This window comes from Sylvia atricapilla, chromosome 1 (genome assembly GCF_009819655.1).
Source record: "Sylvia atricapilla isolate bSylAtr1 chromosome 1, bSylAtr1.pri, whole genome shotgun sequence".
Classification (NCBI taxonomy): Eukaryota; Metazoa; Chordata; class Aves; order Passeriformes; family Sylviidae; genus Sylvia; species Sylvia atricapilla.
Window position 1 is genome coordinate 44,284,084 of NC_089140.1, and position 140,667 is coordinate 44,424,750.

The 140,667-nt window shown below is 44.0% G+C and overlaps 6 protein-coding genes, 1 long non-coding RNA gene and 2 other non-coding genes across 13 annotated transcripts; 4 read left to right on the forward strand and 5 right to left on the reverse strand.

Moving 5' to 3' along the window:
• Positions 1-6,205: 6,205 nt before the first annotated feature.
• On the reverse strand, positions 6,206-9,544 carry LOC136362491 (C-C chemokine receptor type 4-like). Its single transcript, XM_066321061.1, has 2 exons — positions 9,324-9,544; positions 6,206-8,049 (listed from the first exon to the last, which is right to left on the reverse strand). The coding sequence occupies exon 2, from the start codon at positions 8,031-8,033 to the stop codon at positions 6,957-6,959; it is 1,077 nt and encodes a 358-aa protein (XP_066177158.1). The 5' UTR covers positions 8,034-8,049; positions 9,324-9,544; the 3' UTR covers positions 6,206-6,956.
• A 10,686-nt stretch (positions 9,545-20,230) lies between these two features.
• Positions 20,231-31,932, reverse strand: LOC136362499 (CX3C chemokine receptor 1-like). 2 transcript variants are annotated; one of them, XM_066321073.1, is made up of 4 exons: positions 31,814-31,932; positions 30,546-30,608; positions 26,741-26,829; positions 20,231-21,850 (listed from the first exon to the last, which is right to left on the reverse strand). In XM_066321073.1, exon 4 carries the CDS (start codon positions 21,834-21,836, stop codon positions 20,775-20,777), a length of 1,062 nt encoding a protein of 353 aa, XP_066177170.1. In that variant the 5' UTR covers positions 21,837-21,850; positions 26,741-26,829; positions 30,546-30,608; positions 31,814-31,932; the 3' UTR covers positions 20,231-20,774. The 2 variants fall into 2 exon arrangements, with proteins under 2 accessions (XP_066177170.1, XP_066177180.1); XM_066321083.1 differs by lacking the exon at positions 31,814-31,932 and having other exon boundaries at positions 30,546-31,132.
• A 9,523-nt stretch (positions 31,933-41,455) lies between these two features.
• On the reverse strand, positions 41,456-46,336 carry LOC136362505 (C-C chemokine receptor type 8-like). The gene is made up of 3 exons (XM_066321097.1): positions 46,220-46,336; positions 43,611-43,679; positions 41,456-42,714 (listed from the first exon to the last, which is right to left on the reverse strand). The coding sequence occupies exons 2-3, from the start codon at positions 43,662-43,664 to the stop codon at positions 41,635-41,637; spliced, it is 1,134 nt and encodes a 377-aa protein (XP_066177194.1). The 5' UTR covers positions 43,665-43,679; positions 46,220-46,336; the 3' UTR covers positions 41,456-41,634.
• Positions 46,337-46,585: 249 nt separating this feature from the next.
• Positions 46,586-56,838, forward strand: SLC25A38 (solute carrier family 25 member 38). Of its 3 annotated transcripts, none has more exons than XM_066321112.1 (7): positions 46,586-46,725; positions 48,771-48,892; positions 49,503-49,587; positions 50,102-50,281; positions 51,265-51,433; positions 52,035-52,201; positions 53,073-56,838. In XM_066321112.1, the coding sequence occupies exons 1-7, from the start codon at positions 46,651-46,653 to the stop codon at positions 53,193-53,195; spliced, it is 921 nt and encodes a 306-aa protein (XP_066177209.1). In that variant the 5' UTR covers positions 46,586-46,650; the 3' UTR covers positions 53,196-56,838. The 3 variants fall into 3 exon arrangements, with proteins under 3 accessions (XP_066177209.1, XP_066177219.1, XP_066177228.1); XM_066321122.1 differs by lacking the exon at positions 46,586-46,725 and adding an exon at positions 47,716-47,808; XM_066321131.1 differs by lacking the exon at positions 46,586-46,725 and adding an exon at positions 48,437-48,615.
• Positions 56,839-58,563: 1,725 nt separating this feature from the next.
• Positions 58,564-60,729, reverse strand: LOC136362523 (uncharacterized). Its single transcript, XR_010743808.1, has 2 exons — positions 60,616-60,729; positions 58,564-59,584 (listed from the first exon to the last, which is right to left on the reverse strand). It is a non-coding gene; the product is annotated as an uncharacterized lncRNA (long non-coding RNA).
• A 1,234-nt stretch (positions 60,730-61,963) lies between these two features.
• On the forward strand, positions 61,964-66,633 carry RPSA (ribosomal protein SA). Of its 2 annotated transcripts, none has more exons than XM_066321154.1 (7): positions 61,964-62,066; positions 62,311-62,478; positions 63,447-63,565; positions 64,784-65,029; positions 65,860-65,988; positions 66,225-66,393; positions 66,489-66,633. In XM_066321154.1, exons 1-7 carry the CDS (start codon positions 61,997-61,999, stop codon positions 66,581-66,583), a joined length of 996 nt encoding a protein of 331 aa, XP_066177251.1. In that variant the 5' UTR covers positions 61,964-61,996; the 3' UTR covers positions 66,584-66,633. The 2 variants fall into 2 exon arrangements, with proteins under 2 accessions (XP_066177251.1, XP_066177261.1); XM_066321164.1 differs by lacking the exon at positions 61,964-62,066 and adding an exon at positions 62,092-62,109.
• LOC136373021 (small nucleolar RNA SNORA62/SNORA6 family) lies at positions 64,142-64,299 on the forward strand. Its single transcript, XR_010745572.1, has one exon. It is a non-coding gene; the product is annotated as a small nucleolar RNA SNORA62/SNORA6 family (small nucleolar RNA).
• Positions 65,190-65,348, forward strand: LOC136373027 (small nucleolar RNA SNORA62/SNORA6 family). The gene has a single exon (XR_010745573.1). It is a non-coding gene; the product is annotated as a small nucleolar RNA SNORA62/SNORA6 family (small nucleolar RNA).
• A 13,608-nt stretch (positions 66,634-80,241) lies between the features above and the next one.
• On the reverse strand, positions 80,242-117,043 carry TMC2 (transmembrane channel like 2). The gene is made up of 20 exons (XM_066321179.1): positions 116,998-117,043; positions 116,639-116,686; positions 114,315-114,666; positions 113,419-113,571; positions 111,128-111,218; positions 110,131-110,212; positions 109,741-109,847; positions 107,797-107,895; positions 104,389-104,531; positions 96,828-96,975; positions 96,208-96,396; positions 94,580-94,759; positions 93,622-93,774; positions 92,157-92,285; positions 89,916-89,983; positions 89,205-89,444; positions 87,336-87,461; positions 82,843-82,921; positions 81,613-81,733; positions 80,242-80,527 (listed from the first exon to the last, which is right to left on the reverse strand). The coding sequence occupies exons 1-20, from the start codon at positions 117,041-117,043 to the stop codon at positions 80,274-80,276; spliced, it is 2,808 nt and encodes a 935-aa protein (XP_066177276.1). The 3' UTR covers positions 80,242-80,273.
• Positions 117,044-140,667: the final 23,624 nt, after the last annotated feature.

Sequence of the window (140,667 nt, forward strand, 5' to 3'; positions counted from 1 at the left end):
GAGAGGTACTGATGGGCATGACTAGGTTACTTCTGCCTGGTTAAAGTCTGCATCACCGTGATAAGGATCTGCATCGCCAGTGCAGACAGCGAAGGCTATTTGGTAAGGCAGTGTTAATAAAACATGGGAGTTTTTTTTCTAAACATGACCATTATTTGCACAAGTACAAGTGGTGCCAATTCCATTCTGCCCCCATGCACCACAGTCTGTCCATGTGGGACTCTCTGCATTTGCAGTCACAAAGGAGAAATGCACTTTCATTCAAATGTCACGCCTGGCTGCTGAGTTTGTACAAGGTCTCGCCTACAAGCTCCTCAGCTGCTGCTCTTGTTGGAGTGCATTCACACCCCGTGCCATTCCCTGACCAGGCAGCTGTGGCTTTTGCTATGAAAGATCTCACTGATTTTTTTTTTTTTAATTCCTTTTTTTTACTGTGTTACTGTTTTTTTACTGTGAATTTTGCAACTTTCATTTTGCTTTTGTAAAAGCAGTAACTTTGTGGAATCTTGTGGCCTCAGGTCTAGAAAACACGGAAGACTTTTTTAGGTGTCCCTAAAATTAACATTGATACTAGCTACCTATTTGCACCATTGTTGGGCAGTATCAGCTCATCCACAGCTATCCCTGTATAATTAGTTGACAATTCTAGAGCTTTTTTTACATTTCTCCAGGAATCTGGAAGCCTCTGTATACCCACTGAATTATGCTGGTGTGACAATTTAAGAATTTGGCATGTGCCCTCCTGAAAATTCAGGTCACATTCAGTTGTATCAGCTGTATGACTGAGGTCATCATTGTGAATTACCTTAGAGAAAAGGTGGGGATTTTTTTCTTCCCCCCTGTTTCTAACACTATTAATAGTTGCTCTGCCTCTGTGAAAACCCATTCCTGGAATTTAAAACAAAAACAACATGCAAATTAAAATTTGGCAGGACCTTGTGTATCTGGTACTAACCTTACTTTCTCAGTCTCTGACGCAAACTGTAGTTATCACTTAAGAATTGACCTTTCATAAATGCTACTTATGATGTTTGTTTAAATTTTATTTGCATAGTTTCATGTTAATAGAGTCTATAAAATTCTGTAGTCTTTTACAGTATAGGCAGCAGCAATAAATTTAAAAAACAAAAAAAACACAGAAAAAAATTTCCTCTTTTTCTCCAGTAGTCTTCAGCACTTACCACTTCACTGAAATTTTGCTTCTAATGCTATCTTTTTTCCTAAATTTTCCTAAATATTCCTATGGATATGTGTAATAAACTACTTTTTGAGCAATGTGGTAGATTTAGTCTATTTAATCTGTTTAAGTGTGTTAAATAAGACAAATCCTTGAATTTTTTCTACAATTTTTGGTTACATGAGGACTGCTGGAATTATTTCCCCCATCAGAATAAAATTATAATAAGAATTCAGAGCGAAATAAATTAAATACTTTATTGCAGTAATGTTGACAAATAAGCTTTGCTTAGTCTGAAATAGTTTTAATATGAAGATGAAATGAAAATGCAGAGGAAATTTTAGGCTAAAACGTTTTTATTGTTAGCCAACACACCTGCTGTCAAAAATTTGTCCTGTCCATATTTTCATAGAATCATAGAAGTGTTTGGGTTGGAAGGGACCTTTAAAGGTCATCCAGTCTAACTCCCTTGGAATGAGCAGGGACATCTTCATGAAACTGCCTTGTCAAAAGCAAAACTCTGCGGTCGTGACAATACAGGCATCCCACTGCGTGACCTCTGCGTGCAGAGAATGTGAGCTAAAGCGAGTGAGGAAGTGAATGGATTGTGACTGTGGAGATGAGGTGGTGATATGTGAGGCTCATGCAAAAAGCCAGAGCGGCAACAGACAGGAGCCAACCTCCTCGTGGGAGATTTTGGAGGTTCCCTAATATTTCTGAGGAGAGGAAGCGAGTAGCAGCCTGCATTATGCAAGGGCAGGCTGGTAAAGCAGAACTGAGGAGAAAACAGCCAGAATCTTTCCTTTTGTAAACCCTTCAGCCCCTTCTCTGTAGGACTGCAGAGTTTTGTGTGACACCTCATACTATGGGTTTTGCTGTTCTAGAAAGCGTAAACAAGATTCTTGATAACAAGAGCAGACCTGTTCCTGCAGCTTCTCAGTGCTGTTTGTCTGCAGGGCCGGCAGAACACATGGTTGCTCCCTGCAATCAACCAGACATATTTTCTTTCCATTCCCAGTGCTAGTGAATGAGCAAAAAGAGCATAAGCAACAGCAAAATCAATCCTTATATTCCTTGTATGCACTTTTTGCAGCTTTCCCACATACTTTGATAGCGGAAAAGACAAGTCACTTAGTCTGCGGTCATGGTCTTGCTTGTGGTCAAATTTCAGTTTACCATTTATAAGCAAGGAGGGAGATATGTTGTGGTCTTTCTTCACTTTGATGAAGATGCTTTTGTGTTACTACGAGTCAGTACTGCTCCCTCTGTGAGTAATGGTGACAGGTTAAATGCTAGTGAGGGCCCCTCTCTTCCACTGTCCTGCCCAAAACACAGTACTTCTGTGAAGGTTCTTTAAGGAGTGCAAAGCTCCTGTGCAAAAGAGACAAATAAGCTTTTCATGCAGGGATGTCCAGCCATTGTTCCAATCACTGTCCCAGATACAAAAGTCTCTTCCTGAACTTAGCTGCTTGGGCCGTCTTGGAAAATGTTGATTGAATGCCATTAGCCACTCTTGAGAAGAGTGCATTTAGTAATGTCAATCTTCAATCAGCCTCTGTTGTCTTACATGTTGCTAGCATCCCCAAGAGTACTTTTTATGAGCGTTTTGTATCTGTGGAAAAAGATCAGATTCTTGCAGATCAGATTCTTGATTACTTGCCATTGTTGTTAAATGCAAGCAAGCAAACATCTTGTAATTTAAAAAAATTATCTTAGTGCCTTAGTAGTTTTATTTTGCAACAATTGAATTCACAAAGAGCTTGCATTATGCAGTTACAGAGCTACTTAGACTGGATATGTTCTGTTACTTGTTTTGAAACAAGAAATTAAAACTCAGAGAAACTTCAACCCTTCAAAGATGACTTGAAAAAAAAAAAAAAAACAACAAAAAAGCACAAAAACTAAAGGACTGTAATCCATTGATCAATCATGTATTTGGGCTGCATTAACATGGAGGACTTGATTTTGTTGGCCTGGAACAGATAAAGAGCTTCTTCGGTTTTGAGCTTCATTTCTGTGAGATGTGTCTTTGATTCAATGACTGTCCCATAGGATGGGATTATGTTAGTTTTTGTGATGGATGTTGCTGCTGTGATGACTGTGAAAAAGAAAATCATCCTGGGAGCTTCTATCTTGGTGTCTCCTCAGTGTCAGGGCTCACTGCTTTAGGACTGATTACTCCATGATTGCCATTGGCACTTAGGTGTATCATTGCTGTGTCACAGGAAGATGATAGCAGATACAACCACCACTCCTCCTTTGAATGGTCTTATCAGTTATACAAATGCTACAAATCTCACCACTATTGTATCATTTCCAGTCTCCTCCTTTCATGACTGGAGAGGCAAAGTTGAACTTTCAGTAGGCATTGCCTTAAGCACTATTTTAATGATTATTTTGATTGACATTACTAAATGGCCCTTAATTTCTAACTGTAAATCAAGTCAGATGGAGATGTTGGCATAAGAGGCAGAATGTGATGAACTTGGTTTCTGGTTGTGTTAAGAGAGAGATTTAGATAAAACTGTAAAGAATTAAGAGCTCTTGAAGGAAAATGTGTGATGTAGATCCTTGCTGGCAGTTTAGGAGCATTCTGGTAAGAGAGGACCACTATAGTGCCTGTAGAATTGCACTCCCCTTCAGAGCAGGTGTGCAGAGCTGGGACAGTGACAAGCAGTTGCACTGTAGGAAAGAGAATTGCAATTCCTCACTGGCTCTCAGACTGAGAGGAGCAGATTGACTGGGAGCAGGCTGCTGACGACTGTGCTGCTTCTGCACGATTAAAGCTGTCCTCCAGAGTAAATGTCTAATTCAGCTTTTTGTTTAGGGAGTGACTGTGGTGGCCTAAGCATGCAATGAAAACCAGTCAACTTGTTGTTATCTTTTCATCATTATTTGTATTTAATCTAATAAGCTGATTTTCCCCTTCATCTACCTTTTTGTGGCTGCTTAGCATAAGTTGAGAGAGGATGCAGGGTGACCTTCTGAGGAACCTTGATGTAAGAACATGCCTTTACGAATGAATCATCTTTCCTTCACTCAAATGTTTATCCATTCTGTTTCACAGTTCAGTGGGTTTGAACTTACATTCTTCATTGCTGGAAACTCTTGTTCAGCTAAAATGACACTTTTGTCAAATGACATTTTGAAAATCCCTACTTTATTTTTGTCTGTCTTGGTACTATTATCTCGTCCTTTCTCATCAGCGGATTTCAAAGCCCTCTCAAAAGAGAAGTGGCATTGTCCACTGCAGCTTGGTGCATGGAGGAGGGGGGCTTGTTCAGGTGACAGAGGAGGAAGCCACCCATGTTCAATGAGCTCCAGTCGCAGGACCTGAATTCCTGAACCCATCAATTTAACATGAGCTCCTCTTTGCACCCAATGCCGCAAAGCTGCTCAGAGCACAACTTTCAGCTCAGTTGCTTCTCCAGCACATGCATTGAACAGCTGTGAATATTACTGGGAGAACTGGAAGAAGCTATTTGACACAGAGGAACAATACCAACATTCACCTGGGAGGAGTTTTCACTGCACCAGGCACCTTCTTGACCAAGGGAAATGTGCACAGACAGTGGGGCACAAAGCTGAGCAGTGACATGAGGCACGTTTGAGTTTTGCGTGGGAGAGGAGCTCTGCACTGGCTCTGTTTGTGGCATTGCTGCATGGCTGCTGGGTGCACCTCCTTCACCACACAGTTTGCCCAGACCTGGACCAGCCTGCACGCCATCCCTTGATACCACTCTTCACCTTGGATGTCTCTTACATCACAGCTGCCAATAGCCTACAGGTTGCTTGTTCCTTGCTGACCATCATTTTTGCCAGGCCAGCACAGGCAGCCTTTCCCTTTGTCTGGAAAGCAAGGACCATTCTTGCTGACTAGAGGGATCATAGAGCAGGACGAAGAAGAAAGAAGCTGCAGTGGAAGCTGTCTGGCTTCCAGGTCAGTCTGTGCACCAGACAAGTGCACAGCTCAACAGTTCACAATGCCTCTGCTACTAGCATCAACATCTGTGAGGATGATGTGCTCTGCTCCCTTGGGATATTGTGATGGCTTCACTAACAAGTGTGAGAATTTGAAGCAGCTCACACTTGAAATTTGTCTTCCATTTCCTTTTCAAAAAAGGTGATGCATGGCATAACCCACTTTTTCTATCAGTTTTTTTCCAAGTGATTTATGCAGTGGCTTCTAAGATTGAGTAGTAAGAATTTATAGTCTTTTTCTTGGAAATAAAGGCTCTTTCTTACTTCAAGTAATGTCTTCCACAGCTATGATTATCTGCATTAATGCAGATCCTTGCTTGTCATTCTCAGCAAACTGCAAAAAGATTCCCAAAATTATGATGGATACATGTCTGTGAGAGGTTTAAGTGTAGTGCATTTTATTTTTAGTCTTGTATCATGAGAGAGGTCACATGGCGATGAGCTTCCACTCATATCTCTCATTTAGAGTGATGAGTTCAATGGCACTACATTATTTTTACATTTCTTCTTTAGCCCTTTGCTGATGCATTTTAATGCCTTGTTTGCTCTTTGCAGCCTTGGCTGAATGCTGAGCAGGCACTTTATTATTAAGAGTGTAAGAAAACAATTCATCTGGTTTATAATAAGTAATCTGAATTGTTGTTGTCCAGCAAAAAGACACACCAGAAATATCTTCTAATACATATCTTTCAACTCTGCCAACCACACTGATTTTTTGCCTCTTTTGAAATCATTTTTGTGCCAAAATCTAAACACTGCTGTGTGAACTTCCTGTTACAGATCTCTGATTAATTAATATTCTGTGAACGGCTACCAGGGTATCACATTTTGTTGTTATCAGATGCAAGGATTCTATGTGTGGTTTCTAAGCTATGACAGACCCTTTCTACACAATCTCTGTTTTTCCTTTCTTTTGTTTTGCCAGATACATCTTCAATGAATGAAAATTGAGTCTTGGAGTTAAGTACTTTTGGAAGAAAGGGAATTAATTTTAATATATTTGCTTTTAGCCAATATGCTCCAAATTTATTCACACATGCTAGAAAGTAAGTTTTTAAAAACACTTTTATTCAAAAATATTCAAAATATTCTCTGTGTTAATTAAAATACAGAATTTGTATCCTGAATTACAGTGATAAAGTAATTTAAAATGCCTATATACACACCTACATATAGACATATATGTCAGCCTGAGAGAAAATGCACCTACAATGAAAAGTAATGGCTTTGCTTTGTGGTTTTGTGCACATAGAGAATATATTTTGTCCTTTTTCTTTAAGACAGGGGGTACATCATCCCCCCTGAAATGAAACATTTAAAAGTAGCAGGTACTGCTGATAGCTGCCTAGGAGTCACTAATCAACAAGTCCTACACAGATCAAGTGCAGAATAAAAAATATGGTTATAATCATCCTTGAATACATGAATATGTTTTCCAAGTGCATGTGCTGATGCCAAGGTGCTGTCTCACCTCTGCCCCTCCATGCAGGCCAGTGTCTTGATGCTGGTGAAAAAGAAGGCACGCAGTGCAGTGCTTTGTACAGAGCTGAGCAGTGATTTGTAATCACAGCAGAGAAACCTTGCATGTCCATTTCCCATGCTTCACATTTGGGACGCCTTCTGTCATAATACTCAGAAAATCTAGAGGCACAAATAAAGCTGAAGGAAGTAATTATCTGACACTAGCTTATTGTTAAATGTGTCTGCATTTGCTTAGCTTTTCAAAGTTCCTGCTTTTCAAAGTTCCTGCTGCTGTCAGTTTGCTTGCTGCAGAGTTTGGTGGCTGGTCTGAAATGCATTACAGAGCGTCTTGGTCCCCTGTAGACTGCGTGTGGAATGAGCTGGTAGATTCAGTGTGGTAAGTGATGTGAACTCCACACCACTTGCAGAAATACCCAGGTAACTGCCAGTTCTTAAAGAGCATCTTCAAGTACTTCTTAAACTTCTCCCCCATGAAAAAGTAGATGACTGGATTGAGGCAACAGTGAAAAAGGCCAAGGATTTCCGTTACCTGGAAAGCATAGTCCAGACTCCTGCTCATTTGACAGTCTTTAATGACTCCCATAAATTCCAGCAGTTGTAAGAAAATAACGATGTTGTAGGGGGTCCAAAAAAAGAAAAACACAATCATGACAACAAAAATCATCTTCACAGCCTTATTCTTTTTGTCATTTCTACAGTGAACTAATGTTTTAATGATCATGGAGTAGCAAAATGTCATGATTATAAAAGGGATTAGGAGCCCTAAAATGTTGACTTCCAAAGTGGAAAAAAGCTTCCATGTTGTGATATTGCTCGAAAATCTCGGCTTGCAGGTAGTATAATTTTGTTCATTAAAAGACTCTCTAAACACAAGCTCAGGGACAGAAGCTGAAAAAGCTACTAGCCATACAACGAGGCTAGTAATCAAGCCATGGAAGGCGGTCCTTGCTTTCAAGGAAAACACTGCACGAACAATTGCCAGGTATCTGTCTATGCTCATAAGCATAATAAAAAATATCCCACTGTAAAACCCAACCAGGTAGATCCATGAAATGATTTTACACCAGGGAGTTCCAAAAACCCATTGGTCTACTGTGAAATAAGACCAGAATGGCAAGGATAAAACGAAGAGCAAATCTGAGATGGCGAGGTTTAGCAGGTACACATCGGTCATGCTCTTCAGCCTCTTGTATTTGAAGAGGACCACGATGACCAGAATGTTTCCAGCGAGCCCGACCAGGAATACCAGGGAATACAGAACAGGTAGGAAGGAGGCTGCAAACCTTCTGACGCCTTCTTTACTGCATGGTTTTGGAGCATCGTAATAAGAATCGTAATACTCATAAAAGGTTGAGCGTTCAACTTCAAGGGACTCTGTACTTGAAGAACTCATGTTTTTTCCCCCAGTTCTGAGAAGGGAAGAATATAAAAATGTCAGTGATTTTCAATGTCTTTTCAAAGACCGTGTGGTTACTCCACAAACCTGAATCACGAGTGGCTGACCCGCAGCTTGGCACACGACTCGCTGCAGGTTCTCAGACATTATGTAAGCATTATAGGATGGCTGCATGTGCACACATGAACAAGGTACTGTCCTTAGCATGCATGTGCTTAGTGCTTGCAGCAATGTGCAACTTGTATGTCAGGCACAAAAGGATGTTCAAATGGATGACAGAAAAGCAAATGGGAAAGAAAGATGTGGGCCGCAGGTGTCAAATCAGAGAGGGTTAAGTTCCACATAGAGCAAAGTAAAAAGCAAACTCATTGTTCATAGCAGTTCAGAATTACTCTCACCCACCTTTCCCATCAGGCATATGTCACCCATCATAAGACAGTGATATACATGCATGAGACTTTTCTTACAAAATTACATTTACTGAAAGCTGTCATGAGCTTTCAATAAGTGCTTACTTCCAGTGGCTAAATGAGTAACAGGTATTTGTCATCTTGATATGTATGCTCTTTTCTAATAGGTACATACAGAGTTTTAAGTGATGTAAGTTGGACACGGGGCAAATATATTGCTGACTTATGAGTCTGTGTGTTATTCATATCACAGCATCAGTCTTTTAGCCTAACATACCAGAAATTCAAGTCTGAGTTCTGTTCTTACTCGTGTGTTATTCACATCATAAGAAGCATTTTTTAACCTAACATATTAGAACTCTAAGCCTGAACTATGTTCTTCTCCTTTGTCTTCATTTTATGAATAGAAAGCAGAAGAGAAGTGAGTTTCTTTGCTTTACTTGTCTTTGCCCTGTGTTGCTGCTACATACCAGCAAACATTGACTAAACATTAATTGACAAACAATCTGAGACTTACTGTATGCAATCCCAAGCATGACACCTTTCCATCCTAGAGTTCTGTTCCATTCTACGCAGAGAGGAATTTAGTCTGATTTACAAGTCACAAGGATAGAACCGTTTGACACCAATGGTGTAGAAATCACAGCTTTGCAGCAACTGCACCCAGACATACCTGAATCTAATCTAATCTATTTGAATACTTAAAAACATATGCTCACAGAATACACCCACTTCTGATGATGCAAGAACTCTTAAAGCTGCCTTAAAAAATTACCTGAGCAGCTATAAAAGGTAAACAAAAAAGCATTAGATTCACACATCTCGTGAGAGTACATGATACACAAATGTTTGAGCAATTGCATTTTATGATTTTTACCTCTTCTCGTCCTTTCTTCTCAGATGATGTGAAGAAGCTTTTTTGCTCTAAGGGTGCAGAATCACTTGCTTCACTTCAGGTAGCTCTGCCAGAGAGGTGCTACACACACAGCAGTATCCACCAGCTGTAAAAAGCAGATGCCACTAGGTAGCTGTTTCTCTTAGCGGAAGCTTCAACTTCCTTAGATTGTATCACAAGTTGTTCTCTCCTCAGTGCTCTTCAGAGATAGTCCCTTTAAGTCAGAAATAGAATTAAACACACCTTATAATGTTTTAAAAAAAGACAGTTTCCACTGGGAGACTGATTACGTAGTTAAAGCAGTTTCATCTAATCCAATGATCATTAAAACTGATGTCACTAAGCATAGATGTCACTCAGATCTCATTCACCTGAAACCTTGTTCTTTTCTAAATCTCAGAAAAAAAAAATCATCTGTAGTGAGCAGAGTGGAGGCAGGCACTTGGTGTGTGTGTGGGAAGTGTGTTTCTAGTCCTTCTCTGACAGATAACTAATCTTGCAAGTTGCATTATGTAATTTCAGAAGAAAAATGCTGTATAGATTTAGTGTAAGGAAGGCTCCTTTTAATCACTGTTTTTTGATCTTCCTAGTTCCTACTTACCTTACGAAAAAAAATTAATGAAGGCATGTTAATTCACACTATCTTTTTGCTTGATGCTTTCTGTCACAGGTTTTGTATACCTCCTACCATTGACCAGCACAAAATGAAACAGTGGTCAAAATACTGAGTAAGAAGTAGTATGTGTGCACACAAGTGTGGTCTAAGGGCAGAGTGTGCAAAGTGCTGAGGTTTGCCATGGCTCTCTGTCAAAGCAGGAAGCTCAGCAGCTTCTGTGAATTTCTCTTGAGAGTGAGATGGGCTTTATTTGTCTTTTGTGGTATCCTGAGAAGGGACAAGATGCACAGAGGACATTTGGTAGTCAAGCAGGATGGTTGTGAGTCCTGCTAATAGAACAGCTGTGCCAGCAACTGGCAGGTGCTGGTCTCTGTTTTCCAGCCAAGCAGAAGTACAAGCCATTTCTCAACAGGGGAGCCTGCTTCTTTGTGATCAGCATAAACCGAAAGGACACAACGAGAAGCAGAAACAAGAAATCTACAGAAGGTGGTAGTGAGAGTAGGAAGAATCAGACATCTCTGTCCACAAAAGACTATATGTTTTCTTGTTCGCTTTCTGTTATTATTCCAGACACAGGTATAGCTTTTATTCAGTTATACTATTTGCTGCTATCTCATATGCCTCTGACACTGTTACACTGCCCAGAAACTTACATTTGGCTGAAAAGCTTGATGTGAAGACAGCATGAGATGTAGGATCTACTGGTTTCAGGTTTTGCAAGAATGAAACAATTGTATGGGAAGGACCTTGTCAGTCGTCTTTCACAATCTGCATCGGTAGAGATTTTTAAATCAGTCTCTGGGAGATGTTCCTCCAGTACAAGTTACTGCTCCTCAGATCACACACATTTTCTCTTCAGTTTACTACTAGTCCTTAAAAGATGTGGACATCAGATAAGAGACAACACTCTTGTACCCTTTTCATCGGCTCTGCTCACAGAAACCAGAAGCTGTTCCTCTTGTTGTTTTTTTTGTCTCTGTAAGGACCTCAATAATCTCTTCTTTGACATCTTGTTGCACTAGGACCACAAGTTCAGCTCTTCAGCCACAATAAATATAACAGAAAATCTTTCTTTGAGTACATGCTTTTCAGGAAAAAAACACCTCTTGCTCTTTACAATGCTCTCTTAAAGCATTGGTGTTTCTTAGTTCTGGCTGTAATTTTTTTCTCCTCAATAAACCACCATCTCCATGCTTATCTTGTCTCATTCATTATTTTCAGCTCTATCAGACTAGGTATCTTTTTTTAATTTCATCAGTGATGATTATTCTTCATTTCCAGATGAAGAGGTGAATAGAACTGAAGCCACATATTAAATCTCTTTGACCTGTAAGAACCCTGTTCAGTTAAGAAATTATTTCCCATCTGTAACAACATTTTGCAAGATGTGTTGACCATCAGCAGCAGTCTTTCAAGACCTGTCTTTAGCACACAGGCCACACTTCAGGTGTGTTTCTGATCTTTCAGCCATACTGTCAGCAGGGAAAAAGTCTGCAGCCATGTGAATTCCAGTTTAGAATGATCCATGTGGCACTAGCCTGGAGAAAGCACCTACCTGGCACGGTGCCTTTTGCCCAGTCCTTTGGGAGGCTTTCGAGTAGCAAATGGACCTGCCATAATACCAACTCACTTCCTGCTAAATTGCCAAATGGGAAAGGCTGTCTTTGTAAGGAGACTGAGCAAGAGTATTTCTGCAGAAAAGAGGAATGCTCAGCCACAAAAAGGAAAAAAATGGTTGCAGCTACAGATGCTGAAAGCTTATGGTGTGTGAACTCCAGAAAATAAAGAGTAAAAAATATATCTGCCAGTTTAAAGAATATATCTGCCAGTTTGTGAAAATCAAGAGGATGAGAATGAATCCTGAAATACCTTCTGATGGCTTACCAAAGAACAGAGTCCCTGAGAGAACCTGCAAGGAAAATTGGAGAGAAAACAGGAAAAAAAATCTCTGAGCAAATGAGACAATGCAGAAAGTAGAGGAAAAATGCTGTGAGTGCAGGTCCTGCAATTGCTTGGGGAGAAAGAAGAATGGAATTTGCTGAGTATAACTGTAGGCTCCAGTCGGGGAGCTCTGAGGTCCCCTTGTAACACATGGTGGCCTGTCTTTTGCAGATGCTTCGTGGAGAATGTGGCAGAGACCAAGAAAAGGAGAATGGCAGGTGTTGGCAAGATTATGGGAAAAGGGGGAAGCATTCTCAGTGATGTTGCTGTAAAACTAAAGGTTTTGCAGGGGAAGAAAAGAAGAGGTCATTTAACCTCTTTACTAAATGGTATCAGGATATGTGGCACCCATCAAATAAATCATGAGTTCTCAGGGGTGGACCAAGCCTGATTGGCCTGACTGGAAGGAGATTAACTTTTATATTGGATGGTGTGTGTGTGGGGGGCACATTAAATGCAACAGGAAGGAACTTAATAAAAGCAAAATGTGGAACAGCCCCATGCTATAAAAAACTTTGCTTCTCACCAAAAGATTATCTCAGCCACTCCCATTTTTTATGGAAAGTCTTACCATTAATTTGACATTTTACAGGAGGCCTAGGAGTCTTGCCCAAGGCAGGACTGGAAATAGACATTTACCTAATCCACTAACAAGGCTGTGAGATATTTACCAGTGATATGCCAGTGCACCATCCATTCTGTCTGATCTCAATGCTGGCCAGGGACAAACGATTCAGACAAATCCTCATTGGAAGAGGCTGGTCCACGAGAGAACCAGATGACAGTAAATAAAAAGGGACAACTATTGCAAGAATTAGTATTTTGATTGATTGTGTGGATCTGGGCAGGATCCAGGCTGCAAAAGTCACAGATGGACAAACATTTACCTTCCTCATCAAACCATCCTCTCCATCAGGTGGCCAGCTCCTTCATGCAGGGTCTGGCCTTGTGGGGTTCCTCTTGTGCAATTCAGGTGAATTTGGATCACAATTTGCCCATCTGTAGCTCCCATCCTTCCTTGTCAGCAGTGTTTGTGCTACCAGTTCATTGTACAATTCCTTTCTTTGTAATTTTTAATGTATTCCAAGTTTCCTGCAGCAAAACTGAGAGCAATCTGAGACAGAACTTAAAAAAGGAAGTGAATAATTTCCTAGTTTTAGAGACAATCACTGTTGTTGTTCCTCAGGTGATTCACTCACAATTTGCTTCAATCTTTTTGAATGCATGAATTCCCTTTGGCTAAGATACCTGTTTGTGCTGACAAGGAAATGATTAAAGCCAAAACCATCTTTTCCTTGTTCAATGCTAAACTGCAATTCTCCTCATCTTTTTTTCATTCAGTGGACCAGCCCTGTGCATTCTACTGTTTGTATCCACTGGTGTATGGTGTCAGACATCCCTTTCCTTAGCCTAATTTGCTTTCTTTCTACATGCTGTGCTTGCAAAGCTGCTATGGACAGAACTTCTCATAAAAAAAAGAACTGAAACTTCTCACCCCAAACATGACAGAAATAGACATTTTGTATGCTGAATTTTACTTAAAATAAAAATTACTGATACAAAAAACCATTCTTAAATGTGAAATGGCACAGCAGGGAGCTTTCTTGATCATGTTCAGTGATCTGTTAAATGTTACCAAGATGTTTCTACAGGTAGGTAAGAAATTAGGGCTGTTTCCAGTCTGAGGGGCAGTTGATACCTGAGATAGAAATATTTTTTTTCTAAATATCCCAGCCATCACCTAATCATCACTATGAGGTCCTGTTAAAGGCTGGTCTTTTTGAAGAGAAAAAAAAAAAAAAAAAAAAAAAAAAAGACAAGGCTGTGGTGAATAGCAGAATTGTTCTCAGGCCACTTTGTTTGTGGTGATGAGCTTGAATACAAAGGAAGGATGACAATGTGGTGTAAAGGTTTTGTGTTCTGTGTGCTTTGTACTGGTGCCCGCAAGCCTCCAACACTTTAGTTGCAGGTAGCCTTTAAAAGCTGCTGAAATAACTGGCCATATCCTAAACACCTACATCTTCAAAGATTCTCCTGACATCTTCCTCCCATGGCAGATGTACTAAAAAGTAGGCTAGTTAAAAAACTAAAGTATTTGCAGAGGATCAAGAGTGAGAAAGAACTAACACTTGGTCTTACTAATTACTAATCTTTCCATGTTTGCTAAGGCCCAGGCATGGAAAAGCTGTTTAACTGCCAGGGCTGTTCAGCCAACTTATACAATATTCAGTTCACTTTTAGTAGCACTCAAGACACCAAAATAAAGTTGTGACAGGCACAACAAAAGGTTTTCATTGCAGCACCTCTGACATCTTTGTGATCCACAGGATATTCTGATGTGCTTTGTGAATTGTTGGTGAAACTGCCTGTTTTTAAAATTAACTACTAAATGCAGTTAATTTTACATCCACGGACTTTCATTTGCTCACAAGCAAATAAATAAAACCTCAGAGAAATTGATGTTTCTTCCATCAGCACAATGTAGTGACGAATTTTTTCTTACTTTCCATAAACGTATTTTTTACACTCTGTACTGGCTCATCAGTGACTCCACTTGCTTGACTGGGGTGCCCTGCTTTAACCGTGAATAACTTTCAGCTCCAGTGGAGTTTAATAATGCCACCTTCTGGTGGAAATGCAAAGAAAGCACTGACACTAAAGATGGGCAGGAGGAATGATGGAGTGAGCTTATGGCAGAGGGTCCTGTGTGAGCAAGGGTGATTACAGGGATAGTGAGAAGGGGTGGTGATTCTGGAAATATTTGGCTCCAGGTGCTGTTAGCCTTGTGCAAAAAGATATATGCCACTATCTACAGTTGCACCTTCTGAATCTGACTTGAACTGTAAATGCCCTGGGCATTCGTTTCTATTGTAACTTGAATTTTATCTATCCTTTCAATGTAACCTCCTGAAACCTGAACTACCAAGAGGATCTGGAGAGCAAGGCTCAGCAATGGGACCAAGGAAAAGGAACTGAACAAGAGACCAAGGCGGAGGGGGGGGGGGGGGGGGGGTAAGCCTTAATGATTCAAATGAGGGCTCCCTTGGGAAAAAAAAAAAAAAAAAAAGGAGCTGATCACAGAATGAGGACACCTATTTTCTAAGACAGGCGTCCAAGCAGGAGGAGGACTACCATAAAGCAGAGACTCACTGCAGAGGGGCTCTGAAGCCACTTACGGGTTATGACCTGGTACATTTTAGTCAGCTCTGATACTGCCATTCCCAAAACAGGCAAACTCAGCTTTGAGCTTCCTCAGACACAACCCCTCCAGAGCAAAGATGTGAGGTGACGGTCCTCCATCTGTCCCAGGCCGCCGCATGATGTCCCTGGGAAGTGCTGAAGAAGCAATTCCTTGGCTGACCCAGTTCCCATCCCTGGCCGGTCACAACCATTAGCGTGACTGGTTGAAGCCCTTCCAGTGGGAAATGCTCCCCACTGCCTCGTGCTCTAACTATGGCCAAACCGGGATCCACTTGTTGCTCAGCAATTGTCTGGGTCACAGTGGGTGGCAAAGGGCTGTGGACAAAGGTGGTGAACAACCTGCTCCAGGCGCGTTCCAGATTTACCATTTCCTTTCGGTCCGCTCCTGCCTGGCGGTGGAAAAGTGATTGAGGCAGCAGCTCAGGGTTTCCGGGCCGCGGGAGATTCCTGATGGGAACAGTAGCTGGTGTGTGACACCAGGGGGAGCTGTCCTGTCCCTGTCCCTGTCCCTCAGCTCTGTGTGTGTCCTCCGGCGCGCCCTGCGAGCGCGGCCGCCGCGACCTCCGCGGACATTCCTGTGCCTCTGGCGGCGCCGGCGGTGATTCTAATGTAGCCCATGTATGGGCTAAACGCGAGCTCCTCACGGCAGAAATGCACCTTCTCAGTGGCCCTGTGTTGTGGGACTGTTGTGCTGCAGCTGGATACGGAGCAGTGACAAATGCGTGCAATTTGTCAGACCCTTAAAATCTGAGTGGGGTGGGAAACAGATTGTTCAGCGGCAGCTGCAGCTGGAAATTGCATTACATCCCCTGTACAGCGAAACAGCAGTGCCAGAGCCCTGGCTGGAATTCTCTATCCCGTTTAAAAACTGCCTGTTTTTAAAATTAACTACTAAATGTACTGCTACATTAACTACTACGTAAACTCTGCCTTCAGTCATATAAGGTCCATGTGCTCCTTCCTGCGGGTTGAAATATCATGGTTAGAAATGTGGTACACGCAAACTGTTCTTCAAAACGGAACCATTTTCCTCATGTCCAACGGGAGTGATCTCACAGTTTGTTTTTTTTTTTTTAGAGAGAGGAATGAAAAATGCAATATATTAACATTTTTGTGTTGCATATTAGTGTAACAAGCAAAATTAGACAGGAACAGTTGGTGGAATTTTTGTCTTTTCCAATCTTGAAAATGTGTTAACACTCGCCCTATAAAACACAGATCTTGAGGTTTGGGTGTGTATGGTGAAAACCAAGCTCTTACAGTGGCTACCAAGTAAATTAGGAAGTTCTGCTTACAAGTGGCAGCAGAATTATTGCCAACTTCAACAGAAACTATATGTATCTGGTTAAGTGACAGAAACCAATTTTTAATAGTTAAAAATTGTTCTCAGTTTTTAACTTTCATTCTTGAACTTGAACTTCAAAATAACTGGATGAAACAGATTTTCATTAGAGTTTTGGGTGTCCTACAGAGTTAAGAAACTGAAGTGCAAAAAGCATAATTTTGAGCAGGACTAGGTATGTCCTTAATACAGAAAATATTTAATTCAGTGGCTATTTTAGAAGTGCCTTTGGCTTTTGGCAAATATGCATCATGCTTGGGCTATAACTACAGAGGAAAGACATTACCAAATGGGACCTGAAAAAGCAACAGTGGATAGAGATAGTGCAGCTTTAGATTTTCTTTGAAAAATTCTCATTTGTTGTTTAGTGATAGCAGGACTTGGGATTCACACGGATCAGACATTTTCCCTTGTTGTCCTGCTAAGATAAGGGCCTTGTATCACTCACAAGATCTCAGTGAGGGACCTCACAAAGGTTAAAGAGACAAAATGGAAATGACAGAACTTAACCCACGATCCATTAATTCATTAGTAGTTCCTCTGTGAAGAACATCATTAAAACTTCAGACTACTCTGGGCCAGGCCTTCAAATTCACTCCCATCAAATGCTGAATCCAGAGGAAATATGTGGGTAATGACTGGCTCCTTCTGATGCCAGTGTTGAAAATGACAGCTTTCACTGCTGAGCAATTTCCTAGGCTAATGTGATGCTTTGACCCACTGCATTTCTAAGCTTTTTGTACAAGGCTTTTGTTGAAAAACCCACGAATCTAGAGTGGTTAAAAAAAAGAAAAAAAAAGAAGAAGAAATGTAGATCCTATTGTTTTGGAACTGTGTTGTAATATTCGAATGAGATGCATTCGGATCGGCACCTAAAAAAATACTGATATCCATGTATCTCACTGCAAGCAGTTCAGCTAAATATGTCTCTTGTTCATCCTATTTTTAAGTAGAACATGAAATATAGTCATGAACCTGTCAAGGAGGTCTGGATTCAGGTTTACTAGTTCCTCAAACTTAACCCAGTTAGGAAAAGATTTATGGTAAGTGTCAGTGTGATTCTCAAACAGGAAAAGGTTGATAATACTGAAAAATTAGGATGCAAAGATAACTCATCACCCCTCAAAACCACAAAGCTCAACACCCAGCCCCCAAACCCAGAGGAGGTCCTCACCTCCTTTTTGCACTAAATACTATTCAATGGATAGATACAAGTGTGTGTGCATTTACATGTGTAAATTGTGACTTGCTAAGGAAGCAAGAGACTCTCCTTAATTTATGGCTGATGAAAAGGTTTTATCCCATACTGAGAGGGTGGTTTACTTTCTCATGGGTAATGGGTAGGAACTGGATGTTGCTGGTCCTCAGGGATGTGTTGATCCAGTCTAAGGATAAATATATCATTAGTGCTGTACATCGAAAAACTTTGCAGGTCGTAAACTAACCAGGCAGTTAGAAAACACCAGTTTCCTGCTGCAGAGGTTTTGAAAGAGAAGTTGTATCTTTAAATAAAGGCTGCAATTAACTGAAAGTCCAGTTCTTAAAGACACATCTATGGGCTTTCCATCAGGCTTGAATGGTGCAGTGCAGCAAAGGGCAGCAATGCCTGTCTCAGCTTGCAGCTGAACCCAGACCTGGTAAAGTTTGCTACTTGCTGCTCTCAGAGCACAGGTATGTCCCATGGAGGCCAAAGTTTTTCAAGGAACAATTGCAAGAATAGTTTTCCTGTTAATATAAAAAGTATGAAAATGATGATTTTGGTTTTCACTTGGGTTTTCAAACACTTACCACTGCTCTCATGAGGAGGAACCTGCATAAACTAGTGGTTTGTTGTGGAGCCAAATGTCTAGAAACCCCCTGAAAATTTTAATCTCATACAAATGAGCAATAATAATCTCGTACAAATATTGAGCAATAAAACCATGAAAATAAATGGCAAACATAGTAACTTCCAAATATATGGCATAAATCTTGACAGTGTTATGCTAGCAATCCTTGGAAGTACTCCATTGCACAGTGTGGCAGAGAAGACAGGAGGGCAGGTTCTCAGGAGCAGCCCTTGACTTAGAACTTAAGGTTTTTTGCATCTTGAAGAGGACCCAGGGCTGTTGAGGCAGTCTGACTCACAGTAGCAAATCTGCTTTGCCAGAGGGAGATGCATCTGGAAGGAGAGGGATGCATTGTGCTGGTGATGGGTAAGATTGCTGGGGAACCTCTGGGTCAAAGCAGCAAAAAATTCTCCTTTCCTGGAGAGCTGGCATCAAGCTCTGGGTTTCCACCTTTCATTCTGAAGACAGCACATGGATCATATTTAAAGGTGCCTTTCACTCTTCCCACTCAGTAACTCATCATTGTCTGAAAAATCAAAGGGAAGTCAAAAAAACCAAGCATGATTGCATTGCTCAGTTTGGCAATCCACTGTCTCCAGGCCGACTTCACGCAGATAACTTCTTGTTTAGTCTCATAGCCTTCCTCTTTCTTTTTGCACATCTTGGCATTTCTTCAAAAAATGTTGTAAAAATACCATTTCTTAAAATACCACTTTCTTGAGGGTAGAGACAAACAAAGTTGCCTTATATCACTTGATTAGGCATACTGAATTTTGAAAAATAATTTAATTTCAAGTGACACTCATGCTACACTTAATCTTAGATAGCAAATCTGGAAGCCCACTAATAGCTGGAAGTTACAAAACTGAACATGGAGAATATATTTCCACCAAAAAACAAAGGGTTTTATGAAAATGTGATTTGGTTGGGGTTTTTTACTGTAGATTGTGATGACTGTTCGGCAGCAAAAAATGTAATATTTGTGTCATTATTGCCATTGGAAAATTGCCCAATGGACACACTCTCCTCCACATTTCCTAGGAAACAAGGTGGTAGTAAGATCCACAAAGAAAGACCCTACTCCTCCCCTTGACAGTCTGAAACAACTTTTTTTTTTTTTTTCTAGTTCAAAGGTGAGAGTTTTTCTTAAGATTTGACACATTACCAGTTCCATCAGTGTACAGAAATAGGGTTCTACTGTCACGGACTTGTTCTGTAAGATTAGTCCTTGATTTTTCCTTGTCAGGTGATCTCAGCTTCATTATTGGCAACAGTCCTTTTTCCACTCACCTAACTCTAGTCCACAATGCCAACAGATCCTCCTCTGCTTTTGCAGCAGATGATGACAGGGATGCCCAGGTAAAGGACTCAGTTGTCTGATGGATATTTTGTGTCCTCAGCGCATTGCTACTGCACAGGTAAGTAGGGTATTTCGAGTCTGTGGAGTGCACATGGGAATAGTGTCCTCTGAGATGCATTAATTCTGGGTACAGCTGCAGTTTTCCCTGAGGAAATCAGCTGTAATAGGAAAGGCCCCAAAGCTTGAGGAAGGCTGTGGCAAGCAGCATGGGCAAGTGGTTATGTTGTCCCCAAAGCCATTGTCTGTGACAGTGTAGACACAGTTGGTGGTTACAACGTGTGGCAAGCAGGGCATGGGTGAGAGGCAGGGACTTACCGTGCTCAGCTTGATCGTGCTATATTTGGACCAAGCACAGGGATATCCAAACCCACGCTTCCAGAGGGTGCTGATGTCCCCTGGTCGGAATGCTTGGGGATGTGCTGAGTAAAGGGCTCCACTGAGCTCTGGCATTTGGCTGAGGCCAAGCCTGTGGAAACTGGGAGACAGACAAACTGGCATATCTCTAATCCTAAAGGATGGATTAGAGATCCTTGCTCTGATTGTTGCATGCTATAAACAGAGTGAACAGGTGACACTAAACACGTGCTCAGAAATAACTCCTTTTCTTTTTAAACAGTGGGATTTTATTACATATGAAAGCACATTTAAAACATTTGTTGCAATCAATAACCACAAAATCACTTCCTTATGGATACATAGGATCAAAAATACACCCCTTTACTATGAAAAATATTCCCCTCTCCTAAAAGTCAGTCATCATTCATTAAAAACATTTCTCTTCCCTTAAAAATGAGTTTATGTCTATGTACATCAGTATCACATGCACATACACTGACACATGCACCAGTTCCAGTGATGGAACATTTAAAATGTTCCCAACCCTTAAATTCTCCGTCACCTCCTTTTCTAGGCACAGAGTTCTCCTTTTGTTTCTACTTTCCCTCTTCCTTGCTCTTGATTCCATTCCTTGTCCAACACTGACATATTGTACTGCTTCTGTTTTTAAAATCTTTACTGTTTTAGAATATTTAATGCTTAACTAGAGGCGTGACAGTAATTCCGTGCAGCCATTAAGGCTCTTCATAGGGGTAAATGCAACCCCTCGGTGGTTGCTGTCCCTGCAGGAGACACATATTTTCTCCTTTCAGACGAAGACAGAGCCGTCCTGGTCGCTGGTGTTCATGGTTATGTTGCTGTTCACCACACTTTCTGCATAACTAACTGAATGAGAGACCTGATAGCGATTGCAAGGCCCACAGAAACACAGGAATGGACAGTACTTCAAGCAAACATGATAAAGGTATTTCCTGAATTTTTCCCCAGCAAAGGCATAGATAAGAGGATTGAGGCAACAGTGACTGAATGCAATGGTTTCGGTCAGGTGCATTGCATAGTCCAGTGACTTAATTTGGTTGCAATTTGTGAAAAACTCATAGTGATTTAAAGTATCTAGAAAAATCAGTACATTGTAGGGGGACCAAAACAGAAAGAATACCACCACCACAACCAAGATCAATTTTATGGCTCGTGCTTTTTTCTGATTTTTGCAGGACAGGAGAGTTTTGATGATCCCACAGTAGCAATAGAATATAATACAGACGGGGATGAAAAAGCCAATCGTGTTCAGCTCCATATTGCAGAACACTGGCCAGAGGTTCTCCAGCTTCTCTGGGAAGACAGCAATGCAGTAATTTTCTACGAGCTGGGAGAACACAAAATGCGGCACTGACACCAAAACCGCTATTGCCCACACTCCGCAGGTCACAAGAAGGCCGTGCCTTACTGTTCTGGATTTCAGAGAATATGTTGCCCGGACAATGGCCAAGTACCTGTCAATGCTGATAACAGTGATAAAGAACATGCCACCAAAGAAACCAATGTAATACAGTGAGGAAACAGCTGTACATGCCATAGTCCCAAGGGTCCATCCACGGACCGTGTTGGATGCCCAGAATGGGAGGGAGATCACAAAGAGAAGGTCAGAGACAGCCAAGTTCAGGAGATAGATGTCAGTGATGCTTTTTTTATTGCCTTTCACAATGGCAAAAACCACCATTAGATTCCCTGTGAGGCCGAGGGCAAACACCACAACATAAAATATCGGCAGAAATATTTTCCCAAACTCCTGGATGTCGGTTTTATTGCAGGAGAAAGCAAGTTCATCGTAAGCGTATTCAGCTGTGGTTTCTGTGTATGCTTCTGTCATGCTGAATTTGCTGGCTAGAGGCAAAATGGAAAAAGAAAATAACATTAGAGTGATCTTCTATGTGCTGTGGTAAAATACCGAGGGACTGCACTGACCATGTTTTGGGATTTTGTCACTATTTATTTTAGAGAGGGTTGTATTACTGTGGAGCTGATGGTAGTTATGTTATGACAAAAGCCCAGACTCTGCTGTTACATGTACTTCACTAAAAATTAACTCCCTAGAATAAGAAAAAAACTACTGAGAATTTCAAGGGCTGTCGCATAAGCCCCTACTTATTGAAGTGCAACAGCAGCAGCAGCAGCAAGCTGAGATCTGGCTGAGCTGTGCATGTGGTACAGCTGCACCATGAGACATGGAGGTACTCCGCTAGTCTGTGGGCAATGCTTGGCAGGAAACAATAGTTCACAAATAGATCAGATTCCGTGCCTGTCAACACCCCAACAGCCCCATCTCCCCTCTCGCTAACCCTGGGCTGAAAGAGTGGCAAGACACCGAGCTTGGCCAGGCCTGAGCTGATGCTTGCTGATAAGGGAGGAGCAAGTCTCCACTGGGACGTTGCTGGCAGCATGTGTCTTTGATGAGGCTTTTTTAAAAATTACCCTATGATCAAAAGAAGAGGAAATGTACTGACCCTTTTCCTCAAGCAACAACACATCTCGTGACTGCTCCTGCTCTGGCTGTGAGACTGGAGCCAGGAATTCACTTTTGCTGAATCCAGTGTATGGGGTGCAGGTGTGTGACCTCTGGGCTCACTGATCTGCACACCCAAAAACCCAGAGCCCCTGTCAATTCATCTGCTCTCCTTTTGGATGTGGTGTTCAAATCTCCACAAAGATTCCTGTTTGCAAGGAATCAAAAATCCTATAGGATTGCAGGGGTTGCTGTGTTTTGGTCTGCTCTCTCCTTGGCTGGGTAAAGAGCTTGTAAGTATCCATTACTTGCACTCACTATAGGAAATCAGAAAAAGTGAGGGTAATACACTGTGCCCAGGGAGATGATAACATGGCCAAAACAGGCTGTTAAAGCTGAGACTGAAAGAAAAGTGATAACAAACCTGCAACTAATAACTACCCCTTGGCCTCAGTGTCCCCATCTTCTTACAGGGATGCCCTGGTGCCTGACCAGAACGGACTCAGTTCAGTGACTAGGCTGTCTCTAATAGAGCTGTTTACATCTCCTGTTAGTGGGAGATATATTCAGTGCAGCCAACAAAGAGCAGTGCATCTCATCCAATGCAGGTCAGGCCAAATCTGCTTTAAGACAAGACAGACTGCTTTCCAGACTGCTGACTACACTGATGAAACTTCTTTTTCCAAATATGAGGCAAGCGTGGACATACTGCTCAGCAGTAGGTGCTGATGGTGTACAGCTACTCTGATTCCTGACACTTATAGCTAAGTGATTGGAATCCACATTTCACCAACAGCAATAGTTTTTATATCTTTTGTTTCAAATAAGCCATGCAAGACTAAACACAAAATAAAGATTTCCTCGGGTGTGAGACAGTTTTCTATTACATGGTGGTAGCTACAACAATCTTCCCCATGAGTAGCTACTGTGACCGTACCATACCAACATTTTCTCTTAGTGCCTCATTGCCAGAGCATCGTTTGTGGTGTAGGCTGTGAAGTTCTGCCCTATTATTTTGTAGAAATATCTTAAAGAGGGTATATTTTTGTGCCAGTTGGAAATGCAAGCTCTCAATTTTAAAATATATATATTTTAATCTGAATGTTCAAACCCTAATGATTAGCACTGGCAGACTTTAGAAAACATCTTTGTGGTTTGCACAGGAAAAGAGGGCTAGAAAATGCCGTCTCAGCACGTGGTTCTGGGGCATGGGCACAGTATGGGGAAAGCTGTTAGCAGCAGGCAGGCACACCCATGGGCAGAGCAGCTCTTGCAGTATCTGTCCACTTGAACTGGGAGACGAGTCCACCTTCAGAGTCTGTCCAGCTCCCTGCCTGTCAGCCCAGTTCAATTCTCTTCACTCTGTAGATGAGGTATTTGACACCAGCAGAGTTAAAGGGATAGAAAAGCTTAGGTGCTGGGGCAGAAGCTGACAGCAATTACAAACAAGGTACTTATTTTCTATTGGTGAGATGAATAAAGAGTTGCCATCTCTTTATCAGAGAGTTGCCAATTTTTTATCTGCCCTGTTGAGTGATACAGATATGAGCAGGAGATATCATATATAATCCCAATAACCCATCGTTTTATGCCATCCCACCCTGATTTCTTTCTTCCTATGCAGCAAAAGCACCAGGATACACCAAGTCTCCTGTGCCGAGTATGTACCACTCTGTCAGTCCCCCTGCTCCTTTGTCACTGAGCTGTTACTGCACTCATCCATGCAACACCAGAGCCTCTGCCTTTCTCTGTGGGCTCCTGTGCTCCACAGCTGGCTCTTCAGTGATGCAGCTGAGGGCTGCAGGAGTGACTGACTGGGGCAGGAGCACCTGCCCTTGGAGAAGACATAGGGTATGGTCAACCTCAACAAGAGATGTCTCAGGAGGGATTAGCGAGAAGGTGTAAAGGTGAAGCAGACAACTTCCCTCAGGAGAATGATATAGCAGTAGGCACGGGAAATCACTGCTTAATGTTTTGGAAACAGATTTTTTTTGCCATGATGGTGGTCAAACACCAGGACAGGGCCCCAGGGAGGTTGTGGGATCTAATCCCTGGAGGTACTTGAAACTCAGCTGGCCCTGCTCTGTACATGGGTTTGGACAAGAAACCTCCACAAGTCCTGTTCTATCCTTATGACTCTGTGGCAATGCCAGAGAGAGATCATGCTGTTTCTGCAAAGTGTCCCAGCTTCTTCTCTGCCATGTCAGCTTCTGTTTCAGACATGTCATTCCTGGTGTAACAATCAGAAGTCTCATCAGACAAAGAGGAAAAAACTGATCAAAGCTTGCTCATGTCCCCTTAACACCTTTGGTAATTGTGCCATCATCCAGAGAGAGCTGTTCGGTGGGGCTTGCCTTGACTGTCTGTGCTGTGTGAAATCCCTGCTCTGGAGAGAGGGAATGCACATTGCTTTACTCACCTCTCTAAGAACCTCTAGCTATGCCAGTTTTTAACATGCTTGTTCCCTTAATTCATATCTAGAAAGGCAGCTTGTCTGTCTGGAGAGTTTCCATATGTGTCTGTAGAAGTCACTGTGCTCTGTTGCACACAGGATAACTAAGGACGTGCACATATAAGGAGATACAGCTCCCACCAGGGCTTAGCCCTCAGGTCTGGCAGACTTCTGCACAGGCATTTGAACTGGCATTGCCTGGAGAGAAACCTGGGTGTGGGAATGGCCACCTTCTTCACTGGAGAACATTTACCCAGATGTGCAGGAGAAACTCCTGGCCTGAATGAAGTAAAGAGAAACATTGCTCATGCTGGGATACTTCCTGAAATATCCTTTTCAGTCAAGCAATCTCCTCTAGCTCACTGATGAGGATCATTTATTTCTACTGTAGCAAATTATTTCCTTTACCCTTGGATGAGTGCTTGTGGGGTCTGTGGTACCAACAACAACGGAAAGGATAAGATTCTGTATTGCATATCTAGGGGGAAGCAAGGACTGCACTTAACAAAATGGCATTGGGGTTTGAATCTGCTGGCAGTCTGTGGCTTGTTTACCATCTAGCTCCTGGATTTCATATATCAGCAGTCACTCATATTCTTCCACCACCACTCACCCTGAACAGGCGATGCCACCAGTACTGTTTGAATATTTAGCTCCTCTGATACCACTTGGCTCAGTTTAAACTGATGATACTCAGTAGGCGGGCCGAAAATTTCAAAGGGCTCCCAAAACCCAGCCCATGCCAGATAGGGAAAATATGTTGAAACTATATTGCACCTTAAAGGGAGAAACTTAGATCTGACCATCCTCCATCCTTTCCTGTCAGGTATTCTGTGATAGCCTTTCAAAGTCCACTGCAGCATATGCTACAGATTTCTCACCACCAATTTCAACCCAACTTTCTCTTTCATGCTTACAATAAATGTTCACTTAAGGCACAGTGAACTGAAGAGTGTAGAGGACACAGAAGAACTGCAAGGCTTTGAGGTTTCTTCACCAGATATTTTCCCTTGCTGACTATAAGAAATAGTAGATTCACTTCTGCTTCTCATGGAATTGCTCGACCACTCTTCTCTCTCTCTGGATTTCCCCATCAATTTTACACCCTACTCTTTACAAACACTTCTGCTCTTAATCACATTTAAAGCTGTCTCAAAGACCATAGTCTGCAAGACCAAGACCCTTGTTTCTCAACCCAGATATTCCCAACCACCATGTGCACCCCATGTAATACACAGGGAAGTGAAATTGTGAGAGGTCTGAAAACTCCTCTATGGAACAGAAGTTGCATTTCAATCTTCAGACAACACTGGCATCAGGCTGGGTGACACCAGAGCAAATCCTGTTTATATATCTGATCTTTCCAGGTGTCATCCCTGGCACTTCACCAAGTGCCATGTTACAGGCTTTATGGCCAAAAAGAGGGAGATCTACAAGCAATATGCCTCCCTGTCATGCTGCTCCTACTATCAAATTAAAAAAAGTGAAATAAATTACCAAATCCAGACCTCTGAGAGAGGGCCATGCTCCAGATTGGCACAATATGCTAATAAAGGTATTTCAGCCTCAGAAAGAATTTCACACATTAGTCAGAAGTTCTGAGTGATGATTACACACTTTTTTCATGCTAGCAGGAGTTTTCAGGGGACACTGAATAGCCTGATGGATCAGCTGGCCCTGGGAAGCTGTAGGCTTTGTGAGAACCCCTGGGAAACCCTACAGGTGTATGTATATCCCTTTTTCACCTTTAGATCTGAGCTGCCATCACCCTACCCAAATATAAATGGTCTTGCTTTTTTGCATTTGCAGCTACACTCACCTGCTTCTTAACTGCTGGTGATTCTCAGCAAGAAGATAGGGATGACCTCAGGCACCTCCAAATGAAATGTTGTAGCTATGGTGACACTTCTAACACACAAAAGAAAGAGATTAAAGAAAATAACCAGAACTGGGTGAGAGCTAGGAGGAGATAGCACTCAGGGTAAAACTTAACCAGCCTGGGCAAGCAGCTACAGAATCATTAGACTGTCACAGACACCTCTGCCCACGGTTTAGATTACACACCACCCAAAACTTAGGTTTACGGTTAATACATTAACCAGATATGGGGCCCAGTTGTTAGTCCTACACCCTGCTAGTTCCCGTAATTCACTTAGTTTATTTTTCAGAGCAGGGTGGTTCCACTCATAGGCAATGGCCCCTGGAGCTGTTTTGGGTCATGTTAGATAGCCAGGGTCAAAAGCAAGCTCATCCCACCAAGTGCAGTTACTTTAAATCTTAAATTTCAGCCTTTTGTTCAGTCCTGAAGTGGGGAGATGTTCTCCCTATTTCATCTCTATATGCAGACCTTTGAAAGTGGGAAGCAAGGTGAAAGGGCTGATCTAACCTAACCTTGAACTCAGGCAAAACAATTTTAAACTGTTAAGGGGCAGAGTGCAACTAAGACCAATTGGTGTGGCTTTACAGAAGAGGATTTTTAGTTTGGGCTTTCAAGGTTCAGAAAGGGGGCTGTGCGAGTGAGTTGGAGCTCTGACTTGCACTGCATGCTTATTTAGCACACATCTCCAAAGCAAGACTGACAAAACAGTGCAATGGGACTTGGACTGGTTAGACATCTGATCTCAAAAGACAGACATCCGTGGAGGAAGCCTTGCTGAACTAGGAATATTTCTTGTAAAATGTCTGTGGAAATGGCAAGCTGAAAGCGGAAAACTCTTTGGTACTGTCATCATTGCTCTGAAAGCACATTGGCAATGAGAGCTGGCAGGGGCATGTGATAAAAGGGTTACAGGACTGGAGAGTGATTCAGACAGTCTGGGTAACCTGGGGCTTCCTGGATGATTCACACTGGCCCTAATGTAGCCAAATGTAACCAAAGCGACATGCTTGGGAGTTAAACAATAGGGGCCATGTCTCAACAGTGTGGCGTATCTGAAAGGAAGCTTGACTGCAAGAAAAACTGATGCAACCCTGAGGTGCTAAATGAGCTTCCACATGGGAAAGAACAAAAGAGGGATGACTTTACCATTGCAGAGCTTGATAGAGGGGCTGCAGGCACAATTTGGTAACACCTGATTTCACTTTTGCTTGTGTTAATCTTGCTAATTATTTGAGTGGGATTAGCTATCTGTTACAGTGATGCAGGGAAATTCAAACCAGAAACACGCAAGACAGGAATAAGATGAACATTTTTAACAGTGAAAGGCGAATGACTGGAACAGACTTCAGGTAGGAAAAGGATATTTTTGGATGCCTGAGGGCCTTCACTTTGAGAGAAGTTGTTGGGCTGGGAAATGGGTTTAGGCCAGACATAGTGAAGGAGCTCAGCAGGAAGGTGCTGGGTTAAACCCTACGGCCCTTGATAGGCAGACCCAGCTAGGGCGCAATTCTCTGAACAACCATGACTCTCTTCTGGTAATAAGCGACTGAAAAAGCTGAACTGTCCTCTCTCCAGCACTAGCTAGCTCAAATCTGGGATATGACCCCTGGAAGGAGGTAGGAGCTGCCGCTGGTTTTGGGTTAGCAGTGAGGCTATCATGATGGCTGTGGAGAGAAGCAGCACAGTTTGGAGATATTGTTATCAAATAGCCAGCCTGTTGAAACCTGTGTGTTTTCCCACCCAACCAGTTCTTTTTTCATTCCTCCCTAGCTTCTGAGTGAGTGTGGAGTAATGCCACATGCTGAATGCCCCTCCAGCTCTTCCTCGGTGACTTTAGGTGAGGAAATTCCTTTCTTTGGTGTTTCTTCTTTCTTTTGTCATTTATTCTCAGATCAACTGGACTATTTCTGTGGCCCATCAGAATTGTGCAAACCTAATAATTGCTTTTCAGTTTGAGTGACTTAATTTATGGAGGCTTCCCCCAGTTATTACAGGATAAGCTTTTTAAAAGGAAGTAGTTCTCTGGGATGCTTTGTTATTGAATTTTCCAATTCAAGGTGAAGTTGAAGGTGCAGAAATGTGATGCTGAGGCTTTCAAAGAATTAGGCCACTTAAAGTGTAATAAGTAAATGACTCAGAAATAGAAGCTGATAAAACCACTGCTGATAAGAACATGACTGAATATCGCAGAGGCCTTGGATCCCTTTTCAGTGGTATTTAGGTCAAAGATGTTTAAAAACATGCCCCTTCCCTGATCCAGTTCTACAATTTCACACCAATATCACAAATTAAATTGGAAGCAGACGCCACTAGCTGAAAATGAGAAGCATGTAAATCTACAAACTTAAAACAATGTTTTTTAGTGAAAAAATACATTTGAAAATATCAGACTTTGATCATGGAAGGCAGGAGGAGATAATGTAGAACCCCAAATCCCTGGGGTCTCTCTCACCTTGCCTAGGGCATTATAGTTTTGGAAAGTGCTTTCTCAGTGATGCTCTATGCACACCTGGAGGTAACAGCAAGTAACCAGACCACAAGATTTATATTAGCCCATCACATCAAAATTAGGTGTATTCATCATTTATAAAGAAAACACAAAAACATGGACTTTCTGCTGGATGTCTCTGCCAATGTCAAGGGCTTCATCACCTGTCTTTCAGAGCAACAACACAGGTATTATTTTGAACAAGATCTTGCCCTTGCTCCCTCAGTGTGCTGGCCAGGTTGGTGGCCTCACTCAGGCTGTTTGTGCTACCACCACAGCAGAGCAGGCACAGGGGACTGAAAGCAGATGTCCTGGGCACATCCTGCCCCCAGCAACATCCCCCCACTTGCTGGTTTTGTTGCCCCACCAGAAAGACTTGCTGTGAGCCAGCGGGAAGGGACAGCTGCACCATAGCAGTGTGTGGTTTGCGGAGGCCAAGGAAAGCCCTTGCCAAACCCGTGGCAGCTCATTCCCGTGGTTGCTGGTGTATTTATAGCAAACGCTGAAGCTTTCAGTGGTTTCAGCTCCTTGCCTCGGCACTGGGGAGGACAAAGCCCCTCTGAGGCTGACGAGGGTGGACGTGCAGGAGCCTTGGTGCCTGCACAATTAATGGACCAGGGAATAGGCTCATGTTTCATGGCCAAGTCTCTTGAGCACGTGAAGCAGTTTCAGAAACAGCTTCATGCACTTAGAAGAGATGTCCTGGCAGTTTGATTCAGACTCCTGTGTTTTCTCTGCATGTTAAAACTGAGGTTCAAAAATCACTTAAATGGTTTTGAAATTTGCATCCATGTCTCTCAGGGTGGCCTTGATCATATGACCAGAAGTAAGGGATCTCTGCAGAGCTTCTGCAGCCTGAGATCGTTTCCCAGCAGTGCCCTGCTCCCAGGGGTCAGCCAGGGGATAGGAAATGAGGTAAATGGTGAGTATTGTTGTAGAGCAGTACTTACTTTGGCCCTCACAGTGGCTGATGAGCACTTTAACTCAGCTCCTGGGGAAGCACTGGCAAAGCCAAGGGAGCAGGTGCCCTCCCAAGAGCTGCCCCCAGGGAACTGGGTCTTTGGGATTGTCATCTGACAATGGTGATTGGATAGTGACTGCCAGGATCAGGTTTTTCTTGGAAAATTTATTTCACAGCTATTTCAACTAGCCTGTTAATTCCCCTAATTTCCCTTTCTGCTTGCACGGTTGCTCAGACAATTAGTATCTATATTTTTTTAATATATAGCTGACCATTTTGCCAGTGTTTTCTCTTACCTGCTCTTCCTCAGTAGTTTTTTCTTCTCTTCTGAAGCAGCATTCAAATTTCTTTTGTATTTTCTGTTGAAGGAAGAGTAAAAACAGATGATTATTTGTAGCTATGAGCACTGTTTATACTTGTTTATAGTTACTGCTGGCTGTGTCCTTTCACTGCCTTTATTATGGCATCAATTTGCTTCCTGCCCCCACACCCTTTTTGTGATTAATAATTTCACATTGCCTCAGCATCTCTAAAAAATCAGAGAAAGCCCTCTAGCACTGGGTGATCATTTAAATCATCTTCTCAATTGTTTCAGAGAGCAGAGCACATTAAACCTTTTTGACTGTGTATGGATGAGATTTAAGTTCTGGAGTTGCCATCTCCTTCCTGGGAATATCAAGTTTTCTATGGGATTTACTCTTAATTTATTATGCATTGCCCTATGTCAGATTTTAGCCTTTTCTTCTCCATTTTGGACTCTTTCTGCACTGCCCAGACCATTTTGATTCATTGCAGTTGCCTTCTTTTATCCTGTCATCCAGTGCCCTGCCTCTGGCTGCACTGCCTGCACACAGGGCTTGACACAACAGACCAGATTCTGGGAACCACTTAGTGGGTTGCCACCACTGTGTTACCCAAATGTCTCACCCAAACCAGCAGACATCTTCACATTACATCTTTCCTGTGGCAAGGTGAGTCACAGAAAAATCAAATACGTTATTCAGAAAGTTAAATGTTTTCAAATATCTTTAATTTCCATTACTCTTGGTGGTCTGTCTGTATCAGATGCTTTCTATTGACTCTACCAGATCTTCTGTTTTGGGTATTCTTTCAGTGTCAGTGATGTTTTGGATGTTGGTTCACTGACTAAAACTACAAGTAAGCAATGCTGGTGAGCTGTGAAATCTCTGCAGACATCAAACAAAAAATTTCTGATGAAATAGAAGGGCTGCATCTTCTTGCTCTGTCCTTCCAGGATAATGTTGCACACTAGTCATTTACTAACCTTGAGGATTTCTATCCAGGGTGAATATTCTTCTTACCACGAGATACCACAAATAATTAGTGACCGAGTAAAATTTATCTGCCCTGGTTCACTTTGTTAACAGAATACTTCCCTTTTTACTTTCACAATTTGTAAACAGTACTCACATAATCTTTACCCAAATTAAATATCATTTAGGTTCCAAGCACTAAGCAGTGAAGAATTTCCTTAAGTTTATGAAACACCATTTCATCTCATCTTGCTCTGTCAAATTATAGGAAAAATAGAATTGTCTCTTACCTTAATTCATAGCTGCATTGAAAAACAATGTTTTCTTCAAGCTGAGCCTGTTTGGATTTAAATGTATGTTTCCTCTTCTCTAATGCTCTTGCCTACATGAACATGTTGGCTTCCTGGGCTGAGCTTTGAGGCTGAGCTGAGAAAGTACTGATGTATGTGCTTGGGTCCTGCTGGCTTCTTGTGAAATTGTGAAGTAGGATGCAGCCACTCAGAGGGACACAAGTACTTACAGGCGACAGGACTTGCACAGAGACAGAAATGCCTAAGGTGAAATGATAGCATGTCAAAGCTGTCACCCCCTTAGTTTTCCCCACTCTATGCAGAATGAGACATTTTTTGCTCAGACAGAGTAGAGTGTGTAGAAATACAAGTTTGGTAAAACAGCAGGAGCCTTGAGCTGTGGGGATACAGGAAGCAGCACAGAGGAGTACAGATTTGGGATGCTAGAAGATGGGGCACAAGCTAGCACTGGGGAGCCTCACAGCTCTACACAGCTCACTGATGGTCAGTTTAAAAACGCAGATCTGGAGCTGGAAAAACTGGGATAATGGTAACAGAGAACAAAATTAGTATTTAACATACATAAGGGACACTGCCTATATAGGTTGTGTGTTGACTAGTGAAGAGAGAAGAAGATATAGAAGCATGTTGGAAAACATAGAAAAACAATCCAAAGCAAATCCTAGAAAAAGACAGAAAGAGAATCAGGGTAAACATTGCACTCATCCCAGGGAAGGATTGGAGGTGCTGACAACTCAGTCTGACACCTCACTTCACCACAACCATCAGCTGTAGGACCCAAAGGAGCAGGGAAAGAAAGAGCATAACACCAGGAAAATGGATAGAAATTATGTGTGTTGAAAAAAATTGAACTGCAATAGTGTTCTTGTTTTTCTGCAGCCAGCAGATTTAAACTGATAACAATTGGAGCCTTGAGAATGCCATTGCACCCACAATAAATTCTTGGCCCTACCTATGTGCATTGTGCCCCCTCTTTACCTGTAAACAAGATTTTAAGAACAACATCTCTCTACAGCACAGAACCAGGGGAGTCTGAGGGTTAAAAATATTGGGATGTTCATTAATCAAGGACCCTTCTTGGCCCCTGACCTGAGCATCCTGCTCAGAGTCGCACTATGAGTGCAGCACAACTGGGATGCTGTGAAGCACATTGCCAGGCACCGCCAGGGCACAAAAAGCAGTTCCTCTGGGGTGGAACCAGGCAGGAGGCTGTGCAGTGGGGAGTGCTGTGAGAAACAGATACCACATCCAGTTGGCTGTTGTACCAATACCAAAGCCCTCCAGGACACAAGGAATGAGGTTCTGGAAACACCCCCAGGTACTGCCCCTGCCTCAAATGTCAAGAGAGATTAAAATTCATTCTCCCCAAAGGCAGAGTTGCGCAGTCTTCAGGCAGGTTGACCTTGGTGGGATTTTGGGGGTGCAGAGTATATTCCAGGCTGCCTGAGTTGTTGCTTGTGTATTGGTTAGCAAGTGGCCAGGCAAGCATCTTTGTGTAAGTTCAGTTCTGGTAGTTTTGCCAATTACATTTTGGTTTTTTTATTGTGTTATGCTTTATCTAGCAAATGTTACATCCCCAACAGCTACAAGCAATGTAATTAAGGTCAAACCATGGGCCTCCAACATCAGCCAAGTTATGCAAGTGATGTCAGCCAGGTGGGCCAGGACAAGCACTCATGGAAATAATCAGGGAACTGACTTCTGGATAGGTGTTAGCCAGGGACAGCAAAGATACTGTCTGGAATAAAGTTTAAAGGGTAGGGAATTATAAAGGGCCAGAGCAGTGGATTTTCAAAGTTCACCTTTTTCTAACAAGTGCCAGCAGACCCATCCTACCCAGTCTTTAAAAACAGATGTAAAGCACTCTGCACTGTTCTTAGGACAACATCAAAAGGCTGGTTTCTCCTCACAGCCTGAAAGCAAGATCTATGACTGCCAGAATTATGAACTTTTAACTTGCAGAAAGGTAATTTCTGTTAGACGGTATACTAAGGAAATGTTCTCATTGTGTGTGACCATGAGATTCAGAAAGTTGAATGAAGGCTTCCTCCATGCCAGTGATAGTCTGATTCTATCAGAGCAGCACTGCCCTGTCTGTAGATGTGCTCTTGTCTCCCATGTCCTCATGGGGATGATGAAGGGCTGTGTCCCCCCATTCCCACCTCCCTCAGCCTTATAAAGAAGGCACAGATAGACGAGTAGGAGCTTCTCCACTAGGGACCTGCACATGCCAAGCTGCTTTGCTGCTGACTTGTAAAATGTGGGCAGAACCCAGACAGACAGGGCCACTCTCACCCTGGTGAGCTCCTGCTCCTGGGTCACCAATAATCAGCATCTCTGGTGTAGCTCTGTGCAGGCAAAATCCTTGAGAAGGGGGTGTGAACCCAATATTTTCTGAGCCTGAGAATTACTAGCTCTCCCCAAAAGAAACTTTTCAACAGTTTTTCTTTTTCCCAGAACAACCTTGTGTAAACAATATTCCTTTCCCATAACAACAGGTGTTGTTTTCTATTTCTGTTACTTAACCAATAAAAAAGTGTCAGTCCTATGGACCAATAACGTGCCTTCTTAGTGCAGCATGTTATAAAAAAGCTAAATAATTTTAATAAAGCCTTCTAATTTCTACTGCCTTCTGACTAGAGTCAGACATCTTTATTTTGTGTCCTATTGCAACAAGGGGGGTCAGGAACTTCCCACACGTAACAGCAGGAGAGGCTTTTCCCAGGTGTTGTTTATCCCCAGGTAGAAAGAACCTCCTAAGAACAGGGTTTTCCTGGATGTGGTCATCAACCTCTTCCTCCTGCGTTGCCCAGAATTTAACTGGAACTGAGCACAGAGCAGGCTACTACCCTTAGAAAGAAAGGAGGTTTGCCAAATTTTACCCACACTGGTTTTATCTGGAGACTTCAATCAAAGAGAAACCAAGTCAAGCTGACTCAGACAGATGTCCCTGGAAGACAGAAAAGACTTTCTGCTGTATTCTGCTGTGAATGATAAACCTTGATGAGTGCTACTCACTATCACGGTGTGCACTTTCAGAGCAGCATAGACAGATGTGAAACCAACACCACCTAAAAGACAACTGCCACATCAACCATATCTATGCTCTCCATCTTCAGCCTCTGGTTTTGAGGACAACTCATGAATAAAAAAAAATTGAAGAAACTGTTAAAAGACTTCCATTCTGGCTCATGGATGATGGAGGAAAACATCTTTTGTTTCTCCAAGCTAAAACAAAAAATACATTGCATCCCTTGTAACCAGAAAGACTTTTCCCGGGAAGGGCTAGGTACAGTGTGCTGCCTTCCCAACCTGGAGGCACACAATGATTTTATAGGAAGAAATCAAGACTAAAGGATGTATGTGCAGGGACACTGTGGATAAAGAGGGGCAAACACCCTGCTCTTTTTATTCCATCTCCCTCTGATTGGCCTTCCAAATTTGAAAACTCATTTCTCTCAATATCTGGGGAGACCAGAGGTACTTCAACATCACTTGCATCTCCTCCTGCTCTGTGGCCAGGCTGCCAGGTCAGCTCGGGGAGGCAGGGTTTTGCACAGCATCACTGGCAAGTTCAAGCTTTGTGGACTAAAGCACTTGGCAAAGAAAGTCTAGCCTGAAGGATCAAAATGCTGCTCTCCCCAGCACACTCTGCTGTTGCTGCCATGGAGGAAAGCCTGATGGTGGTGATTTTCTACGAAAAGAGGCTCTCCTGGTTCTCAAGAGTTCCACTGGAGTCCCCTCTGCAGGGCCAATGGGGAACAGTAGTGGCCTGGGGGTACCTGTTCCATCGTCCCAGGAGCTCTTCCCTGCATGGCTCAGCAGCATGACACACATCATGGCCACGACTGCACTGACCCCTGCTGGACATTTTTTCTCTTAATTTTTCTAAAACTCGTCTTTCCTGTCAGCTGGGTAGAGACGCCTCTGGAGGTGCATCCCTGCCACATCGGTGTCCTGTTTCTCCCATGCTGTCCTGCAGCAGAGCCCACCCGGCAGCTTTTGGTGCAGATGTAAGCAGATGTGAGCACCAGATGCTCACACACAGACACACAAAAATCACAGAAATCATTTCTGTGCCTCACTTCTGAGAGAAAGCCTAGCAGAGAGAGCCTCATCCCTTCATGTCACGTTCTGCAGAGATGCAAGAAGACAACTGAGTTCTGGTGTCTTTCCATCCACCAGTGGGAGATGTGGTTATTCTACATTAAAAAGGTGGGGATGCAGAAATTACCCAGAACGAGGAAGAAAGAAGTTATGTCTAGGGATAAAAATGTTTCATCCTGGCTGGTGAAGGGAAGAGCCACAGAAAGCTGAAGGTTTGCACAGTTTCTACAAGCAGAAGGAGAGTGGCTCAAACTGATTCAAAAATGAAGAGAAACATTTATTCACACATTAGAAATGTCACAGAAGGGATAAGGACATTGAAACAGTTTAGTGCTTAGGTTCACTCATGCCTTGGTGACCCCACTGTGTTCCTGAGCTCTGTCACACAGATGTGGTGCTGTCCTGCCCTGGAGAAGTGGCAGACGCTCAGCCAGGTCTCCTGCAGAGGTGTCCTCCTCCCCTGGGATAGGTGATGTGCCTGCCAGTTGCTCGGACCCGCCTGTTTCAGGGTGTACCTGAGTTACACTGATCACTCAGAGTGCATTGTAAGGCTGCCCTGCTTGTGAGGTCAGCCCCAACAATAACTGCAAAAAACCCAAGAAAGATGGGAAGAAGCCTTTGGCTGGGCAATCACATCCTTTCCCTCCCAGGCTAATCCAGGCAGGAGGGATGGGTGTAGAACCACCCTCCAGCAAGCTGCTGTTCAAAATACTGAATAAAGAAATGCCTTTCCTCCTTCCTTCCCTTCTCCTCCTCACCTCTCTCCCTTGTGCTGCTTGCAAGAGCTGAAGCTATTTGGTACATTTGCACCAGCCCCACCTCTCTCTCTTCAGGGCTGCAGCTGAATGCACGTTGTGGCAGTGTGGAACTGGGGGCACTGAGATGTGCAGGGATGATGGTGCAAGATGTGCACGGGTACGGAGACAGGTACAGACATTGGGAGAGAGAAGAGTGGAAACGCTGCCTGCCTTGCAATGAGCATGGACAAAAGACCTAAGGAAACCACCCAACATTGCTCTTTGCTCTCAGCCCAGTCCAATACCTGAGCATTAGGGAACAAGACTCATTTCCTCTACTCCTTGTTGTATAGGAAAGGCACTGCCTTTTGGTAGCTGCTTTGCAAACATTTCTTGGTACACAGATCTCTATCTTGCTGAGTGCTGCAGTCAAGGCTGCTGCTGACTCAAACACCAAGGGCAGTCAATACTTTTACAATGTCCTGGCAGACTGTTAGGCCAGGGCTTGTGCTTCCGTCCTTCTGTCCATCCTCACATTCTGCACACACATTCACACCTTCTCTGAACTCAGGCCTGTGGAGGATCACAGAGACTGCACATCCTCTATGGGTGCCAGGTGAAGAAAGGGATGAATGCCTTGGCAATGCAGATCTGCATGCACATGTTGCACATTCATTAATTTTGTAGTGGGAAGTCCCCCTGGATAGCGCAGTATAGTGAGGAAAAACTGTTTGCTGGGGTGACACAGCAGACACTGCTGTTTGCTTGGTGGCACTTTTCTCTTGTGCAGAGCTCATCCAACGGGGTGAGTGTGACCCAGCTGCTGACACCAGCATTACACTGGCTGCACTGACTGCTGGAAAGCACAGCAGATACGCAGGGACAGCCGGTGGCCGCTGGACAAGAGCAGTGCAGGGTCAGAATGAGTCCCCAGCAGACACATGCGTCAGCAGAGACTGTAGGAACCCAAATCAGTGCTATTCTGAGGCGGGGATTTCTGTGAGCTGTCCCCGTACATTTTGGCCTTTCAACCAAGTCAGCAGAAATGCATATTTACCTAGAGCAGAAGCACACTGCTCAAAGTCATGCGTCAAAACTGACGCACTACAGTAGCAGCTTTGCTTTGCCCAGTATTACTTACTGCCTTTAAGGGACATTAACATTTAAGATATTTCAACCAAATAATCCGCCCACACATTACAGTTAAACCTGACATATTCAGACTAAGGTTATAATTATCTTTCAATTTCCCAAACTATTTTTACATCTGGACAGAATACCTAAAGTCATGGGTTTTTTTTTCTGTCATGATCCTTTCTGTATTCTCTTTTGGCACAGTTAATAATTTCCATGGTGCTTCATAACTGGTATACATACGTATGTATATATAATAAGTGTTTTAAAGAGGCTGAAAATAAAACTGGATTATCCTGGACATGATACAATTAACTCTGGGAGTTGGGCTTGCGGAGTTTCACGTATGCTAATGTAGGCCCATACCTGTGCAGGAGCATCCTTCAGCTACAAGAAGAGTGGGACACAAATACCCTTCATTAACTTTTCTTTTTCCTCTCCTCAAAGTTTTGCCTGGTACTGCCCTCCATGTGTAGCTAGATGTTACCACAGCAGAAAGAGGCAGAGATGTGCTGCTGGCTGGCAGCTTCCTCCAGAAGGCACCAAGTCGGTCCCATCCTCATCTCCAGACTGCATGCACTGGCCTGAACAAGTGATCTGAAGGCCAGAGATTCTGCCAAGGAATTAATAAGTTTGTCTCCATGTTGGCTTGGGAAGGAGGCTTCAGCATAACGCCAGAAAAAGCCAGATATGGACTAATTTCTTACTGCAGGATACTCTTTTGGGATAAGAGACTATATGACTACCTGTGCTAAAGTGGCACTCCTGCAGCTCAGAGCTGAGCTGAGAAATCTGCTAGGTCCCACTTCACAATATTTTCTGAGGGATCTTGCAATATCGTAAGCTGGCATGTCCTCATACATCCCAATTTTGCTTCTGTAGTTCAACAGCATGGTCCTTAAACATATCCGTACAACTGCTGCACATGTTTGCACAGTGTGCCAAGTGACGAGCACCCCTGATGACACTGCAATGCTCCAGCCTGTCAAGGCCTTTCCATCCAGACCTTCAGAGAGCATCATGAGTGGCATCAGACAAAGTCTCCATCATTGTAAGAGGTCCTTGTAGAAGGAACTCTCTGGTGCAAGTAACACCAGTAGATCGAAAGAAAACAAGTATGTATTTTAGGTTTAAGCATGAATGTGGGTAACAGCTACAGTCTCTGTTTTAAGATGGTGTGCTAAAGCCAGAAGAAGAGCATATGGGACTGTTTCATGTGCCAACATCATTGTGAATCCTCTTTAATCTGCATTATCTCAGCAAAAAGAGAAAGCAAGATCAGGATATGAAGGTAAGCAGCAGACATGAGCAGAAACAATACCTGTGGCAGAACGCCCGTGGTTGGTACCTTTTATGCAAGTAGGTGAACAGCCACTGGGGCTGTGCAGGATGTTTTAGCCTCAGCTTCTTGTGCTCCCTGTTCTTGGGAAAACCCTAAAATTTGACATTTTCCTCAAGCTGTCTGTCAGCTTGCACAGATACAGGAAGATGTCTTCTGCTCTCAATGCCCTCACAGAACTGGAAAGACAGCAGACTGCTCTAGGCCTGTCCCTTCAGAAAACAGAGGAGCTCTGTGACATACCGGGATGCTTCTGACCACCACCCAGAGCAACACAGCACAGCTCTTGGTAGGCAAGCACACTCGGGATGTGGTCTCACCTTCTTCCTTTGCACAGGAAGGCAGCAATACCAGCTTAAAGCAGTTGGGCAGTGAGAAGAAGTTGAGGTCAGGTCCAACTCAGCTCCTGATGTTGGTGATAAAACAGAAGCCAGCTGCCTCTGGCAGAAAACACTTTAAGATGCAGAGAGCATCTCCTGCTTCCTTGCTAGAAGGCTTGTGAGTGGTGTTGAGGCAACAGCAGGGCAGGATGTCCTCCAGTGAGAGCTCAAAAAGTCAAAGACTTTGCAAAAAGGCAATGTTTAAGCATGGCATGTTTAAGCTATCCTCATGCCACTGGGCTGCAGCCCTGGTGGGGAAGCCTTACGCCAACATCTACACAACAGCAACCAGTGAAACCTCTGAGCAACCAATGAAACCTCTGAGCAGAGGGAGATGTCCCCTAGCAGACATGCTCAGCAACCAGAGAAAGGCCATCATCATCTTGCCAGCTTGGGCAAATGGGCTCCAGCACGTGTCCCAAAGTGCTCACACTTCGGTCAGGTGCAGGGTGAGGCTGTTGAAGCTGCAAAAATCATTCCCATAGCTTGTGCTTTCAGCTGAATGAACTGTTCTCTAGAGGGTTCATGCTGTGAATCTGCAGGGGAGAGAGTTGCTGCCATCCTCTTGTCCACCACCCTTTGGCTTTTCCCTGAATTTTTGTGAAACTCCTTCTAGAGAACCTGAGGGTTTGCATATCCAGAAAAAGCCTGGCTGGCAATAAGGCACCTGAAAGGTAGAGACTGTACTGCTGTGACCCAGGCAGCAGCTGAACTGAAGAGGAGGCAGAGAAGAAGCAGCTGGAGGGATTATCAGTTGTGTAGATCTGTCCAGGACAGAATAAAATGCAAATGCTGACAAAAATAATGATGAAACAGGTTCCTCAGATGTAAAGACTGTGCAATTACACCGCACACAGTACCTTTATTATAAAACTTAAAACATGGACATATCTTGTAGAGACAAATAGAAGAGGAAAAAAGCTTTGGAAAACAATTGCATTTATCTAACAATATTTGTACATTTAAAAAGTGTGTATATGTATATATATGGGTATATGTGTGTGTATTTGTATATATGTACACACATGGGCAAGTATAGATATGTATGTATATGTACATACCTCTATATAATATAGGTACATACAGATATATCTATATGAATGGGTCACCATCCACACATATAAAATTAGTCATTTCAAGTTGAAACAATGACAGAAATGTCAACTCCAGCCACCTGCTCAAGAGCAATGACTACGCTGGCACACCAATTTTCAGTTCAAAAGTGTTCAGAAAGTCCCCTGATGGGAATGTGCGACAACTCACATGCACTATATTTTCCACTCTTCAGCCTTTTTCCTGGTAACAATTTCTCCATCCATTCCCACAGCACTTGTTCCTTCCCACAGGGGTTTGTTCCTTGACATCCACAGCATCATTTCTAAGCTAGAGCTTTAAACCTTTCCAGCCAAGAAGATGCAGGCCCTGCTAGCAGATGGGGAGTCAGGATCATACCTAGATAATAATTCACATTGATTTTACCAAAACACATGGACAGCATTTATTTCTTGGTTGCTTATCCAATTACTTATTAACTAAGCACTTCTTGGGCTGGAAGTATTGCTCAGATCAACTGGGAGCCAGGCCCTGGCATGACACCTTAAACTTGGTTTCCCTCCAAAGAGCAGGTTCCCACTCTTGCAGTGAGTCCCATCCCTGCTCACAATGCAAACACACTCTGCTGAGACCAGGGAAGGAGTGGCCAAGTGTCCAGGGTTTGGAAACATAACTAGTTCTTTTCAGTACTGAGTCTGAAGAGGGGAGGGTATGTTTCTAAGGTACCTCTCCATGCTGCTCTGGCGGTGTGGGAGTCTGCTGGTAATTTCACAACACAAAGCAAGCAGGGCAGGATGTGCTGAGGGAAAGGGAGGATGATGCTAAAAAAAAAAAAAAAAAAAAAAAAAAAAAAAAAAAAAAAAAAAAAAAGAAGAATTTTCTAAAATGTGAGAACACCAAAAGCAACCATGATAAAAGCAAAATCAAGCAGCTGCTTCCACTTTTCGTGTCCTAAAAAGTTGCTCAAACAGTCCATAGCTTTGGATGCCCAGCTGAGGATTTCGCCATTTTAGGTCACCTGTCCAGGATGATAATTTTGGGCTTGTAGTTCTACAAGACAGTGCCAACAGAAGACAACTGTGAGGACTTTGTGTGCAGAGAGGAGTGCTTGTCCAGGCTGTGCCCACTGAAAGCCCCATAGCCTTTGCAGTTCGACAGAAAACATGCTGATTTTTTGAAAGCGTTAAGGAGATGCCTCTTGAACTTCTCACCCACAAAAGCATAGATGATCGGGTTGAGGCAGCAGTGGACTAAGGAGAGTGCCTCAGTCAGCTCTATGGCTAGGTCTAGCCTTTGGCTTATCTGGCAGTCATTGATGATGGACATGTTCCTCAGAGAGTCCAAAAACAGCACAATGTTGACGGGGGTCCAGGCGAGAAAGAAGACAATGACAACAACAAAAACCAGTTTTATGGCTTTGTACTTATTCTTGGTATGGCATTTCTGCAAGTTTTTCAAGATGCTGTGATAGCAGAAAATGAGGACAACAACAGGGATTAGCCACCCCAGGATGTTGGCTTCAAAATTACTGAAAGTCTTCCAGCCATTGTTGCCATCGGGATAGTGAGGGAGGCACTTAATCTGGTCATTGTCATTCACTTCCTGGAAAAAAAGTAAGTCTGTCATTGATGCTAAAATGGCAACTGTCCAAACGACCAGACTGGTGAGAAAGCCAATGGCAGTTGTCCGAATCCCTTGAACACGGAAGGAGTGGACTATGGCCAAGTACCTGTCGACGCTCATGATGGTTATGAAGAAAACATTGCTGTAGAAACCAATAAAGTAAACTGAGCTGATGACTTTACACAGTGCGTTTCCAAAAGTCCACTGGCTCTCAACAGAGTATTGAACCAAGAAGGGCAGGGAGAATACCAAGAGGAGGTCAGAGACAGTCAGATTCAGCAAATACACATCAGTCATGGTCTTGATTTTCATGAAGACTGTCAGAATCCAAAGAACCAAAGCATTTCCCATGAGGCCAGCCACAAACAGTAGGGAGTACAGCACTGGAAACAAGGTAGGTGCAAATGCTGGAATACTTTCAGGATGACAGATGATGTACAGCTCTGAGTAGTCGAAGGCATATTCATAGGCTGCAGAGGAGTTAGGTGTTGATGATGTGTAACTCACCTGTTCAAGGACAATGAAATTCATATGAGCCAAATCCCACATAAGTAGATACACCAGGCAAGAGTCAGCTCACACCAAGCTGCATGAGGACAAAATTAATGTGCCACAGCAGTGGTATAAGATGAAAATGAGGAATAAACAGGGGTGGCTGGCATCCCCTGCAAGACCCAGGATGAGGTCCTTGCATCAGAGAGGCGGAAGAGATGAAGGAACATGCAGCTGTGCTGGTAGAGGTTACCACCACCCTCCTGCTGGCTCCATGTGGGGCCACGGCCCATGCCTGAGTCCAGGTGGGGTAGTGAGGCCAGAGACAGGAAGCATCCTCAAACCAGCAATGACATGGACATGCCAGGAGGCTGAGAGCCCCTGCTCCAGGTTTTGGGATCCTATTTTATGTTTATTTCTGAAAGAAGAAAGGGAGTAGGCCCCAGGGAGAAACTGACATGATAACGCTCATCTTCTAAAAGCTTTGTTTCCAGTTAGCTGAGTGCCAGAAATGGGATGCACCAGCAACACTGACATGCCCCCTTCCTGCTCACCAGCCCCTTGCAGGTTACCCACTCCCCAGCAGCAGCCACCACATCCCTGGCAGTACCTATGACAACAAACAATTAAAGAAGATGGATAGCAGCATCCCTGTCAGGATGTCCTCATTAGGACACTCCTAGCACTACCTCTGCCCTGAAGGACAGTCTTCTTCCACAAGCACAGTCTCATCAGCTAAAGATATTTTCACCTTGTGTTTTGGTTTCTTTCCAGAGAACAGCAGTGGCACTGATCTATCCTAAACACCCATCCTCTCCACCAATACTGTGTCCCCATAGGAAAAATTGGACCTCTAAGATGTGCTACTGGTCCCAGCTTGCAGGAGAGCAACCCGGCAGGAAGTAACTCACCAATATCTCCTCAGAGCCACCGCTGCCCAGCAGGTATGTGAAATTCTGCTCCATAATCCAACACTGCGTCTGAAAGAGTGTAAAATCTGTCTTTATATCATGTATTTTTGAGAAGCAGGCCTTATATATACCTTTGTATATACAGGCCAGCAATATTTACCTCAGCTTATGCTGCAATGCCAAGTCGCAGGTAAGGTCCTTACTGTAGCGGGACACAGTCCTAAAATAGCTTTTCCTGTGTGTGACCTGCGTTACACTAAGATGTATGAAACCCCAAACCAGTGAGTTCAGCCTCTATACTTAACACCTACAGAACGGAAATGCCAGCCTTATCTTCTGTATGATCATGAAGTTTTCATTTTGAGCATTTACACTCTTCAGTGAAAGAGAGCTGCAATTTCTTCCATGTCTTTGAAGTGTTCCTGTCTCTCACCTCTCCCACCTGCATGCCCTGTTCCACCTGCTGCCCCTGCTCTGCAGTTCCAGTGTCTAGGATAGAGGAAGTAGTGGTGTCTCTCCTCTGCTCCAAAGACTTTGGGTGAAGATGGCTGAGGGTGATGGTCCAATGCTGTCAACAGCCTGTGATGGCAAAGGGCCATCACATGTTTGCTATAACATTTCATTTTTCCTTGGAAGGCAGCTGCCCCCTGCATCCATCCAAGCACAGACAGGAATACCTAAGGGAAATGATCATAGAATCATAGCCATTTAGGCTGGAAAAGGCATTTAAGATCATTGAGTCCAACTGTAATCCTAACACTGCCACGTACATATAAACCTTTCTTTAACATGCACACTGCAGGATGCTCTCATAGACTAATACTGAAATAAAGCCCTGAACAGCACTGAATTCCCACCAACTCTGCCACATACCTACTGTGACCTCATCCAGACCCAACACCATGAGAGACATGGCCGTCTCTCATCTTCCCCACAAGACAAGATACATGGGAAAGAGCAGCACTACTGAGCAACAGGGCAACCTTTGAAGTGTATGTTACCTACTTAAATACTGCTGCTCCTCACTAGAGCTTGGTGCCATTACTGAAATTCAGGTAAGTCACATCACTTTTTTGTTTGTCTTTGAACAAACAGCACCTCATTGGCCATCAGTCCATTGAGGTGCTGCTAGAGATCCCCGTGTGGAATGGTCTGTTGTCTTTCTCAAACCCTTTGGATGTCTGCCTTCACCCACCATCGCTCCAAAGGCAGAGGGATAAATTTCTGGGAACCAAGAAAATCTGCAACTATCGCATGTGTGGCAGTGGATGGCTTTCCTTGGCCATGGTGGGCAGTGTGACATTAGGGCAAAGTTTTACGGGTGAGTCAAGCCATGACAGACAAGCTCCGCTGGATATTAACTCTTAAAATACCTGAAACTAGTAATTAAAACCAGAAACAAACTCTTCTATTACAGGTAGTGTTACTGGCAGTTGCTGGAAGTGTTGAAGTTTGATCTCCACTGCTCTTACGCTGGTTTAAAATGGCACTCACAACTCTGTTGGTTCTAAAGTGGCAAAGAATACAACCAGGAATTATTCAATGTGGAAAAAGATGTGTCCACCAAATGGGAATTTGGCTGTTCCGTGCCTCTCATCTTTAATCTTCTAAACAGAGACGAAAGGCTATCAGAGCACAAGGACAGCGACATGAAGGGCGAAGGGACGCGGCTCCCTCTGCTGGGCATTCCGGCAAAATCGAGGCACATCCCTGCAGAGATGTGTGTGATCAGCAGTGCTGTTTCACCTCCTCATTCATCGTGACGCTTATGCTAAGGAAGAAAAAGCTTTCACAGCAAGATAAGAACCTGGAGACTGCTGTTACTGCCAGGGTTTCATGCTGGACGAGCTCTTTCTTGGGATGCATGCCATTTGGCCAATATTGTTGCAGCCCATTTTGCTTTGGAAAAGTACGAAAATGTCAATTGTTGCTCCATCCAAAGATATGGAGGGACACGATCTAGCCACACCATCCAGAGTCCCACACAGAAACATTTCAAATGCATCATTGAGTTTGTTGGCCTTACTAGAGTTATGCTTACTCCTCTAAACAATCTACTCACCCAGTCCCATCAGAACAGCCAGAAGCACACAAAAAGAAATAGACAAAATGACATGTATATCCCAGACAGCTTCTTTATATAATCAATTGGATAACAGATGATCATGCATTGGGTTTACATGGGAAGATTTTGGTAGCAAGGGGGCTGCAGGTCTGCCTTATGTGAGAATCTGCCCCTGTAGTGGCAGTAGCCAGTTCCAGCTGACTCCAAGATGGCCCTGGTGCTGGCCAAAGCTGAGGCCATTGGTGATATTGGTAGTGCCTCTGATTCAGAAACACTGTGCAACAGCAGCTGCAAGAGAGTGAGAATAGGAGAGAAATGCCCTGCAGAGTCCACAATTAGTGAAGATGGAGGGGAAGGAAGAGCTCCAGGCAGTGGATCAGTGACTCCCACGCAGGCTGGCGTGATGCATGTCATCCCTTTGTCATTGCAGAGTGCAGCAAGATGTGAGCTAGGGAAAGAAGCACCAGAAAGGAAGGGGACAAGCTAATCTTTTCCACGAGTCAGCAGGAAAAGTCAGTTAATGAAATAAAAGGCAGTCACTCACCTGAGGAGGGAACTGCTTAACAAGAGAGGAGCTTGCCAAAGGACAGTCTGTAATGAAGTGCTTTTGCTAGCCTTTGTGTTACATTTTCTCAGACAAGTATGTTCTCTTTCTTCAGGGGCTGCCAAGAGACAAAGAGAGCACAGGAGAAGTGGTTTGTGCATAATGACTACTGCAGCACACAGGGTGTTCCTTCTTGGAACACCCAGAACATGACGTTCAGGATGTGTTATTCCTTAAATGGCCAAGGCACAGCAAGCAGGCAATTCTTAGAAAAGCAGTTTGCCCGCTTCCTCCTGTGGTAGCTCCTCCCAGCTCCTCCAGGTTTGTTGTTGATAAGCAGTGTCTCAGCCTGCAGGCAGGGTGAAGCCATAGTCTCAGGGCTTTCACAGGTCTAATATTGAAACACTTTGTTTTGGTGCCTCACTTCTTCAATGCTCTGGAAAGCCAGCCTTCCTCTGCTCTGGGCCCAGGATGTGGATGAGCAAGTGGAAACACTAGCGATAGCGGTAAGGACGTGTCAGTGTGCATCTCAGGTTTCTGAACAACTCAGTATCCATAGGAAGCTGGTTTTGTGGGGAAGTGGGAGGTGTGAACTGAGGGAAGACATAAAAGCTGTCAGTTACTGACCCTTCCCACTGCCCATGTCTGACAGAGCGCGCTGGGGCTGTTGCTGGATACAGCACAGAGCACTGTAATATAGAATACAGTTGCTGGAACTGAGTACAAGTCTGCTGCCCACAACTTCAGGCCAAGGAACAGTTAGAGAAAGTCAGATGAGGCCACAAAGTTGATCAGAGGACTGGAGCACCCGCTCCATGAAGACAAGGCTGAGAGCATTTGGGCTGTTCAGCCTGGAGAAATGAAGGTTGTGTGGAGATCCCATAGCAACCTTCCAGTATCTGAAGGGGGCCTACAGGGAAGCCAGAGAGGGACTCTTCATTATGAACTGCAGTGATGGGACAAGGAGTAGTGTGCATAAATTAAAAGAGAGGAAATTTAGGTTAGACATTAGGAAGAATTTTTTTCTGAGGGTGGTGAGACTGCATCAGGTTCTCCAGAGAAGCTGTCGATGTCGATGTCCTACTCCTGGCAGTGTTCAAAGCCACACTGGATGGAGCCTTGAGCAATGTGGTCTAGCGGGAGGTGTCCCTCCCCGTGGCAGAGGGACTGGTCCTAGATTAACTTCAAAGATACACTCCAACCTCTTAACGTTCTAGGACTCTATGCAGCACGTCCAAAAGCCGTGACAAACACGCGATCCGGGGGCAGAGGCGGCTGGAGGAGAACGGCTGCGGGCGGGCTGCCGCCGCTGTCCCTCGGCTCCGGGCCCGGCCGCCCACACACAGCGCCAGGCCGCGGCGGCCGCGGGGGCACGGCAGCCGCATGCGCCGGCGGGGGCGGGGCTCCGGAGGGGCGGGGCTCCGGCGGGGGCGGGGCTCCGGCGGGGGCGGGGCTCCGGCGGGGGCGGGGCTCCGGAGGGGCGGGGCTCCGGGGGGGGCGGGGCTCCGGAGGGGCCGGCTCGGGGCCGCGCCTCGCCGGCGCGCTCTGGGGCTGCGGGCGGCGCTGGGATGCCGGGCCGGGAGACGGAGGTACGGCCGCGCCGGGCCGCGCCGGGCCGGGCCGGGCCGGGCCGGGCCGGGCCGGGCCGGGCCGGGCCGGGCCGGGCCCTCCTCGCTCGCTCTGCCGAGGAGAGCCCGGGGGCAGCGCCCCGGGGGGAGGTGAAGGAGGCTCGCTGCGCCCCTGACGCTGGTGCGTCGTGTTCCGCGGCCTCGGGCAGCGGGGGGACGGCGGGGACCGTGACGGTGGGTCCGGGCGGACCTCGGGGGAGCCACTGCTGTCTTGGAGGGTGCCCCACACCGCATCTAATCTGTCCGTGCTTTCTAATCTGTCGTGATTCTGCTGCGCCGAGGGGCGCAGACTCGTTCTTCATTAGCAAACACCGTTATATGTTTATAATAATATAAAAAACTCTCTCAAAACACCAAAAAATCTTCCCCTTCCGTGGGCTTTGTGCCTCCCGCCTCATTATTTCCCGAGGAGCGGCGGCCGGTGTGGGTAGCAAAGGCAGCCTGAGCTGAGCAGGCCGTGCGGTGCTCGGTGCTCGGGCCGGGCTTGGCTCGGGCAGCGCTCCCCGGCGCTGTGGGGGCCTTGGTCAGGGTCGGGGTGCTGCCGCCCGGGCGGGGTGGGACTGCGGCAGAGCTACAGGTAGGTCGGTGGTGGGAAGGGGATACCTCTTTGCTTTGCCGTGGCAAAGGGTAACCGAATGGCTGCTAGTACATCTGATGTTCAGAAAACTCTTTTCCAAACACCGAATCTTGAAGATTTTCTGGAACAATCTCCCGGAAAAAGCATAGGGACCAAAAACCGCAGATAAAACTTGATCAGCCTCAGGAAAGGTCTGGAAAAGCTTCCTGTGCCCTGAGCAGCTGTCCTTAGCATCTGGGGTCAGCTCGCCTTCCTTCCCATAACATGCAGCGTATCAGCTGAAATATTTCCTTTTGTACCATTCTTAATTAAATGGCCATTTAAAATTCTGTTCTTCCTCTTTCAGATGCATCCAGTCCTAAAGGCCTTTGTGTGCGGCTCCATCAGTGGCACTTGTTCCACGCTCCTCTTCCAACCCCTTGACCTGCTGAAAACCCGCCTGCAAACTCTGCAGCCTGCTGTCAACAGGTGAGAGGAGGGAGATGTGTCTGTGTAGGGGGTTCTGGAGGTGCTCTGCCATAGGCTTCTGTCTTGTTTGCTGGCTGGGGCTTGGAGTTCAGAGTTGTAATTTGGCAAATCAGTCTTTCTAAAAGAGGAGGTATGTTTTTATATTATGGAGGAGGATTGTTATTTTGCTCCAGAAGAGAAAAAATGTCTGTGGTTGTTAATGCTACTGGAATAATTTGTGACCTCAACATTTGTTCTCATCTGAGAGTGGTGTTTGCTGGAGTGGCTACCATGCAGTGTCATGGGGTATCCTCTGCCTGAAAAAATCCTATATGTTTGTCAGATCATTTTTCATACGTGCAGCTTGGTGTAGCCAACCTACAATCTGCTGCTGCTAACAAAGGGAATGAGCAACTAAAAATGCTAATGGGTGTTAAAAGTTGTGAGATACAGAAGGTGATGGAGAAGCCCTGGAAAGAGCAACCAAAGAAACAGACTAAGATGAGGAAGAGCACCCTGGAGGTGCTGAGTTAATGCACAGAGATATGAGTGAAAGGGGTGGTTGTGGAGTACATCTGCCAAGGAGCAGAAGCAGGTAATTTCTTCAGTTCCTGTCTTGTCTTTCTTTCAGGTCTGGTCGTGCTGGGATGGTAGCAATGCTCTTTAGGGTTGTTCGTACTGAGAGTATTCTGGGGCTTTGGAAAGGTGTCTCTCCAGTAAGTGGCTGGTTTAACTCTGGCTTGTAAACATAAGTAGATAAATAAACTTACTGTTTATTGCTAATTATGTCTGCCTGAATTTAAATAGCCCACTCTTGCACAATTGTGAGTGAAACCACGTAATTTAGATTACATCCTATTTTAAGGAGTTAATGTTGTGAATTTCACTGGTTTGGTTATGGCAGTCCTGAGCAGCTGAACACTTGAATGCTTTTGCAAATGTGGTGTGGCAGCTGCAGGAACTTCATTGCAGTTTGGAATATCTTGTTCCTAGAGATAAAGAAAACTGTCATTGAGGACTGCATTAAATCCTGGCATCATTTTAATCACTTGTCTGTCAGTGCCGTAAATGATTTCTACCTTATCTTCTTTCCCCGGCTTATTAGCTTTAGTGATACTTTTGTCTTCTACAAAGCTTCCTGTCAAGTTGAACAGTCTTAGGAATGTTCTGTAGTATATTTTGTCTTATGTAAGCTTTTCCTTTCTTCATCTGCTTCTGTTTCTCCTGAAGTCCTTTGCAAGATGTATTCCTGGGGTTGGGATTTACTTCAGCACTTTGTACATGATGAAGCAAAAGTTCCTTGTGGACCGTTCACCCACAGCCCTGGAGAATGTCTTTCTGGGTGCCACTGCTCGCGCAGTTTCTGGGCTTTGCATGTTGCCAGTGACTGTAGTGAAGACCCGATATGAGGTACGACTTTCCAATTGGTCCCCTGTTAATGGTTGTGGGAAACACTAAAAGTGAAAAAGGATTTTCAGGAGCTGAAAAAGCAGGCCTGAAACAGAAAAAGCTGAAAACTCAGAATCTGCTATAACTGAAAAAGTTTGAAACTAGAAAAGATACAGTCGTATAGAAAACAAGGACATGGGAAACAAAGGCTGAGTTTATAGGTCTGGCTTGAATAAATCTTAACACTGCAGAAAATATGTGCCTGACAAGATAGTAGAAGGTCTTCAGCTTAATAAAGATATTGTGTATTGTTAATAGAAAAACATACAAACGAACATTGTTCAAAGCAGGTGTATGCATGCTATATCTGATTGGTTAGAGCAGTTGTCTGTAAGCTTTAACAATATGTTATTGGCTGAAAAACATTTAAGATGCTTTGTAATGAAGAAATTTGTGGCTGCCGTGGGCAGACCGTGACCTGCTGCCATCCTTTAGCTATGCAAAATCCTGTAATGAGACTGGTGCTTCATTAAAGATTGAGAAGAGTTACCCCAGCAGCCCCGTCCCGTTCCTGCCTGCACCGACACTAATGGTGTCACACATCTTCCTTGTGATGCAAAAATAAATCCTTCTGCCTGCCACTTGGGTACAGCCAGGAATGTAGTCCTGATTTCATCTCAGTTCCCACATTGTGCAGAAAATTATATTTAGGCAAGGAGAGGAAACACAGTTTGCCCTAAGATTTATAAGTTTCAGTTGAGTACAATGTTTGTGTAGCATCTTTTGTATGTTAGTTTCCTGAAGGATTCTTTTAAAGACTGAGGTAGGTTAAACCCAGTTTTTGCCTTGGGTTGTCCTCTGTGTTGCCATCTTGGGCATCACATTAAGTTCACACTACCGTTTGTTTGGATATGATGTGTATCATTATATATCCTCAGCGTGTGTGTAGGGCTCCTCAACTTGTGCCTGGCACGTGGATGACTGACCTTTGTCTGTGCTTGCAGAGTGGAAGATTTGGCTATGGGAGTGTGTACGGAGCCCTGAAGAATATCTATCAGACCGAAGGGGTCCGTGGCATGTTCAGTGGGCTCACGGCGACGCTGCTGCGGGATGCGCCCTTCTCTGGCATCTACCTGATGTTCTACACACAGACCAAAAACCTCACACCTCAGGGTGAGGCTGAACGTTGGAGTGGAAAATATTCCTCTTCTCTGATATTGCCCTGCAGCTGATGGCCTGCATGCTCTGCTTCTTGCCCTCCACCTCAGAAGTTAAATTAGTCTCTTGTGAGGTGTTGGGTCACACGCTCTCATTTGCCTGTGGAAAACTGTATACCTATAGCTAAGGTCAGTGCAGAAATGGAGACTGGCCCTAAATTGATTCATTGTCTTCATGAAGACTGATGCGTAAGTGGGTTAGTGAACAGTTCAAGGACAGAGTGTCTTAAGTGCTGCTTGCTGCTTCTGCTTGTCTTGCATACTGCTCAGTTTCCACTAAACTGGGGCTTCTCTGGTATTGGAACTCACTGGGGCAACGTTTGTACAATTTTTTTCTTTTCTGATTTTCTGTCAGATTCAATTCCCCAGCAAGTGAGGCTTTTCAATAGTGCTGACTTTTGACTAGCAGCCGCTTTTCCCCTTGAAAGGTTTCTCTAGCTGCATGGATTTTAATTTCTCTTAGGCTCTGATACTGATTTAATCATTCAATAGCTTTCACTTTGTCATGCAGTCTGGCCTGAATGGTGTCTGAGTGCATTCCCTTTGCTCTGTTGCAGACCAGCTGGATCCAGTGCTCCTGCCCTTGTTGAATTTTGGCTGTGGGATCTTTGCAGGAATCTTGGCCTCTCTGGCAACGCAGCCTGCTGATGTCATCAAAACACACATGCAGCTGTCACCCCAGAAGTACCATAGCACAAGCCAGGCCATTGCCTTTGTCTACAAGGTGAGGTGAATCTCTTCTGACATGCACAGTCACATCCTCAATTCTGATCCTCTTGCTGAAAGCACAGCTATGCTGGGGAAGTTGTTGCCTTTTAAAGGAGGTGAGCAAATGTCAGTGCTTCAGCTTCATCTGCTCTCGCAGTTGGACAGTTCGGTGTCGGCATTTGCAAGATGATGAAGGGGGTCATGCTGTGCTAGACCAAGACTGTAGTGTGCAGTGCAAAATGCTGGTTTCAGATACAAACCAGCTGCAAAATAATTCTTTGCTCTTTAGACATTAGAAGAGAAATAAATACTCCGATCTTTATCCTGAGAATGGGATGGAGAAGTAGTCAAAGCCCACCTTTCTCTTCCTGCTGTCAGAAGGGGAGATCTTGGCAGATTCACTCTGTTTCCATGTTGAACTCTATTTCTAAGCAGTAATCTGTTTATTTGTTTATGCATGTTTATGTATCTTTTTTGTCAAAAATGTTTTTCTTACTTAGAAATCTCAGGTTTTTACAGAATAGCTGAGAGACTTTCGTAAACATGAATCTCTAAAACAAAGACTAGTAATTTTCCTGTAGTGTCTGGAAATGATTACACCCTTGCCTTCTCTTTGTTGGTCTTGAATGTGGCTTTCCCCATCTGTTGTCTCCATCTTGGTCTTTCTTTTTCCACTCACTGCTCTTCCTGCGTTCCTGGGTAGCCCTGCAACAGTGCAGTGCTACAGGTTCTTCCTAAACACTAAACGTTGTTTAAGCCCAGGTCTTTCAGAGACTGACCTGGGTCTGAGCTGAAATATATCCTGTGCTCTTCCATGTAATGAATTTATGAGACATAAAAACCCTCTAGGCAGAGTGGGATGAATTGCTGTTTATCTCCTGTTGCAGGACTTTGGGCTGGTTGGCTTTTTCCGAGGCAGCGTGCCCCGAGTCCTCAGGCGCACTCTGATGGCAGCAATGGCATGGACGGTGTATGAACAGATGATGGAAAAAATGGGCTTGAAGTCCTGACTGAGCTGCACGAGAAAGGACCAGCATCACTCCTTCTCCCTCTTGCTATGATCAACTAGCACTGAGAAGTTCCCAGTTCCACTGAGGAATAAGCCTTCCTCATGCAGGAGGAAGAAAGCCCTTCTGAAACAGGGGATTAGGCCCCTGGGCAAGTAGAGGAAAGGAAGGATTGGATCTTTGTGTTGTTTATTCAATGCATTCCAGAAGGACTGCACTTGTAGACTGCCATGGGATGTGGCAGTGTTTCCACTGTCCGGTAACTATGCTGAGAAGCCCCTCTTAAAAGTAACTCTGTGCTCACCACCTGTATGCAATGAGACAGTATTAGAGCAAAAGTGTTTGAGGAGACAACAGCGATGGCAGAATCTGCCAGCCTGTTCCTTGCTGGTGTGGCCAGAAAGGCCACAGTGACCACCATCTGATAGAGGTTCTCTTTCCTCATATGCTTTATTCTCACAGGAGAGCAGTAGGCCCTGATGGGAAACTGAATGTGTCTCGTAATGCTTATATTGCAGGAGTGGGTGGAAGAGAAATGAAGTGCAGAGGAAAAGCTGCAAGCATGGTCTCTGCCATCACTTTTGTACTGTGTGTGATCACATAGAGAGTAACTGGAAATGCCCTGCTGTGTTACGTGTTATTATGTGATTGAGCATCTTAACACTCTTGAAATGTCCTTCTGCCTCTACAGCAGAGTTTGCACAGGAATTAAGAAGCATAAGGCACTTTAGAATTGATTACTACCAAAGTTCTGCTTGTTCTTTGAAAAAAAAAAATGCTGCTGGTCTAACTATAGCATGAATACTCAAGTGGGTTTTGTTGGGGTTTTTTATGCAGTTGTCATAGAGACTTGTTTGCTTCCTATTCTGTATTTGTTAATCCCTGATCAACACTCTCAGTGTGAACTGGTCCTTAGATGTAGCTTTTAGGGCCATGGCTCATAATGCATAAATGTATAATGGAAACAGACATAGATACTGGCACTTCAGATTTCCCTTGAAAACATTGCTGATTGCATGTGGAGTATGTTTTGGTTTGGGAAGAAAAGGTTGCTATTTCTGTAAGCTTTCTCCAAAGGTTGAGCCCTGTGGGTGCTTGGTAGTGACCTTTAATTCCCTTCGGGCTCCACACAGACTCTTCACGTTTTCCTGGCTGATCCTTTTCTCTTGTCAGGTAGTCCATGTTCGAGTATGCCTGAGTTTAAATACACTTCTCATCCTCTGTGCCTTCTTACTCTTTCCTACTGTGTTACTCAGACCTCACAGCGTGTGCCAGGTACAGCCTGCTCCCCTCTTCACTTGTGCCTCTGTGATGGGTTGGGTCCCTTGCAGCTTTGTTAGCATAGCCATGAAGCTGGTGTGGAAGTGTGCATCCTGTTCTGTAGTGTGCCTTGCAGAAAACTTAACTTTGGCTTTTATTTTCTTAAATGTCCAGGCATATTGCAATTCACTTTAGAACCAGAGCACTTGTCTCTAAATATGAAGATACAACACTGTACCTGTATGAACAACCAGAGCTACCTACCTGTTTTTCATAAATTTTAGAGTGTATTTTGGGCAATCACTGCCTGCCCAGGCAACTTCCCAAATGCAAGAGCAGAGGGGATGTGTGTTCTTAAAGGTGTTCTTTACCAGATTTCAACTCCAGGCAGGCTTGATGACTGATGTAAAAGTTGAGTGAAGTGTAAGAAGACGGGCTGGAGGCTTGGAAAGTGCTGCGTGTTTTCAGACTCAGCCTGTCTGTGAGGGGAGGCTGGTGCTCTGCAGTTCAGGAGTCTCCAAGAATGGTGGTGGAGGGTTCTGTGTGCACATGTCTATGTGCTAGCAATAGAGCACTGCATCAAATCAGGCATGGACCACATTATTTGCTAAATTTTAAATGTGAGCACCTTTTCCTTTCTTTTGCTGTTCCTTCTGCCCTTAGTGACCAGAACTTGTGAGAGTGCATGAAACTATGGTAACTGCACATCCTGCTTGTTTGCTATCCTGAGCACTGCTGACACAGAGAGCTGGAGAACCAAGTCTAGGATTGCTGACCTGGTGGAATAAGGCGGCAATTAGATAAGCCTTTATTCCCCTATGTATGGGATCAAACCAACATTGTGCTGGAATCCTGAATTTATTTGGTGCTTTAAAATCTGGCATGTGGGTTGGATCTGTTGATCATCCTGGGCTGTGGTAGCCAAGGGCAGTGTGTGGGGTCACCTGCAAGGTGCTTCGCGCATATTTTGTTTCTGATTTAGCAATGGCAAAGCAATGTGCAACCTGTGCAGACATAAACTTAAGCTCTTAAAAATGTCTCTTAAGAGACATTTTTCTCTTAAGAGAGCTCTTAAGCTCTTTGCAGACAAGCAAAGAGCGTGAGGTAATCTGGAATTAAGTAAGGTCCTCATCAGAAACCTGAATGTCAGGAACACTTCGGTGGCTTTCGTGTCCCTGTACTCCTGCCTGGTCAAGTGAAAAAAGAAGAGGTAGAGAATTTATTTCCATGTGTTAATGTTTTAATGTCTGCTGTGAGGTTGTTTGTTTGTATTAAACCTGGATTCAGGTCTAAAGCAGTGTTAGCTTTCTTTGGGAAAGTTTTTCCATTCTGCTTTGGTGCTTTGTTAATGGAGTAGAGTGAAAAATTACATGATTTTTGGCTTGTGGATTAACCTGGGCTCCTCTGAGTTAAAGAAACAGAGAATCTAAACTGCACTGTGTTTCATCTACCATTGGTGCTGCAAATCCAAAAGTTATCTACCTGTGAGTTGGGGAGAATGAATTCTGTGGTGCAAGCTTGTTGTTTGTTTCTCTTTGTTATTTCTTTTGTTGAGTGTCATATATGAGGAAGGGAAAACCTGAAGTTCTGCTTCACTCTGTTCTGAAAGCTTTATCATATGGTCAGGCATAAGACTATTTCTCAGCTCTGATCCTTACTGTCCTTCACCCTTTTCCCCCTCTTCAAAACCATTCTGTTTCTGAACAGATTTATTGAAGTTACTCCTTGATAGCTATAGCAAGTCAAGACAATCAAGTGTGTGGACGAAAAGTTTAGATATATTCCCCTTGAGGTTTAATGCTTCTACTTAACAACATATTGTCACTGTACACCCTAAAGGTCAAGTAAATCAAATAAAAGATCTGGACAGAGGTGCTTAATCACCTACTTGCATCATGCCAGCAATTCAACACTAACAGTCTTGTCAGATAATAACTTCCAAAGCCATTCTACCTTGGATTCCAGAGACAGTGGTGTGCTCCCTCTGTGCACTTCAGGATCACAGTTGGATCCCTCTTGGACTGACCTCTGTTGCTGGCAATGCACTAGTGATCATGCATTGTCTCTGCTTGCCCCTGCAGCTGTGGCTAAGAACACAGCTGGCTGCCATGTTGAGGCAGGCAGTGTTTAAGTGAGTTGTAAGGACACAAGAGAAATAGTCTGATTATTCATGCTTTAGAAACTATGTTTCCACTTTTTCTGTGTGGTGATTTGTTTGATTTTGTGTTGTTTTTTGGGGTTTTTTCTCTCTCAGTGTCTTAAACAGAACTGGAGCTTTGGAACATTGCATAGCTTTGGGCATTGTGAGTGCTTATGTGCCTGTATAAAATATTTATGTGAAAAAGTGTATTGTATGTTTCTATTAAAAACTGGTTGCTAAAATGAAGGATGTAATTTCTTCTGTGTTTCTTTAAAAAAACCAAACAAGCCCCAAACCGATTAAATGTACAAGGGATGGGATGGAATAGAGGATTAAGAAGGCAAATGTAGTTTCCCAATAGGACAAGACTGTTGCCTGTGTTCAGAGCCCATAAAAGGCAAGGAATAATATCTTTTTCTGTGGTGTATAATATGCACAGGTTGTGCTAGTACAACCTAAATCAACTTTGCTTAAATGGAAAAAAAATACACAGCATTGGGGAATGTGTTTTACACAGCTTCCTCTGCCTGCCTGCTGTGTGTAAAGACAGATGGCTGTTGAATCCCTGTACTAACTGGTGAAATACCTGCCTTCAGGACAGTGGGGTGGGTTTTAAGCTCTCTCAGGAGAAACTGATTTTAGTCTCCTGCTGATCAGATTTTTGCTACTTAGGCAGTCTGACCTCAGCAGGGCACCACAAATTGTGCCTGGGACACAACTGTGTGTCCTGCAGGGCATAATGCAAGGGGATGCTGGATTGCTGGGATCTCCTCTTGCTGTCATAGTATGGTTCTGGGATTCAGTAGCAGGCAGGTATGAACAAAACATTGTTCATACTGTGTTGGGGAAGATGAATCAGGGAAACCTTATAAATATGATAGCATAGCAAAAGATTCTGAAAATATGAAACCTATAATCGAAATAGAAATGAAAGCTTACTTTGAGTTGTAGGATACTGAGTCTTAGTTACTATATAACCTGAAAACAATAGCCTAGCTAGCTGAAGGAGAATCCCTTTTGATTGAACAATACCTTTCTGCTGGCTAAGGGATCCAAAGGTCAATGTAGCAAAACAGAAGCCTAAGAGTAGTTTTTAGAGTTTAAAATATAACACAGTATGGTAATATAGTAGTTCTTATAGGCTGTATGTAGATTCTGTAGGATTTTGTCTTGTATTGGTTGGTCTGTAAATTAGAATATTCATTACAAAAGGAGATATAATGTATTGTAACAAGGACCTCTCTCTCTTACCTCTTCTCTTAACTCTTCCTCTTCCCCCTACTCTTGCTCTCTTTTGCTCTCTTATCCCTGCTCTCTTCCCCCTGTGCTCTTCCCCCTGCCCCTTGCTCTCTCGCTCCCTTCTCTCTTAGCTCTCACCCTGCTGTTCTTTCTCCCTCTCTCTTTGGGACTCCCTTCAGCCGAGGCTGGTGGCTGAAGGCAAGGCCCTTTTACCCAGGACCCTTGCAATAAAACCATGTGTTCCAGAATATCGTAGGTCAGCAGAGTGCCTTGTCCCTGCCGTCCGTGGATTCGCCTACAATACTGAGATGATGCATCTTCCAGACGTGAAAATCCCAAGCCTCTTCTCTTTTCTTGCTTAGATGGTACATTCTCACATGGAGCAATTTTGATAGAGGGTTTATCTGTGTGTAACAGACCCTACCAGACAGTGCTGAGGTGTAGCACTGATCCTGAATTGCTTGTGCAGATTCCTGATAGCAAGTTAGGCCAAGGATAGTGCCTGCTCCTGCACACGGGGCTCCCCAGAGCTCTCCTGCTGCCTTGGAGAACCACCTCCTGTGTAGTGGGTGTGTTACTGTCCATGCTGCTGACAGCTGCCCCAGCTGTGAGAAGAGATAGCAGACAAGCTCCCTAACCCTTCTGGGCAGTAGAAGGTGGGCAAGGTTGAAAGTTTAAAGGCACTGTGGTTTTAACAAAACATTGAGTTACAGATCTCCCGTACACATTAAAAATGGGCAAACAATTTGCTTGTTTTAATTTTAAAACTAAATGAGTTGTGTGCCATACATAAGCACTGACACCAGAATTGAGCAGAAAAGATTCCTCATCCCACACAGACATATATATATGTGTACTTTTGTGAAGTGCTCCATGTGAAGCTCTTCAATATGCTTATCCCTTCTGGATTTGGTTCTTATTTCAAAATAGCAAGCTGATTTTCTTCACTGCAGTTTCTTAATTTGTGATTTTATCACCATAAAATACTCTAGGAGTTTCTATTATACTGCATTAAGGAGTTACAGTAAAAATTACAAAATCCCAGTAAAAGGTGAAAATGAGACCTCTGCAAGTTTTTTAACAGGTGTTAGGCAATTCTAACTTCATAGAACTAGAAATAAGAAGGGAAGAGATTTGCCAAAGTATGTCTTCCCAAAACATGTAAGAAGTAATAACAAACCTTTGAAACACAAGCCAAAATGGAATTTACAGGGAAGTACAGTAACATTAATGCAGTTTCACTGAAAGTGGGTGGACCTTCATAGTTCTTCTTTGCCTTCTGCAGGGGTGCCACACCGTCTCTTGGGTGACACCCACTGTCATGTTTGGTGGGGAAGATACTGCCTGGAAGGCTTTCTGCCTGAGCCTCTTCCCCAGACACACAACCCAACCCCTTCTTCGCAGGAGCTGCTGTGGCAGCACAGAATGCCTCCTCTGCAGCCCTGTGAGGAGCCCTCCGTCCCAGCACTGGGGTGCCTGGTACAGCCCTTTGCTCAGAGGCTTCTGGCAAGGGCTGCTGCTCCCTGCTGCAGCCTGGGCTGGTTCTCTGGGAGATGCTCTTTCCGGGGCTTTGTCACCACCCCAGGCACCACTCGAGGTTCTCAGTGCAGCCCCCAAAGGCTGGTGGTAGCTCCATGATGCACCTGCAGGCCCTAAGTCTCCTTGGCTCTGCAGGAGGACCAGTGGCTCAAAGCTCCCTTCCTTGGCTTGGCTTGCTGCAGAGCAAGGCTATTCCCAGGGGCTGCCAGCAGCTCTGTAATTGTGTAACAGAGTTCAGTGTGAACTTTAGACCAGGGAAAACTTGTCTAAAACACCCGACAAGATAGAGACACTTTCACCTGAGGGAGTGTCCATTAGCAACAGGTCTATTTTAAACTGTCTCAGTGCACAGATAAAAAATAATGACAAGCTTTCAGGTTATTTAAGGGAATTATTAGAAATACTTCATTGACAAGTTTCATCACCACTTTTTCAAGCCCTCTCATGGGCTGTGGGCCTCATGGTCTACCAGAAAGGGCCCATAAGTAAAACAATTAAAAAAATAAATTAATAATGCCAGTAAAATATGCCAATAAAATAAATTAGTGATGCCAGAGGAGTCTATAATGCTTACCAGTGGCACGCTTTTGATAACATAATATTTACTGCAATATTCAATACTTAATTTACAATCATTATGTTCAAATACATTTTTAATATATATGGCCTTCAGTTGTGCAGAAGAGCTCTCCAGACGAAATCCATTACCCACACCATGGTGACATCACCATCACCTCTCCACTTCCTGCCCAAGCTAATTCACACTGCTCCTGTCTCCTTAGGAGAGACAGTTTGTACATAGCCCCATCAGGTCAGCTCTCACCAACCACAGTGCACTTAGCCAAGGGCCACGGATGTCTGTCATCTCTCAGGCAATAATTGTTCACGCTCTGGCTGAGAGCTCACTAAGCTGCTGCCGAGTTTCACTTTACCTACTTGGTCACCACCACGTGGCAAATGTTTGAATTACTCTCTTACAGACTTCTAAAGGTGATTTGGTAATCTTGGTAATTAACACCACTAATTAACTCAAGCACGGAGAAAAGAAGAATAGAGAGCCATTTTCCAGGAGACAAAGAATGTATGTGAGCAATTCTCCCCCGAGTAACTCAGGGCTCAGACATCGAAAAGGGGGGCTGTCACGGGAGTCCAGGCCCAGTCACACTGATGTGGTTATATGAGGTTAAAATAGAAGGGAGAAAACTAAAGGAGCACTGTTGTTAGAAGGATGTGAAGACGACTTACCACTTGCACAAGGCACTGGCAATAGTGTTTGGACAGTCCAGAAATCTGTCCAGAAATGTATCCAGATCTTGATGATAGTGAGCACAGTAAAGTGACTATCACTACTTTTCTTTTTTTCCAAGAAATTTCTTTCTCAGGCCAGTGTCTGCTTCCAGAATTGGACAAAGAAGATGAGAAAGACGATGAAGATTCTTAAATCTCATTGCTTTCTATGGTTTCTTAAAAACAAACAGCAACAAAGATCCCCACCAAACCCAACAACACACACACACAAAAAAGGGGCAAGTGCCACAAGAATGTGTACTGCAGGACAAGGATGTGTAAGTTCAGTGTCAGTTTCACCTGTTTTTACTGTCATTTCTGCAAAGGAGAAGAACAGCCTTGGCTGCCCAAGCTCTCCTGAGTGGTGCCAGAGCAGTGTCCCTGCAGGGAGGGGGAATGTGGGCGTAGGGAAGATGCTACAGCTCCTTAGAAGCTTCCCCCCACAGCAGGCAGTTTAGAGGCCAGATATAATTCATCAAATAATCATCAGCCCCATGAGAGCAAATATTTCAGCAGGAAAACGGAATAGTAAAATGTTTAAAACAAATCTTTTTCTTTTCGCTTCAGGACCTCAAAAACAGCGTTGATGTTGGTTGGAGCACAAGCTCCAGAATGACGGAGCCACAGAATCAGATCCGCTGGAAAAGGCCTCTGAGATGGTGGAGTCCAAGCCATGAACCCAGCGCCTTCCTCTTAACCAGACCCTGGCACTGAGTGACACATCCAGTCTCCTTACACACCTCCAGGGACGGTGACTCCACCATCTCCCTGGGCAGCCCATTCCAATGTCTAATCACCCCTTCTGTGAAGAAATTCCTCCTGACGTTCAACCTAAACCTCCCCTGGTGAAACGCGAGGCTATGTCCCCTTGTCCTGTCGCTGGTTGCCAGGGACAAGATGCCGGCCGCCCCCTGGCGACACTCTCAGGGAGCTGTAGAGAGGGGTAAGGTCCGCCCTGAGCCTCCTTTTCTCCGGGCTAAACACCCCCAGCTCTTCAGAGAACTCACACTGCAGACCCTTCGCCAGCTGTTTTGCGCTTCTCTGGATTCGTAATCCCACAAATCCTACAAACTTTGTTCAGAGCCGGTGTCGGGGACAGCCCGCAGGGGCGCGCGCAGGAGCCATCGCGCCCGGCCTGGGGATCCCGGGGAGGTGCCGCGGGAGCGCGCCCCGCCCCCGCCGCCGCGGAGCCCCGCCCCCGCCGCCGCGGAGCCCCGCCCCCGCCGCCGCGGAGCCCCGCCCCCGCCGCCGCGGAGCCCCGCCCCCGCCGCCGCGGAGCCCCGCCCCCGCCGCCGCGGAGCCCCGCCCCCGAGGCGCCTATTGGCTGGCGAGGCTATATATGGGCGTCAGGCGGAGGCGGGCTCTCTTTCGGCTCCGCGCCGCCCGGGCCTCCACACGGCGTTGTCAGCGTGAGTCGGGGCCGCCGGGCGGGGGGCGCGGGGGCGGCGGGGGGTACGTTCCGCGCCCTGCGGTAAAACCGGGGGTTACTGTGCATCAGGCCGCAATGCCGGCGGCCGGGCCGGGCCTGGCCACGCCGCGGGGAAGGCCGAGGCCTGCCGGGTGTAGCGCGGGAGGCGGCCCAAGATGGCGGCCGGGGCGGCTGGACCTCGTGGCGCGTTCCCGCCAGGCTGAGCCGCGTCCCTGTGCCCGCAGGTTCCCTGTCGTTGCTTCCAAAGGGAAACCCCACAATGTCCGGAGGCCTCGATGTCCTGCAGATGAAGGAGGAGGATGTCCTCAAATTCCTCGCTGCCGGGACCCATCTGGGAGGTACCAACCTCGACTTCCAGATGGAGCAGTACATCTACAAAAGGAAGAGCGATGGTAAGTAGGCGGGATGGGTGGCCCAGGTTGAGCAGCTGAGATCTTGTGGGCACAACCAGGAGAAGCAGGAAAGTGCTAGTGGTCGATTTCTTTAGCATGGCTTCTCCATGGCCTTTGCTTTCACCAAACAGTGTTATCTCAGAGACGTAAAATAAAATTTTGGGACAGTTCTACTAGATCTTGACCGTCTTGATCTTGGAATTTGGTAAATCAATCACAGCTCGTTTGGGTAATTTTGCTAGTTTTTGACTATATTAACAAAATGGCTATAATATCTCAATAATGATTTCTCCTTGTTTGTGTTGGTCTTCAATCTAAGTTGCCCTCTGTTAAAAATTAATACCAGGTCTGGGGTTTTGATGGTAGATGCTGGAATCGTGTGACATTAAACCATAAGGGAAGAATTTTCTTTAGAATTGCTTTCCACTGGCTAGAATGAGACTAAAAAATCGTCATTTCATAAAGGACATTGATGTGCTGGAACATGTACAGAGAAGAGCAGCAAAGCTTGTGAAAGGTCTAGAAAAGGTCATGAGGAATAACTAAAGGAGCTGTGTTTGTTTGGTGAAAAAGAGATTCAGAGGGATCTCACTGCTCTCTACAGCTACCTGAAAGGAAGGGCCACCCTCTGTCAGCAGTCAGAGGATCAGAGGAAATGGCCTTACGATGAGACAAGGGATATTCAGATTAGATAATAGAAAAAAAATTCACTGCTTGGGTGGAATAGGTTGCCCAGTTGTCTTTAAGGGGGACCTGGATAGGATGCTTGGTGTTATGGCTTAGTGGTCACAGTGGCAGTGTTGGCTGAGCAGTTGGATGGGATGATCTTGAAGGTCTTTTCCAACCTTGATGATTCTATGACTTACTGAGTAACCGCAGCCATGTGACAGGTTTAATGGCAGAGGAGCGCTATGCTGTTTTAGGATCTTCTATTTGCTGTTTGCTCCAAAACTGTCTGTTGCCAACAGGTATTTACATCATCAATCTGAAGAGAACCTGGGAAAAGCTGCTGCTGGCAGCTCGTGCCATTGTTGCCATTGAGAACCCAGCTGATGTGAGCGTCATTTCGTCCAGGAACACTGGACAGGTATGGACATCAGGAAGCCTGCACTCTTGGGAGCAGGACTGCCTTGCCATGCATCATTGCCTGCCAGTGACAGCTTGGTGATAATAGGCAATAACACCAGTTGTAATTATAGGAATGCATTCTGTGAATGTGGGGGTTGTGTTGCACTTGGCAACTTGAAACAGATGAGTTTAAACCCACTCCCCATTTCAGGGCAGTTGATAACTTCTTTTTCTTCCATATCCTTCCTGTTGGATTTCCGTCATATTAGTGGTCAGTCCTGTGGTGGCCCCTGCCTCCCAGAGCTACGGTGTGTAATTGACACTGATTTTCTGGGGGCAGTAAGCACCTGATCTGAAAGTTGTCAAAGAAGAAATTTTCTGTTATTGAGCAAGGTATGGTATAGTAACTGGTGTATTTGTAATTTTGACTCCAAATTTTTACCAAAACATTCTGTCGTAGAAGGTGATAACCTTTAATTAGTCACTGGAGTTTGTGATGTTAGTTTCTATAGGTAACTGCAGGTGGGGCCACAAATGTTTAGGGAGATTGAGGGGCGGGTTTCTGTAGGAGGAGGTTGGTATCTCGTGGGCTTGATGTGCACACTATTAAAGCTTGATGCTGAGGTCAGTTTCTGGCCAATGAGCTCTCAAGTGTCGGAAGTGTGCGACAGCAAAGGATGGCAGGGTTTTCGCTAACGCCAGGAGAGGGGCTCCCTCTAGGATTGGAGTTTGATAGTAGGCCCTGCCACATGCCTGACAAGTTGGAAGCTGTTGCAGTTGAATAGCTGCCAACTCCTAATTTCAATGGACACAGCTACAGTTTGTGTGTATTTATTACAGAGTTTTTGTGTAGTACCTTGGAGTTCCTGAGTAATGAAAAGATATAGAAATAATGAAAGAAAATGGACTTTGCTTTTTTTGTAAGCTTTTTGTTTAATTTCCCCTTCCATGATTTGATTATGAGAGTTTGGAGTGAAGCTTGCCAATAACTTGTGTTGAAGAGAAGGCTTTTTTTTCTATATCCTGACTTACTGCTTTGCTGGTGGATATGTTCTTCTAAACTCATGGTGTAGCTCTTTTCATTTACATTTCTGTTTTGTCTCCTGAGGTGGTGAGGCCTGATTTCACAGGAATGGAAACAAATTGTTAAATTTTATGCACATTCACTGACAGTGCCTGGGTGACCTGGCTGAAATGCACTTTCCCTGCTTCACCTTTCCCTGTGTCCCTTTTGCAGCGTGCGGTTCTGAAGTTTGCTGCTGCCACTGGGGCTACTCCTATTGCTGGGCGTTTCACCCCCGGCACCTTCACAAACCAGATCCAAGCAGCTTTCCGTGAGCCACGGCTCCTGGTGGTCACAGACCCGCGGGCTGATCACCAGCCGCTGACAGAGGCATCCTACGTCAACATCCCCACCATCGCCCTGTGCAACACCGACTCCCCACTGCGCTACGTGGATATCGCTATTCCCTGCAATAACAAGGTAACGCTGCCCTGTGCCGGTCCAGGCAGCTTCCTCAGAGCGTGCCCTGGGCTTCCAACATGCGTGCTTTCCGCAGGGGAGGGTTGGCTTGTATCTCACGTGTATCTCGGGGGATGAGCTAATTAATGTCTCTTGCAGGCGGGTGGGGAGGAGAAAATAAACTGCACACAGTTGGAGCTTGGAGCTGAGGCTGGTTTCTGGCCAAGGAACTCTCAAGTGTAGGACGTGTGCTATAGTAACCTGGCAGGATTTTTCGCTGATGCCATGAGGGTCTTTGTGGCCCAATGAGTGGAGTTTGATAGTCATTCTTGCCACAGATCATGAATATGAATGAAAGATAAAGTGAACTGATGGAGAAATTGCTCTGAAATACTACCTTGCCAGGAATCAACTGAAAGGTAAAGTCTAGGAAGATGAGCAGCTATCTTTGGTCTCTGTCAAGATGTCAGTCACCAAAACTAGTGTAAGCCACATGTGAGGATGTGTAAGCTTTGTTTATTTTGTCAAGTTTTCAATTTCTTCATTCTTGAAATTGTGGTGAATATCATCCCTGTCTTTTGGATGAGATTAGCGGGGGGAGGGATGAGCAACATGAAGCTCTGTAATGGGAGAGTTATTTCAGCCATGTTGTAATGGCATGATCCCTGCAGACACCTGAAAATGTCACTGGGAACTTGAAAAGAAAAACTTTTCAAGTTCAAGTATTTAAGTCTGGGATTGGGAAATAATGTCTTTCACCAAGCATGAGCCTCTAATGGGGTACAAATAAGTCTTCTGCTTTTTCTGCAAAGGTTTTGCTTTACATCAACTCTTACTTTCTTCTGTTCCAGGGAGCCCACTCGGTGGGCCTGATGTGGTGGATGCTGGCTCGTGAGGTCCTGCGCATGCGTGGCACCATCTCCCGTGAGCACCCGTGGGAAGTCATGCCTGACCTGTACTTCTACAGGGATCCCGAGGAGGTAGGAGCCTCATGGCAGAGAGTGTCTCTCTGGGATATTCTGCTTGTGCTTCTGTCCCATGGTCCTGTGTGTCTGCTGTCAAGGACAGGTTTTACCAATATAATGGTGACACTTCACACTCTGCTGTGGTTGGTTAGTTGTACTGCCAGTCGGTGTCTGTTGTCTGCTATGTGATGGTAAAGGTTGTGTTCTGGGATGTGTTCCTGGGAGACTCAGGCTGGGCTCTTACATTGCAGATTGAAAAGGAGGAGCAGGCAGCTGCTGAGAAAGCAGTCACAAAGGAGGAATTCCAGACTGAATGGACAGCCCCGGCACCTGAATTCACTGCTCCTCCTCAGCCTGAGGTTGCAGATTGGTCTGAGGGAGTGCAGGTCCCATCTGTGCCCATCCAGCAGTTCCCCACAGGTCAGTCTGGGGAGGTGTCTGTGGGAAGGGGTGGGGGGCGGGTGTTGTAGGTACAAGGAGCTGGAGATCACTAAGTGTTGTGTTTGTGATTGCAGAGGACTGGAGTGCCCAGCCTGCCACCGAGGACTGGTCAGCAGCTCCCACTGCCCAGGCTACTGAGTGGGTTGGCACTGCCACGGAGTGGTCTTAACTTCAGCCCTGCTGTACTGTGAGAGAAATAAAGGCTGGTTTAGTACACGCTGTGCTGGTACTGCGTTTATAAAGTTGTTGTCTGGTGACACGTGTGTAGCATGGGGCACAGTCCTCAGGCAAGAGTGGCGTGTCTGTAACACTGTTAAATGGAGCTCGGGACTGAAGGATCTGTCCCTGCCTGCAGCAGCTGCCTGGGCTGCCCCTCCTGTCTTAGTGTCTGGTCTCACATTCCCACCTTCCCTGGCACCTCCCCAGTAAGGAGGCCAGGAGCGTGTGTGCATATGGGAGGGGAGGTGGTGACCTGGGGCAAAGCAGTTTGCTTTTGGTTTTTCTTTTTTTATAGCAGCCCGTTTGGGTCCACCCAAATGGGCTGGTTTTGTTGTTTTGCCTGGAGTTTCACAAGTTTGCAGGGTGAGCAAGGTTCTGGTGACCAGGTGTGGGAGGTGCTGTGACTGCAGTGTGGTAAACAGAGCCCCTGCGTGGGAGCTGCTCCTCTGATGGAATCTTGGCTTTAGCATCAGCGTTTCCAGTTCCTTCCTCAAAAATACCGCAGTTATCTTCAGGAAACAACCACCATAATAATTCATTTGCTTTATTTCTTGAGGATTATATTGCTGTGATTATTAGCAATAGTGGGAGGTGGACCCTTCACCAAGAGAAAGGATTTTGTTTGTTGGAGGTGAAGATTGTTCAGATTGGATCCTTTTTTTCTCATATTGGTATGATCACAGATGCTCCTTTTTGTACCTTCAGCACTGCCAATTAACCTGTAAAGAATGTTTTCTCCTGGCACATGTGCTCATTTCATTTTACTGTAATAGTGCATATTGGGAGTGAAAAAACCTAAAGCAAGTTATGCACAGTATCTGTCCAAAGGAGACTGATTTTTCTTCATCTTGTTTTTACCTATTACATGCAAGGTGACTTCAGGTTTTGTTAATAATGAACAGCATTTAGCGGAGAGGTAGGTGAGCACTTGATTTGTTCCTGAAGGAGCTCTTCCAGTTTTGTTTGTTCACTGTGTTCCTCAGAAGTGTGCTTGTGGCACATCCTCTGGTAATTCACTTCCCAGAATCCAGCAAGGGGAGGCTCCTTCCTGCCACCTGAGGTCTGTCACTTGTGTGTCAGGATGTGTTGAGAGCCTGGTCGTTTTGGGACTATGTATGAGCATTGTGGCTGGATTAAGAGCAGCCTGTACAGCACTTGCTGATTGACTCCCCAGATCTGAGATTGCCCCAGAAGATTTGTTGGTCTGGACTATGTTTTCACTCTGCCACATTAAAAATTTCCCAATTCAGAGCACAGTGTTATCCCTCAGTACATTGAATTTCTGCAGTTACCTTCGCTTTCACCATTGTCCCTTTTCTTCATCCGTTGTGTAACTTCTTTCATGCAAATGTCTTCCTGGTAATGAGTGTGTAGAAGTCATCAGCTCCTCCTGTGTGGGTGATGGTGCCGTTTTAAATCAGTTGGTTCCGAGTACTTGCTAAAGTTTCATTTTGACTTTCACAACTGTCGTTCTTAGAGCCCAGGACTGCCAGTGGCAGGTGGATCTGCACAGCCCGGTGAGGAGACAGGTCTCTTCATGGGGATTCAGGATCACCTTGCTGGGATAATGGATAGAGTGGGAGAGCTTGTTTGCCTGCAGCACTGCAGAGGAGATGACTAGCAGCCTTTTAGAAAAGGAGGCAGACTTGGCTGTGACAGCAGAGGACTCATTGCAGGAAGACTATAATCCTCAGCATGCCAGAGGCACAGGGTAGGAAAAGTCTCAGCACAGGAGTGGAGACGGCAGCAGAGACATAGCAGAAGATCCCTATGTCTGCCAGAACATCCCCTGTGGTGAATACCTGGCAGATGTAATCCACTGAGGCAGTGTAGAGGAGTAGAGAGAGGGAGGTAGGAGCAAATCCTTGAGACACTGGCTTGTTCATTACTGCCTTTTTTTTTTTTTTTTTTTTTTTTTTTTTGGCAAGTGCCGTGTTGATGTTGAATCAGAACATCAAAGAACTTGTTACAACAAGTTCATCTGATTTAACACAAGATGGCTTAGGTGGAGGTCTCTATATGGTGGCAATTTCCATTGAGGTTCACAGTAATATTTCCTTTCTCTATGACCTCTTTGTATTTGATTTGGGTTGAATGGGGCTGGGTGAGCTTCTTAGGCTTATTCCAGAGCTGATCTCAACAGGAACTGGCTGGGGTTTCTGAGCATCATAGAACCCCTCTGGACAAATGAGCTGTTGCAGTCCTTGCCAATGTGGTACTGTGTGATCCATGAATGTCTCATACAGGCTTTCCAGTTCCCTCCCTGATTTATATGCCACCGTTCACAGATGTTCCTTTTCCTCCAGTCACTTCTTTGCCCAAATAATCACGATATTTTTAGTATCTGTGTACTGTCGGATTACACCAAGGTTTTTCTTCAGCAGGAAGCAAAGGGTTTTATTCACAGCTGAAGAGATTCATCTCTCTGCTTAAATCCTGGCTACAAAAATGTTCCACTCTTTACATCTGTAGTCTGTTTTGCTTTATGAAACTCTGAAAATGGCTGTAGGAAGTTGGATGCTGACTTTCAGGAGTATGGTATACTCATTGTGAGCCTGTTTGTTAAAATTAGTGCTCCGTATAAGTAAGCATGCAAAGGAAACTGAGGTGTGTGTGATGGATTCACCTCACTGCTTCTCTTAAGAGGCTTCCTCCTCACCCAGGACTGTGAGACTGCAGTTGGAGTGGATCTTATAACACAATTTTTTTTCTTGGATTACTAGCATCTTGGTGCAGATTAGACTCTACATGAAGTAAAGCACACGGTGAATCTGCAATTGTTATTAATGCAGCACTCTCCAAAGCTGTGTATCATGTACCTTAGGACAGTTGAAGCCTGGTATCTTGAATTTGTGTCCTGGCAGAGGGAGAATAAAGAAAAACATTCTAGATTTATGTCATTGCTGTAGGACCAAGGTGTTCCTGGAGCTTGTCCTCACTGCCCTGCAGCTTCCAAAGAGACATCAGCTATCATTTCAGGCAGTTTCTTCCTCTAGCCAGTGCTTGGCACTACCAGCTCCCAGGCCTTGCAGCCTAAAGCTTGTGAAAGCCACAAAGCCTCAAAGTTGGTGAAAACCTGATCTGCATCGAGTCTGTATCTTGTGCAGGTAAAGGTAGAGCAGTGTTACAGTTGTGTGTAGCACTGGGAATGAAGAACATCCTTGATCATCAGCCCTGCAGAGAGACAGACTGACAAACATCTTGGACATGAGTACAATCACAACACTGATTTTCTGTTTCTTGTTTTATGGGGCACTGGTTTCTGAACCTGGTTTTATGTGGTTTTTTAATACTTGTGATTTTAATAATACTGCCATTTTTCTGCTGTCCAACTTTGGAAACATAATTTTCATTTATACATTGTTCATTTATACACTCAGTAGTCACTGATGAACAAAACTATGTAATGAAGATACGGTTTTGGTATCTGTAGCTGAAAGAACATGTCTTTTCTCAGTTCATAAAGTGTTAATAAGGAGTTGAGTTTACCTGGTGTGTCTTCTCATGTCACAGTCCTAAATATTTCTGTTGGTGTTTGTTTCACTGGCTACAAGATTGCTTTTATTAGTTCTGTTCAAACATGAATAAAATAAATTCTGGAGGGTTGCGGAATGCATACTTTGAAATTATGGCTCCCTAACCGTGCTTTAAAGTCCAGAGAAGCCTGTTTTGGTAAAAAATCTCTCTTCAATGCTAAATGCCATTGCACCACATGCAGAAGGGTTCTGGGGGTTGGGTCACATAGCTCGCAGTCTTGCTGGTGGCTTTTGGGCAGGACAAGGGGTGTCACAGCACACAGGGGACTGCCTGTGCCCACTGCCCTTAGGGGCTTGGGTTTTAGAAGGGGGGGAACAGGGTCTATTGCATAGGCCAGAGCTGCGTGCTGAGCACTGACAACATTTTAGCTGCTCAGTGGGACTATACACCCACTGCATATGTGGGTCAGGTTTAGGGTTTTGCAAACCATATGTGGCGCAGCTCAAAACTCAGAGCTGCTCTACCGCAGGGGACAGTTGTGCCAAAGCCTGGGGCAAGGTTTTTTGGCCATACCAGGGCATGCTGGCACTGCTCCTTCCTGCGCTGCAGCTGGGAATGCCAGGGTGCAGCCGTACAGACTGGAAAGCTGCTGTGAAACTCAGGTTCTCACTCGCAATGCTGAATTTGTTAGCATTGCCCAAGGAACTGGGTCCAAAGTGCTCCTTACCTCCTGAGAGCCCAGGGGATGCTCAGAGTGAAGGCGATGAACATTTGCCTTTCGGGTCTGAACCAGGTCAGGACGGCCCTACCAGCCTTGTCCACTCAGCCGGCGGGATGGTGACAGAAGTGGCTTTCCGGGAGCAGGCTAATGCCCCAGCACCGCTCCCGCCTGGCCGGTGACAGGAGGGTGCGGGTGCCTTGCACAACCGCAAAGTGCGAGCGTGGGGACCGCTTCCCAGTGTCCAGCAGATGGGGCTGTGGTTCCTGCTTGGTTCCCGGTTCTGGGTCTGGGCAGAGCGGACACCCGGGGGGAAGGTACAAAGCTGCCCTTCTCTGGCCTTTTCATTTCCTTGTACCGGAATGGTGCCGCCTCCCCGGGACCATAAGATACCTAAAAAAACCCCAAACGACCAAAACCCTGCTAAGTTTGTTTAAGTGTCTCTGAGTGTTAAACTTGTTTCCTCCATACTCAGCTTCAAACTTGATTTTAATTATTTTTAATTTTAATAATTAAGGGACCAAGTGTGGGATGCTGCTGTCTGTGAGTGCTCCTAGTTGAAGAAACTCCACGATGGAAACTTTCTAACTCATCTTTTCTGTTTGGCTTATTGCTTCCAGCATTTTCTAGAATGGCTCGTCTCCTTACTGCTCCCAAAGCTCCCAGGTATAAAATTCACTGCACCTGTTGGCTTTGTTTATAGATGAAGAAATTAAGCAGCACATGCAGAGAGGGAATCAGGTGTGAACCATTTCCCCTCACTTGTTATTTTGCTGTTAGAGGCTCTAATTTGAGAGCAAAGATTAAAAAGAAAGGCACCACCCCTTCCCTCTCTGCAGCATCTTTTCCAAAGGCTTCTTTAGGCCTCATTCCTGCCCACAGCTGGGTTAGGTTTTATGAGCCCCAGGTGCCATGGGCTGAAGTGTCTCCTACCATTTTCTCACAAGGACTTGTGTAGGGTAGGAATGAATGTGCCATTGGTTTTTCTTGTTGGCTTTGTGAGGCAAACCCACTTTGTGTGCTATAAGCAGGCAGTGGTTCTTTGTCAGCTCGTTCAGGAGGGCTGAGAAGTCTAGGAACTAGGTTTTTTGATTTCAAGGGTTCAGCCCTTTGAAAAGTTTTTAGTTATATTTGGATTCTTTTCCTTAAGTCTGTATTGGATTTTTCCTTGACTCCTGTGCTCATTTTAAATTTTATTTTTGTTTTGTGAAAGCTACACGTTTATGTTTATTGTTTCAAAATGAGAACTGGGATTTCTCAAACCATACCTTGAATATAGAAGAAGGAACTTTATTAAAACGTCAAATCTGAGACTTGTGGTTTAAAATATGCCAAGTTATCAACTCTGCATGGTCCCCAGGTGAGAGGAGTGCCCTGTGAAGCCATTCTGTTGTGGCCTGTGCTGTCTCTACTCCCCCTAGGATCTCAGGAAATGGAACTTGCTCTGGTAAGGTAAGTGTCAAGCTGCTGCATTTCTTTAAATTTTATTTAAAATCTTCTATCGTTACAAGAACAGTGGATTGACCTTCCCTTCTAGTGTCCATTTGGTAGGCACTGCTCTTCTGCTGTTAAGATAACTGCAACATAAAATACGGAGGCAAGCGAGAGTGCCTTCCGTGGGGCAGTGTAAGGCAGAGTGAGCAGAGTGGACATCAGGCACAGGGCAGCTCCCTCTTTGCTCTCCTAGACTCAGCAATTGTGGAAGCTGCTCAGGCAATATGTTGCTGGTACTACAGGGACCCCTGTGGCAATTGTGTGCTTGGCACATCTTCCTTTAAGGGGCATTGTCTAGGATGCATCTGAGTGTTGTAGAGCCCCCAGAACTGCCCAGAGTCTCCCTTCTCACCTGGAAGGCCAGGTGGAACCATAGTCCCACAATAGTTTAAACAGATGTTACTTTCAGAAGCTCTGCCTTGCCTTCTACAGTGCTCTCTCTGAATTCGAGGTCTAGTGGTGGCAGGGAAGAGGAAACCCTTTATTTTAGATGGAGATTTGTTTTTTCCTTCTGGACTTTGGGTGGGAGTACTGTGAGCAATGTATGTCTGGTTCATCCCCACCAATGTGATGGTTTTGGCTCTTTGGGGGATAACCAGTTCAAATACTGTGCTTTGCTTCCATGGCACCATGGTAATGTTGCATACCCAGGTGGTGACTTGTCCTGTTCCGGCAGGACTAGTTCAGCGCCTCAGAGCCAGCTAAAGGTCTTGAAAAGACACTTACCCTCCATGTTACTGGCACAGGTGCTGAGGAGGACATAAAGTGCTGAAAGGGCATGTGCATGACACTGGGCTTTCCCTGGAAATGGGTTACAACAGATTTCTACCTCTTCTGTACAAGAAGACTGCTTTTGTCCACAGGTCAATGCTCAGGGCAGTGCTAAGGCAGATGTTTCCCCACTGTTGGCTCTCTGCTGCTGTGGCACAACCTCATCCTTTATGGGCATGATGACAGAGGTGTGGAAAGTTGAGCAGAAGCTGTGGAGCGTTCCACAGGCAGAGCCGCAGATGCTTGTGAAGAAAATGTTGCCAGTGGCTCATTTGTTCTATTTGCAAATGCAGTATCAAAATGCCTCTGCAGCCTTTTCCTCCAAAAACTGCACGGCTTTTTGGGGAGCAGAAGCTGAGTTTGCCAGGGCCCTGAGCAAAAGCCCTGCAGCCCTGGCCTTGGAGCTGTTTCCATGCTGCAGCAGCTGCAGATGGAGCTGGGGACCTGCAAGTGGTGCTACTGTGGTGGCAGTGAAGCTCTGTTGGTGTCCAGGCAGTGTTTGTGCTCCTCTGTCCAAGCTGCTGTAGCAAAGTGCTCTGGCTAATGAAGAAGGCATGGTTTTTATTATGGTGTTTTTTTTTTTCTTTTCTTCCTGGCCTTGAGCCCTCCAGGTACCTTATTAAAATAAATCTGATAATAGCCTTCATATTTTGAAGATCCTACATATCTGCCAAGGCACTGAATTATTTACTGCTGCTGCTATCAAAAAAAAAACCCCAGAAGTCCCATATGTGTGAAATGTTTCTTAATTAGAGGAAGGCTTTTGTAGGAGAAGCCTTGGCTCCCCCAAAACAACTTTGCTTTGAGTGAGGGAGAATGGAGGAAGGGGGAGGACACAGCTGCTTGGGATGTTTCTGCAGCTGCTCTTCCCTGGAAAAATTAGTTAGTAACGCCATTAAAATAATGTTCCACCTCCTACTAATCTGATCTGTGCACTTGATCACTGTGATGGTTTGTCTATCCTCACGCACTCCAGGTAACAGTGCTGTGCTGCTTTGGTTGTTATAATTTTATTTTCAACTGAGCTGAAGTTATTTTTTCTCCCTCCCACATTGCCAGGAGAGGGATGGCACTGGCAGCTTCTGCAAGCATTGCTTGGTTCCTAATGGAGAAGTTCTGCTGCTTTTATACCCTGCAGCTGTTTCCTTGCAAAGATTTTTCACTGCCTTGTGAAGCAGCGGTGGGTGCAGTGTGCCCTTATCTCCATGCTGGCCCCAAGGCAGGTGCAGGGCTCTTGAATTTCTTACCCTCCTGATTTCCTATCTCTGTGAGATGGGCTAAAGGATGCTAAATCCCACTTTCATTGCCTTGGCCATGAGCCTCCAGGAGCTGAGATCAGCACTGGGGATTCTTGTGTCCTATTGTCGCTCTCCTGCCTGAGTCTGGTTCCCAGCAGGTGGAGAAGACTCTCAGTGGTTGTCCATCTCCTCCCCTTGGCTTCTCTGCCACCTTCAAGTTATTTTTGTCCGTTGGGTCTTTCCCTGGAGGTGTGATGCTGGTGCACGTAAAGCCTTTGCCTGCTGGGAAATGGCATCTGTCTATCCATCCATGCCTGGGTGCCTGTCAGCTCTCCTCCCTCCACCTGCATGCTTGGAGCACCAGCTGCAGAGAAATCTCTGTGCTTCAGTGATTCCTAGTTTTGCTGTCAATCATGGAGGAGTGGTGCAGAAAATAATATCAGTTCTGAAATATTTTAAAAATCCACTCCTTTTGATCTCAGCCCCTGTGTGGATACATGCACACACAGAATCTCTCCTGATACGTGGGAGCTTGGTAGCCTCTGTTTGCTGAGGTCACGGAGAACATGGGTATTCTCTGAGTAGCACCACGTGGTACCAATTCAAGATTTAAAGGCAATGGTCACTACTGGGTTTTGGTGTTTATAGATGACTGAGTGGAAGGGGGCCTCAGGGAGTTGGGTCCTGTGATTGCAGCAAAGCCTCTCTGCATTAGCTCAGCATTGTGTTGGTACAGTCCATTTAAAACACAAGGCTGAGTTCTGGTTCAGCACTGATGACCACGTTGTGTGAGAAATGGGCCAGGACCTAGAAATCCTGGGCTTTCAGAGTCACATTTTTCCCCAGGGGAAAACTGAATCTGAGCGTTTGGGAGTGATAAAGCCTTGGCTGCAGATGAAGTCAGGCTGCCACCTGCCAAAGGACAAGCTGCTGCCTCAGGGCTCAGGCAAATGGCAAGAAAACCATGGCAGAGAGAAGAAAAATCCCCACGGCTGTCAGGCTGTAGAACTGATAACACTGCATGTAATATGAACCAAAATGGGAGAATCATGAATTTAAAGTCTTTTGGCCAGCACTCCATTTTCTTTTTCTTTTTTACCAGGATATTTCTGCTTTGGCGGGATGTGATTTAGAGAGGTGGTGGGGTGAGGCTCAAAGGTCCCTGTCTGGCCTGCTCTGGTGCCAGCAAAAGCACAGATACGTGGTTGCAGAGGCTGCAGAGAGGGGTTTGAACGTGCTGGGGTGCAGGAAAGTGGGAGACCTGCTGTACCCACGGCTTGCTAGGGCCAAGGCAAGGGCACACAGGACATTACATTAATTCTTAGTGCATCTTCACCAGCACAGAAGCTGCTCTGGTGCTCCTGACGTTGGCAGGGACCCTGCCTTGCTGGGCTTCTGCCAGTGCCAGTCTGTGAATATCCTCCTTTGAGTGGTGCAGCTATTTCTAGAAATGACCCCTTGGCTTTCCTGTATTTGAAAGCAAAACTCAACCACCTGATTTTTGAAGAAATTCTGAAGTCTCTTTTTATCTATCTCTTTCTTGTATTTCCTGGGAGTTCTTTTTTTAAGGTTCTAATCTTTTTTATAAGCCAAAGATATCAAGAAAAGAGCTCAGCCTCTACAAATGAGCACAACACAGTATTTAAGCTCTTAATTCCTGTGAGGAAACAGATACTTAAGTGTTTTTCTTGGGTTAGACCTTTAAAGTGGAATTCTTTTCAAATTTGCCTGTGTCTGACCTAACAAGACTCCTTTGCTCAGTTCCTTCCTTGAAGGTGGACATTCCTAGACTGGCACTGGCAGAGCTCCTGCCCAGCTAGATGTGAGCTTGTGGGGCTCCTCAAGCTTGTGGGGCAGGATAAACAGCTAAAATCCCAATCTCCATCATCAGGAATTTTCTCTGGAAAGTGGTTTTTATTGTCTTTCTTCCCTGGATTTGTCAGAGGAAGTTTCTTAGGGTAGGTCTGAGAAAGTGGTTCTGGTACCAGTGCAGCTTGTGGCCTTTCCCTGCAATGGCTCTGTGGTGTCTGGAGCCTGTTTGTAGGTTGGAGGTTTCTATAGCTTAAATGTGCAGCTGAAAAACCTTCCTCAGCACCCTGAAAGAAACTAAAATCTATTCCCAGAGTTCTGGTTTGTTAGCTGGTATGAGGAAACCCTCTCCCCTGTCCATGAGCAGAGAAAGGTTGCAAAGAAGCACAGAGGTGGATGACACACAAGACCTCTGCAGCTCACATTTTCAAGCAAGGTGACACTTCTGTTTCTCTGGATGTTCAGAATGTGTGGTAAATGGCTTTGTCATGGTGCAGGGTTAGCTGTAGGAGAAGAGGATGAAAGCTCAAGATGATCTTGACTGCTTGTTTAGAGCACATGAGGTTATCAGGAGAAAGAATGCTGTCAGTAGTGGTGGCATCCAGTGCTTTTTTCCCTTTCTCTCCCTGGAAAGCATCAGACAAGCTACCTGAAAATACAAATTCAGGTGATTCTAAAGGTTCCCTTTTGAAAAGAATTTGCTGTCCTTCTGCAGCAAAAAGCTGCTTTTTCTGCTTTGGAGAAGCTGAAGTGCCTTGGTACCAAATACAAAACCAGGGTTTTCTTTGCATTCTTTTCTGGGTTTATGAGCAAACCTGCTTAATGGTGTCTACTATTTTCTGCTCATTGAGTGAAAAGAAAGCAGCTCATCTTGTATAAAGCTGAGCACATTATGATAGAAATGTCTGAATTATGTTTTTGACCCTAAAAGAGAAGGGTGAATGTTCTTATCCCCTTCACAGCTCATGTTTAGCCATTGCAAAATTTAAGATTTTAAAATTTTAAACTTTTTTTTTTGTTTGAAAATTAATTTTTTTTTAATTTTGTTGAATTTCCTGTTTAATAGTAACACTGAGCAGATGCTCTGCCTGGCCATGCAAACTAAAAACCAATGCCCATGAGAGCTGCTTGTTTAAAAACAAACCTCTGATGAGAAGAATAATAAAATAATTAAGCTTAGATATTTCCTTGGTTTTTTACCAAAACCTCTTGGCTGCAGTATTTGAGCTAGTGGCAGTACAAGATGTGAAAAATTTGCAATGCAGTGGGCTCTTCCAGCTAGCTATGAATGCAAGCTGAGGGCTGTGAGGGATGTTACTAGGAGGCTCCCTGTACTCACTCACCACTGAGATTTTCTCTTTTTTTTTTCCCTTTCCCCTTGAAGTTGAGCCCTGGAGGAAGATTGGGATGGATACAGTCTTTCAACAAACGTTAGGGGGTTGGAAATCAATGCTGAGACAAGGGCTTTTTTGCTGTTTCTAACAATAGAAAAACAGGGATGAAACCAAACACTACTGAATATTCCAGTGAGTTTCTGGAGTTTAACCTTCAGTTGCATGTGAGAGTAACTGGTAAACAGACTCAAAACTCCAAGAGACAAATAATCATTTCAGTTGGTGTGAAGAGTGAGGGTCAGCAGTTTTTCACCTTTCACAACCTTGTGCTCTGACAGAGGACTGCACTGTGGATTGGAGCTGGGGAAGAGAGTTGCTGCTGGTCTGCAGAACTTGTCTGGCTGATACTATCGCCTGTGTGTCCTGGAGTCTCTGAGCTTGGGAAAGACATTGATCAATGGGTGAACCTAATGTATTATAATTAGAGATAAACAAGCCTTGAGTGAGTAATTAGCTAATGGGCAGTTGTGTGCTCCAGAGATGACACAGTGCTTTGGAATGCTCTATATCATTGCTACTCTGATTCAGAGAGTATCCAAATCCTGTAATAGTGATTCATCTGGTCTAAGTCTGCCTCTGCTTCTCTGGTTTTCAGAACCTGTCTGGAGTTCTTTATGGCTTCCTCATAATGCTTCTTGTTGCCTTTATATGTGTGTAGACGTGTCTGCACACACACCCTTCCATCCGCTTTCTGTTTGCTAGCTGAGGTGAGTGAGATCTGAAGTCACATTCTCCCCTTTCCAAACTATATTTCAATGTGAGCTGGGGAGTGAAGAGGAGGACAGTGCTCTTTCTTGATATGCAACCACTCCCTAAGGTACCAGAGTCTGCAGGGCAGACAGGCTGTGCTGGAATCAGGGCACTTTGCTGTTTCTGTGCCATCCTTTTGAGTTAGCAGGCTGGGAACGCCTTCCTCCAGCACTTTCTGACCAACATGGACACGTCCAAGGAAGGATGTCTCCTTGGCCTTCTCTTGTCTGGCTTTTCTCCAGTTCAGTGAATGGGCATCTCTGCAGAGATGCACAGCCATGTTGCATCAGCACAGTAAAGAGGCAAGACAAGACCACATCTGTGGGACCCAGATCAGAGAAATGTCCTTCCAAGCCCAGGAAATAAAGCCGATGAGCAGCTCCTCATGTAGAGGCTCCCCTGGGAGAATGACCAACCCTGACCACAGCAGTGTCCTGGGAACAGCCAAACCTACTTTGAGCTGTGCACCAAGAACAGCTGTGTCTAGAAACAATCTATTGAATTTTCTGGATTTGAAAGCAAAATGCAATGATTTAATTTTTTGAAGAAATTCTGAAGTCTCCTTTGATTTGTCTCTTGCTTACATCTCCTGGAAGTACTTCTCTAGGGCTCTGGTCTCTGTTATGAAGAACAGACATCAACAAACAAACTAGGTCTCCATCCATAAATAAGCACAGCAAAATATTTTAACTCATAATTCCTGTGAAAAAGCAGATGTCTAAAACTTTTTGTTGTATTAGACCTGAAAGACCTAATCCTCTTCCCACTCTGCTCATGTCTGACCTAACTGGACTCCTTTCCCCAGCTCCTGAAAGATGGGTATTCCCAGGATGAAGGTCAAATGCTCTGTGCTCTGTCAAGACATAGAGGAGAAATAAGTTACTGAGTTTCCTGTCCTGAACATAGCATTTCACAAGGTTTATGGAATTTAGTAGAAAAAAATTCAAAGTGAGGACCTTTTAAAATCCAAATATCCCAGTTTTAGCAGAACTGTTACTATCTCTTGTTATGGACTTAGTTTTATTGAAGAATTTAATTTTTATAGACTTTTTTATGAAGAACAACACCCATGTGAAAACCAGATCTAAGTCAGGGTGGGCTTATGCCACCAACAGGAAGAAACTGTAGGTGCAAGAGAGCAGGTCAGCCCAGAGAAGCTCTCTCACAGAGTCCGGGGAAGTCCTACAGATCTGGATGATACTGTTCTTAAATTGCACCAGGAATTCCTAACTGGTTATAATCAGAAACTAGGCCAAGGCACTGTTAGTCTCTCAGTTGTGCTGGGTGGTGTTGCTAGACTAGGAATCGTATCCAGGGATTGAAATAATGGTGCAAACTGCTGTTGACAGACTGTGAAAAGAGGAGTGGAGTGGGAACCTAGAGAAAGTGGTGGTGAGGTTGAAACAAAAAGATGAAAGTTTGGAGGAGGTAGACTGTAGGAAAGCTATCACAAGAGACAAAATGCAGCTGACAAAACCCCCTCTGGTAGGAGTCCTCTACTCCTAGTAGCAACTGCCTTGTGGCTGAGCAGGGACACTCAATTTTTTATAAGAATACTTAATTCTTCAGGCAGGTGAACAACAGAAAAAACCCACAACAAACCTCTGTTTAAATGACAGGTAAATTCACACCACTTTTATTAATTAAAGAAGTCCTTGAAAGTACTGTCAAGCACTTGCTCCACAGAGAAAGTTCACTGCTGCTAGTGGCTGCAGGGCTGTGTTCTGTGTGAAGCAGTTCAACAGTGTCATGGCTGATTTTTGTTCTGACCGCCTCCCGTTTCCCTTGGGATCAAAATCAGCACAGCCTCTGGGGGTTACAGCTCAGAAGCACTACTAAGTGTCTAAACAAATCTGAATTAAAGGTTGTTGGATAGATAGAGAGCACCAGGAGTGGATGTCCAGCATGCAGCAATCATTTCCTACCAAAGCTACAGCAGCTCATGCAGCACCTCTATTTTAATGTCAGACAGGAGAAACTTTGCTGAGGTTATGGAGCAGCCCGTGGGTAGCATGGCTGCCCTCTCCCTCTTCCAGGGAGTGGTCCCAGGGGGTGCCCCCACGGCCTGGGCTGGCCAGGGTAGGGAGCCCGAAAGCCCAGTGTCCGTGGCTGTGTCACAAACACTTGTGATGGTGGGGTGAGTGCTGCTCCTCTCCCGCCGGCCATGGGGCTGCCAGCCAGGACTTCTCCTCTGCCTGGTTTCCTGACAGGGCTGGCTCCATTTGGAGACTCTATCTTCTTGTCTAGAGCAAAGATTATGGATGTTACTTTCTTGGGGGCAAACACTGCCTTTCGTCCTCTCCCCAGTGGCTGCTGTTTCTTCTCTGTGCAACAACCAGAGTTTAGGGGATTTGTGTTTGCACATCTGAGTGAAGAAACCAGCAATAAGAATGTTCCCCCTCTCTCAACATCCAGTACCTGTCTCTGCTGCCCAGCCCCTCCTTTAAGGTTCTTACTGATGCATTCATGAGACATGATAATTCTACCAGCCATGCTGGTACACTTCTAGGCATGGGGTGGTTGTGGGTAATTCCTGATTTTAGTTTGTATTTTCAGTGCACTCAAAACACTGCCAGCACTATTTCCACTTAAATGAATGCCCAGAGTCTGCTTTGGAGAGGATATGTAGTGGGTTGCTCTGAACCTTCCAGTTTGTCTCAGTTCATCGAATTCAATGGGGTTATGGTGGCACTAGTCTGCTTGTCTCACCTGCACCAGAATAAGATCAAAATCTTTCAAGTGATTTTTACAAATGAGAGGCAGAGGCTCTGGCAGTCAGGAAGTGGCTGGTTGAGATCGAGCCTGGAGGATCCATTTTCTTTGAAAATAACCCAATCCTGGTGCTAATGTCTCCTTCTGGTTCTTTATGCCCAGTTAGAGCATGCATTTATTTACCCTAAGACTTAACCTAATCCTGTGAAAAGTTTCTGCCTCATTCATGATGAATTTTCCCATGAAAAGCTCAACTCAGGAAGAAAAAGTCTGACTCAATTGATCAACCCTGAAACAACACTGAGATTAAACATAGTTCCCAGAATAAATTGCTGGTTTCAAGAACAGCATGGTTAATAGTTGGGATGTGAATCATAATTTTGGACTACAATTCCCACTGTGACAGGCCTGTGTGAGATATAATCCAGTCTAAACCTGTGCCCTTCCTGGGTGTCCATTGGCAGGTGGACTTCTGCAACAGGACAAAATCCCTGCTAATTATACTCATGCAATCCCTTGCTAAGGTGTATCCCTCTAGTTTCTCAATCCTACCAGTCACTTTGGTGGCTAAATGAGCCTTTTCAGAAGTGTTATGGGGAGACCTTGTAATTTTTACCTTCTGCTTGTTTAGGGGGACTTTCAGTCTTTGTACTTGGTGTAAGTAAATCCTCCACATCCTGCAGCATTGTGTTGGTACTGGCTTTGTTGTTTCTCTTGTTTTTCTCCTCTTCACGTTGCTGCATCGATAAAAACCATTGCATTTAGTTAAAAAACTGCAGATGTAATCTAGGAAATGGTGGCCTGGTGTTGGGTTTGCCTGGCTAAGTGTTTGTTGGCATGAATGAATCTCTTTGCCAAGTTCAAGGTCTGAGTCCTGGTCTGATGATCAAGTGTTTCGAGGAAAGAGTACCTCCCAGGCAGGACTGTGAAACAGTGGCTCTGCTCCTGCTAGGGCAAAGCACTTACTGATAATATGGTTTAGGTCTATCAGGCTGTGTGTTGCTGCAGCTACCAATTTTTGGTGTATTGGTTAGCTTTAAATGTGAGCCTCTTGTGAGAGAGGGTGTCAGGGATAAATGCCAGAGGAAGAGGATATGGCAGCACATGGATATAGGGCTGTCTTTGGCTTTACTTGCATACATTTAGGACTGATAAAGATTTTCTTCTGGTTGTTAGAGGGAATCTGTACTTTTGGATAGTGCTGTCCTGATTTGTGATCCCTTTTGCCTTGAACCCAGCCAGGTTGTGCAGCATGGAATAGAGTGACCCAAAATCTGAGTGTGCTGTAACACATGTTCAATTCCGGGAGCCCTCGAGGGTGTCCTTTGCATCAAGATACTTCCTTTAAGCTGAGTGATTAATTCTGAATTTTAGTATTTGAATGTAATTTATGGACTCCCATTTCTCAGTGTTCACATCCTCACTTGTAATGTTGCTCTAGTCTCTTCTTTATGTGATGTTTTGCTTGATGTGGCACTGATTCCTTGGCTTGGATCCTGTCCTGTGTCAGTAAAATGGCCGTGGCTTTCATGGACTTACCGTTGCTCCTGGGAAATCTCAGACACCAAAGCATTGTCAGAACTTTGCCATAAACTTACTTTTGTAGACAAAAAGCACAGTTTATGGCAAAGCCAGCTGTGGTTCTGATGTATGAAATAGCAGGCTATAGTGGGATGTGACCACTCTGCACGGCTAGACATTCAATGCCATCAGAAGGGACTGAACAAGCATAAAATACGTCATTTTCTTGTGTCACCAAAGTGAAAAGTGATTTAAAAGCATATGATACGCATCAAAATTGAAGTGTATGGTATTTCAAAGGTCATTTTGCCAGTTCAGTACCTACCATTTGCATTTTCTTCTTCAGCTCTGCATTGGCGCGCTGATATGCTTTAGACACAGCATTCAGGTAATAGATGGTGAGGCTGGAAAAGAAAATGTGTTGCTGTAGTGAGGGGATCAGGGGAAAGGGAAGGTTTCACCAGGAGGGAACATGTAGTTTTTTGCCAACCTTCTAATAGCTAATTTTCCCACCAGCTGTCTCCTAACTTCTTTAAGAAGCTCAGGGTTTAGGAAAAATTTGGGCTGCCTGTGGCATGGTTAACTGAGATAGGCTGAGCCCATCCAAAGTTCAATTCTGCTAAAACAGTAGAAAAGTGACCAGTCTGCCCTTGTGCTACCTTGTGCCTCCACCTTGGGCTCCCTCCACTTCCTTTGCACCAACCTTGGGGAAACCAGGCACCAGCCTTGAGATGGAACTTCCACCAGATAACACAGGCACCTTAGAAAAAGCTGGGAAACCAGAGGAATAGTGGTAGAGTAGGGCCTTGACACATCTCCTGAAAAGCAGTGCTCAAGGAATTCAAGTGCTCCTTACCCCTTTTCCAGGACCAGCTGCATTCTGTATCCCTGGGCAGGGCCTGAGTGAACAGAGACAGGAACTGAGGGCAAGGAGAAGCCAGGTTGGAGCAGAGCCACGGGCTTTTGTTTTGATCCTATCTTCTCCAAAAAGGGCACACCAAAACCAGGGGAAAACTGAGCCAAGCTGAAGGGAACTGAAAGGCAAGCAGGGATGGGAGAGGGCATGCTGGCTGCCAGCCTCTGGCACACAGAGAGGCTGTGCTCTAAGACATGCCTGAAAGTCTGAGTCTGTCTTGCCACCTCGACACTCGCCAGCCAGTAATATTTTGGTAGTAAAAAATGTCTCCTACTTTTGTGGAGTGCCTTTATTTTTCTAAATTGTAACCATCATCTGCTCAGTGACTCCAAGCCCTTCCCAGGAAAAGTACCAGCTGTTCAGTTCACTGCTATAGTTGTTTGGGTTTTTTAAAAAATAAAATAGAAAATTCTCTTATAAAAGGAAAAAAGGGTAGGGAAAGAAAAATGGTTTCCTGACAGTTCACAGCATTCATGTGCTCAGCAACCTCAAACCAGACTCAAGGATTTCATCAACTGAGTGCCTGACCCTAAGCCCCGCAAGCCACCATGTACTGGCATGTGGGTTAGAGTGGAAGATCAGGAAGCAGTGCTCAGGATTTCCTTTCTTGAGGCTTTTTACAGGGGTCTGTTGAGGAAACACATTTGCTTCCTTTTGCCTAACATTAACCCAAAACTCAGTCTGGGTGATCTGGGCTCTCTGTCCTGCAAATCCTCTTGGAAACTGTTTTCCTTTTTGTTCTCTTGTAAAGGTGTGATAGTTTTATTTCTTGCATGTTATCAAGCTCATTGTCTAGAAACTACTAGTTTGTAATCAGGACTGTGAATAAGAATGGTGTTGATAACACACTGATGTTTTTGTTTTGCTAATTCTTTTTTATCCTAAGTTGTCAAGGACCTTCATTTTTGTCTCGGAGCTCTGCCAGTGAGGAGGTACACAAAAGAAACTGGGAGGGGGCATAGGTGACACAGGTGACCTGAAGAGACCAAATAGATATTCCACACCATAGAACCTCATGCCTGGTGCATAAAACAGGGGAGTTACTTTTAACAGGGGCCAATCTGGTTTTGGGAAGGTGGGGTCTGGCATTGGTCAGTGGGTGGTGAGCAACTATATTGTGTGTCACTTGTTTTTTCCTTTTTATTATTATTATAATCTACCATTATTACTATCTTTTACTTTAATTTTTATTATCAAATTGTTCTTATCTCAATCTACACATTTTCTTTGTTTCTCCTTGTCATTCCACCAGGACTGGGGAGAGAGAGAAGAGGTTGAGCAAGTAGCTGGGTAGTGCCTAATTTCCATGTGGGTTTAAATCTTGACACCCAGGCACCACTCTTCTCTGATATATTGCTTCCCCAGTTCTGGGGACAGTGTGGGTCACTGTCTTTTTCTAGTCTGGATAGGAATTATAATTTTTACCCCTTCCTGATACAGTAAAATGCTTCTGTCTTCTGCCAGGAAACTCTGCAGGCCACAACTTGAAATCCTACTCTCAAACTGAGTGGGATTAGGTTATGTGCCTGTGGACACAGTATCTTTCATTCTTCCTTTCTTTGTATTTCCTATCTCCCTTGTTCTTGGGCAGTTAAAAGCAGGACAGTAAGCTTGACACCCATGTCACTGACTGGACCCCATCATTGTTTGGAACCAGGAACTAAGAACCGAAATACATAGAAGATGCATTTTGGGTTGCACCTGGATAAAAGAGAAGAGGTTGTCATGGCTAGAGAAAATTACTTAATTCAGTCTGTAGAAGTGTAAAAACACCTTTTTTGAGAGGCTGCAATCAAAATCAACAGACCATCCATTTACGATCCACCTGTTGCTCTTTGTAGAGGCTATTTTTAGTTAGGCTGGATTGTAGGTTTCCTTGCCTGCTGCTTTGAGAGCTTCTGGCTCTCTGCTCATCAGGACTAAATGCAGCTTTTGCATTTCCCCAGTTTCAATCTCTTGGAAAACTAGGTGGGGTTTATCATAAGGATTAGCTCCATCTTAACCCTGTCTGCCTGTCAGCACCACAGCAGAAGTTGAAGATTTTCAGAGACAAGGCAGGAAACTGGGCACTTGACTGAAAAGGAGAAGAGAAAAAGGCCAAAGCCCGAAGAAAGAGCCTTGTTTGGTCGCTGTGATTTTTGTCAGGGTTTATCACAGCAAGATGAGTATGTAGATAACAAGCAGTGCCTCTGCAAGACATCCAATGCTCTCAAGGCATGTGACAGCTACTATCAAGGGGCCGTAGGTCTGGCTGGTCCAGGCACCATGAGGGAAGCCACTTCCTTAGGGCTGTGACTCTCTTGGGAGCTGAACAGCTGGAAATCACAAGTATGTAATGCATACAGGCAGTGTATCTGGGGGGAAAGTGAGGATGTTTTAGGTAACATGGACATAAGCTATCTCAGTTCTCAGAGGGTAATCAGGGCAGAGATAAAACTGTGTCTCGAGGAGAGATGGACTGATGGTAAGTCTGTGGTGTGGGAATAGCCAACACGGAAAAGGTCTCTTGTCTCTTCAACAAATAAACTGAATTTGTGCTGTTACTTTTCCCATCTGTCAGTGGAGGAAAGGGCAGGAGATTGAAAATAATGGGTTTTGTCCACTGACAAAGGTATTATTCTTTCCCATCAGCTATTTGAGGGTTGCATCAAAGCCTCAGAAATCTGGCCTGCAGCCTTTTAGTAAAGGTGGCCCCCTTGGGGTGTTCTGCAGTCTTCATTTTGTGTTTGCAATGCCATCTGCCAGTGAAGCTCACAGAAACAGAGTTTATAATTCTATATTATGCTTGGCCATGCTAGGATATGGTGTGAGACTTCTTGTCTCCTGCACAGACCTGTTCTGATTCATATGGGTGTAGGATCTGCCTGCACAAGTTACAGTACCTGATCCCCCTTTTTAGGTTAAAATCAACAAATAGTTTGAGGTAGGTAGAAAGGTGACATGCCATTTTCAGTTTAATTGTGATTTTTCTCAGGTTGTTTGTATAAGAAACTTTGTATGGAACTTGTATTTGATATAATTTAATGGCATTACCTTCAGTTGTAGCTATGCAGGATGAAGCATCACAGTGCCCAAGGGCAGCTATACTGGATCAGCCCAGAGGCTCATCTCCAGTGTGTGTGGGTACCCCAGAAAGAGTCAGAACAGGAAGCTCTGTATGTCACAGACTCCTCAGCTCTCTCCCCATCTCCCATTGATTAGTCTGAAGTGCTCAGAATTGCCTACAGAACTTGGCCACAGCCGTCCTACTCATTTTGATAGCTTTGGAAAACCTCAAGAACAGTGCCACAAATATCTTAAAAAAAAAAAAAAAAAAAAAAAAAAAAAAAAAAAAAAAAAAAAAAATAACTAATCCTAGTACTGCTGAAGGTGCTGGAGATTTAAGTCTGATTTCAAAGCTGAAATGATCAAATGGCACTAAAACAAATACCAGATGTATTATTTGGAAAATGAAAAAGTAAAACCCCCCCCCAAACCCAAACAAAGCTCACAACTCTTCATATTTTTGGAACATGTAATTTTTGAATGCCCTGTCTTGGCTGTGCTCTAAATACCACCAGCTGTGACAGAAATTGCTTCTCCAAAAGGCACCAGGCTGAGACTGTCCATTTGTTTCCTGCTGGCTACAGAAAATTTTTCATATGGAAGCTGTGACGGCTTTGATATCTACAAGGCCTCTGTCAGCAATGTATTTCATACACAAAGTCATCTTTAATTGGGTCAGGTAATTAAATTTTGGGAAATTGGGTTAGGCAAAGGTAAGGGGGGTAGGGAGTATGTGTCTGCTCTAATCCGTGCTGTTATCTCAGCAGAAGCTGTATTTAGAGCTGACTAATATCTCAGATTTTTTTCCCCAACATTCTTCCCCAAGCCAAACGTGTAACATTGCAAGGAAAACTTACACCATGAGCAGAATTGCAGGTATGATCAGTCCCGGGTTTGCCACATAGCTGAAGATCTTGGCAACAAAAAGTGGAAAATCGAGCTCGATGGTCTCTTGAATGACATCATACATCCTTTTCTTTCCACTGGAAAGACAAATGGCCAGTTAAGGCATGTAGATATCTTCTGGAGGGACAAAATGCCTCGTAGTCTCATGGTGCTAAGCAGCATGTTTCAACTCTCTTTCAATGAACATCAGCTTGCTGTCAGCCACCAAGGAGTTTAAAATGCCTTTATTTTAAATTATCTATTGGTTCATGCATTCCCTCCCTCTCTCCCTTCACTGATTATATAAATAATCTTTGCTAGGCCAGCTGGCTCCTGGAGTCAATACGTTTATTTCCACACTTGACTCCTTTATGAGTCCTGACTATTTACCCCTCTGAAATAGATAAAACCCTACAGACTGCAGTAACCACATATTTCTGATGAATATCTTGTTAAGTATGGCCTTTTCATGGTAGAGATGACTTTCCATATGCAAATTCCAGCTTTCTGAAATAATGAGCCAACTTGAAGAGCTGCTAAGTAATGACAAAAATAGCAAGCTGTGATTATTGCTTAATAGGAGATTCAGTGAAAGAGTAATTTCGAACAGGATTGATAAAGCATATGAGAGTATTCTGTATGAAAGAAGAACAAATCTGTAAAGGGCTAGATTATGTAACTGACCTTCTTCTCTCCCCAGACTCTCTGGATCGCGGAATTCAACCCTATCAGTGCTATTCCTCCCATTTAGGCTTGGCGCCTCCTGGGAGATTGCAGGATTCCCGTCAGGAGGGTACTGGACTCTCCATCTTGATGATGAGAGTCAATAAAGAAAACTTGGGTAAACAGTATCCCAACCTCATCAACTGCCAGGAGCTCAGGAGAGCTGAGCCTTCAGTCAAGCTGCCAAGGGTCTGAATCAGGCTGAGTGGCTTTTGAAGGGTTGATTGGGAATTGAAATAGCTCTTTCACATTGCAGATTAGTCATCCCCAAATGATAGTGTGCCGTGCAACAAGTTACTTGTCAGATCATCTGACATTACTCGTTGACACCTGTCCTTGTTATAGAACTGAGGGTATTTTGGTCTCTTGCCTTTCCCCCGAGTCTTTTAGCTTTCTGATGTCATTCTCCGTCAGCAAGCAGATAACCTAAAACAGTGCATCTACAAGAACAATTTGTTCCAAGCTGGCTCCTTGCTGAGTCAGATTCAGCAGACCCAGGAAATGGCGTTATTCAATCAAATTAGACTTTATTGTCATGCTAATCCAGTCCACTGAATGCTTTGTGCAGTGCTGATCCTGTCCTAATTAAAAGAAAAACAAAGCCCCACAACATTTAAAGAGAACCCAAACACACACACACATACAGAGTGCAAAAAAAGCAGCAATTTTACAGGCTCACCCCTATCCATTTTCTGCTATTTGCCAACTAGAATCAACATGTGAAATACGCCCTTTGGACTAATTTTGTTTCCTCAGTGCTCCAAAGAGCCTTTAAGATCCTCTAGTCGGTTTTTTTGTTGTTGGTGGGTTTTTTTTTTTCACTGGGGCTGCACCTTGCTGTCCCATCCCTACTTTTCTCTGGTGCTTTCATCAGTGTGTATTGGGAAACCACTGGGAATCATGTAGCAGAGGAGAGCAGCAGACAGGAGCAGGTTCAGTGCTCCCAGCTGACTGTTTACACCCCATAGCTGGACATGACCCTTCACCTCACACTGCTAAGCATTTAAACACTTCGACATCTCTGCTGGAGTCCAGTCCTTCTAACTTCATGAAAATATGAAAATTTTGTTCTCGTGTACCAGAGAACAAAAATATCCTTATCGGTGTTTTGGTAGTACCTGAAAGGTCCACAGTCAAAGGAGGGAGGCAGGGACATGATGGTGTAAGCCACAGGCAGGAGGCTGAGGAAGAGGATCAGCAGCAGCAATCCCATGTAAAAATTGTTAGACTTGGATGCTTTGAAGACTCTTTCATGAGGGACATTGCTGCTCATAACAGCCCAGCACTGAAAATACATGGAGGTTAATAAGCGCAGCACGTTTATACCCACGAGCCCTGGTGCGTAAAAGGATCCCATCCTGAAAAGGAAAAGAGAAGGACAGGCACTGTTTTTTGACAGACTGGAAGGTTTGCTCTTTGCAAGAACAGAAAAGGAGCTGTTTGTGTGGTGATAAGTTTGTTCACAAACGAAGTCTGAGCGGGCTGATAGGTCCTACCCCTCTGCTCCCACAGTGGAAAACACCTGCACACATAGGTCATGGTATGGTCTCCCTCACTGAAGACCAGCAAGGCCTCAGACTTCTCAGGGGTTGCAAAGAAAGTTTTTCACTTTGGGACAAAGATTTCTTGGAGGTGGATTGGAAAATGTTAGATGAATGTAATCAGCAGAGAGAGACCCACTTTTATAGTCAAGCACAGAAAGCCAATCAGTCAGAAAAAACAGAACCCAAATCTAGTTGGCTTGGAAGCTTTCTAACTCCACTAGCAAGTTTTCTAAATAATGTGAAAAATTAAAAAAAGAAAAAAAAAAAAAAAAGGAAATATCTTACCAAATCATTCCCTGGTTGAAAACCAAACCCAAAACGTTGCCACTGATGTCGAACTCTGCATAGGAGGGCTGTATGGGGAAAGAAGGAAAAGTGTGTTGTTGCTAGAGGGACCTGCTATCACTTTCTGCTGGGTGCATGATGCTTATTTAAAGCTGGCAAGCAGGCATTCCTGGGAGGGCTCCTGCTGCATTCATACTGCTTGAATGGCCAGCAGCAGTGTGGGGAAAGCAGAACTGGAACTACTGTGCTGTGGGCTGCTGCTCCTCTCTTGGCTTCCTGAAAACTGGAAAGATGTATAGAGGTGCTTAGAGCTGCTCTGTGTTTGCTTCTCCCTGCTAATGTGACACCAGCTGCGAGCATGGCATGGAACTGCTTTTAAACTCCAGCTGGTGCCTGGCTATGGACTTACAGTTCCACCCTGGTAAAATATTGAATCTTGAAGCAGCAATAATTATGAGCTGGAAGGCAAATGCTACGGAGGATTATGTCAGTGTCCCTGGGTCCAAGCTGCTGAAGAACAGGAACACAGGGCAAAGGGAGAGAAATACAAGTGAATATATGACTTGATGGGTATTAGGTGACATTTTACTCTAGGCTAGCTGATATGTTGCTCCATATAAAGCAGTGTTTTAGCTGTCTGATGTGGATGCTAATGGTGGCAGGTCCAGAACAGGCTGATCTGATCTGATCTACTGGAAGTATTTGTTGATTTCTAAATTATAATTTTGTTAGATTTGCTTATGAGTAAGCTATTTCTTCTATATATATCTACTTTTATGTGCACAAAACTCAGGTAATTTTTGTCAGAGAAATTTTGCATAAAGATTTTCATGTTATGTTTTCTTGAAAAACCTTTTTATCTTTTTAACTGCAATGCAGAAAACAGAATTCTAAGAAAGGGTAAGTGATGGTCTTATATCTTTGGAATATCCTATGTGGTACATCTGTTTTTCATGCCATTTGCTTAATGCTATGAGCAATTCATAAAGTTGAAGTTTAAGATGTTTGTGCTTTATGATGAAAACTCTAAGGGAGCCTAGTCAGAGCCTTGCTTAGCTGACTGCTTACAGCTTTGGGAACGGATGGGTGTAAACACTGTTTTCTTTGTTTCTAGAATCTTTTGATTCTAGTCCTTTTATACTTCTAATCTTTAGCTAGAGGTTAGTATTGGCTTCTTTTTCACATGAAAGTAAAGACAGCTTTCAGTGTCTGCTGTCCTCTGCCTTGAGTATTCCTGTGTGAGAGAGCTGGGTTAAACAAGAAGCTTATTCATTATCTGCATTAGAAAAACACGTATATAAAATTGTGCTGGTGTCCCTGGCTAGGCTGGGTTAGATGACTGTTAGTAAACCATCTTTGCACAAGCAATAGAAGGAATTTCATGCTGCTTGGCTGCTGGGAAGATCTCCCATGGCCACGCTGGGAAATGTTCTCTGCCTCCCTTTGAAGAAACACAGAGAGCTCCACAAGCAGCAAAATGTCTGTTGTGCCCTGCCTGCTCTTCCTTGGCCAAAGCCCTTCTTTTTGCTCTTCCCCAAACCATTCCTGGGAACCCTCCCAATATGATAGCTAGGCAGTGGGTGCACTCATCTGCTCGTAAACTTGCAAGGTATTTTCATCTCAATCTGAATCCATCTGGTTTTGTTTCCTCTCATGTGAATCAATGGATTTCCCTCCATCCCTTTATTATTTTATTTTGTGTTTTGTGCAGCTCCAGTACTGACTGCTTTGGTAATGAAGCCTTTGTGAATACCAAAGAGTCCAGTGCTGTTGTGTGTTACACACACAGGGGAGGGAAAGGAAATGCTCCTTGTTCCACTGCAGCAGAAGAAACATCAGCTTCCAAGAGCAATCAGAAACACTGCTGTGAGGGAAGCAGATTCCTGCCTGCAGGGTGGGCAATGAACAGGAAGGCCTGGGGCTTTGAGAAGGGATATGGAAGGGCTCAAGATTTTGGGGTTATAGCAACTGAATGAACACTGGATTATTTCTTTTTTAAGTCAGTTTCATGTTTTAAAGTTCTGAGATGGAGAGGAGAACTGCATTTTTGTAGAGTTCTTGCTGGAATGGAGCTGATTGACCCAGAAAAGTGATGCAGACTACAGATACCCATTATCTGGCAAGACCAGACGGCCACTGAAAGCATTCAAAACAAATTAATTTGTATTGTTCGACCAAATGGTCCAAAATTGCTTTTATCTTCTTGGCTATAAGACAATGACTCGGCCATGTGATACTTACAAATCCAGCCTCTAGGTCCCAGCACCAACAGTAATTCACAAATCTGACAAAGCAAGCTCGGATGAAATCTCCCACCAAAATGGTTATGTAGGTCACCAGGATATCAGACACAGTGAGCCTCACAAACTCCTGCATTTAAAAAGAATGAGAAAAAAAAACCACTTAATGCCTATAATTTCAGTAGCGCATTCAGGCCTGTAATTTTTATTAAGTCATTTGTCTTTATATGACAGTAATCTTCAGAAAAGCATGCCATAAGCAAACTTCCTTCCTGTTTTCAAAAACTGTGCAATGCCTAAGCTTTACCTCTGTGCTTGGGAGCTTCAAGCTCTGCTATAGCTGTTAAACCTGCTGCTGGCATTATTGACTGCACTGCATGCTGTGGCAGCACAGAAAGTGGGAGCAGAATGCTAATGCTGCAGCGGTGCTGGTGTAAAATATACGTATGCCCTTAGTAGTTCTGATTGTGCATGGCTCTGGTATGGCTCAGCTCCTTAACTTTAATGTGGACTCCTAACAAAATTCAGTTCAGTTGTAAACAAGAGCTGTGTGTAATGTAGAGAAAGGAGATGTGCAAGACAAGCTAAAATTGCAGGCAGAAGGAAGACTCATAGGGTGGAAATAACTGGTGGCCCAAGGATCCAAAAGGAAAGACACTTACAAGAAAGATATTTAAAGTATGAGAAGGGGACAAAAAGATTTGCTGAATGACATCTCAGCTGCACCAAGGATCAGCTCCTTCTGAGGGGTGACAGTGGCTGGTCTTTTCCCACGTGACTGAGAATCACTTGGCATTTGAAGATGCCTAGACTAGGCACAGGAACGCATAGCCGTGTAGTTTGGCAAGCCTTAACTATCAACCAGTAAACAACTCTGCATAGTCCAGCTACAGATCTTCTTGGTACAAGGTAAATGTTGCAGGGTGGATTTGTGTTGTGAAACTCTGAGGACTTGAAAGCTACCCTGCCTGCCTTTCAAGGGTTTTACTTTTTTCTAATTTTGCTTTCATCCCATGGACTCATGCTCCATTATGTATTGGGACATGTCAGGAGTTCCCTTGAGGCATGTCCTCTGGCTGGGTTTTATGCCTGCACCAAAGCTTCTCTGGAACAAGTGCAACAATAAATGGAGAAGAGAGGTTTGCTTCAAAGGCACAGTCATGATCTGAAGCACAGCATGTTGCAGGCATGGCTGTAGACTGCCTGGCCTTTTGTGCTCTTCACAGCCAATGCCTCAGAGCTGTGCATGCTTCCTGGTTGCTTCCAGCTGAGGATTTCACCACCATGGCTTGAGAACCACGGCCAAGGGCTTGTATTGCCTTGGTGATGCTGTATGAGAGTGGGGAAAAGAGCTGCTGTGTGTGAGGAAAACTTCAAGCCTGGAAATGTTAATGACATCAATGAGAAAACCAAAAATGGACCATCCTAAACCAAGACAGAGACTTGCTACATAATGAATTCCTTACGATGCCAACAGTTGTCTCCCAGCAGGGTCCCCTGGGCACATCTGCAGGGTCAAGGGGAGGTGGGGTGACAGTGCTGTCATTCCCTACAGATGAGTTGTGGTGACCAAACAGTGTCCAGTGCGTGATGTTTTTTACTGCATCCTCTTCTGCCAGCTGCAACGAAGAGACCCACCCCCCAGACAAAACCATCAGAAAATAGAGAGCATGGAGGTGGTTAGAAGAAAGGCATCGAGTTCCTCCCTCCTCCTTACCAGTTACCACCCCTTGTATAAACATCTGTTCACAACAGAGTTACAGTGTTGGCAATAGCACAGAAACTCCTCTTTTGCCAGGAGCAGGGGAGCAGCTGCTGACAGCAAGTCAAGGCTCCGTGAGCTTTTGGGGAACAAGCAACGTGCTCCCTGCACTTGGAGGAGTCAGAGCTCCTTCAAGACTCCTGTATGCAGATGTAGCCTTCACCCAGTCCTCCTCCTTCGCATTATTCATAGTTTTTCAGGGCAGAGCAAACCGCCTCAATTCCTCTAATTCTTCTCAGTTTAAAACAGAGCAATTTTTTCTGTGGATGAGTTAGACGTTTATCCTTTCCTGCAGTTATCTGCCCGCAACACGCTACCAGGATAATGTTAAAGAGGGGAGGCAGGGGAAGAGGATTATAAACTATCCTCAGGGTCTACAGTAATAGAAATTGCAAACAGTGTCAGATGGAGAAAAAAATAGAATTACCCTAACATGCTGTGATTATAGGAAAACAATAATTATCCTCTTCCCAGGGCTGTAAAGAGAAGCTGGAGACTCTGCTTGGTGAGTGTCCTTGGGGCACTGCTCAAGAGGACTGGGGACAGAGCAAGCACCTGCTGCAAAGGGGGTGGTTGTCCCTGCCGGCTGTGGGGACAGGCTGTGTTCACCCTCGACTCTGGGAAATGCTGTTTGACCGTGGCTTTTTTGGCTCAGCGCTTACTTTTTCATTGACATCATCCATCAAGGCCAACAAAAATGTGTAGAGGTTCCCCAGGAAGAGTGCGAAGATCCGCCCCAGCTGCCATTTCAGCCCGATGCGGGGATGGTAATTTTCTAGTGCAGCAATGGTTTCAAACAGCGGAGGGCAAAACATCCCCAGCAAGGACATCACAATTTCAACCTGCCACATGAGGAAAACGAGATAACTTCTAATAGTAACAACAGTGACTATCTTACTTTGAGCAGAGCGGGAGCTGCCAGCCACTGGTTGGATATTTCTGAAGGATTTACAAAGGGGAGGGAGTCAAAGCAAACTCAGCTTCTGGCTTTGCTTACTGTGCAGGCAGCACAGTGTCAGACTTCAGGGCTGGGTTGCACGACTTGCTCTTGCAGGAGCACTTTTGCTCTTATCTCAAAGGGATGAGCTCCAAAGAATTTGCTCCCTGTCAGTCCAGACTCATGAATATTTAGATTCCTCAAGTACCTTGCAGTATTGCTTGCATCAGCTCCAAGGTTCTTATTTTAGTTTCGGAGGAAGCGCAAGACTTGGCTTGTGTGCATAAAGATAATTAGTAAATGCTAATGTTTATTTTCCACATTCAGCACCTTTGCTTTTGCAGAAGGCATTTACAGACTTGAAAGGAAGTGCATCAAGATCTGTTTTGCAGTTCAAGAAAATACATCCCACTGGTATCTTTGTTCCTCTTTATCATGCCAGATACTAGGTTGTGGAATAGCAATGGCTAGTCAAGGTTAGCTCAGGCATGACTTACAGGCTTTAAAAATTTTTATAGCCCTACAGGCCCCTGGCCTGTATCTGTACAGGTGCAGGCAGTCTCTGACTCCTCTTTGTGCTTTTCTTTCCAGGAGAAGTAACAGTACTCAGCACTATATTTATTCAGATCTCACATGATCACCAGGAAAGAGTCAGACATTAAACTTTTTTTTATAATGAGATTTTTTTTTCTTTGGGAAAAATCTATAGTGATAAATCAAAGCATTTTTAAAGTCAGTGCTGTCTTTCTAAAGTTTTCTGAAGGAATTTTGAAAACACATGGCTTCGAATTTAATTTGACTTTGATATATGATAATGTAGTAGACATTGAAATTAAACCTTTCTATAGGTTGAAATATTTTTTGCTGTATGTGAAGAACTTAAAGATTTGCACTTCTCATTCCAAAACCAGACACAGGAAAACTTTGATAATTGAATTCTTTTGCCCATTGTTTAAGGTGGATGACAAAGGCTTAATTTTTGAGTTTTGTCTGAATATGGACATTTCTAACACCCAGAGAGCTTTCTTGTACAACAGAGTTTATAAGTGCTATGCAATTTGATTCTTAAGATGGTGATTGGCCTTGAAAGTGCTGAAAAGCCATTGACTTTTCTAGTGATTTATTATGAGAGTATTTTCCCTTCTCTGCAGGAGTTGTTAATTTGCCTTAGGAACTTTCAGTGACATCAAGGTGCATTGCAGCTACAACAAGTGCAAAAGGTACTGAAGGAGACTCTTGGGCCCTGGTAGGGAATCCCCCTGCCTTGGTTGCTGTCCTCAACCTGTGGCAATTAATCTGCTGATGTCCAAAGCAAATGATCCCAGCAGAAAACTGGAAGCAAAGTTTCCTTACCTCATTTCTTTCATACCACCCAACGTTTTGCATTTTGGAAAATGTCTGGGAGCGTTTCACCACAAAATAAATGAGGTAGCCACTCCCACACAAGCAGCATATGATGAGGACATTGGCCAAAACCCGCAGGAACCTCCTCAGATGGATATTCTCATCCTTGTTGCTTTCTTGCTCATCTACAATAGACTCCTGAAAAAAACCGGGGGTGCTCAAGAAATTTGAATGGACATCTTGCAGCACCAAGCATAAGGCAACATCACAAGGGTTTTCATCCTATGAAATGCAATCTTCTGCTATTCTGGCTATATCCAACTAAGTAGTTTTGGTTAAATTCAAACTAAGCTTCATAGAGGCATCTTGGTTCAACTAAAAGATATCGAATGGCAAAGAGTCTGACATATCCCAGGGGAACTGCACTCTAAATTACTACAAATTCTTTTTAAAGTTGAAAAAAACTCTGTTAGGGGAAGTAGGTCACAGAAGCTGGAGCTGCCATAGATCACCACCACACTGTTCATATGGAGAGATGTTGAGTAGGTATCCACATTTCCCCTTAAATCTCTGCCGTTGGTAGGTGATGGGAGTGTCTCCAAGAGCAAGAAGAGGACAATTAGGTTTACCTTGAAGCTGGTGGTGATGGATGCAAACTTGTTGTCTGCTGTCTCTGGGTTGCCAATGAGGTAGTCCCAGCTGGTGAACATTTTCCAGCTGAAAATGAAGTTCTCATCGTCCCCGTCCGCCGTGCTTTCGTTGGCATTGCGTGCCATCCTGCAGAAGGGAGCGTGCAGTGACGCGGTCAGACACTGTTCCACAGAGCCACCACGTACCCTTCAGCTTTGCAAAGCTTGGGTGAGAGCAACCACTCTTGGGGTTTGGGAATGGCTAAAATGTGCCATTGGACTTTAGGTCTAAGGAGGACTGAACTGTCAACTGTCAGGGCTGCACAGATCTTCTATAAAAAATAGTGATACAGAGAAAAACTGTGATAGTGTAGGTGATTAAGGAGGTTAAGGATTGCTTCGTCCGGCTGGTACTTGATGCAAGTCTATTTACTGGGTGCTTCTGGGTCCTAGGCTACAGTACATGGTTATGGCTACCTTTAGTTAAATTTGGTCAAAACCCTCATGTCCTGTCCAATACACCCACTGCAACAAAAAGTTTTAGTGAAACTTCACTTGCTGCACAATGCTGGAGCCAAAGAGCTTGCAGCAAGTCATGCAGGGAGAGAAAAAGGATTATTCTTGTTAATCAGCATAGGAGCAGGCATGGCTTCTGCTGTTTCCTCTCTATTATTTGATCCCTGAAATCCTTCTGTAAGGCCCCCTAGAGTTCCTAGCATTAGTCCCTCAAGGAAGGCAAGACAAGAGATGCTGCAATTTCATGGCAAATGTACAGCAAATCCCCATGTCCCACTCCAGCCAAAGGCTCAAGAGGCTCTTTCTGCTGCACAGCAATATGGCCAGTTTCAGCAAGCGATACAAATCCATGGGCTTATTCTTTCTTCTAAAGAAAGAAAGACCTTTTCATGGTGTATCCTTCAGGCAGAGATAGAGGAGCTTTTTTTTTTTTTTTTAATTGTGCGGAGACCATTACAGGACTGACAGGTGTGTTGGCTGCATCCTCAATGCCCTGAGGATGATGTGGGAGCCTCACTGGTGTTTGGGGGTGGTGCACAAGAGGCTCTTTTAAATTCCACCACTTCATTTAGGGAATTAATAAATATAGCCTGGTAAGCATTTGGCTCTTCTCTGTAACCCTTGCACTATCTGTGGACCCACGTTGGAGTTCAGTAATATTTATTTTGCAATGAAAGGATCCAAAAGGAACCTTTGAAATTTACTTCAAGTAAAATCCTCCTTCATTTACAAAATCTACCTGTTTGAATGGTCCTGTAGTAATGTTGGAGGAAGGGTGTTGTGGTTTAAAAACAAACCAAGTAAGAGGCTCTAAGTCAGAAATAAAATTTAATGAGAAGAAAAGGAAAATAAAATAGAATAAAATAAAATAAATACAAAAAGAAAAACCAGTGACAGAGTCAGAATACAACCTGATTAGGGTGATGGAAACAGTCCAGACGAGGTGGTCTTCTTGAAACAGAAATCTTGTAGAAAGGTCTGGTAGCTCCAGTCCTCTGGGAATCCAGTGGAAGAGGGCTGCTTCTACTGTCCCAAATCCCAGCTTATATCCAGGTGAGAATGCTTGGCTCTTCCCCATGGGCGGAGCATCTCACAATGGGATGATGAGTCATGGAAGAGAGCCTTAATGGCCCATTAAAGAGAGAGATAACGCCCGGAGGGAGTTATCTCTGAGTCATGCAAAAGGCATTGATGGGCCATTAACTGAAGATGGTGATAGAATACACTCTAAACTACAACCTAGGACAATCCACCCCTTATTCTATTACCATCTACAACATGCCTAAATCAATACATTCTTACAGATGAATGCATATATACATACAGAATGAAACCTTACACACTGCTCTCACTTAAAATTAAGTCTCCCTGTGGTACACAACGGGTTTCTCCATCTTTCTGCATTACCCACCAAGTGTAGCCAGGTCCTTGAGCAAAGACAATCCCATGGACGGGTTTGCCTTTGCCTGAAGTGGGATTAATCCAAACACTCTTTCCTAAAATGCCCTTCATGTGTACCACAGGTACTTTGTCTCCATCCACTGTGTGTAAGGGTTCAGACTGGGCAGGACCACCTCGATTGACAGACCCTCGGGTGTTAACTATCCATGTGGCTTTGGCTAAGTTTAGTTCTCAATTCTTGAAGGTTCCCCCACCAAGTGCCTTCAGGGCAGTCTTTAATAGTCCGTTGCACCGTTCAACTTTCCCGGCAGCTGGTGCATGATAAGGAATGTGGTATATCCATTCAATACCATGTTCTCTAGCCCAGGTGTTTATAAGGTTGTTTTTGAAATGGGTCCCATTGTCCGACTCAATTCTCTCAGGGGTGCCGTGTCTCCACAGGATTTGTTTTTCAAGGCTCAGGATGGTGTTCCGGGCAGTGGCATGAGGCACAGGGTGGGTTTCCAGCCATCCAGTGGTGACTTCCACCATGGTCAGCACGTACCGCTTTCCTTGGCGTGTTTGGGGAAGGGTGATATAGTCAATTTGCCAGGCTTCCCCGTACCTGTACTTCAGCCATTGTCCACTATACCACAGAGGCTTCATTCGCTTGGCCTGTTTGATTGCAGCACAGGTTTCACAGTTGTGGATGACCTGTGAGATGTTGTCCATAGTGAGGTCCACCCCTCGGTCACGGGCCCATCGATATGTTGCATCTCTTCCCTGATGACCAGAGGCATCATGGGCCCAACGAGCTAGGAATAATTCTCCCTTGTGCTGCCAATCTAGATCCACTTGTGATATTTTCACCTTGGCAGCTTTGTCTACCTGCTCGTTGTTGCGATGCTCTTCATTAGCCCGGCTTTTGGGTATATGCGCATCTACATGTCGAACCTTCACGGTCAGCCTCTCTACTCGGGCGGCGATGTCTTGCTAAATGTCAGCGGCCCAGATGGGTTTTCCTCTGTGCTGCCAATTGGCCTTTTTCCAGCGATTCAGCCATCCCTACAGAGCATTAGCTACCATCCATGAGTCAGTGTAGAGATAAAGCCTCGGCCACTTTTCTCGTTTAGCAATTTCCAAAGCCAGCTGGACAGCTTTAAGCTCTGCAACTTGACTCGATCCACCTTGTCTCTCGGTAGCTTGTGCAACTTGTCGTGTGGGGCTCCATGCTGCAGCTTTCCATTTCCGGTTAGCTCCTACAATTCGGCAGGAGCCATCAGTGAACAGAGCATATCGTCTTTCAGTCTCCGGTAGCTCATTATATGGTGGGGCTTCTTCAGCGCGTGTTACTCGCTTTTCTTCTTCTTCTTCTTCAGACGATAATCCAAAAGTTTTACCTTCCGGCCAGTTCGTTATAACTTCCAGAATCCCAGGGCGATTTGGGTTTCCAATGCGGGCGCGCTGTGTAATGAGGGCAATCCATTTGCTTCATGTGGTATCGGTGGCATGATGTGTGGAAGGAACCTTTCTCTTAAACATCCACCCCAGCACTGGCAGTCGGGGTGCCAAAAGCAGCTGTGTTTCAGTGCCAATCACTTTTGAGGCGGCTTGAACTCCTTCATAGGCAGTCAAGATCTCCTTCTCTGTGGGAGTGTAGTTGGCCTCGGAGCCTCTGTAACTTCTGCTCCAGAATCCCAATGGTCGGCCTCGAGTCTTCCCAGGCACCTTCTGCCAAAGGCTCTAAGACAAACCATTGTTTCCAGCTGCGGAGTAAAGCACATTCCTTACATCTGGTCCCGTCCTGACGGGGCCCAGGGCTACTGCATGAGCAATCTCTTGCTTGATCTGAACAAAAGCTTGTTGCTGTTCAGGCCCCCAGTGGAAATCATTCTTCTTGCGGGTCACCAAGTAGAGAGGGCTCACGATCTGACTGTACTCAGGAATGTGCATCCTCCAAAAGCCTATGGCACCTAGGAAAGCTTGTGTTTCCTTTTTGTTGGTAGGTGCGGACATGGCTGTGATCTTGTTGATTATCTCTGTGGGGATTTGGCGACGACCATCCTGCCATTTGACCCCCAAGAACTGGATTTTTTGAGCTGGTCCCTTAACCTTGCTTCTTTTAATGGCAAAACCAGCTTTCAGCAGAATTTGGATAATTTCTTCTCCTTTCTTGAAGACCTCCTCTGGTGTATTCTCCCATATGATGATGTCGTCAATGTACTGCAGATGCTCTGGAGCCTCACCCTTTTCCAGTGCAGCCTGGATCAGTCCATGGCAGATGGTGGGGCTGTGTTTCCACCCCTGGGGCAGTCGGTTCCAGGTGTACTGCACGCCCCTCCAGGTGAAGGCAAACTGAGGTCTGCACTCCGCTGCCAAAGGAATGGAGAAGAAGGCGTTGGCGATATTAATGGTTGCATACCACTTTGCTGCTTTGGACTCCAGCTCGTACTGAAGCTCTAACATGTCTGGCACAGCAGCGCTCAGTGGTGGCGTGACTTCATTCAGACCACGATAATTCACCGTCAGCCTCCATTCTCCACTGGACTTACGCACCGGCCAAATCGGGCTGTTGAAAGGTGAACGGGCCTTACTGACCACTCCTTGGCTTTCCAGTTTGCGGATCATCTCATGTATGGGGATCACAGAGTCTCTGTCTGTGCGGTATTGCCGACGGTGTACTGTTGCTGTGGCAATTGGTACTTTTTGTTCTTCTACTTTCAGCAGTCCCACAGCAGAGGGGTCATCTGAGAGACCAGGCAAGGTATTCAATTGTCTGATGCCTTCTTTCATCACTGCGGCTATCCCAAAAGCCCAACGATATCTTTTTGGATCTTTGAAATATCCATTCCTGAGATAGTCTATGCCGAGGATGCATGGGGCCTCTGGGCCAGTTGCGATAGGGTGTTTCTGCCACTCCTTCCCAGTTAAACTCACTTCGGCCTCTAATACAGTCAGTTCCTGGGACCCTCCTGTTACTCCTGTAATAGAAATGGATTCTGTTCCTACATACCTTGATGGCATCATGGTACATTGGGCCCTAGTGTCAACCAATGTCGTATATCTTTGTGGGTCAGATGTGCCAGGCCATCGGATCCACACAGTCCAGTAGATCCGATTGTCCCTTTCCTCTTCCTGGCTAGAGGCAGGGCCCCCCTATTCCTGGTCATCGCATATGTTGTTCTCTTCCTGTAAATGAGTTGCTGAGGTTTCTTCAAGAGGATCAGTCATATCATCATTCCTGTAACGTCTGGAGTTCTGTGCACGAGAGACCGGAGCAACACTGATTCTAGATGAGCTTTTTGTTGTAGGCATTTCTCTTTTCAGTTCACGTACCCGGGCTGCTAAGGAGGAGGTAGGTTTTCCATCCCACTTCTTCATATCTTCTCCATGCTCCCGAAGAAAAGACCAAAGGTTACCTCGGGGTGTGTATCCTCTCTCCCTGGCTGGGGGACGCCTGCTCCTAATCGCAGAGACTCTCGTCGGCTCTGGTGAAATATCGTAAATTTCTTCTTTAAGTTCTTTTTTCAGTTTCTGATGGCCTTCTTCAATTAAGTTCCTGACTTGCTCAGCCAGTCTTGTTTCCACAGATGAGACATGGGCACGAACTGGGGCGGTGACAGTGTCCTCGTAAATCCTTAGTTTATTAGCCAGGACACCCACCTTGTCCTCACCTTCTCTCCATTGCAGTGTTGCCAGGTAACGCGAGTACATTTCTGGTCCAAGCCGTGCAAATCTCAACCACATCCGTGATGTGCACTGGACATCATCTGGGCTCTTAGGAAATCTCTCATCTTCTGCAAAAATGATCTCCAGCACAGCCAATTCCCTTAGGCATCGGATACCTTGTTCTATTGTGTTCCATTTTCCTTGGTGCACTAGGAGGTCTTCTTTACAAAGGTATCTGTCTTTCACACTTGTTAGCAGTCGCTGCCAGAGGCTGAGAGTTTCTTGGGTTTTTCCAATTCCCTGGTCAATGACCACATCCCGGGACAGTGATCCCAGTTGCCTGGCCTCAGTTCCATCCAGAATGGTGTCATTGGCTGCAGCATCCCAGATGCGGAGCAGCCAGGTGAGGATGGACTCGTTGGTCTGACGGGTGAATTCCCTTCGCAGGTCACGCAGCTCACCCAGAGATAGAGAGCGGGTGATGATCTCTGTCTCTGTCTTTTCAGCTGAGTGCGAAGGTCCTGCTCCATCCTCGTCAGTCGCTATGCGGACTGATTTGCTCCTTGATTTCTTCTTCTGAGTGGTGGCAACTGCTACTGGTTTAGGCTGTTCCGGTTCAGTGACGGTTTGTGTGGAGATGCTGACAGCACTTTTGGTTCCTTTTTCCTCTGTGAGAGTCTGTGTAGTCGTCGATGTTATTGCTTTGCTTCTTTTTACCTCTTCTACTTCTTTAAGAACATGCTCCAACACACCATGTAGTGTTTTGATTCTAAGCATGGTGCGGGCCGTACAGAGAAAACCAAGCAAGACTAACAAGAACATCATGCTGTCCTTGGCATCCAGAGGGTACTCAATATTTTCAAAAACTGCTGTGTCCTTCCTGAAAAGCTGGAAAAAATCATTCTTTACTCCTCCCCACAGGGGCTGGGTGAGATTGTTGAGGCTCCAGACGTAGCATCCTAGACTAGAACAAGAATACAAAACTGGGTATATATTCTGAATAATGTTCATTGCCTCAGATTTTATCAAGCAATTGACATAATAGACCAGTAAAGCAATTTTAGTACCATATCCTGGTCTATGCAGGAGCATTAATGCCGGCAGATAGTGCCCCACGTTTGGAAAAATATAGAGAGATAGGTATAAGACACATGTAAGCATGTTGGGCATCATAACAGACAGGTGTCCTCAATAAGATTGTAATTTCTGACTTTTCTTATTGCCTCTGCCCCACGTTGGGCGCCAAAAATATGTTGTGGTTTAAAAACAAACCAAGTAAGAGGCTCTAAGTCAGAAATAAAATTTAATGAGAAGAAAAGGAAAATAAAATAGAATAAAATAAAATAAATACAAAAAGAAAAACCAGTGACAGAGTCAGAATACAACCTGATTAGGGTGATGGAAACAGTCCAGACGAGGTGGTCTTCTTGAAACAGAAATCTTGTAGAAAGGTCTGGTAGCTCCAGTCCTCTGGGAATCCAGTGGAAGAGGGCTGCTTCTACTGTCCCAAATCCCAGCTTATATCCAGGTGAGAATGCTTGGCTCTTCCCCATGGGCGGAGCATCTCACAATGGGATGATGAGTCATGGAAGAGAGCCTTAATGGCCCATTAAAGAGAGAGATAACGCCCGGAGGGAGTTATCTCTGAGTCATGCAAAAGGCATTGATGGGCCATTAACTGAAGATGGTGATAGAATACACCCTAAACTACAACCCAGGACAAAGGGTTAAAGAGATCTGGAGAGGATGAGAAGATGGCTGGAGTAGGAAGGATTCAGAATAGTGCACATGAGTACATGGATGAGGCAGGGGAGTGCCCAGGTCCCCCCCAGCCGCCAGACCCAGGGTGGTGGATGGGGAGGCCAAGTGCGTGAAAACAGCAGGCACACGTTTCCTCACATTCCCCCAGCCATCCAGCCAAGGCTGGACCAGTTCTGGGTGTTGTGAAACACATCTGGATGGATTTAGCAGAGGAGGCAATGTCAGCTGCACTTACGATCTTATAACAACCATCAGGCTGTAGCCGAACACGCTGATCCCAACCATGAAATATGCCATTGGCAGCCTGTATTTCAACCAGCCAATTGTCCTCTGGTTGTTGTAGTAGCCATAAAAGAGTGCTGAGTATTTAATGTAGCCCTGGAGGTAAAGCAAAAGCAATCCTGTGTAAGCCATGCAGCTTTTCTTCTGCAGGAAAGGGGTTTCTAGAAAAAACTGAAGATTTAAAACAAGGAAAATCAACTTGGAAAATTTTTTAGGGTCTCATTCTTCTGTTTGTTGCCCTGGCACCTTTGACAGACATCTTCTTAAGAGTTTATCATCCTAAGAAAGGGAAGATGAGGGAGAGCATGTCAGAGGGCAGTGGCTTAAAACTAAAATGTAGTTTTGATCCATCATTCTTTCATCCCTCCCAGAAAAACATCCTTATTGCACTTTGTGGCTGTGGCCCACCCACTTCTCTAAGCCAATAATCAAACACTCAGATCTTGTAGAAAAGCTGTAGCAAAGAGTCTTCCCACCATGATGCAAAACTTTTACTTTCAGGTAGGAGGCAGCTGCTGCTCCGTGCCTTGCAGATTTAGTTCCTTTTACTGGCTGCCACCTGCAGAGCAAATATAACTAAAGAGTGAAATCAAAGCATTATTTTCCTGTGGAAAGCACAGCTCAGACACAATATCAACCATGTTGTCTCAAGCAAATCTATTTTTTGCTGTGCAATCTGTCAGGCATTCAACGAGCATGCAGATCATCTAATTCACATTAGCAATCTCTCCCTGTTTTTCTGTCATATCTCATCCAAGTTGACGTGCATCACTGCACATTGCACTTCTCTGTTTCTTGCCCCTTGTCTTTCAGCTCCTAATTTAAGTGTACTTAATCAATTTGGCCATGATAGTTGAGCAAGCTCCCCTCTGTCCAAGTCTTTGGAAAGATGTAACTTGAAGCTCATATCAGAGCCTGTGTAATGGATCTTGTCTGGAGACAACGAAGAGTCTACATATAAAGGGGCTTGTGGAGGCTGTCTAGCCAAGCCCCCTACTCAAAGCAGAGCAAGTTGCAAAAGGAAATGTTGTGGCTCGGGGCTATGTTCAGCTGAGCTTTGAAAATCTCCAAGGATGAAGCTCCTACGACCTTTCTGGGCCTTTCTTCCAGTGTTTGACCACCTTCACTTGACCAGTTAAACTAAGCTCCTCCAAAACTCAAGGCTTTTTATTCCTAACCTAATAAAAAGCTTTAGTACCCCCAGGTGCCACGGAAGTTGCATTTTTGCCCTGCACACAGCTCAGTGCCCCAGGTCCAGGACTGCTCTGTGTGTGTTTCTACCAGAGCAGAAAGCCTGTGGCTGGCACACCACAGCACGGCTGCTTGGGGCTCGTAGCCTGCCACACACAATGTCTGCTGGGGAGGTGTGTGGAGGAAAGCCTGGTAGAATATAATGTCCCTGGAAGGCGCTGGTGAAGTTTGCTTCTCAGGTTGTAATTCTATACCTTTGTCTTCTTGATTCATCAGGTGCTAGGGACTGAAAAATTAGTTTCTCTGCTCACATCATCCAGTATGTTCTTTAAACTCTATTTATGAGACATGGTGTCTGGTGTCCAAGTGAGATTTATTCCTTTCTACTCCTCTAGAAATCCATGATGTGACCTCTTTCCTGCTAAAGCATACATTTCCCCAGCTCCTCTCTCCTGAAAGGTATTTTTCAGTGTAATGGTATTGACCCTTCATTTATGCCTACTCTGATATATATTTTCCCCTTGCACCCCTCCTGTGGAGCATGTTAGAATATTCATTTTCCTCTATTCATTCTCAAAGGGCAGACCTCTGCACAGGGCTCCATTTGACATCTCCTGGCTGCAGAGGGTGTTGGTGTACAGTGTTGCCCCGTTGCTGGAGATGCTTCTCCAGCTTGGATGGTCGCTCCCTGATGTCAGACAGGAAGGGAATGGGTGGGGGAACAGGATGGGGACCTGTCTGGCAGAGGGGCTCAGAGGACCAACACCTCAGTGACACCAGGGGAATGTAGATGTGTGCACCGAGCCAGAGGCAGGAGACAGGCAGGTCACGGGAGTAAGCATTTCCTCATCCAGAGACAAGTTTCCTTACTGATAGGTCTATTACTTATGGTCTCCCTGAGAAAAGCAGCAGCTGCATTTAATCAACACTCCTCCAGATTTGTTTGTTTTGGAGTTTTATTTCACCTTTTTTCTTTCCTTAATGAGTTTAAATGCTACCTCTTATATTTTTACAGTACCCTGCTTAAATGAGCTTTTCATTGCTTACACTGTTATGAAAAATGTCCCTAATTCACCACTGAATTCTGGATTCTGGCAGTGGGGAAAGTGCTGGGAGAGAAAGAGTTGAAAGGATTCTCAGCAGACTATGGGGGGTAAACAAAGGCCTGGCCCAGGCAGGTTCCTGGACAGCAGTATTTGAAGCCTTATTATTAAATAATCTGGTCTACAAAAAAGTAGCTTTTTTTTTTTTTTTTTTTTTTTTTTTGGTTGGTTGGTTGGTTGTTTTTATTTGGTTGGGGTATTTTTCCTTTGTTTTTCTTTCTTTCTCTTATTTTTTCTTATTATTTTTTTAGCTAAGGAAATGACAAAGGGGTTTATTATAGAAGGACTGTAGCACATGGTCTCATGCCTGTAGCATGTGGGGCAGTGCTGACAAGCATTAAAATATATATTTCCGGAAGTAACTACTTTGAAAGTCAGATCCCAAGGCACTGGTTACATTCTAAAGTTTTCACCCTCTGAACATACACCTTTTCTTGGATTGTCACCCAAAAATACTTAATCCCTTGGGTTTAAATCTTCAGAGTAACTGGGGTGGGAGGTGAATTGGTATTGCAGGCAAGCAGCCAGAGATGGCTGGAAACTTGGGATCTTCCTTTGGGTGCAAGGAAACTTTGTTTCCCACTTCAGGCTCCTGTAAATATTTCAGGGGGACAGGGAGGAGCAATCCCCTTCCCAGACACTTTCAGTGGTCTGACAAGGTGCTTCCTGCTGGTGAAGGGGATCTGCAGCTTGAAGTCTCTGTCTGGCTGCCTGGTTTGGAGCAGCTCCAGCCTTTCACCTGGGTGCTTGATTCCTTTCCAGCTGGAAGCCACAAAATGGCTTTTGTGTCTACACACACGTGTGATGTACATGAGGCAGCACATTTGTGTATGGAAGTGGTTCAAATCCATATGCAGGTGTCTGCGTGTGGACATGCTTTTTGGTCAGAAATCTCAGCATCCACAAAGATTTTTGTTGAAACGAAAGGCTTTCCAGATTTTTCTTCTTGAAGAAATAGGTGCTCTGCTGGTTTATCTTGGAACAAATTCATTCTCGTAGCACCCTAACCTCTGAGGGGTTTAGGAGGTATTCAACCCATCTTTTATGATTAACACTTGTGTGCTTACCTCAAAATCCCAGAGAACTGAAAAATCCATAGCTGTTGCTTGTTCAGCCCGGGGTACAGTTTTCCTTGGCAAACTCCCATATGGCATTCCCATCAGGACCTGGAGAACATTAATAACAGTGATGCATATATACTATAAAACACCAAAGGGGTTTTAACATGTTTTTTTTCCTTCTTAAAGAGTCTGTTTTAGTTTGCTTTTGGCTGGTTTTCCTTTTCTGTTGATTTTGATACATATTTTATTTCTTAATGCTAGAGCGGCAGTTTTTAAAAACTGCTTAGCATTACTTTATAATTATTTAGTGTTAATTATATATATTAATATTTAGTGCTAAGTATATTTATGAATGTACAGTATTGAATTTATGGTTAATATTTAGTATTAATTTCATGCAAATAACTAGAGTATTTCCCTTTCCCTGCCCACATCCATTGCACAGGAAATACTTTTTGGTGAAACTGTACCCTTCAATGAGCAGCTGCGGTTGAAATGTCCTTATTTTAGCAAGGAGTTCTTTGCTTGAACTTCATGGGTCTAATGCAGTAAAGGGATTAGCTTCATCTATTTGTGCAGAGCTCCTCCTCTGAGAGAAGTAGAGAGCACTGGGTCAAGCTTGCAATATAATTTGTGGTTTTCAGTCTTGAATGGAAAGATGTTCTCAAGGTGAGGTAAAGGGCAATTAGATTGGGGGAAAAAAATTACAAAAAGATGCAAAGAATAGTTTTCATGGTACAGCCTGTCCCGATGGCACCATACAAAGCAGGTCTTACAGCTGGAGCAGCAGCAGAAGTCCAGAGAGAGTATGCCAAGGGCTGTGGAGAATTATTATATTTACAAGCTGACTGGTGCCTATACCAAAATCTCTCATTAGCATTCACAGCCTAGAAAGGTCCTAGCATATCATCTATCACTTATTTTTCAGGGCTATCTAATTACACTCAAAATAATTTATGATTAAATGTTTATTGCCCAGCTACTCTCTGTATCGTAACAGCTCAGTAGGCAGCGAGTAACAGTGTGCACACTTCAGAGACGAGAGCTCCTGCCATATGCATATTTCCTAACCAAACACATTTGTATTGTTCACTGCTAATGGTTATATCTCCTCGTCCTGGGGGGAAACTGAGCTTTCCCTCTCGATAGTGTGAGCAAGCACATTAAGGGGAACAAAAGCACGGTCCTCAGGAGACATTCTGCAGTGCATTTTTGCTCCATAAAATTCTGCATTGAGCAGAACAGATGCCACTGTCTGTGGATTGCACAGCCTTTAAATACTGCACTGAGTAATTTAGCCAGAGCTGTAATGGCTACATTAAAAAATTCTTCAATAAACGATCATATAAAGTTGGCTATGAGATCCTTTTAATTCTCCAAGAAGAATGAAAATAAAAAACAAAAAAAACCAAAAAAAAAAAACCCCAAAAAAAACCCCCCAAAAAACCCAAACCAAAAATAAAACAATTGCTTGTGAATAATATGAATTGGAAGTACAAAAAAAGGGTTATTTCCCAAGTAAATGTTAGTGGGCAAAGTGCTGCTCCCTGAGGGGCTGTGCCACAGCTGCTGCCCCATGGCCATGCCCCTCAGAGGGCCCAAAAATGAGGGTATTTAATTATTTTCAGAGCACAATCCATTTCTTGTGGCTCTCACAGGCCGGATCTTGTGCCGGTCTTCACTTTAGCTAAAATGTAAAACTAGCCTTGAATTAGATAGATTGTTGAGCCCCTGTTTCAGCTGCTGGATGGGCAGGATCTTTGAGAGCATTTTGTGTCTCCTGCTATCAATCCAACTTCTGCTCCTGTGCCAGTAAGTCTTTGTAAATAATTGTCCTCAGGCATTTCATTTTTCTAAAGTGATGCCTGTTATAAGGCATTTGTCCTGTCAATGTCATGTTTGTGTCAAGCAAAGGGTAAGATATTACTGAAAGGAGAATTAAGCACTTACCTCTGGAATTATAACCAGTCCAAATATTAACCCAAAAAGGACAAGATTTACTCCATACATCCACCGCAGAAATATAAAGTAGGAAGCAACGGAGGAGCCAAAGTGACCTTAAAGCAGAAGACATTTCATAGTTAGGAGTTTAGGAGGGTTCAACTGTCCTCAGCAATCCTTCACCCTCAGGGGTCCCCAACATGTTTCCCATGAGCCTCCCAACAGTCCCCACAACTGCTGGAGAGAGCAACACCTGGATATGCCAGGGGTGTGTGCTCCTTGTTTGGTGCTGATGCCCAGGGCGAGAGGAGACTGTGCACCAGGAAACTGGAACGTTGCATGAAGACAAGGCTATGGTAGAAAATGTCCCACTGCCACCACACGGCAACTCCAACTTACTCTCCACTTCCTTTATCTTCATCTCCCAGGGTATGCACTGAGTTTTAAAATTTTCGAAGTCTCTCTTAAATTTCACCCATTTCTGAAACAGGACAACATTGCCGTGAGCAGAGAGGTGTGAAGAGGGGATCTGCTCTGAAGTAGGGCTTTCTAATATCAGAATTTGGTAGCATGGTTGGGTGTGGGTGCAAAGTCCAAAGCAGGAGCTCTGGTCTGGGTCTTATCTTTTGGACTATTTCAGAAACCCTCCCCAACCAAAACTCTCCCCCACTTCCAAGTGTTCACATTTATTAATTGAGTTTTAAGAGTTTTAACCTTTCCAGGCTTTTAGAAAGCTGCAGTTCTACTATGGATTGACCAGAATATTGGGGGGGTGGGGGGGAATTCAGACCGCTCTGGATTGAAAGAATTGGCTCAGAACAAACTCTATTTAAAACAAAATTTAGTTTGATAAAAGAGTGAGCTTGAATCTTTCCTCACCAGGCCAGCAGCTAAACTCCCATTGATTTCATAATCTCAAGTCTGGCTCTGTTTTAACTTCTCAATATAATCTCCATGACAACATGCGACTTGGCTACCAACTTCAGTCTCAAAACACAGCCATCATTCTCCCTGTTATCTCCTCATCACTGGAGATGAAATTTTACAGGACCAGGGGTAGTGCAAAAGTTTGGCAGGGCCTCTTTTCCCTTTAGGGATTTCTTTTCTCACATACCAAGGTTTTGGAGATTGCAGCCAGAAAGCCATGGTTTTCCCTGCTCCTGTAAACCCTCTCTTGCTTCAGGAAACATCACAATGAGGTTCAGGTTTGGCTAAATTTCCCCCTGTTCTTTCTGCATAAATTTGAAGCCAGCTAGTATTTTTTTGAATGTGGGCAGGAAGTTTTATTCTGACTTTCTCATGCCTCTTTTGCCAAACAGAGGTCAGTAAACCTAAAAATGTGCTGAACACATGACTGAGTATCCAAGCCCTTCCCTGACATCACTGTAGCACTTACCTTCGCCATCATCATCTTATATGCATACAACTTTTTGCCCTTTCCTTTTCCCAGAGCTCCTTCAAACTTCTCTACAAAATTTTGTGCCTCCCTAATAGGAAAATAAACAAGTAGGTTATTAAAACAGTGAAGGGGTCTTTAGTTTTTCACTCCTGCCTGCGCCAGTAGGATAAGCAACTGTGCTCGTAGGAAGGTGGGCACTTGGTGTCTCTCCCCACCTGCTCTCTGCTGGTTGGTTGCTGTGCCATATAGAGCTCAGACACCCACCAAGGACTAGCTAACAGGTCCCCAAAGCACTTATACTCTTGTAGAGATGTTTTATATTAGCTTTAAGTATTGTTAGTGCCCCAAATCTTGTTCCACACTTCTCCCTGAGTGCAAACTAAAAGCCTGCCCATTTCTCTTGGAGCAGAGCTCTCTCAGCTTGCATGCCTGTTATAATTTCTCTCTCCTGATGCATTGGTCAAGAAGAAAATAACATTGCCTAGTGAAATAAACTCCAAGAGGATGCAGTTTCCTTTTATGAACACCTCCCAGGATAAATATCAGAGATATGCAAATGGCCCAAGGGGATAATCTCAGTGCCAGAGGAATAAGTGTATACTAGTCAGGAGTAAAGTCCAGCTGCAAAATGAAATTGGTTTTACACCAGGATATCTAAGGGAAATACAGAGAAAATAGTCTAGGATGCTGTTATCCTGAGTATGCTGGGCTTGTGAGTAAAATTATATTGTATATTGGTGTTGCCAATGAGAAGAGATTAAATTTCAGGAGCTGGGAGCTTTTTTGCCATCCTAAGCCTGTGGGAAAGATGGACTTCCACTTGGTATAAATTGTTGGCTAGGTCAGCCTGTAACCTTGGGAAAATCACCTGTGACTTCAAACCTAAAGAGAGATTTCGAAGTCTTGAACGTATTGTTTCACTCTCTTTGTGTTTTACACCCCTCATCTGTGCAATGGGGCTAATAATTTCTTCTCTCATGGCTGAGTTTATGCAACCAAAACTATAGAATGAATGTACAGCATGCTGAGAGCCTTTCTGGAGACCCCTGCACAAGCAATGAAACAGTTTTGTTTAGGTTCATTAGTAGGTAGTGATGATTGCTATCACTCAGAAATAATATGAAAGCATGAAGGTACATTGTCAAACATGATCCTAAGTAGAATTTTAGTCAGGATCCTACACCACAGGGAAAAAATACATCAGAAATAACTCTGCTTTGCTCTTTTTTCTTTTCTTACAGAAATTTGGAGTTTTAGGGCCATAAGAATTTATTTCTTATGAGCTCAGGCTCAGAGCACAACTGTCAGGTGGAAAAGCTACTTTAACACAGTTTCTCTGCTATAGACCTTTACCCAGATTTTCAGAAGGAATTGGCAGAGTTCACAATTCCTGATTTTATTGGAAGATGGATCAGGTCTTGGCCTTCAGGGCATAAAAAAGAGAAGCAAAGACACCTGGTGTCTGTCAGCTTTTACAGCACAGTCCTTGCAGCTTTGAGCAACCTCTCAGCAATCATGGAGCAGGGGCATCAGCACTTCCTGTGGTGCTGTGTCATGGTTCAACATAGCTCGGATTTTAGTTAAAAAGAAAATGAAAATAACTTGGCAATGTTATTTTGAAATCTCTCCTTGCAGAAAGGGGTTTCAGGGTTTCCTTAAGCAGTAGAGCTGGGAGCTGAATCACTGCCCTGACAGGGGAATGGTTTGTTATGAGCCATTCCCTGTCAACCTGTGGGTTTTGATTTTCCTGGTCTGCTCTGCCCCACTGCCCCCCACTGCCCAGCACTAAGGGGTCTCTGCAGCTGCCTGAGTTGTTCCCATCTTCATCAGGGGCTGTGTGGTAGATTTATCTTTAAATAAACCTCTGAAAATAACACAGCATTTTTTCCAAGAAGCCCCATCTCAGGACTGTGCACTAACATGGCACTGTGCTGCTCTGATTTCTGTGTGACAAAAGACATGAATAAGCAAGCCAGGGCACAGAGTTTGCTTTAACAAGTAGCCTGACTGGAGTGAGTCATTTGGCTTTATATACTAGGGTAGAATGACCTGACCATGGGTATCAGTTGAACAGATTTGCACTTTGTCTGTTCTTTGGTTACAGAGGCTGAAAATCAGATTGCACATTTTAACTGTGATCATTTGAACCCAGATAGTCTGGCCAGGTCCTGCTGGTCACTTTTTCTGATACTGTGGTATTACAGCAGCAAATACGTAATTTCAGGGAAAGACATCTGACAACAGTCAGCAGAGACCCCAGGAGTGAGGGTTCACATTATAATGGGTACCTGAGCACTGAGAGCTTCTTCACCATCCTCCAGGGCTTGTTCCTCATGGTGGAAATCAGTTTTTTCTTTTGCTCCACCTGCTCCTTTAGCATGGCGAGCTCTTCCTCTGACAGTGACTCCTCATCAGACGAGTTGGAGGAAGCAGAAGAAGTACTGGAAGACAGACAAAATAAAGGACACAGAAATGCTCACAGGGGTTAGAGAGAAGGCCTTGCTTGGGGTAGGCAGGCTGCTGCTGGCCCTGGGGATTCCACTCCGATGTGGGCACAGTGCCTTGACATCCCCTGGCTCAGTGTGATGCTAGTGCCCATCACACTAAGGGCAGGGCTCTTTCCAGCCAGGATAAAGAGGAGGCATTTGTGCCCCACTACAGTTCACTCAATGCCATGCTTTGGGCCACATTTCATCTATAGAACATTGCCTACAGCTACCAGGGCTACTGCTGGCTCTGGAAAAATTATTTTCATGTCTTCATAGCAAAATGGGCCATATGGGGAGAAGTCAAAGGTTGAGACAAGCAAGATTTGGAAGAAGAGACTTGAAAACACAAGGGATCCATTTTAACTAGAATGTTTCCATAGACCAATCAAACAAAGTCTCCATGTCCAAATTTCTTCAAGTACCTTCTTTAGGGGTGTTTTTCTACCCCTGGTTGTAGGTTTTAGTACCTACTAAAACTCTACTGCATGCATAGACCTGACCCTGACTGAGAAATGATAATGACTTGGAAAGACTTTGGTTTTGTGGCATTTTACATTGTTTTCCACTATCTCTTTTAGGAGAGCAGGAACTTATTTGCAGTCTATTGGTTTTGCCATTCTGATCCCCATGCCACTGGCATGTCACTATTGCTGCCAGTCTGAACAAGGCACCACAGTCAGGGATTTTTTAATTACCTGTTTTTCCTGTCTTTTTTCTGTTTATTCTCCCCCTCCTTCCCTCTCTTGGTTGTTTTCTTTTCTTTGTTTTCTGATTCTTTTTGATCTTTGGTAGGAGCTGTTTTGCCTCTGTCTTTCTTGTGGCTTCCTTCCTCTCTTGCCTTTTTTCCGTCTCGGTTTTTCCTTTGGTAATTTTTTCTCCTCGAAGCTCTGTTTTGTTGGCTGCCATTGTCTTCCTCTTTGCTCTCATCTTCTTCTTTGTCTTCTTTTTCTTCTTTGTCTTTCTCTTGCTTTTTGCTTTGTAGTCTGTTTGCTCTGCCAGTTTCCCTGAGAGGTAGTTTGTTAGTTTTCTTGTCCTTTACTTCATCTTCTGCAAGTGATAAAAAACAATTACATTGGGAAACCCATGCTGGCAGAATAAAGATTCATCAGAAGAGCATTGGCAGCCAGGACACCTGATGCAAACCCTGGCAAATTCAAAGAGCAGATGCCTGTTGATCTCCATGGGCTTTGTGTTATGCCCTGTCCAAGAACCAGGTGGAACTCTTTGGCTGTGCAACTCCCATTTAAGACAGCACAATTTAGCACATCAGTGACTGACATGTGACCATAAGACAATCGGAAATTAGTTACAAATGTAAAAGCCCATCCATCAGACAGCACAGGCAGATATTTCCCTGACCTGTAAACACACCAGAACAAAGGAAACAGAAATTGCAGTCTGTTACACAATGTGTAGTTTGCTTGTTGATGTGACATCCTTGAAAGATGTTTACTTTTCAAGGCTGGGAATGGAGTTCTTCTCTTTATAGAGAGAAAAGGCACAGTACAGGCAGTATCCGCTTTTCTTTCTCTAAGTTTTCTTTTATATTGGATGGTCTATATTCAGAGAAGAAAAAGAGCAGGTAGTCTCTGAGGCATATTTCATTCTTACTGGCATTGCAAACTAAAAACCTCCTCTTTCCAGAAGTCAGAAATGCTTCCAGCTTAAAGGATTGAAGTGGAGTATGATTTAATTGCAGAATTTTATGGAAAGGGGGAAAAAATTTCAAAAGTCCCCAACTCTCTCCATTTCTTTCATTACCAAGCCTATTAAAATTAATAGTTAGTTTTCCAGAGTATTCTAGCTTCTTGTTTTCCAAAATTTCTGGCTGATGAAAGTAAAGAGTTGGAGATATTGTAATGGAAGCAGGAAATGGTGATGGAATGGGATCCAGAGTGTAAATTGAGGAGCCTAAAAGGTGAGAAAAATAGAAGCAAAAAAGAGTTTGAGTATTTGCATTTTTGGTTTGGTGAAAAGCTAGAAATTATTGACAAGCAAATGGTTTCTTGGTTTTGGTGGTGAAAAATTAGTAGCTAGTGGTTGTGACATTCGAGGCTTAGAATGAGAAGGAGCTTCCAACAAATTTCTCAGGAGCCATTAGGCAGATTTCAGTTACTACGCAATGGTCCATCTAAACTGAATTTTGGTCAATCATCTAGATCAAAGAATCACCTGCTGTCTTTGGGAAAAGGTCCATTTTGGATAGCAAATAATCTAGTTGTTGGGGTTTTTTTGTTTGGGGTTTTTTTTGTTTGGTTGGTTTTTGTTTTTTTAAATTTGCAATCTATCAAGTATTAGATGAAATATGAAGCATTAATTTGCTAACTTTATCTTACTGCCCCTTTTGTCTATATGGAAAAGGTGGATATGATTAAAAAAACCCAGTAAGTTCCACTAGTTTGCTGTTTACTTTCTCATATTCTGTGAGTAGTACTGACACAGTTGTGAACTGTTTTTCCAGCAACAGCTATGTTTGTATCACCTATCCAGTGCTGTTATGATCTTGCCTCTTAGCTCTCTCACTTTAGACATACAACACATGCAGAGTTAAAGGTGTTTTTAGTCCTGTCACAGGCTTTTCCTGATTTCCCTCATAAGTCATAAGTCTCCCTTCAATCCATCTTCATAGTTATCTTCTTGTGGCCATGATTAAGGAAGATACCAGTGTATTACAGGGAAAGCAAGCAGGACTTTGGTGTGGTGCAGAGCAGCCCCAGCCCCTCACACAGGGTGATACTTTACTGCACTGCCTGATTTACTATGGGCTGGCTCCCAAGGGATGTGGGCTCTGACAGCCTCTGACTCTGGGAACATGGATAAAAGAGGACAGAATGCTTAAGAATGGTGGTTTACATATCTCTGTTATAAGTCAAACCTCAAGGGGAAAATCCGCTTGCTTGCTTGCAATTAGCTCATGAAAGAGTTTGTGTTGTAGAGCAAGTCATAAGTCAGACAGAAAAAGAAAAGTCATCACCTCTTGTATTTCAAACTAGACCACATTTGTTAATCTCTACATTACCTTCACTCTCTGTGTCAGTTTCCACTTCTCCATCAAACTCTATTCCGGCTGCAAAACAAAGAACAAAGAGTAATTGCATTTGTTGCTGGAATTTACACATGTGATGCTTTACACAGCTGACCCTTAAGTTCCAGCTGAATTGGCAGAATATCCTTTATTGATTATACATTATATTCTTTCCCTACAAAAATGCTCTTAATATTTATTTTAGTCTGGCAGACCGACCAAAGTCTCCTGCCCGAGCAAACTGAAATTATATGATCTTTGAGAGATGCAAAATGGTGTGCTCGGGAAGCACAGGAGGTTTAGCCAAGTATTTGGCAGCATGCAAACTGAAATGATCTCACAGTGATACCAACCATCTTCCAGGATGACCTGTAGAGCACTTTTCTTTTTCTTCCCCATGGCAGCTTCTTGTCTATTGCCCAGACACTGTAGCTGCTACGCTGCACACACCCCCCAGTCATACACAGGCTACTCCCTCTTCCAGTGCCCATGTGCTTGTCCTCTCGGCACTGCGGACAGACAGACACGTCCAGCCGTCAGTGACCTCTTGCTCATGAGCCATGAGGACAGGGAGGGGTGGGAGAGGCAGGGAAAACCTGGGCTCTGCTTCAGCCTACCCAAACACTTTCCCTTCTTCTCCCTTCTCCCTGTGAAAAAAGCACCTGTTGGCATTACATTGCATTTCATTATTTAAACATGAAGGAAAGCCCTTTGGTGGGTACTTGGTGGTGTCGTATGAAACACAGACACAAGTCACGTCTGGTTCTGACATAAGCATGTGGCTGGAGGCTTTCAAAGGATCAATTTTCTTAATGCCATATTCTTTACTGACCTGCGACAATCTGTGTAACCCCGTTAGTCATTCTCCTGCATCTTATTAAATCTCTCAGCCAGTGCCCCTTGGGACACAGCTGTGGGTCACCTTTTGTCCTCCATGAGTGTCCCTTGGAGGGGACTCATGAGCTAATAGATGCAGCAAGGAGTCAGGAGTCAGGATACCAGGATCTCTCTTTCCTTTGCTCCTCTATTCTGTGTGACCTTTGCATACTCATTGCACTTGCGAGTAAAATAGGATAGATTTTCCTTCTAGGTGCTCTGAGGCTTAATTAATTAATGTGAGACCCTCATTTGGAAGGTCCTTTAGAACCACGAAGTATTGTATTGCATTCTGCAGCTTGCAGTTTTTCAGTGGGCCAAGAATAGGTTTGTCTGAGTGATGTCCAGAGTAAAACCTGCCCTGTCTGTCTCAGCTGTAGCTCCCGCAGAGAGCACCCAAGGGTGCATTCCTGGTGTGGAGTTTCTCTTGGTTTCCCAAAAGGAGAGCTTACCCTCACTCCATCTATGAAATATACTGCAGACCCCTGGCTTGCACAGGTGTTCCTTGGGGACCTGGCATAATGACTTTTTTCCAAGGATTAACAGGGAGAGTGTTAATTCCTTTCTTCCCTCCCAAAAGAGAGCATTGTTGAGATCAGCTTGAGGCTGTTGCCACCATTGACATGTGCTGATGATTCCTGCTTTGGATCAGGTGTAGTGGCTGAGGAGGTGCCAGCCTGAAGCTCTCTCTGCTGCTTTTTCTCATTGAATTTGGGTCCAGGGGCACCTTTCAGGTACTTTAAGTACCAATCCCATGCATTGCTTGATCTATGTTTGACTTTAGCTCAGCTCTCCTGAGCTTAATACATAATGTATGGGATATGCCCATACATTATTAACAGCTCTAACCCTACAAGTTCATTGCACAGGGCATTTTCACTGTGTGTTCCCCACACCACTGGGCTTGATTGGGTCTGAAGACAGCGATAGTGCCTTTTGAAGTGAATGAGTTTCACCTGTAACTCTATATGTTGATGTGGTCTGTTTCCAGTGTGATTGCTAGGTCATTTAATTATTACTACTCCAGGAGAAATTCCCAGCTGCTGGAGGCAACTGGAACAGATCTTCTGCAAAACACTTCAGTTGCCTCAGTCCCAAGCATCTTTTTCCCAAACAGAGGATCTAAGGACCTTCTAGTTAAATGAAGGCCAAGTTTTTGAAGAACTGTGTGGCAGGAGGCAAAAGGGCTGTGGATGCTCATCACACCCCACCCTCCACCTTCCCAGTACTGTACTCAGTGATAGAACTGCTTCTGCCTCGTGGAATCAAAGAGCAAGAGCTGACCTTTAAAGGCCATCTACTCCAACCCCACTGCAGTGACCAGGGACATCTTCATGCAGACCAGGTTGCTCATAGCCCTGTCCAAACTGACTTTGAATATTTCCAGGGAGGAGACATCCACCATCTCTCTAGGCAACCTGTGCCACTGTTTTACCACCCTCATTGTCAAAAAACTTCTTCTTTGTACCTAATCTAAATTGACCCTCTTTTAGTTTAAAACCATTACTCCTTGTCCTTTCATGGACCTTACTCCTTCGTTCCCACCAAGGCATGCTCAGATGCTTTTTGCATGCTCCAGGCCTGTTTATGTGAGCATCTCATTGGCTCACTCAGAGTTGAGTGTCCTGGTTTTTACTCCACCACAGAGTTGGTGATTCACCCATGATCTGCACTGGAGCTGGGACAGCCACAGGCTCCAAAGTTGCCTGTGCCACTTGGCATGCCCATACCAAGTACATGATTTTGAAAAGTCATGGGGACTACAAGTACATTTTACTACCAAAATGTGTGGCCAGGTAATACTTCTGTCTTCTGCCCTGAGATGAAACACCTGCTCTTTGATTTTACAGTCTGTTCACAGCACTGGGGCAAGGTGTGGTGTTTCCACAGCAGTCACAGAGGCCCTGGGCACCTCTTGCCACAGGTGGGGATAAGACTGCCCTGCATTCCCCTCACAGTGGGGGTGACAGCTGAGGGCTGCCAGTGTATGGGACAGAGCAGGAATGGGGGCTGTTTTACATCATTCCCATGAGGCAGTACATCAGTATGGATGAGCATATTTGTAATGACCTCTGCTTGCAATCACCTCTGTACTTACACAGGCAAAGGCAGTGGGACTATCCATGGTAAAACTGTGTTGTTACAGGCTGGGTGGCAGCATTTCACTCTTGCATAGGTAGGGACCCTTATTTTTACACCTCTGACTCCACTGGACTCCCTCCCATGGAGAGGAGGGAGTTGCATAATGTCTGTCAATTATTTCCTAATGAAGAATGTTATTAAATTGTCTGCCCAGGAACTTACCCCTAAGGAGAAATCCCTACATTACCTTTCCAACTCAGCCTATGGTGTAATAGACCCTTTGCATATGACATGCAGCTCCCTTTGCCTTAGTCTCAAGAGAAACAAATAACCTACTCCATCTGACGCTGTCTGACTCCTCTGGAAGTGATGGTCCCCCTGAGGCTGATGTGCAGCCACACAAGCATGATGAGAAACCTTGGAATATTGATTCTTTGTGGTACATGTCCTTGGGGGAACATATGGCAGACTTGTAGAGCCACTGTCACTTTTGGGGTGGATCAGGCATTGCCAGAGGCTGTGATGCAGAGGAAGGCTGGGCAGCAGAGCCTGGGGAGGAGAGGAGTAGGAGTAGGATTCAGTGCAACGAAGTGGTGTAATGTAAGATGATGAAGAAAAAATTGCAAAATGCTTAGGTTGTCTTGCCAGCCTTGTTTGTCTTGTTTTTAGAAAGTGCAGAGAGATCTGTAATTTCCCCCCAAAATTAGGCTGGTGGAGATCTTGCCGTACCTCCAGGCTGGTTTTTCCTGTGAGACAGTCTGCTTGTAGTTTGTGGACATGGAATAGCATTGCTCAAAAAACCCAAAAAAAGTTTAAAGGGAAAAAACATATTGCAACATGGAATTATTTATGGAGGAAAAAACCTTATGGTGGGATATTCTACAAAATGCTGTGTGTGAAGTAATAAAAGTGCACTTCACGTCCTTTTGACACCCATCTTTGATGGTAGAAGGTGTGCTCCAATAAAGGAAAAATACACACAAAAGTTTACAATGAGACCCCAGCACAGCAGGCCTGGGAGAGCAGGAAGACACCTCATGGGCTATGAGAGAGGTGGCACACAAGGACTTCCCATCAAACAAGGGCAGACCCTTGCAGAACTTGCATGGCCGTACAGTGGGGAGTTCACCAGCAGTGCTTCAGCACCAAGCACATCACCATCCTCAGCTCATGAGCCTGATTTTCCTAAGAGGATCAAGTGTCTTGCAGAGCTTAGGATTTCTTCGGATTATAGATTGGGGGGAGGAGATTAATGGATGAGTCTTTTACCTCTTGAGTTATTTCACACAAGGTGTGAATAAGTAATGCCCAGCCACGAATCCAGCTATTACTAATGTAAATATCATGTGTATGCAATTTATAGAGTTGTAGCACAAATATTTTTTACTGTGTTATTTAGTACTTTTTTCCTCACACTGGTGATGACTAACACTATATAATTGGACAGCTTTGAGTTTTAGCATACGAGAACATTGGGTGTCTCACACACATCCAAGTGTTAAATAAAAAACAGTTGTGTTATGGAGAGAGGGTAACTGAATCCTGGAAGCACATACAACATACTTGTAAATGCTTAATGAGCTAGTGTTTCTCCCTTTCTTGCTTTCTGATTAACATAGGGCTTTAGCTAATTAATCCATGGATTACATTTATTCAATATTCATCTCATCTATAAGTAATCTTTACTTGAGAGGGCTTTTGAGCAATAATAATAATAATACCTGACCTGTGTGTGGATATTTTGATGAGAACCTAAAACTTGTGAATTGCTGAGCAAGGTTTAACAGTGTATCTGAGAGAGACATTTAAAAGTGAGAGATCACTTCCAAACACTTACTTGGTTCTGTCGAACTGATCAAGGAAACAGAATTCTTTTAAAAATACCCAAACCAACCATAATCATGTTTTCCAGGGTCTCTCAGGCATGCTCTATAAAACTGGATTCAGCTCTAACCTGACTTTTGACCATGTCTGAGTTTAACTTTGCAAAAACAAATTTCTTACAAAGCCATGAAAATCCACCAGGGGCTACATGCTAACCTGAGCATCAATCTCTTGCCCTCACATAATCTCTGCAATGTAGTTTTGTTTTGTATTTTGGTACTGGGATCTGGAGTACAATCTGACAGAGCAGTATGGAAATGCTCAGAAAGTAAGGACTCACCTCTAGCATTGACTGTAAACACGTGGAAAGAGAGTCTCACTATCTTAAATGAATCTGGGAAAAAGGTTTCTCAGCTCTTTGCAGACTTTGAAAATAGCCCTCTGGCTCCCATATAGAATGGTGTGTCTGGACTGTGGCTGATGGCAGTAAAATGATGCCAAACACACGACCTATGCTCTTCATCCAGGGTGAGCATTAGCTGCTTCTAAAGATGATGAAGTCCCACTGGAAGAAGTTGTGCAAGACTAATCTTGTGGTGTTGGGGATGCTCAAGTCAGTGCCTTGTTATCTTGTGCTTCCCCCAAGAAAATGAGCTTTAGCTGTGTAATCCCAACCCAGGGTGGGGAGCACAAGGTCCTCAGAGACATAACTATTGTTTTTTTTATTACTTTCCTGTTGTTATTTCATAACTTCAAGACACAGCTGGGAATTTGATGTGAAGGAACACAAAAAGCTCTGCTAGCCATTAGCCTCTTTTAGCTGAAGAGCTGCCACAGAACTGCTAATTCTGGTGCCCTCTCTGGAAGAATTAAACCAAAACAGGGGGAGGATGTGCACTGGCAGGTCCTGGAGGTATGCCAGCTCAGAGAGATATGGAATGTCAGATCAATCATAGCACAGAGCCCTTCATTCCACAGTCTTCCACTGATTCTTGTCATGTAGAAACCAGTAAAGATTTTTTTTTTTCCAAATGTGCTCATACCAGCCAGCTGTACAGGATTAGAGCCCCCCATCTACAGCAGCCTTGTGGGAAACACTGCAGTTATTAAGACCCCAAATTAATGGAAAACACAAGCCAATATCTGCCAGCTCACTGCCATCTTGTCCTACTCCATATCTCAGGTTAAGCACATGCTTCGAGTCATCCTGGATCCAGGTGAGCTTGCCAGTGTCCTCCAAACATAACACAAAGGTGTCTAGCAGTGGGGCTTGTCACACGGTGTGTGTTGCTGCTGCATCATCATTCCTCATTGCTGACATGTTTTGGGACAGGATTTGAGGAGAATAGGCTTTTGTTCATCCAAAAAACGGTGTGCATCACGGTCCTTTGAACCCAGCACTACACGAATAACTAAGTGGCATTGGAAAAATTGTTGCAATTTCTAACCAGATATAGACACCTCTACCCATCTCCCACACCCGTTTTAGGGAATGGAGGCAACACAACATTCTTGCCAACGCATTACTCCATTTATGCAGAGTAAATGAAATCCAAAAATGAAGTTCTTGTGAAGTTTTCAAGGACAAGAAGAGAAAATTATTTAAACAACAAACTTCTGGAGTAATCTAGAGCATGAAATGAGTCAATACTCTCAGGACTTAAATGGAAAATGATTTTGTCATATAGGATTTGTATGAAAACACTTGTGGTTTAGAGAACATATGTGCAAAACCAGAAGAGAGCATGGGTTTTGCACAGATTCTGAGGTAGGAGGTTCTTTGGAGGAACATTTTTGCTGGGTTCCTTTTCTGCCTTATGCTTCTGCTCTTCTGGAGGAAAATTTTTGCATGGTCCTCTCAGCTTTGTAGGGGGCCCTGAAAGGGAATAATTGAAGGTCACAGGATAAGATCAGGAGAAGAACACCCTTCACAGGAGTTGAGCCCTTTTTGTTGACTCCTGTCCAGCCCCTCCAGACACAGAGGGATTGATGCTGCTGGATTTCCCCTTTTGCTCTGGGTCTAAGAAGATTTCTGCGGGGGGGGGAACCCCAAAACAACAACATTTTCTCTATTATTTCTTTGCCCAAAGAGCAACTTGTTTCCTTTTATTTAGAAATCAGAGGGAAATCTGCCTGACAATCCGGTCATGGCAGGAGGATCTTGCATGCTTTAACCTCTTCCTAAAAGCTCCTAGAGAAGCTCTGCTTTCATTTGCATCCACCAGACCCTCTGCTGCTACAAACTGTTAAAGATTTAGCAACTTTCATGAGGATTTGACAAGTCACATCAGCCATGGGTTTGATGGATCACAGGCTCAGAGACACACAGGATTTTGAGGGGTCTCCACACAATGCTCTTTGAGAGTCAGATGGCCCCTGTGAAGGTTACTGCTTGTGTCAGAAAACAAAAGGTAACAGGGTGGCTGGAAGTCAGAACTAGAATCTCTGCTTAAATGATATCAAGGCTTTATACATGGTTGATTTATACTGGATAAAAAAGTCTAAACGCACAAGATTTTGTGCCATTGTTGGCAATGTAAAGCCATATTAATGAAACGTGTTGGATTACCTTTTTTATTAGGTTTTCCAGGGAAGGTTTTAAAAATAATAAATTGCAGCATCATGGTGGAGGATAAAAGACACATAACATGAGAGCCGGCTGAGACAAGAGAGGACCAGTTTGTTTGAGGAAGAGGGCTGCAATGATTTGGCATTCTAAGGGATTCTTTTAGTACAGTTATATCGTTCTACAGTGACCTGTTTCCTCCTTTTCCTCGGCGGCACTGTGATGAGCAGTAGTGATGAGCAGATACTGCCCGCAAGAACCGCAGCCCTCCTCTGCCCCTGTGACAGCAGGGATGCTTGCCTGTGACACGCTCCCGGTGTATTCCCAGCTAGCTGAGGGCTGGTGTGCCCCCAAAAGGAGTTTCAGCCCGCGGGCGGTTCCCGCACAGGGGGGAGAGCTGAGTTAGGTCTCAAGGGATGGAGGGCTGAGCGCTGGGGCTGAGGGGAGCCCGGCCGGGGACTTCCCTCTCCCTCTCGTGGTGGCAGCCCCTCGGCACAGAAATCCCCGGCCTGCCCTCCACCACCTCTGCCCTCGCAGAAACCGGGCGCTTTTTTTTTTTTTTTTTTTTTTTTTTTCTGTCTGTCTTCCTGGCGTGCTAACGAGCCGACAGCCAAAGGACTTCCTGCACCAGCCTCAGCGATATTAAAATCTGAAATGGCTGTCTTCTGCTCTCGTAGGCACAATTGGAGTCACAGCCCCAAAAGGCAAAAAAGTGGATTTGAGGGCTTAAACTTTCATTTATCCCAAATGACTGACATGCCAGGCCATTTGTAATATTGATTTCATATTGTGTAAGTTCTTAATAGAAGAAGACTTTTTTATATTCTATCCATTCTATATTTTTTCTTAGTTTTTTTCCTTTAAAGTACTATTATTAAAAATCTTGCATTGAAGGACCTGTTTTCTTTTTTTTTTTTTTCTGTTTTTATAAATTCGTGTTTCCTGTACTTAACGAAACAGAAACGGGGTTGGAAGTCCCACTTTGTTAACAAAAGCAGAAGAGAAAAGTCTCTTAAGACTATTAACCTGAAGAGTTCCCAAAATATTTGTCACAAATCCCTTCAGGAAGAGCCCAAATCCACTGAGGGAGGGGCTGGGAGAAAATCCAGTTGTTATTTCCCAGCAGGGCGGTTTGATGAGGCTCCATGATCAGCCAGTCTGCACGGGAAGGGTGAGCCTGGGATCTGAGGTCAGTCATTTGGCACAATAATAGAAATTTATATTTAGATATGGGAGTAAGATTTAGATATGGGAGTAAGGCTGTGCAAGTGTGTCAGCAGCTATGTAATTCACCTGTCTGCAGCACTGCCATGCAAATACCTTATGTTAGGCATGGTTTCATGATCAGTCTGAATCTCTAATGGGACATAAGGCCAGAAAAGATGACCCTTTTGATTTCTGGCGTAATTCTAGTGATACTAGAAAGATCTATTTTAAAGTTACCTGAAGCTCTTGTTGAAGAAAAATTCTAGGCTGTCTCTTCAAATTATTCCAATTTGCTTTTATGATGTCTCATTTTTAAATGTGCTACCAATATACTTCAGCATCAAATCTTAAGGCAACAGACAATGACTTCAAAAAAGCCTTGATTGTCATTCATAGAAAAATATTCCTTAAATTCAGTGGAAACATTTCCTGTTTGGTCTCATGAACAAATTAAATTTCTAATAAGTATTGAAGGAAGAAAATCACCAGTGAGATACATGCTTTTAAAATGTTAACTATTTCCATGCATATTATTAAAATTATTAAATAGTGAGTAGGAAAAATATAATGATAAAGGTCTGTCCTTTGCTAGCTTAGAGTGTGTGGCAGATATAAGTGGCTTCTGAGAAGCTATTGTTTTCATCTGGAATTTACTTAAAGTTACTATGTATCTGCTGGTGCATTTATTCCCTTTATATTATTTGTGAAGAAACTCCCTTGGTTTAGAGAAGTAAGAATGTAATTTGTTACTATTATTAATAATATGTGTGTGTGCCTATAGATTTTTTTGTGTGTGTGTTTATGTGCTGGAACTTCATGGCTATCATAACAGAGTGTATATAGTAATTAATATAATGCATAATGGAAAAACATATCTGCATGCCTCTCCTACTGTATTGCTGTGGCTTCATGTTCATATTCTTTTGAGCTTACAAGTATACACGTTGCCTTTACCTTCTAGAGGATTCAGGTTTTGAGTTGGGTAAGTCAAATGTTAAAACTAAAACTGAGCTGGTATGCATGGGGCTTCCAGCCTCACAATGAAACCGGATTTTCTGTGAAGCTTTGAAATAGATATTGAATGCAGGCGTGTGCAAGAGATCTTTTCCATCATCTTGGTCTGTTTTACCATTTGGGGCAATTCAGGATCTTCTGGAAGCTGAAACAGGCTGGCTTTAGGCTGTGAAAAGTTTCTGGAAAACTCCTAAGAAATGTTTTGTTGTTCACTGGGCAGATCAGCCTGAATTGTTATTTGCTGCTGCTAAACTTGGCTCATGTGGTAGTAACAAGGGGAAATTTAGCCTGATGCTTTAAATTTTATCAAGTGCAACTGGCTCAGTTTTTTGAGTGCTTCTCTGATCAGAGACTTTTATAATAGAACTTGTTAAGTCACCCTTGAGTGAGATTGAGATCAGGTGAACTACACTGCCATGAAATCATCATGCATCCAAATGAGAGGCTTGGAAAGATAGGTTATTTAAACAAGACAAAACCCTGATTAAAATATTAATCTTGTGTGTGGAGTGCAGAATGGATTTTGTTTTTTTGTTTTTGCTTTAACTGCATTGGCCTGCTACTGAGGCAATTTATTAGCAAATGCTCATTTACAGTGTCACTGCATAGTCATGCTTTTGCCGTGATAACCTGCCTTCTGGTTTGTAGTTGCTTACTATGACTGCAGGACTCTTGTCAAAATCAGTATTAACTTGCTCTAGCCATTGAAGAGGGAAATCAAACTGTATCTATCAAGACCAAATAGACAAAGCCGTAAGAAATCTAGTCTGAACTCCTCTTGGACTCTGTTTTGACCAAAGGGTTGAACTTGAGACATCCTGAGGTGTCCTTTCAGCGTGAACAATCTTAATTTAAAATATGATGTTCTTGTGAGCTAATGGGAACTGTTCTGTAGGGCATGAAAGAGGGGCTGCTAATGTAGACTATATAATCTAAACCTTTACTTTGGGCTAGGGTTCTTAATCTCTCCTTTTCTTTGCAAAAAGGATGCTAGTGTTCCGTCTGTATGACAGAGAGAAATGCTGATTACACCTGCTCTTTCCAACCTGAAACCTCTTCCTGTTTCCCCAGAACACCAGACTCTTTGTTTTCTTTGGCTTTACAGGAATTTGAAGAGTTTTCTCTAAACCTCATGCCTTTATGAATATGAAAAGGATGTGAAAGGCCTTCATTTTGACCTGCAAAACTCGGAATCCTTCTGGGGTTTGCCTAAGACTAAAATTTTTATCCTGTTAAGTTACGCTAAAATAATTTTCAGTGTGTGGCATTTTAAGTTACCAGAATACTGCTGCTCCTATACTTTGTATTTCTATAGAGAAGTATCAGCAAAATTTGCCCCAGGAGAAATCTAGCTTTATTCTTGTTTTGCTATAGGGAAACTGAGCCTGCAGGGTGTTAAACTAGGAGCTCCAGAAGGTTAACTAAGGTCTTCAGCTTCGGTCTTCTAATTCCCAGATTTGTCCTTTACCCACATTTACTAGCTGGTTTTGCATCTCACCTTCGGTTTCATGAACATGTGCTCCTCCTGTTAGAGATTTTTAAGTAGGACCAAATTCCTGTTTGTATTAAATAGCAATTCATAAAACCATTTCTGAGACATTTCACTGAGAATGGAAACTAGGTAGAGCAAAAATGTCATTTGGAAACACCAACATTATCATTGTCTGACCACAGCCAGAGAGGTATCTGGAGAAGTGAATGTGGAAGCATCGCCTCGGGGCTACGAGTTCCACTGGCTCCCAGCACGTTTTTGAGGGGCAGCATCTTCTATGAAAACAGTGCTGACCAAAAGGAGATGCTGTGGTAGAGTGAACTAAAAGTGCAAATGCCTCAGGCATGTTGTGACTCCTGACTCTGTCCAGTGTGGGTTGTGTGCAGGGGCAGATGAGTAACAGCTGAGAGATCCCTCATTGTCCTTGGGTACATGAGATATTTGATGATTTCAGCAGCTCAAACAGTGACCCAGGAGGGCAAGCTGCTGCCTGTTCAACCAAGACAGACCTAGATGAAACAAATCTAATTCTATGTGCTTATTTGAGCCAATTTATTCTTCTATAATTAAGATTATATTGACTATGATATATGGATCTGAGAAATACTTATTGATGGTAGTGTACCACTTCACTGAGGTTTCACTTTTGATCCCTGCCTCCCCCAAATGCTGCAAATTTGTGCTATTTCAAGAGGGTTTTGTTACATTGGGAGGTAGAGGAAGGATTCTTGCTGCTTTCTCAAAAAAATAGTGTTGCATTGTGTTACTGCACTGACTGAAAACAACCTGGTAATTTACTGGGAATGAAATGTTGCTATTATAATAAAATATATAAATTACAAAAATTAGATTGCTCTGTCAGAGATTCAAGTGCCTATTTGAATATATATGTATATGTAAATCTAACGGATGCAAGGCTATAAATGCACAGGAGAGAGAATGATTACAGCAGTAGATTCATGTTCTAATCAACTTATAAGTCAAACAGCGAAGGCATTTTTAAAGGAAAATTAGGATATCATTAACAGATGAGTAAGTTTTCAGACAAGATAAAAGGAAGATAAACTGTGATATTTGCCAGATAAAAGGAAGATATTTGTTTTCAAATCTTCAGGTCTCTCCAAAGTTGCTTGAATAGATTTGCACCTTAAGAAGCATCTCGGTCTGTCTGTCAGAAGGGCCCTCCTGGGTCCCTACAGATAAAATCCAACCTTTTCTTCACATAGCAAACTTCCTTGCTGTGTTTATCACCACCAGCAGCTGTCAGGATGGAATTCAGGCTGCTCTTCTTCACTCCCTTGAGTTTCTTACAAGCTTGACTTGCTGGATCCTTTTTTGATACTTCTCTCAGTTTTGAAGCACACAAGCATTGTTTGTGCGTGGTTTCAGCAGAGTGATTTTTACAAGCAAAAATTGCAAGTGTGGAAATCGGTAGCACAGGTTGAAAGCACAATAGAGATCCTGTGTGAAATCAGAACAAGCTCTTAGGGATGATCTGTAAAAGGAAATTTTGAAAATAATCTGTTTCCAAATGTCAGTTTTTGACAGATGCAGGGCAGGATGAAGAGAAGATTGATTTGAGGAAATAGGACACTTGACTGTAGGAATCTGTAATCTATCATGTTTTAATAGAAGGTAAATGGCATATGTGTATATTCATACATTGACTAACACAAGCCAGAATTTTAATGTATGTAAGACTGAAGCAGAAAAAGGCCAGTATATGCTGGGTCATAGAAGATTAGTTGATTAGTTGAAGAACCACCCCCTGGCAGTCAATGGCACATTTTGATCACAAGCAAATCAGTCAATAACCAATTACAATTTACAATATCCATTCTACAAAAGCCCATGCATCATATCACTGTACTGGAGTACAGGCAAGAATCTTCTGGGGCACCTACTGGCTTCTCAGTACTACTTGGAGGAAATATGGATATTATGGAGTGTTGTTTTGTTATTTTGCTCTCAATTAAAATGTTATGCTAGAGTGAAAGCAGTCATGGGAAAGTACACCATCACAAGGAGCACTGCAGTGAACTTCACAGTGAGCACAAAGCACTCAGATATCCTCAGTGGGAAGCATGAACACTAACAGGGACATGTACAGTAGTAGGGATGCAAGGAAGTCCTGTGGGCTGGCCAGAAACCTTTGGACATTTTAAATTTTGGGTTTCATAGTGGTGGGACACATTGTCCTTTTATCTGAAAGTATTTATTCCTGAGCTTTTTTGCATGAGTTCTGGTACATGTTCAACCAACTTGCTGTGGCGTGAAATGCTTTGGAAATTCTTCTCAAGAATCACAGAACTGCAAAACAGAAAGGTTATTCTTCTGAGTTCTTGCAGATTCCTTGCTCTGTGAATATATACATACATATGTGTGTCTGTGTGTATATATACATATATATATTTCATTCATGTGGAAATAAGATTGTGATTGATATGTGAGGATGAAGACCTCAGTGATGCCAAGAGGTTCAGAAAGTATAAATCATCTTGCTGTACTGAAGAGCAGAAGATCATTACCATTCCTATTCAGTGTTAGAAACATGAATCTGATCTGTATCCAAAGACACCATGCTGCCTCCTTTTGTTAGCTGTGCATTTCCTCAGGCAAGTCTAGTTTAGAAATGCTGGCCAAAGCAGGATTAGAATAAATGTTGTTTTGAGTGCAGTCAGTGTTTTTAGGAGATGTCATTAATAAATCATTGTCATATATTTAAGTCCATAGTTCAGCTAGGCCATTTTGTTAGCATAGGGAAAGCTATGGTCAAGCTTCCCAGATGAGGTAACACAAAAAGGATCAGCTTTGGATACCGTCTGGAAAAGTGGAGGTGTTAGTTCTCTTGTTAAGCACTGCAGTATTACTGCAGTATTTGTACACTTACAAGTATCAATAAATTAACTTCCCAGAAGCATATGAAGGGGGAAGTCTCTTCATTCCCCAGAAGAAAGGAAAGCTGATGTGTTTGTCTGCTGCCTTAGCTGCACTGTGGTACAGGCCAAGGTGCAGGCTGGCTGTGCCATGGCAGTGAGGATATGGGATTCTGCAAGCTGGCTGGGCAGAATTCACTCTGGGTCACTGCTGTCACCTGTGATGTGGCCTGTGTCTGACTTCTGTCTTCTTTCAAGACAGTTAGCAGAAATGCACACGGGCTTTTCTCTCTGGCTGCACTTTTTCTGGCTGATGTGTTGAATTTTAAACAAGCTTTCTGGCTCTTCCTTCAGTTTATTGTGGAGGGAGTATTTGCTGCTTGACTATTGATGTGTTATTCTTAAAATGGAATAGAAGTAATTACAGTATCCAATATTTCAAAATACATGCTGTCTAGCATGGCCTGTGAGACACTTTCTTACTCTCAACAGAGAAAAAGCAAACCTCTGGTGGTAGTTCAGTGTATTTAATTCAGGCACATGTCTTTCTCAGGAGAAGTTTCTATGTGGAACTTGAGGGTTAGAGAAAGAAAAGAGGAAAGCTATTGGAAAGACTCCTGCTGCATCCTGGTTTTCTTTCTCTCCCCAGTGTTTGAAAAATTACTATCACTGTTAATGTCCTTGTCCTCTGATCTCTACCTAGAAAAGAATGGTCAAAATGAGAGACAAGATTTCCGAAAAACAAAATTAAGCCAAGGCTCCTTTCAGCCACCAGCTGTTTTTCTGTACCATGTATCTTGGTCCATCACTACACCTTGGAAAAATTAGGTTTCTTAAAAATCCCACTTCATCCTTCTTATCCCAGCCATACAGACAGTATAGTCTGATCTAAACATCTCTGTGAGGCCTCCATTGCTGCCATCGTGTCAGACTGAGGTGTACTAGGGCAGGATCTGCCCCGTGGCTGCAGGGACATAGAAGAAAGATTTCAGGCTACTCATCTGTAATACACAGATTTCCCATGGGCACTGCCTGTATCCTGGTCTTTGTCTGGATGCTGAGCTCAGGGCTAAGAGATGAGCTGCTTGTGATGCAACATCCAAGGTCACGCACAGCAAAGCGAGCAGTGCAGATTTTGAAACGCAACGTTGGCCATGCAGAGAGACAAAATTGCCAAGGCAAACAATGGTGTGAATTAAATGTTAGCTCCTGATGTTGGAGAGTGATGGTCTGCAGGGATCTCGCCCAGCTCAAGGGGCTGAGCACGTGGTGCTGCTGGCACAGGACTGGGTCATTTTCCCAGAGGGAAGGAGGCAGTGCAGAAAGCCCTCTGAATTTTTTATCCTCCCAAACTTAGGTGGCCACAGACCCACCTCCTCTGGTTCTACCTGCATTTAAACATTTAAATTTAAATTTACACATTTAAACAGATGAGATCCATAATTATTCTTTTGGGTGTTGCTTAAATACTCCTGGAGTGGCAACATCCCTCATGGGTGGAGCAATATTGGCTGTGCCTCTGCAACTGGTCAGCTGGGTGGAAAATAAAAAAAATCAGCATCAGGTGGAAATGGATGGAAATGGGGAATTAGAGAGGAAAAAAAAAACTCTCTGAAAGCCTAGAAAAGCATTTGAGAAGCGCTGGTGTGTTTGAGGTAACACAAACATTGTTTTTGGCATTACACAGCACTGGCAACATCAGTACTCTGTGTGCAGTGCTTGCTTGTGGTGGCTTGGCTTTCTTGGACTTTTTCATAGTCCCATAAAGGATATAAGCCTCTTGTTAGCTAACAAAACAATCTGTGTAGTTTAATTAGCTCCCTGGGAAGGGAAAATCCCTGTGGATTTAAAATACAGGAAGAGTCATGGATTTAAAGAAGCTCTGCAAACACAAACCACGTTTTTGGCTGGTCTCCTGACTTCTTGTTGCAGTGGATTTTTTTCAGCCCTCTGTGCTGTCTCCCTGTGTTTTGCAACGTAAAGGAAATAATGCTTTTACTTAATGTGGGGTGTTTTTTTTTGTTGTTTTTTTTTGTTTTGTTTTGTTTTGTTTTGGTTTTTTTTTTTTTTTGTTGTTGTTGTTGTTGTTGTTTTTGGTTTTGTTTTTTTCTTTTTTAAATCAACATTCTAAAAAGTCTCCACCTTTCTGTCCCACCGCCTTCAATTTGTGTATCCCAGGAGAAGCTGCTACCCTGCTGACTGGCACATCACTCAGAAAGCTGTGTGCTGAGCTTCCTCCATGGGTACCCCTTCCCGAGAATCCCACTCAATTCTCAAACATCTGGCAACAGATTATGGTTAACTGCGTTTTCAGCAGTTAAATCCAAAGTTGCCTGCCCCAAGGGACTCAGAAAAAGGAGAGAGCATCTGTTAATTTGTCTTGGGCTGTATTCCTGCGCCTTTGTGGCAGTCTGGTTCCTATTGCAGGATCAAATATCCCCCACACACAGCATAGGAACCAAAGAGCCCAGAGAGGCGTGTCCATCCCCATCATCCTCTTGCTTTTGCAGTTTGTGTTAGAAACCTCTCTTCAGTCTTGGAATTTCTGTATTGCTCCTCACAGTCTGACCTCTGCCTTAGGGAAAGCATGGTGTCTTATTTTCTGATCACTGGGTAAAAGTTCATTTCTTGGGGCATTCACTAGTACAGACACCTGGCTTCATTTTCACATTGCTTGTCTTTGAAAGAGTTAATATCTATTAATCAGTTAGTATCTGGTTTCTTACTCCAAAAAGAAGACTTATGTATGGACTGAAAAGAAATTTAGTATTTTTATAAAAACCTGCATAAACCAAGCATAAGGTGACTTTTAGAAATAGTCTCTGTGGGAATGAAATCCTGATTTTGGGTAGTTCCCAGATCATTAAGGGGGAACAGGTTTTCACAATTGTGATGCTGTAAATTAATATCTGTGAATGTGGAGGTGCTAAAAAATCAAAAATCTTATTGTAGCCCTCTTCGGGAGGTTTCCCACTGCAGGTAGAGCCTGAGGACCTTCCATCCCTGAAGGTGGTCCTAATCCTGACCATCATTGAGAGGGGTATCAGTCCAGTTAAATGCTGGGCAAACAATGATGAATTTTCAATCTGGTTTTCCCTGTCACATGGGTCAAGTAATTTCATTTTACTTATTAGTGAATGCCTAAATTTTTGGCTGGATTCAAGTATCTCTTTCCTGAAAAGCTAAAGACTTTGCACAGCTAAGATCCAGCACGTTTCAAGCCACCTTATTCCATCAATTATTGTAGAAAAAAACTTTCACCCTTCTTTTTAAGCTTTCCTTAGGATGAATCTTGTTGTCATGAATATATTCTTTTCAATTTTACCTGATAGTTTGGGTTCATCTGTAAATGTATGTGTGTTTTTCTTTGTTAAGTCCAAGAGGATTCTTACCAAATCAGGTGCAGATAAAGCTCTGGATACAGTTTCTAGATTGAACTGCATTCATTGAAAGACTTACAGTATAAATTACTAGTTCAAAACTTATTATTTTCTGAGCTTTCACAAATTAATAGAAAAAATCTTTCAGATGTGTGCAGAAGCAGTATCCTGTTATATATATATCCAGAAGCATCCTGTTTTATAGCCTCCTTCATTGGTATGTCTAGAAATGTTTGCATCTTATTTCAGCTTGGGCAGTTCCTTCTCTCTTGCCCCAGACATGCCTTGGCTGTCTTTGTGAATGCATTATTTCCCACCTAACTCACAACTTTGCTGGCCCCTACAAGTCAGGTGCTTTGTGATGGCAAGGAGCTTGGGAGCCCTCCCCTGCACAAAGTGCAGTGCAGGGAAGGTTCTGTGTCAGTGGCAGCCTGAGCTGGGCTTTGAGACACTGAAACAGCCTGGGGAAGGTACAGCAAAGAGCACTTTATGGCTGCACAGTTCCCTGGTCCTTGCAAGCACCTGTGCACTTAGCCTTGGGTTTGGACATAAACCCTGTGGTGTTTTTGCTAATCATGACTTGGTTTAAGTGGGTACCTCCAGTGACCAAACTGCCCACCATATGAAATATAACATCCCCACGGGACACTGATGCTCAGGGCTGCTGTTCAACAATGGATTAAACTCAGAGCAGCTTTGGAGAGGATCAAAACTTGCAAATTTTAACCCCCTGCCACGTTCACACCCTCTCTGATCTGTCTTTCTCTCTTATTCTCTGACAGTACAGGAGACAATCATGTTCTTTTTGAGCTCGAGCTATGGAAAAAGCAGTCAAGCTTTCTGCTCCCGTGACACGTGAAAGAAGCACCCTGCTCTCACAGGAGGAAAGAGACAAACACTGCTGTCACGTCCCCCATGCCACCTCACCAAGGCAAATTGTCCTTTAATCTAGGACTAAGTGGTAAATTGAAGCAGAGGCCCATGAAGCAAGCTCGCAAATTAGTCTTCTTAGAAGGTTGTTCTTTACATATCTGAACATAATTGAACCATCATGACTAATTCATGGAATAATTCTATGTTGGCAGAAAAAAGAGCCATCCATTCTCCTAAGATTAAATATCAGGAAAGTCTACTTTTTAATCCCCTTCTTTCTATCCTAATGGATTTGATGATGAAACAGATGTATTTATTCCTTTTTATATATAAAGAAGTCTTTCTCAATTCTGCACTGTAAAGGCATGAATAAGGCAATGGACATCAAGAAGAGGCTTATTGTTGTTTATGTGTCTTTGTAAGAGATGTCAAGGTCTTCTTCCTATTGTATCCCAGGCTTGTTCAGCAATGTAGCAAAAAAACACCAAAAAAACAAACCCGCCTCATGCCACAGCTTTTTCTGCTGTGAATAGTGCAGCAATCATATTTGCAGGGAAAAGCCTTCTATTATTCCTCCATTGGCTGCACCAAATTGACAGCAGTTCTCTTGTAGATGGATATCTGTCTCGCACAACTCCCTTTCCATTACTGTAGGCAACAGCTGGCTGTGCTGTGATGGGGCTCTGTATGGAATACCTTGGTGCCCACAGTTACTCCCAGAGAATTTCTTTCAGATTCCTCATTAGCCATTCTGTGCAGGTGCAAAAAATGAATACTGAAAAATATTTGATAATTCCTATAAAAGCATCCTGCTGTAAAAAGAAAGAAATCATTCTCTCATCCGTCTTTAATGCCTCTCTGTAGGCTGATCCTTAAATGTGAAACAGTGCCTTCAATACCATGAAAATCAGTGGAAAATCAGAAAGAGGAAAGGAAGCAGAATAGCAAGAACCTCAAGCTTCTATGCCTTGAGGGTAAACAAGGAGTTTTGCTAGTAATCAGTGGCATTAGATAAGCAGTGCAAGATATAAGACATCAGTCTTTCTTTCCTGTCCTATTTTTAGTCATTCTGTCATGTCTTAGGACTGTATATTCAGCTATATTAACTGACTAAAATGGAAATTAGTAGTGGAAAACCAGTTTTGTCTTTGCTGAATTATTGTCTTTTGTCTTTACTGATAAAGTACACATCCTACCCTCTCTCACCCCTTGGTTTACTTCATGCTTTCTAATGCTCTTGAACCAGTTGTATCTGTGAAATAGATGTTCCCTTGTATTGAGTGGAATTTTACAGACCTGGACACTAGCATTGGAAAAAAAAAAGATTCCTCACATCATCTTTTCTCCTATCCAGCATCTCTCGTGGACTTGTCTCATCAATCTTTGTTGCATCTCTAGAGGCTCTGCACTATAACATATCTGATGTTCTTGTATCTTTTCACTTCCAGCTATTCCAATTGATCTGTTTCCTTCACCTGTTGTTTTAGCATGTATTCTTCTCTTCAGTCTAGCCACTGTTCCTTCAGCTCTAACACCTTTGCTTCTTCCAAGCCAAGACTTGTCTGATCCCCCTCACTCTAATTCTCTCCACGATTTCCTCTGTCACCTTCCAAAACAAGTATCTTCACCTCCTTTCTCTGTGCCTGGTTTGAGATCCCCTGTCCAGGCTCCTGGCACCTCTTGCAATGCCACCCCACTGTCTGGAGCTCAGATGAGTGGCTGGGCTTGTGCACACCATGCTTCTTTTTGTTCTGCAAAGCCAACAAAGCGTCTTGCTGAAATCCCTTAGGTACCACAACCTGGAAATGCAACCAGCGCCAGCATCCTGCTACCATAGGCACTGGTAGCCCCAGCCAGGGTGCACAAGGCTATGGTTAAGTATGGTTAAGGGACCTGGAGCTATGTGAGAAAAGAGTTTGGGAATAGTTTATGTTTCACAGAATTTTGCCAGGAGATTGAACTTCACCCGAAAGACCCTGCTCGCAAGTGACTGGTTTCTGGGTCATATGTGTATTTTCCTGTGTAATCAGAAGCAAAGCAAGCTGCCTTTTCACCCAGCCCCAGGTTTTCTCAGCCTCATCACACCAATCCCCACTTCATTTCTTTCAATGGCTAATTCATAGAAATCAGATTTTGCATCCAGATTAGACTTTGCTTTTAACTTTGCAAGTGAACCAGCGCCACTGCTGCTTCTCACATTTCTTGTTCAAGCCCAAATGCTTTCCTGGTGGCTGCATGGTGCTGCTGCTCACAGGTGCATGTGGGACCTTTTCCTCCTATTTCCCAGCATGGAGAGGGCCCCATGATGAACATAAAGCCCTGCTGTGAGCCAGGGGTTGTGGTGTTGACCTGATTTTCCCAAGTGCTGCCCTGCCAGCCACCCCAAGATGACCTGCTGTTTCCCCTCTTTCTCAGCAGTGTTTCTCTTTCTGTGGTGTGGAGCCTGCTCATCAGCCTGACTGCTATTAAAACTGCAGGTAGCTGTGCTGATTTGCACCTCCCAAGGAGCCAGCCTGTCCTGCAAGTGCATTATTTGAAAGGATAAAAGCATCAGAAGTGCTTGACTTTTCCTAATCAAAATTGCTGTTATTTTCTGTGGTGATGTGTTATCATTTTTAATTAATTGATTAATTAACTAACTTATTTACTTGGTTTGTTTTGTTGAAGAAATACTGTGAATGTAAATTTTCTTTCCCACCAATGGCAGGTTCACTATGACACAACTAATAAAAATTGAGGGTGCACCTCCATCCTTGTGTAGTGTTGATCCAAAAGGAGCAAGGTTTCACCAAGCACCCAGTCAGCAGCACAAAGGGCTGCTCCCTGACACAGCTCACCTGGAAGTGCTTTGGGGCAGCATCAGCCCCCAGGTCTGCTGGGGGTCACCCCCAGACTGCAACCACTGCTCTTCCTGTGGGAACTGTGGAAGGAGGGAAAAGCTCACAGGGTTTCAAGCAGCCAGACTCAGAGTGGTTCATTGCTTATGCCGGGGGAAATGAAAGGAAATCAGTCTCCAAGGGGCAGCTCTGTGAACATACATAGTTCTTTAAATAAAGAGCTCATGTTATGAGAGCAAGCAATGCCATAGGTAGGGAGTGATGGGCTCGTTGCCATGGGAACTGCTCTTTCTACTTGAATAACAAAATCAATAATTGCCTAAAATCTTTACTGTGTGTTTGGAGTTTGGTCCCCTTTTGTGATGTAGGTTTTATGAGAGGGGACCTGATGGGTTCTGCAAGAAAACAAAATCTCTGTGGGGTGCTCTGTGCTGTTTCCTGCCCCTCTTGGGTCCTGTGTGGTGATGAATTAATGCCATACCTTAATTTAAATAGAAGGAGACTTTATCCGGCCATGCTGAAGGCCTAATTCTGTAACCCTTCCCTTTATCTGAGGGGAGCAAAGCCTGTGCTGCTGGGAAGGGTAACCAAATACCAGTGAGGTTACCAGTACTGGTCAAGATTTCTGGCAGCAGTCACGACTGTGTAGACAGAGCACAGCATAAGGTTTGTACAGGTTGCTGAGTTTCACCAAGTGCTCACAGTAATTACCACCAGTTCTGAAGTTCTGAATCCCTCCCTGTGGAGAAAGGAAATTCTGTTTGGGAATGGGTGAGCCAGGCTCTTCCCTGGCACAACCCCCCAGAACTGTGGGAGCCCCCACGGCTCCTTTAAGTCCCAGAGACCATGTGGGAGCTGGCCCTTCTCTATCACCATGGTGCCAAAATAAGGTATTGCTCCAAGTACGTCATGCAGGCTTATTTTTCGTTCCCACTCGTTGCACACTTTGGTCAGCAGTGAAATAATTCCCGGTGTTATTGCGTTAGAGGCTCGTTACTGGGAACGATGCTAATGCCCCACGGGGATGAGCAGAGGTGATTCATGCTGCTCTGAACTGCTGGGTTTGCTGGTTTAAAAACTCAAGCTGCTGCTGTGACAGCTCAGTAATGTCCCAGGTTATGAGTTAGCTTTTTCTCATCTTGAATTTCCTTTTTGATTATTTTTTGGGAGGGAAAAACCTGGGAGAGACCTGTTTGATTTCTGCATAGGTTTTGTGTATTTGTGCTAGCAACATGAATAGATAGATGAATTGATTTATATGTAAATATTTGTGTTTTGCATTTTTATGTATTCAGCAAAATGATTTAATGATGACAGGATATAGTTCCTGAACATTCCCTCCCTCAGCTACTTTCAGTAGTGCTGATCATTCACACCTGGGAACCCCAGGGATCTATTTAATCTCTGCAGTTTACAAAATATATCAACAATCTGAGAACACACACCAAAATACTTAGGAAGAAAAAGTGATTTCTTTCCATTCCCATCATATTCAACTTGTTGATACTGGTTGTTTTTTTTTTTATTTTGTCAGATTGCAGTAGCACAAAGGGGGGGCATTTGCACTCTCAACATTTCTTTTGCTAAAGAGAGAATAGAATTTTTTTGTTTATATATTATTTTGTCCACAGGGAGTTTGAGGAAGGCAGATGTCAAGGCCTGGAGTCCCGCAAGAGCCAGCAGGCATGATTTGATCTTTGCACCAGTGCAGATGTAGGTGTTATTATAAGGAGACCAGTGGAAATGGCAGCATGTGGGATCATCACACATTTCTGAATTGGTTGTTATCCCAAGGCTTTGCCTGGGTGTGCATGCACACCTGATATGAGCTGTTGCTCAGTGTCTTAGTCCCATAATGGTCCCAGTTTTACTCTACAAATTTACTGCAGATTGGTCTGACTGTTTTTGTGGCATCTACAATTGTAGGATCCTGGCAGTGAATCTATTGGGAATTAGCTTACAACTTGTGAAATTTTTTAAGCTCAGTCAGCTTTGTACATTTGAAAAATGGTTATCTTCAAAACATTAAGGCCATAAAAATGTCCTTGGGCTGTGCAGGTAGAGATATTGAGTATAGTATCACATATTCTGCTTTCCAAGTATTTGACTGGGTTGGGGGGAATTCACCAGCTTCACAAACTGGCAAAGCCTGCAGACTGGAGTTTAACTTCAAACTGGCTTTTTTAGTGATAGTTTTAATTGATTTATGTGACTCAGGCAGCTGGGTTCTCATCTGCTGCACAACCTGCTGAAGGCTGATGGTACTCTGTGAGATAAGCTTTTAATGGCATGAGCCAACAATACCTGAGCTGGTGCAAATCTGTGTCAGGAGAATCTTTAGAAGCCTTATAAAGTCAGCAATGACTTTAAATTGTCTGTCTTATTTTGGGTTGACAAAACAACTCCAGAAATGTTTTTTCCTGATGAGTGACTACAAGCAGAAGCCCTTTTAAAGGGGGGGGGGGGGGGGGGGGTGTCATGTTTTGGGGTTTTGGTTTTTTTTAGCCTAATATGTTTATTAATAGGATTATTTCATAAGGAATATGAATATTCCCATTGATTCTTCCTTCCAGTCTCACTAAAGGGAGATATTTTATTCTGCCTCCATTTTTTTTCTGGTAGGGGCAGAACTTTGGTGCCCCCCTCCAACATCTGGTTTCATAGTCAGGAGTTCACATTCATTATTTACCTTTGTCTAGGAGGGATGCCAGCTGAAATATCTCTTGTTGCTCTTAGTGATTTAGACTGTATTTCAACAACTATTAAATTTCCAGAAAGATAAATTCAGATAATTCCAGACCATTGAGGAGTTTCAAGCATGTGGGAGACTAATTGATTTATTAAACCTTTTTATTATTATTTTTTTTTTGTCTAAGGCCATTTTGAGAATAAAATGGTAACTTCCCATCTAAGATGTAATTCAGTGTAATGAGAAAATGCACAGGCATCTGCAATTAGGATGCACCAGTCATGAAAGTCATGAGTCACAATAATTTT

Excerpts from the sequence above, each read along its gene's own strand:
- LOC136362491 (XM_066321061.1), bottom strand. The coding sequence starts at position 8,033 with ATGAGTTCTTCAAGTACAGAGTCCCTTGAAGTTGAACGCTCAACCTTT.
- LOC136362499 (XM_066321073.1), bottom strand. The coding sequence starts at position 21,836 with ATGACAGAAGCATACACAGAAACCACAGCTGAATACGCTTACGATGAA.
- LOC136362505 (XM_066321097.1), bottom strand. The coding sequence starts at position 43,664 with ATGGAGCAGAATTTCACATACCTGCTGGGCAGCGGTGGCTCTGAGGAG. Across the intron at positions 42,715-43,610 it reads GTGGCTCTGAGGAGATATTG|GTGAGTTACACATCATCAAC; the intron begins GTGAGTTACTTC and ends GTCCTTGAACAG.
- SLC25A38 (XM_066321112.1), top strand. The coding sequence starts at position 46,651 with ATGCTCTGGAAAGCCAGCCTTCCTCTGCTCTGGGCCCAGGATGTGGAT. Across the intron at positions 50,282-51,264 it reads TAGTGAAGACCCGATATGAG|AGTGGAAGATTTGGCTATGG; the intron begins GTACGACTTTCC and ends CTGTGCTTGCAG. Across the intron at positions 51,434-52,034 it reads CAAAAACCTCACACCTCAGG|ACCAGCTGGATCCAGTGCTC; the intron begins GTGAGGCTGAAC and ends GCTCTGTTGCAG.
- RPSA (XM_066321154.1), top strand. The coding sequence starts at position 61,997 with ATGGGCGTCAGGCGGAGGCGGGCTCTCTTTCGGCTCCGCGCCGCCCGG. Across the intron at positions 63,566-64,783 it reads CGTCCAGGAACACTGGACAG|CGTGCGGTTCTGAAGTTTGC; the intron begins GTATGGACATCA and ends TCCCTTTTGCAG. Across the intron at positions 65,030-65,859 it reads CTATTCCCTGCAATAACAAG|GGAGCCCACTCGGTGGGCCT; the intron begins GTAACGCTGCCC and ends CTTCTGTTCCAG.
- TMC2 (XM_066321179.1), bottom strand. The coding sequence starts at position 117,043 with ATGGGGAAGAAAAAGAAAAGTGCTCTACAGGTCATCCTGGAAGATG. Across the intron at positions 111,219-113,418 it reads AAGAAGCTCTCAGTGCTCAG|GGAGGCACAAAATTTTGTAG; the intron begins GTACCCATTATA and ends TTTTCCTATTAG. Across the intron at positions 80,528-81,612 it reads TCCCCCTAAACAAGCAGAAG|ACAAGAAGATAGAGTCTCCA; the intron begins GTAAAAATTACA and ends TCTTTGCTCTAG.